The sequence below is a fragment of the Pseudomyrmex gracilis genome, unplaced genomic scaffold, assembly GCF_002006095.1.
Source record: "Pseudomyrmex gracilis isolate BER0280 unplaced genomic scaffold, ASM200609v1 scaffold_17, whole genome shotgun sequence".
Classification (NCBI taxonomy): domain Eukaryota; kingdom Metazoa; phylum Arthropoda; class Insecta; order Hymenoptera; family Formicidae; genus Pseudomyrmex; species Pseudomyrmex gracilis.
The window spans coordinates 410784-547737 of record NW_018020601.1 but is presented as its reverse complement, the minus strand read 5'-3'; the positions used below and the strand labels follow the sequence as shown (position 1 = coordinate 547737).

General features: G+C 36.9%; 18 protein-coding genes and 2 long non-coding RNA genes across 34 annotated transcripts in view; 10 read left to right on the top strand and 10 right to left on the bottom strand.

Annotated features, from left to right (window-relative positions):
- The first annotated feature begins 4682 nt into the window (after positions 1–4682).
- On the top strand, positions 4683–6803 carry LOC109864105 (E3 ubiquitin-protein ligase RING1). Its single transcript, XM_020445012.1, has 4 exons — positions 4683–5004; positions 5121–5493; positions 5615–5917; positions 6047–6803. The coding sequence occupies exons 1-4, from the start codon at positions 4762–4764 to the stop codon at positions 6262–6264; spliced, it is 1137 nt and encodes a 378-aa protein (XP_020300601.1). The 5' UTR covers positions 4683–4761; the 3' UTR covers positions 6265–6803.
- Positions 6804–7169: 366 nt separating this feature from the next.
- Positions 7170–9733, bottom strand: LOC109864121. Its single transcript, XM_020445036.1, has 3 exons — positions 9204–9733; positions 8907–9134; positions 7170–8806 (listed from the first exon to the last, which is right to left on the bottom strand). The coding sequence occupies exons 1-3, from the start codon at positions 9566–9568 to the stop codon at positions 8587–8589; spliced, it is 813 nt and encodes a 270-aa protein (XP_020300625.1). The 5' UTR covers positions 9569–9733; the 3' UTR covers positions 7170–8586.
- Positions 9734–10332: 599 nt separating this feature from the next.
- On the top strand, positions 10333–26854 carry LOC109864119. Its single transcript, XM_020445034.1, has 2 exons — positions 10333–10526; positions 25463–26854. The coding sequence occupies exons 1-2, from the start codon at positions 10510–10512 to the stop codon at positions 26442–26444; spliced, it is 999 nt and encodes a 332-aa protein (XP_020300623.1). The 5' UTR covers positions 10333–10509; the 3' UTR covers positions 26445–26854.
- Positions 26855–29517: 2663 nt separating this feature from the next.
- Positions 29518–39966, bottom strand: LOC109864120. The gene is made up of 2 exons (XM_020445035.1): positions 39751–39966; positions 29518–31090 (listed from the first exon to the last, which is right to left on the bottom strand). Exon 2 carries the CDS (start codon positions 31077–31079, stop codon positions 30087–30089), a length of 993 nt encoding a protein of 330 aa, XP_020300624.1. The 5' UTR covers positions 31080–31090; positions 39751–39966; the 3' UTR covers positions 29518–30086.
- A 5353-nt stretch (positions 39967–45319) lies between these two features.
- LOC109864138 (DNA primase small subunit) lies at positions 45320–47404 on the bottom strand. The gene is made up of 7 exons (XM_020445066.1): positions 47109–47404; positions 46839–46989; positions 46578–46753; positions 46292–46490; positions 46011–46221; positions 45528–45921; positions 45320–45443 (listed from the first exon to the last, which is right to left on the bottom strand). Exons 1-7 carry the CDS (start codon positions 47203–47205, stop codon positions 45418–45420), a joined length of 1254 nt encoding a protein of 417 aa, XP_020300655.1. The 5' UTR covers positions 47206–47404; the 3' UTR covers positions 45320–45417.
- Positions 47405–47844: 440 nt separating this feature from the next.
- Positions 47845–50542, top strand: LOC109864181 (eukaryotic translation initiation factor 3 subunit I). The gene is made up of 5 exons (XM_020445152.1): positions 47845–47964; positions 48311–48557; positions 48650–48930; positions 49005–49205; positions 49318–50542. Exons 1-5 carry the CDS (start codon positions 47962–47964, stop codon positions 49564–49566), a joined length of 981 nt encoding a protein of 326 aa, XP_020300741.1. The 5' UTR covers positions 47845–47961; the 3' UTR covers positions 49567–50542.
- A 183-nt stretch (positions 50543–50725) lies between these two features.
- On the bottom strand, positions 50726–64379 carry LOC109864179. Of its 5 annotated transcripts, XM_020445146.1 has the most exons (10): positions 64041–64379; positions 60848–61096; positions 57965–58064; positions 55152–57533; positions 54925–55010; positions 53894–54031; positions 52902–53078; positions 52635–52757; positions 52383–52487; positions 50726–52285 (listed from the first exon to the last, which is right to left on the bottom strand). In XM_020445146.1, exons 3-10 carry the CDS (start codon positions 58032–58034, stop codon positions 51974–51976), a joined length of 3393 nt encoding a protein of 1130 aa, XP_020300735.1. In that variant the 5' UTR covers positions 58035–58064; positions 60848–61096; positions 64041–64379; the 3' UTR covers positions 50726–51973. The 5 variants fall into 5 exon arrangements, with proteins under 5 accessions (XP_020300735.1, XP_020300738.1, XP_020300736.1 ...); XM_020445149.1 differs by lacking the exon at positions 60848–61096; XM_020445147.1 differs by lacking the exons at positions 60848–61096; positions 64041–64379 and adding an exon at positions 58693–59501.
- A 145-nt stretch (positions 64380–64524) lies between these two features.
- LOC109864182 (uncharacterized protein KIAA1143 homolog) lies at positions 64525–65555 on the bottom strand. Of its 3 annotated transcripts, none has more exons than XM_020445154.1 (4): positions 65326–65555; positions 65097–65238; positions 64737–64923; positions 64525–64644 (listed from the first exon to the last, which is right to left on the bottom strand). In XM_020445154.1, the coding sequence occupies exons 1-3, from the start codon at positions 65437–65439 to the stop codon at positions 64745–64747; spliced, it is 435 nt and encodes a 144-aa protein (XP_020300743.1). In that variant the 5' UTR covers positions 65440–65555; the 3' UTR covers positions 64525–64644; positions 64737–64744. The 3 variants fall into 3 exon arrangements, with proteins under 3 accessions (XP_020300743.1, XP_020300744.1, XP_020300742.1); XM_020445155.1 differs by having other exon boundaries at positions 64741–64923; XM_020445153.1 differs by lacking the exon at positions 64525–64644 and having other exon boundaries at positions 64651–64923.
- Positions 65556–67754: 2199 nt separating this feature from the next.
- On the bottom strand, positions 67755–71279 carry LOC109864169 (vacuolar protein sorting-associated protein 26B-like). Its single transcript, XM_020445128.1, has 6 exons — positions 70971–71279; positions 70706–70849; positions 69671–70065; positions 69474–69580; positions 69075–69286; positions 67755–68953 (listed from the first exon to the last, which is right to left on the bottom strand). The coding sequence occupies exons 1-6, from the start codon at positions 70971–70973 to the stop codon at positions 68690–68692; spliced, it is 1125 nt and encodes a 374-aa protein (XP_020300717.1). The 5' UTR covers positions 70974–71279; the 3' UTR covers positions 67755–68689.
- Positions 71280–71784: 505 nt separating this feature from the next.
- LOC109864103 (palmitoyltransferase ZDHHC3) lies at positions 71785–74413 on the top strand. Of its 2 annotated transcripts, none has more exons than XM_020445009.1 (7): positions 71785–72306; positions 72504–72690; positions 72804–72989; positions 73090–73226; positions 73288–73372; positions 73476–73688; positions 73776–74413. In XM_020445009.1, the coding sequence occupies exons 2-7, from the start codon at positions 72610–72612 to the stop codon at positions 73935–73937; spliced, it is 864 nt and encodes a 287-aa protein (XP_020300598.1). In that variant the 5' UTR covers positions 71785–72306; positions 72504–72609; the 3' UTR covers positions 73938–74413. The 2 variants fall into 2 exon arrangements, with proteins under 2 accessions (XP_020300598.1, XP_020300599.1); XM_020445010.1 differs by having other exon boundaries at positions 71785–72326.
- Positions 74414–76925: 2512 nt separating this feature from the next.
- Positions 76926–80438, top strand: LOC109864111. The gene is made up of 3 exons (XM_020445023.1): positions 76926–77158; positions 79296–79377; positions 79582–80438. Exons 2-3 carry the CDS (start codon positions 79330–79332, stop codon positions 79843–79845), a joined length of 312 nt encoding a protein of 103 aa, XP_020300612.1. The 5' UTR covers positions 76926–77158; positions 79296–79329; the 3' UTR covers positions 79846–80438.
- An 8592-nt stretch (positions 80439–89030) lies between these two features.
- On the top strand, positions 89031–89950 carry LOC109864174. The gene is made up of 3 exons (XR_002251408.1): positions 89031–89117; positions 89344–89396; positions 89692–89950. It is a non-coding gene; the product is annotated as an uncharacterized LOC109864174 (long non-coding RNA).
- A 1028-nt stretch (positions 89951–90978) lies between these two features.
- Positions 90979–92828, top strand: LOC109864158. Its single transcript, XM_020445111.1, has 3 exons — positions 90979–91028; positions 91481–91563; positions 92086–92828. The coding sequence occupies exons 1-3, from the start codon at positions 91026–91028 to the stop codon at positions 92789–92791; spliced, it is 792 nt and encodes a 263-aa protein (XP_020300700.1). The 5' UTR covers positions 90979–91025; the 3' UTR covers positions 92792–92828.
- An 868-nt stretch (positions 92829–93696) lies between these two features.
- On the bottom strand, positions 93697–95617 carry LOC109864152 (abscisic acid and environmental stress-inducible protein-like). 2 transcript variants are annotated; one of them, XM_020445095.1, is made up of 4 exons: positions 95452–95617; positions 95151–95215; positions 94631–95001; positions 93697–93749 (listed from the first exon to the last, which is right to left on the bottom strand). In XM_020445095.1, the coding sequence occupies exons 1-3, from the start codon at positions 95464–95466 to the stop codon at positions 94659–94661; spliced, it is 423 nt and encodes a 140-aa protein (XP_020300684.1). In that variant the 5' UTR covers positions 95467–95617; the 3' UTR covers positions 93697–93749; positions 94631–94658. The 2 variants fall into 2 exon arrangements, with proteins under 2 accessions (XP_020300684.1, XP_020300683.1); XM_020445094.1 differs by lacking the exon at positions 93697–93749 and having other exon boundaries at positions 94037–95001.
- A 5706-nt stretch (positions 95618–101323) lies between these two features.
- LOC109864178 lies at positions 101324–104963 on the top strand. Its single transcript, XM_020445145.1, has 4 exons — positions 101324–101566; positions 102519–102568; positions 103366–103692; positions 103983–104963. The coding sequence occupies exons 1-4, from the start codon at positions 101555–101557 to the stop codon at positions 104788–104790; spliced, it is 1197 nt and encodes a 398-aa protein (XP_020300734.1). The 5' UTR covers positions 101324–101554; the 3' UTR covers positions 104791–104963.
- Positions 104964–111842: 6879 nt separating this feature from the next.
- On the top strand, positions 111843–114372 carry LOC109864123 (glycine-rich protein 5-like). The gene is made up of 5 exons (XM_020445039.1): positions 111843–112037; positions 112342–112403; positions 112620–112886; positions 114046–114300; positions 114366–114372. The coding sequence occupies exons 1-5, from the start codon at positions 112020–112022 to the stop codon at positions 114370–114372; spliced, it is 609 nt and encodes a 202-aa protein (XP_020300628.1). The 5' UTR covers positions 111843–112019.
- A 4033-nt stretch (positions 114373–118405) lies between these two features.
- Positions 118406–119692, top strand: LOC109864159. The gene is made up of 3 exons (XR_002251406.1): positions 118406–118492; positions 119130–119203; positions 119334–119692. It is a non-coding gene; the product is annotated as an uncharacterized LOC109864159 (long non-coding RNA).
- Positions 119693–119780: 88 nt separating this feature from the next.
- Positions 119781–121808, bottom strand: LOC109864114 (uncharacterized histidine-rich protein DDB_G0274557-like). Its single transcript, XM_020445027.1, has 4 exons — positions 121658–121808; positions 120838–120896; positions 120414–120722; positions 119781–120118 (listed from the first exon to the last, which is right to left on the bottom strand). Exons 1-3 carry the CDS (start codon positions 121676–121678, stop codon positions 120455–120457), a joined length of 348 nt encoding a protein of 115 aa, XP_020300616.1. The 5' UTR covers positions 121679–121808; the 3' UTR covers positions 119781–120118; positions 120414–120454.
- A 3595-nt stretch (positions 121809–125403) lies between these two features.
- Positions 125404–126335, bottom strand: LOC109864099 (signal peptidase complex subunit 1). The gene is made up of 3 exons (XM_020445001.1): positions 126196–126335; positions 125827–125886; positions 125404–125733 (listed from the first exon to the last, which is right to left on the bottom strand). Exons 1-3 carry the CDS (start codon positions 126238–126240, stop codon positions 125551–125553), a joined length of 288 nt encoding a protein of 95 aa, XP_020300590.1. The 5' UTR covers positions 126241–126335; the 3' UTR covers positions 125404–125550.
- A 656-nt stretch (positions 126336–126991) lies between these two features.
- LOC109864097 (solute carrier family 26 member 10-like) overlaps positions 126992–136954 on the bottom strand; it is an 11109-nt gene continuing 1146 nt past the window's right edge. The window contains exons 2-15 of one of the 7 annotated variants that reach the window (XM_020444994.1): positions 136850–136877; positions 132910–133023; positions 132164–132325; positions 131549–131659; positions 131142–131317; positions 130651–130818; positions 130085–130189; positions 129810–129943; positions 129408–129570; positions 128932–129108; positions 128560–128832; positions 128284–128457; positions 127898–128024; positions 126992–127704 (exon numbers count right to left, since the gene is read on the bottom strand). In XM_020444994.1, coding sequence (XP_020300583.1) covers positions 127526–127704; positions 127898–128024; positions 128284–128457; positions 128560–128832; positions 128932–129108; positions 129408–129570; positions 129810–129943; positions 130085–130189; positions 130651–130818; positions 131142–131317; positions 131549–131659; positions 132164–132325; positions 132910–133023; positions 136850–136877 — 2091 coding nt within the window. In that variant the 3' untranslated portion in view covers positions 126992–127525. The other 6 variants (XM_020444997.1, XM_020444998.1, XM_020445000.1 and 3 more) reach the window with 6 other exon arrangements.

Sequence of the window (136954 nt, the reverse complement as noted above, 5' to 3'; positions counted from 1 at the left end):
GAATTACGTACGCACAAATACTCCGAGCATAGAAAAACCTATTTTCCGTGTCACGTAAGTGATGAATACGCATTTATTATAAAATAACCATTATTACATGTTAGCAAGAAACTTTTTCCGTTACGATGTTATTTTTGTCTAGAAATGTACCGAAGAATTTACAGCATTTTTCATACTACAAGATCATTTACTTTTCTCTCATTCATTGCACTTGTGTAATCAATGTCCCTTAATATACGAGACGGAACAAGAATTACGTAGGCACAAATACTCCGAGCATAGCAAACCCTATTTTTCGTGTACCGTAAGTAATGAATATACACATTTATTATAAGAAAACCAACTATTTAGCATTAAAGCATTAAAGCATTTTGATTTAAAATATATCGGTCTCCACTAGTAGAACATGTTAACACACAGTAGTAATAAAATATACTGTCAGATTAAAATATTATTGTTACGTGAGATGACATTTGTTATTAGACATGTGACCAAAGCTTTGCAACATCATATGCACTATTCATTCATGAACAAACTCATTCAGCCTACATATATTGTTACATATGTCACTCAACGTTTACACGCAGTGAAGATTTAGATAATCATAGTGCAACAAATCATTCAGGATACCGTTATAAATGTGGAGTAAGTGATGAAAATTACTTCTATCGTAGGAACACTCTGTCCAAAATAGTAAACACTATACTAATTTAAATGTACATTAAAGAACATATTATAATTAAAACATGTTACTGATAAATTTATCGTTACACTATTATTTTTTGTTAAGTATTGCAACGACATCTTTGCAACACAACCTGAATTCCAAACTCATGCAAACATTCATACTGACATTTTTTTCCCGTGTACGTACTGTGGCAAAATGTACAAAGAGAAAGATAGTTTCACTAGGCACATACTTAAGGTGCATAAACAAGACCTTAAACTGGTTACATGTACGGTACGTGATGAACACGCTTTTATCATTACAAAAACATTTGGTCAGCACGCTTTAAAATATATCGATCTACATTAGCAGAACATGTTAACAAAAAAATATTTCCGTTACGATGTTCTTTTTGTCTAGATATGTAACGAGAAATTTGTATTCTCAGTTCAACTACGACATCATAAAATTGAAAAACATTTCTTACACTTGTGTAATTTTTGTGACGACACATACTCAACGCTAGAAGATTTATATATTCACGATTTCATGATGCATGGAGGTACCCAGTTTCCTACCACAGTAAGTGATGAGTACGCATTTATTTTAAGAAAACCACTTGTTTGACTTGTGTTGCAATTAACGATATATATCAGCAATGATACCAGATCATGGTAAGGGTAAAATATTTCTATAACAATATTATGTGTTTTTAAGGTATCCTCTGCGACCTTACCATTACAATTGGAGCTAGAACGTAATCTAGCAGCTTATTCACATCAGAATCCTGTTTCGTATGATGAAAGGACTGATTTACCCGGCACCTCGATTATTAACATATCACAAATGTCTGTTACTGAAGAGGTATTCAGTATAAAAAAAACACTATATGATTGCAATATTTCTATATATACTGTATCGGTCTACAGTGATCGACACATGTCACTAGTGTAAATTTTTACATTATGTTACAATATTAGTGTTTTTCAGATACACCACGTTGCCTACTCTGCACCACTATCTGACCAAAAAACTGGACAAAATGTTGAGAGTCCACCCAGGATTTGTACATGTAACGACATATTCGCGACTGATTGTGTCCTACATTCGCACTCGCCACAGCCTCGAGAAGAGACTGATACCATAAACGACTATCCATTTTATTGTTTTGTAAGTATACTACACACGCATGTTTATTCTATAAATCTACATTTATTATAATAAAAAATACACTTTATCCGTCTATGTCTAGCAATATGAATTATAAACGATTAACACATATAAGCGGTGACATAATAATCTTACGCTATTTTTTTCAAGTACTGTCCTGAAAGCTTTCATACCGAAAATGAAGTTATTTGTCATGAACAAGAGTGTACCAAAACATTATCGTACGAAGACGGGGAACCGTTAACTTTATTTAAATGAATAAAGTATCTACAACTGAAGCTGATTTAAAGATGCACAAACTCAATAGGTATAGAAAGAAACGTTTTATATCGTGAATAAGGGACACGCATGTTTCCAATCATGTACTTAATACTAACACATTCCTATCGGTCTATCGGTCATATTATATGAAATTATAAAGAAAAAACAGGTTTGCTATTATATGGCCAGCGAGAAAAATTTGCTAGGTCCACTGAATTTTTTGTTTATTGAAAAAAATGTTTCGTTATCAAAACAAAAAATTTCATAACTTTAGCTAATTTCTCTTACCTATTTAATAACTAGTTTTCTTGCTTTTCTAGCAATTTTTATGTTCTAGAGCAACATGAAAACGTTAGTACATAAATGCGTGCTACTAATAGTAAAACAATTTTTTCACACTTTGCTCTTATAGCCTCGAAGTCAAAAAATATGAAATTCGGAATGAAAATATATCTCATATCATACTAGATTTTCCATCTGTATACTAAATGTGAACACTGGATTTTTATTAAGTGAAATTTTGATTTTCTATATGAAGATTTTACTTATATCATAATTATGATGAACTTATTCTATGGAAAGCTATTTTCGCACGTCTTCCCCAAACTATGTACTATTTCCATACTCCCTTGAACATAATGTTATCACACATTGTTTTGACAGTTTAGCGAAATATGCACCTTGTACAAAGACTCGTAATAACTATACACTTCACCGTTTACTCGTTTCGCAAATATTACTTAATATCCTACACGACAAAAGTTTTATATATTAGTATACATATAGTTCAACTCTTTTGCAACACGAAGACGTGCGCTCTATAAAAGCTGTTTAATTAATAGTATACGCAATGGTTCCTCAAAAGCATGTACATATGCCAGCGACGCGTTCTGTTTCAAGTGATCACAATGTATCACAAGCGCGCCAAAGTGTGAAAAGAGTTAGTATATTTATGTAATATTGTCGTTTATTATGATTATGCAAGGAAATTCAAATATTTGCAATCGTAAAACAATGTCTTTTTTATAGCAATGTATAATAACATACACAAGTAAAACGTATCACTTGTGCAATATTTCACTAATACCGTAATAAGATTGTTTTGTTTTTTCGATAAGCGTGATCTTAGTATCTTATCAGACAAGAATATACATTTGTTCAGTTTCTAATTGAAGTAGTAATATGTTTGATATCTTATTTAAAAAAAAACAGTTTTGTATGGTTTTTATGATATACTATGTTTTATTATAAAAACTTACGCATTTTATATGTGATGCATTCCTTTTTGTAACAAATATAATCGAAAATAATGCGAATATAAAACGACAAAACTGTACAATTATTTAAATGTATAAATCAATTATTCCGTTTATAAGACTTCTAAATTATAACGTTTAGATGATAAAAATACAAGTGATATCTGCATTTTTTGTATATATTTGACTTAATATGTGTAGATTTGTTTGCTACTAATGAGTGTATAATAAAAAATAAAAATTCGTATTTTTTCACCTTGTATTTCCTGATTTGGTTATGTCACCTTAGTTTTCCTGTATGTTAAGTTACTACATTATCAAAACAATAATTGATATTTTCAAAAAAAAGATGTTTGTATAATGACGTTATACAAGTAATAGTTTTTTTAATACTAAGTATTTTTTATTTAGATTTTACTTCTTTTAGAAAATATTTATTTGTAAGCCGTAAATATATAAAGTGTCCCAAATTAAGTTACATCTTTTGACTATTTCTTTTTTCTTTTTGAGACTGTCAAAGAGAGCGCACGATGTGTGATTAATTGATTTCGACGAATCTTTTTGTATCGATAGGTCACTATGCCAAGTGTTACAAGGTAAACGCATAAGACGCACTACTTAAGCATTCGCGAAAAAATCGCAATTAAAAATTTTTGAGACACTTAAGTAAATATGAAATATATCGTTTTATCTAAGATCGCGTGTGGCGTATCGGTTTCCCGTTAAACTAGTAGCAGCGGCGCTAGAACGCTGCTGGTTCGAGTCTCGGTGAGTAGGTTTTTTTTTAATACGAATTATTTGTATAATATAATGCAATTATTATTCAAAATAAATGTAATTAATAAATTTTTTATTAATTACTTTTATTTGTGTTTATAATTAATAATAACATCAGAAGAATCAATACTATACAAATAAATGTGAAACGAGTTTTATTTAACTGCAAGAAGCCACATTACATTGTTGCTGGATGAAATTTATCATAGAAACAATGAAAACAATAATTTTGTCGACAATGTGCGCATCGTACAAACGCTGCATTTGTACATTCACAAAGTGTTTTTAAACTATCTGGAAAACAAACTTCGCGTCCAAATTGAAAGAGAAGTCTTTATAAATGTAAGTGAAGTTTGTTTCCCATTAGATATTTTAAAAACATCTTGTTAATGTAAAAGTGAGTTCGATTCGTGTAGTTCAGTTTAATAAAACGTGGACATCGCGGCGCTCGTGGACGGGAACGCGTAAAACTCGCTTAAACGGCAGTTCTCTGACTTTTCTCCGATATCATCGTCGCTGCGCGTGCGCAAGGAAGCGAACGAGCCTCTTAACAAACTGTCAGACTGGTTGCCGCCAGTGTGAAGTTTGTCCCGTGTAGAGTGGTGTGTGTAACATTTGTATGAATTCAAGATGGCATCCGCGGAACAGGTTGGCTTGAACAAAACTTGGGAATTGTCGCTTTACGAATTGCATCGCACGCCGCAGGATGCGATCACGGACAACACGGAGATCGCGGTCAGTCCGCGATCTCTGCACAGCGAGCTTATGTGTCCCATTTGCTTAGATATGTTGAAAAAAACTATGACCACCAAGGAGTGCCTGCACCGCTTCTGCTCGGATTGTATTATCACGGCTTTACGAAGTGGCAATAAAGTATGTTGCGTGATAATAATAACGATTTATCTGTAAATGTAATTTATATTCCACACATGAGAGGAAACAATTTTTCCTAGTTTTGGCCTTTTTTGCACTTGTGTTACTGTTTACAGGAGTGTCCTACGTGCAGAAAAAAGTTGGTTTCAAAACGATCTCTCAGACCGGATCCGAACTTTGATTTGCTTATCTCGAAGATCTATCCAAGCAGAGACGAGTACGAGGCGCACCAGGAACGAGTTTTGGCTAAACTGAACAAATCACATTCGCAAGCGGCACTTGTCAACTCTATCACGGAGGGCATTAAGTTACAAAGTCAGAATCGTCCACAACGTTCGAGAAAGAATGCCAATGAATCAGAAAACACAAGCAACTCGTCTTACAACAACACACCAAACGTTAGCACACCCACTACACCAAATCCATCTACAAATGTAGCAAATCAAAGTGATTCTTCGCAAAGCACAACAGGACCTCTAAATAGTGGAGGTAAATAAATTTTGAAAATATGAGTTGTCCAATTTCTAAGTTGAGCAATTTTTTTTTATTAAATTACGAGACCATTAGCTAGTAATACTTAATTTTATTACATTGATATTTCTTTACAAAGGAACGACATCTCGAAATTCAACCACACCATCTCCAAACCCTGCAAATCAAATTCAGAAACCCCCAAAACGACAAAAAAGCCTTCAAAATTCTGAAAACGACTCGTCCAGTGCTGAAGCCGAGACCGGCGGTGGCGATTCAATGGTTGATACAGAGGGCGAAGGACCTAGCGAGCCTCTGATGCTCAATGAAATTGAACTCGTCTTTAAACCACATCCTACAGAAATGGCTGGAGATAATTCTTTGATAAAAGCGTTGAAAGAAAATAGTATTCGTTATATAAAAACAACAGCAAATGCAACAGGTAATGTCGGAAAAATGTAGTTTATATAATTATCCAAGTATTTTTGTGAGATATAAATATTATAAACAGAAAAGGGACAAAGAGTTTCTTTTCAACAAAAAACTTCAACGGGTGCTTTTGTTTTTGCAGTGGACCATTTAAGTAAATATTTGGCAATGCGTTTGACGTTGGATCTGGACACCGAATTATCCGAATCAGACAGGCTATTAAACTTCTGCATTTACATTGCACCCTCGCCCGGACAGCTCGTAGTACTAAGCGGTTCGCAAACACTGCGACAAGTAAATGACAAATTTTGGCGAGTCAATCGACCCTTGGAAATGTATTACTCGTGGAAGAAGACCTAGGGAAGGCCTCGAAAATATCAATCAGATGGGAGCTAGTCGCGCTATACTCTGAAGAAAAGAATACATGCGAAGTACAGTAGAAATGCATGAAGTATGAAAGACACATATCATCGAATGTATTTTCGCGCTGTATTTCCATGTTGATTTTGAATCTGATTCACGTGTATAGGAAACATCTTTCGTACTCATCGACAATGGTACAATTTATGTCTTCACAACGGCAACAGGTTGTCAAGCAGTTTGTTTTTTTGTTAATCAATCTTCATTGAGGCAACTAAAATCATAAAAACTCGGAATTTAAACGACATTTTTAACTTAAGAAAGTTATTTAAAATACGCGTATTGTGCAGAAAAGGATTCATCTGCAAAAAAACAAACTAATCTAAATTGGTAAAAACAAAGAAGTAATTGGCTCGTGACATGTCGCTTAAACTCGAGGCTCGAGACATATTCGACTATCGATTTATTTAAAATCAACAAAAGTATGTATAAAATTCACGTTTATAGTCCAATTACAAGTACGCTATTTCACACCATGACATTAATATCTATAGAAACTGTAATAACCGGTATATGTTTCCTCTTTCCCGCACCTATTTATAGGCGATTTCCATTAAATGGACCGATGGAACAATCGCAACTTGTGTAAATGTTTCTCATAATCGTTAAAACACACTATTCTGTATAGTTTACTTATACATACACACACAAAACAATAAATCTATACATATATATATATATATATATATATANCAATTGGCGCAGACTACTCAACAGCAGTAAAACTTGTAAAATAAAAAAAAAATTAATAATGTAAAATAATATATATATATATATATATAAAAGTATGTATATGTGTATAAACATTGAGGTGTTTTTTTGGTCGTGGGAGCGATATGTGCATTGAATGTTGAAATATAATTTAAATACAAAATTTTAGGGTTTTTTTTAATATACAAATGATGTATATGTGCCCATCCGAGCAAAAACTAAATTTATCTTTTCCAAAATTTCATGCAGAAATACGAAGAAATAAAACAAAATCTATTTGCATATTAATTTACACGTGCTAACGCAAATTACATCGTTCGCGCATTAAAAATCCGAGAAATTGACGGTAACGATGTATAAAATATTTTTTGAAAACGCGTTTTTATTTGAAATAAATTTGTATTCTGATCGCGCGCGATTAGGAGAACGTTTATTGGCTGAACGTATCGAGGTGGCACGCGAGACTCGATTTTAATAAATCAGTTCGCGTCGGGGGGTGTTTCAGCTTTGTGAAATCTCGTTTTCGCTTTCGTTAAAAATACATGGGATTCGTCTTTGCTCTGACGGACGGAATAATCGATAAGAGTGCCACCCTACCACACACGCCCCCTTGAATTTCCACCGAGGCGAAAACAATACAATGTAACCTCGGGTCTTTTGACGACGTTAGGCCTTTATTATTCGTCAACACGCTACATTAGCCAATACGTTTCATCGTATTAATTTTTATTCCCGTTTGATCTTTTCATACTAGAAGTGTTTAAAGCACGGTGTTTTTTTTTTTTCTACGTACTTCTGATTATCGTATCTGCTGCAGTGTTTTTGTGTATTAATGTGCGCTGCGCGGAATTTCCGGTTGCTTGTCGCGCGTGGAACGACTTGAATTAACTATTTTTCGCTAGTACACACCTTTGTGATTTTCTTAATTAATTATTCTAGCAGCCGGTAATAGTCAGTCGGAACTTAATTACGACGTAACACTGTGCGAACTAATGACCGGCCGGCTCCTAATTAGCGCTCACGGGATGAAAATCCGAAATGAATTCTTGTCTCGAGGCCATAACTCGAACAATACTCAATCTCAGCGCGCGCCGCTATAACGTTAATTGCCAGGTTTCTTACGAGAAAAGCGGCGGACCGTCGCGCATTTCTAACGATCGCATCTTTCTCTGTACCGAGCGCGCTGCGAAAAACAAATTATTTAACACTTCAATGACTCGTATTTGGGTTTTGGTTTTTTTTTTTTTTTTTTTATTTTAATCTCATTTAACTCGTTTATTTCGCACGCAGTGAACAAGCGCGAAAAATTGCACGAATACACTGGTAACATTTGCCGATTGTTCCTAAACAATGAGATGTAAGTAGAAACTCTCGTTTCTACTCGTCTCTACTGTGCTTACTTCTTTACTCTATCGACTGAGGATTGTTTTTATCAACGTGATGTGATAATCGGATTTTAACATTTCGTTGTGTTTAATATCTTTAACATCTTTGTAAAATTCTTATTGTTGCTTGAGCATTTTGCAATTTGTCACATTATTCTTCCGTATATTAAATTTCACGCGCGTCAAGTTGCGCGTTAGGATTTGAGAACGCTAATGGCGCTTCATGAGGCTCCTTGTACCAAAGCGGATAATCCGAGCATCTTCTATCGGGAATTGAATTTTCCGATAGGAGCGAATTTAATTTAAAGTTGGGCGGTTCCACCGTCTCCTTCAGAAGAATCGACACCTGTCGCGCGTAATCTTTCGCATCGGTTATTCGCTCCAATCTGACGAAAAAAAAAAAAAAAAAAGACAATTTCTGTTTAAACGACTTACGCGAAAATTTCTTTACTCTTTTTTTGTACGGTAAAAAGTTTTTTTCTTCACTTGTGCACCATCTGTCTGGTGAACTCCGAACGACGTGTTCGGAGCCCGTCAGCGGGATCATTTCGTTGATCGCAATATAATTTTTCCGCGTTGTTACTTTGAACTTCGTAAAACTTCCCGAAATGCACCGCCGCGTCGAGTTGCGCTTCTTCAGACACCACGCGCGGTCGATGACTTTCGGCCGGTAAAATTGTCGAGAACGCGCGCTTCGATTTTCCGGTGGAGCATCTGAAAAAAAAGAAAAAAAACATTAAACGATGTAAGATAGTTTTGCGTCGGTTTGATATCATTTTTTACTTGGTGCTGGTATCGCTCGAGATCGACAACGATAGGTTATCCGATTTAATCGAATTTTTACTACGATTTTTGGACGCTTTGTCGCGAGACTTGATTTTCTTTTGCCTGAACATTACGCAAAACTGCGAACTGTGCAAATAATATTTGTGTTCTATCGTATAAGGGGTGAGAATTACACTTGAAAATTTGAGCGAATTATTGAATATCAAATTGTGTGTTTTCAGTCCGCGAATTATTATTCTCGTTACGTTTTTGTTTCCAATTGTAATCGGCAACCTTTGCCCGGCATAAAATGTACATGTAATTTTGATGTAATTGAAACGAACGAATTCGCACGAATATCCGCGCGCGGATTTGTTTTTCATATTTATTCAACAACTCGAGTGCGCCGCAGACATTTGAACGAAATAACATCGAAGGAAAACGATACCGATTGCACAACATACAATATGTGATACAATACATCACGTTTACGCGTGTAACACGATCGCCGCGAAGCGCAATAATAGCGAAATCGGTCAGAAAAAATTTATATCGAATTCGATCACGATCGGAAATACGAGCGTTAGACGTAAATTAGATTAAAAAGAATTTTACAGTTCTACATATATATATATATATATATAGAAGTTAGAAGTTAAATTAAAAAGTTTTAGGTGGAAAACGAGTCCAAGAATATTTACATACGGCAGGAAAATTTTATATTCGTGAACTCGAATATTTACAGGAATTTTACTCGAATTTTGAGATATAAGAAATTTACATACAGCAAGAAAATGTAAATATGTTTTTCTTGAACATTATTTTATTTTGAAATGAAAACAAACCTGAAATGAGCACAAATTGAATGTTAAATAATTAATCTAGAATATTTCTTTTAATCGAATTAGAATGTCAAGGAACGTTTCTTATTCGCGTCCTCACCAGCTGTAAAATAATAAAAGTCGAGAAAATTACGAATTACGATGAGACAAATTTGTTAAATAAAATTGAGCATTTATGTAAATCTTACAAACAAAAGATTCGCGATATGCCGCGACAAACGGTTTTTCAAATGGGAGTTCGGCTGACTTCGGTGCTCACCGACGCGCTTCGTGCCCAGACGTAACTCGCGCTGGCTCTGCCCTGGAGCCTGGAGCCAGTGCGAGTCCAGTCTACGTCGCGCGTTCCTTTGGTCTACGTCGGGTTTTGCGTCGATTTCGACGTTTCATGACACATCGTGCGAACTTGGAAATTTGAACTGCAATCAAAGTCCACTTGTGTGCGCGTCTGTCTGTCAAGTTCTTGGAAAATCCCGTCGAGAAACATGTGCAGAGAATTTGGGTAAGAACATCTCTTTTTCCAAACTTATTTGCAAAGACTCGAGTTGATTATTTATTAACGTAATTGTTTGTTTTTAATTTTTGTTCGAATTTTTAAAGATCAAATCGATCGATCGATTTAAACAAACGACCGTCCGCGAAGCAAAGCTTGAGAACGTGAGTAAAATTGAAAGGTTTCGTGAGACGTTCGAAGGAAAGAAGTGAAATTTATTTTCAGGTTCTTCTTAAACAACGTTCTCGGAAATTGTTTGAATATCGAGAGTGCGAGTGACGTTTCTCACGTCTCGGTACACCTTTCTGGAACACGTTCGAAGCGAGCGTGTTCGAAGTCAATGCGAACGTCACGTTTCCTGTTGCACCTATTTTCTATGTACTTATCGGATTGCACAAAGGCGCTCGTCTTTCTGATACGTGCGTTTGTTCGTCGCGCCGAGTATTCGCGATTGAAAAAAACAAAAAAAAAACGGCAAAAACTCTTTGATCAAAAATCAAAAGCGCAATTTGATTTGTTCGCGCGTATCGCGACTCGTTTTGTCATAAAGTACGTTCGTTTGACATACGCGGTAAAATGTTCACGTGCGCGTTTGAATTTCGAAGAATGGAGAGAGGAAAAAAAAACACGCGCATTCATTATCACGGCGCTACCCCCTCCCCCGCAGATCTCGCGCTTTTTCGCGATGTGCACGGCATATATTGGAAACCCATAAACGACATGCGCACGATGAAGTAAATTTACCCAGGCGCGCCTCCAATATCCGATAAATTTTAATACAGCAATAATTCCGACGTATCCCATCGTGCGCAATATTGACTTTCCGCCTCTCCTCGGCCGCTCCGCCTGTGTGCGTTTCTCTCCCTTCCTCACCCCGCGCGGTTCCTCGTCTCTCGCTCGCTCTCATTCATACTACTGTTACTTTTCTCTTTCTCTCTCTCTCCGTTCGTTTTTTTTTCTTTAACTTTATTGGTTCCGTTTTAATCGATTCTTCAGACTGTAATATCTGGAAGAAATTTGTGTTGGTGCGTGTGCGTGTTTCAATATCGTTTATCATAAAATTTACGTGCTCTTAAACCGTTTCCTAAGCTGTTCGCATCATTGCGGCTAATGAATTTCGCGGTCGATTAGATTGCGAGATCGATAAGATCTTTATTGCTAAATTCAAACTCAATTTTTTTGAAATTGAAGATAAAACAAGACAAGAAATATTGAGAATAAAAAAAAATCTAATTTCCACAACAAATTGCACAGATAGAAGAAACTAATTTCTATTTTAATTAGTTGTTAGTCATTAAGTGTCGAGATGAATCTGAAACGAGCTTTGAACAGATTAAAATGATTAAAATAACCTTTTGTGTATTTGAATTTTCGCGAAAATTCTATTAAATTTATATGCGGATTACGCGACAACGTAATCCATTGAAACACATTCGATATATTAACATTGGACAGAGCTAGAGACAGAGCTAGAGAGAAAGAGAGAGAGCACAGTGCAAAAGTATCGATCGAGAGACTGCTCTCGCTGCGAGGTTCGTACAACGTATAAATCATCATTAGACGATCCTTTTACTTCTAAAGATACAGGTCGAAGAGATCCATCGATCGGGCATTTGAGATTGCATCACCGATCGCATCATCGATCAGCCCTGTGATGGTCCGACGATGTGCGATCTTCGTTAAGTACAGTTTAATGATCCGGCTGTTAATTATCGATGTGACAGCATTTTAATTACACACTTTGAAACACACACATGCTCAAATGCGATCAATGTCACGTACGTGTCACAAAAAGACGTATAAAGAACGTGGGTAATAATAATAAAATACGCACGAACGAAAGAGAATGAAAAACCGATTAAACGCCCGGGGGCTTTCCCGGGGAAAAAAAGTCTTTCATGCGAGGACAAATTCTACGTATCCAGTTACATGTAAATTATATGTAATGATAATAATTAATAATTACATATACAATAAATAATTAAATATATAATATTTTTATTATTATTTATTATATATTTTTTATGTATTGTTTATAATAATATTAAATATATTTTATATATAACAATATATGTGATCATATAATGAAACGCGATCTTGAAAATATAATTGTATTTAATTAATATAATCACAAATATATAGAATTTGTCTATGTATGGAAAATGATTTTTTTCGGATTTAATAAGAACTCTCGGAAAATCTGATTATTTTCGTGTAAGCGATCAGTACGCGTTGATTGGAGCTTATGACATTGTATCGGCCAGTGGAAAATAAGTGGCTGTACAAAATCTCGGACACGATGGCGTGACATCGTGTCGTTCGAAACTCACAAGTTAATATCCAGCGAAAGAAGAACACGCATTATATCGACGCGACGAATTTCCGAGAGGCCATGTAATTTAGTACATATATATATATATATATATTGATGGAGGGTACAAGTGCATTTTTCTCTTAGGGACCGCCCACGCGCCGTACTCGCGTCATTTTTTCTCCGCGTGGGCAATCGCCGGTAAGGGCACCGTCGTCGTCGTGCGTTAGTCACCAGACTGCAGAGGGTGGAAAAGACCGGCATCGTTACACTAAGGGGAAAAACCGAGAGAGAGAGAGAGAGGGAGAGAAAGGAAAAAAAGAAAGGTGGTACAAAGGCGCGCGAGCACAAAACCCGAATTTCCGAGTGCGCGCGTTTAATACCTTTCTTTTTTTTTATTTTTTTTTCCTCACGCGTGCCGCGTGTCAAGAGTATAATCATCCCCGTCTCGCGGATCATTACATCACGAAACTCGCACCAGGATTTTCTCTGTAATTCGCGCCACACAAGTTCTCTTAATTACCCCTCTCTCACGCTCTTCCTTCGTTAAGGAACGCGTGGCGGGATATAATAGCCATCCAAGTAAAAGCACAATGCTAACGGACACGCGTGTCAATCTGCGATTCTTTCATTTCATCGAGACAAAAGTACGCGTCCGGGAAAAAAAATCTTTCGCGAGATCCTTGAATGACTGGACAAGCCGCACCACTGGCCGCACATTTATTAAAAAGGTAATTACAACAAAGCATTTATATATATATATATATGTAAAGTTAGAAACACTAATAATTAAAAATATATCTCAAAAATTACTTAAAACACGTTGAAAATTGTTGAGATTAATTTGCACAATAATTATATTTCTAAAAATTATTTCTGTGATATTTGAGGATCCAAGAGCTGTTCAATATGTAATACAATAACACTAGTGCAATCATACGCGAACACTATAAGTATTCCGACGAAGAACAGACGTGTAGCGAACTTCGGAGAGAAATATTTGAAATTGTGTGTCGCGCGGGATCTTCCGAGGTTTTTTCTTTTTTTTTTTTTGCTTTCGGAGTAAAAAAGTGAACGCGTCGTCGCAATGTGCATCTTGTCGCGTGAAAATAATGCGGTCTGTGACCTCTGTGACGTGTATAACATATAAATGCACGAAACTCGCATGTGAGAGAAAGAAAGAGAGTACACGCAGACCGGGACCATTTTCCAGGCGGCAGGTCTATTTGTTGGGTTAGGAGACCCTCGAGTAAAAGAGGAGCGAATAGAAACCTGGGGTGGCACTTCGGGATTGGGACACGCGATATATATTACGCGCTCGGCATAACGTATATATACACATACGTCCTGTCGTGTACATAAGTAGATGCATAAACAGGGATCGTAAATGTATGTCTAACAGGCGCGAGCGCCGATCGGCACGTGAGTAATGCGAACATGCGCGTTTTAACGATTTCCGATGTTTTTGCTTGTTCTTACTTCGCGCTTCTTCGTCGATTCTCGCGTCGTCTTCTTCTCGTCGGAAGACACTTCTTTCCGCTGCGCGGAATTCGAGTGGCCGACAATGATATCGGGATGCACACGCACCTGAGATTAATAAGCCACAAAGAAGAACAGAGGGTTTTGTAGAGAAACCTGTGTTGCAATCCTTTACAATTCCACCCGCGTCGTAACTCTTTCCCCCTCACCCCTTTCCCCCCGAACTTGCATTCAATGGTAATTATTGGCAATTAACTGATAATAAAATCAACGGCGGGGGACAGCAAGACGGCGCAAATACAGAAACTCTCTCCGTACGGAACGAATCGCAAATAACACGTCTTGCACTTACGGAATTGCCGTAAGGCTCGAGGATCGGAAAAAAAGTAACACTCCTACGTATTATAGAAATAATTCCGCGAGGACTGAGTATCCCTGACGCGTGTATTTCGTACTTTATCGATGCGCGTGTAAAAATAAACTCCTGTCCGCGCGATCGTCGCGGATCAAAGTCGATCGACACAATAATAAGTCATTGCTGAAACGTACCCGCGGACATGTCCGCGTTGTGGCGATTTTTCAGGAGTATCGCGTACAAAACAATATTCTTTCCTGCGATGTTTCGTGCTGCAGGGGTTGCTCGAGACGTAGACGTGTATCGCAATTTGAAATCTATCAAGCGGAGAACACGGAGTTTTGCGATTTTTTTCTTCGCGCGCGCGCGCGCGCGCTGTACCGCAAGAATTGATCGCGCGTCGGTTCGGAAAATTCAAGAAACTTCTCAGACGAACGACTTACGGTACACCGTAACACAACATCCATATACGCGAATATAGTGACATAATAGGCAAACGTCCAGGCCGATGCACCGTTATGCAGAATGGTGCTGAGGTCAAAGAGCCGATACCGAACACACGGGGGAGGGAGGAAGCGGAGTCTGGGATTCGTTCGAAGAGCGCATCGGATATGCTCGTTCGTACGTTCATGGCACGCTCATGAATATTTCAACGGACAGCAAAGCGAGATGTGGTAAACGACCGAGTAAATTTTCACTCAAAGGTGAGAATTTTTACGGCGCGACTGTGAAATCGCGGTTTTAGATCGCGACATTTCCTGACCTTCATATCATCGCTCGTATCATATTCCGAGACTCGAAGAGAATTCTTCCCCTCTTTTGCGATTTTATTTCTTAAGTCCCGCAATTGCAATACGTGCGTAATCTTTTAAAGGTAAAAAAATCAGTGTTATAAAAAGTAAGTCTGTCTCGCTAATAATTTCAATTAAAAAATATTATTTTAAAACAAGTTGCGATATTTTTTAAGAAATATTTGCACATCAATCGCGCATTACTAATTTCTTTCCCGAGAAAATAACGAAACACTCGTTTGTTTTTTTGCAAGAGAAAATTCCTCAGTGTGTGTGGAAAATCCACAGGAAAATCATAAAAAATACTTGAACCGCAATGACTTCGAGAAAAGAACAATTTCGTCGCGAAACTAAGTGCATAATTCGAGCTGCTTAATATTTGATTCTTGACATTGATTTAATAAGCATCAATGGGTTGTTCCTCAAACAATCATTTAATGATATAAGCACGTGCGCGCACTCGAGAATGATGCGTATGCCATGCTTCGCTCGTGCTTGTTTGCACGGCACTACGGCCATTCGAGTCATTTGACAGATTACTCCGGAACATCTCTCACGAGAGATTGTTGAACCGCGATTGACGATTCACTCCGCCGTGAATGCACCAACGTTTCCGAACTATGCGCGATAGAATTTGCGTTGCAATAATTTAAATCGTGAGAGACTTGATTTTGTTCAGAATTGCATTTGCGATTTTGTTTACAACAACTGCAACATTAATTGAACACACAAACCGAATAATGATATCTGTGTAATAATATTAATTAATTAATTAAGTAAAGTTCTATTTGTGTCTTATTTAACGAAACCGCAATATTTGTAATTATTAATATTTACTTTTGACAATTGCGTGTTAAAGGGGAAATTTGATTGCGCTTTTTTGGGGGGGGAAAATACGTTCGATATACAATTTCGATTAACTACGTGCTCCGTTTCTCGTGTTTTTTGTGTTTTCCCTCTCCCCCTCCTTAATATTCGCACAAACCGTATAATCAGACTTTTACGTCTCGAAGATATGTAATGATAGGGTTGGGCGCGGAGCAGAAATTAACGATCCAGGTCTACCCCCAGGCGTTTTGCGCGGATTTTCGATCGCAATTAAATTGCACGCGTCTGTAACATAAATAAACTCGGCAATTCTTTTTTACAAAAAATACGCACGTAATATTTTCTCTTCTTCTATTTCGCCGATTTGATCGTAAAGATATTCTTATTGTAAAATATTCTTTTACGCGGGAGAGAACGCGCCTCCCCCGGAAACGCGTTAATTGCTTATTATTGCTTACATTATCATGTAAATTTCGTTTCGAAAAATAGGCGGCGCGTAAATTCACGTAAAAAAAAAACAAAAAAAAAAAAAAACAAATATTGGCGCGATTGGTTAGGATCGAGCGCTTGTTCGCGCGATCTAATCGCATTCGGCGAGATCTAGACGGCAATTCCGAAATAACCAGTCGGAATCGCACACAGATGGTCTCGCCAGTTTGAGTTTTTTCTTCTTTTATTTCGTGCTGCCGGTGGCAGCTTGATTGGAGCACCAGTTAAGTTCTGCGGCAGAGGAAACCCGCCGGAAGAAAAGAGGAAGGAAGACAAAAGAAATTCTCGGGACACAAACGAAGGCGAGAGGAGAGAAAGCAAGGAGAGAAGAGAGAGAAAAAAAAAGAAATATCAAACGGCGAGGATGTTTCGGACGTGGTTGCTTCGAGTTCGAACTCTCGACGGTTGTCCGAAACGCGCTTCAATTTTTCTCTCACAAGTTCAAAACGCAAAATTCTGACTACAGTTCTTTGAATATTTTACGCTTGAAATATTTCTTGAAATATTTCTTAGTTTCTTTTTTTTTTTTTTTATTCCATTCCATGGACTTTAAAAATTAAATACTTTTTCTTGAAATTGCAAATATATTCGCGAGCACTCGTAAGATATTCACCGCCGGAACGACGGTCTTCGTAGCAAGAATATGTGTATATAGATATATCTGCACTCTCGGTTGACAATAGAAATTCCTTTGTGCTTCTTCTCTCTCTCTCTCTCTCTCTTCCAATCAATGAACACATGCCCGGCCGAGCAGTCAATGCTTGAGTCTTACGCTCTTGTAGGCAAATACGCTTTTCTTTCTCTTCGCCCCGAGTAAGTTACTCAACTCGCACGCATTCATCGCTTGAAATCCATAAGAATAAAAAATATTATAGGTTCTATCGTTTTGCGAAATATTCGTTTTGTTTTACTCACGTTTGCACGGTATAAATAATAATTCATTAATCTGATAATTACGATTTTTCTCTCTTCGTACAAAATTCGTGAAAAAAAACACGCACACACGAATTTCTTCGAAAGATAGATCTTATCGTCTCGTTTCAAGCGCGTTGAGTGTTTCGTTTCTTCTCTCGCGTTCGTATACGATGTGGGAATTATAATTGGTTCTCCTCTTCTCTTCGTATGAAATTACGAAACAACGACACGCGCGCGAATGTCTTCGAAAGATATTTAATGGCTAATTTGAAAAAATTAACAAAATCCGATACCTTCTCATTAATTCTGTCAGATCGTAATCTACGTCCTATTTGCTTTGCAATTGACGTTTCGCACGAACGAGACAATTAGCGAAATGTGAAGAAAGTTTTCGATAAATTAAACGAAAGACTTTTTTGTTACATCATCGACAAGTATATTCAATTATTAGACTCTTGAACTTTGCTTTTATTGCATTTTTATAATTTTCTATGTTACACAAATGATTGAAAGAATGCGATCGCACCTGCGTGCGTGAAGCAGGCGGAAGAGAGCAGAATGGAAAATGGCGCGCGTGAGAACGAGATTCTCGAGATCGTTCACACTTGCCCGTATGATCGGCGCCGACGTATAAGGAACTCCGTTAAAACAGTTCTCCATACCCGTCACATTCCCGATGTTTGACACGCTGCCATCTCTCGTCGCGGACGTTCGCTTAAAAATAATTCCGGATTTTTTTGTCGCTACGATTTTTTCAAATTAATTTCAGAGAGGGATCAAAGGGAATTTACAAGATATGCAATTTCGAGAAGCATCCGATACAGATTTTTGGATTTTGAATCCGCGAATTATATACAACTTTACGCGTGCAAACACTTTGTTGCAATTATTTTAATAAATGTCCGACGACAAGTGGCGATTGCTAGCGACACTTGCATTGGGATATCGGTTGAATGCTAAAAGAACCGTGCGCGATCTACACAATGTGTATTAATTTGTTGAAACAAAAAAAACCGAGCGATTGCGTTCAACGAGACATTGTTTCTAAAATTTGACGGTAAAATCGCTCGAGTTGGCAACGCCGCGTTTCTCTCTCTCTCTCTCACGAGAGAAGAAGGTCTTGAGCTTCGGGTTCGGATCCGAGTTCGCATCACCGGAGCCAATTACACAGCTTATCCGAGATTCCAGTCTCCGCGCGCCGTGTCCGTTCAGCAGGACGCCGAGGTTCACATTGACCCGGCTTCTGACACATTCCGGGAAACGATTTCTTCCTCTGTCTGTTCGTGTGTGTGTGTGTGTTTGTATTCTTATCGCAAAAATCGTCATTAGAAGCGCGGCGTGTTGACGTTAATGAAAACGATCGTCGTGTTTCTCGCAAAAACGGATCGCCTAGGCGACACATACACACACATTCTGCGCGTAATAATCTAATTAGTTAATTAGTCGAACGCGCACGCAACAGTACGCGCGCGCGTATACGTAACTGCGCCAATTAGCGCGTCTGACGGCGCAGAAAACCGGAGATTCGCCGCGGCGAAAATCCCACAAGCGCGGGAGAAGAGAGAAAAAGAGAGAGAGAGAGAAACAGGTTTCCCTCCTGATCGAACATTAGAGGCTACGTCGAGGATCAATGCGCGAGATTACGTACCTGAGATACCCACTCGACTCTGTTACGCAGACGGCGGAAGGGCTACGTGACCGAAACAATACTTGGTCAAGAAAGAAAGAGCGAGCCGAGTTCGCGCATGGAGATCGCATTGTTTCGCTAAACTCTTCCTTTTTCTTTCGCTCCCCTTGCCCTTCTTATCTCTCTCTCTCTCTTTCTTTTGCTCTCTCTGTCGCATGTGTCATTATTGATTTGACTCAATAGCAAAAGGATTAATTGAATCGAATCGAACAATAGTACACATGGCAACACATCGATCGCGCGTGCGCGAGAGAGAGTTCAATTAACTTTTCGAGTAATTTAAAACCTCAGACTCTCTCTCTCTCCCCCTCTCTCTACGAAAAGACCCCTCTTTGTCTTTGGTAATTGGCCCTTTAAACCCTCTCGAAGCCGTAGGATCTACGTACTGAAACGTTTGGTGCGATGTTTTAAACCTCTGCGCGCAAAATCTCGCGAGACTTTAAATATCTTTAAACACTTCTCTTTGTATAGATGCGCGAATGCGCATACAATATGCAAAACTTTCATTATTTAAAATAAATTCGCTATGTAGAAAGATGTCAAATCAATAAACAAATAAAACAAGTCGATGAGAACGTCCAGCGTGGACGGAGGTACGCGCGAATTTATCAATAATTATTATTTTAATTCAATTATTTTAATTGGTATATTGTTCGCGTTGCTTTTAGATAACTTGGAATATTCGTCGCGCGAGATCATTTTTGTTTTTGTCTTTTTAATATTTACTTTTGTGTACACACGAGAGATAATATCAGCGACACGGATCGTAAACTGATTGTAAACTGATTGAAGTAAGTCTAATAATCCGGTTTCTTCCGGATTAATTAATAATGTGTATCCCGTTTAATGATCAAGGCGCTATACCTTCGCGGCGCGTGTTGATTGCGACGCGGTTAAAAGGCAGCACGTTTTTGATTAGCGAGAGAGGTAGAATTATTGCAGCGACTTTTCTAACAAGACTCGTTTACCTCTAATACGTCCACCGGACGTTTCTCTCTTCTGTCCTTCTGCGATCCGGCAAGAAACATGTCGCTCATTTTACTTCCGCGACTCCTTCCATTCAAGATCCGTCGAGAGAACGTAAGGACATGCTCGCGCGCGCAGCCATCCGAGGTGTTTTTTTTTTTTTTTTTTCACGTCTCTCCTCTCTCTTTCTCGTTTCTCTATAGTCTCTTTTTTTCGCCGACTCTGAGTCCGTCTCTTCGCGGCCAGTGTCGTTTCTTGGCAATGGCTTGCGGATTTAATGAGCCGTAAGGCAGCGAGTGCCCTATAGCGCCTATATAAGGTGGTCGCGCGGAATCGATGACGCTGTTCTGGACAGATATCGCCGCAAAGATTCTGTTTCTTTCTTGTCGAGCTTTCGTTTTCCTTTTCCACGCCGATGAACAGTTTTTCCTTCCGCCGTTCGGTGGTAAACGCGAACAATTGAACAGAAAGATTGCTTCGCGGAATAGAGAGACTATATCGATTGTTTCTTTTTTTTTTTTTTTTATTTCTCTCTTACATAAACGTGTATAATATAATTAATGTTATATACAACAACTCAAAGAAGATGTATAATATAAACTAGCATAACACACAGGCGAGCGCCACGTGCATGGTATTATTGTTTTTATTTTAACGTGTAGTGTCAGTGAACACAACTTGTCACCCCGATGACAGCTAGTATATATGTCTTATAGACCATGTAATATACATTAGAGAGATGTCAAAAATAACACATGAAAATCAAACACAAAAACTAGTGAGAGGGAGGAGTGGAAAAACAACAAGTGATTAAAATCACGTGACTTTAAAAACGTGACTAAAATAAGGTCCCGTGACAGGGAGAAGTGAAAAAATAACTAATATAATATTCTATTTCTATGTATATTATATCATATATATATACTATAATTACGTGACCGGGGTCAGTGACCTCATCACAGTCACGTGACGGGGGTCAGTAACCTTACTGTAGTATATATATAATACATATAATACAATATAAAGTATAATATTATAAATATATAATAAATTGTATATATAATTTATATTATGTAATATATGTAATATATTAGTATATCTATATATTATATTATATATATATATATTATTATATTAATGTTATAATATATATATTTAGTTACGTGGTGTTTTTTCTCTTTTCCTTGTCACGTGACTTTCAAAAACGCAAGTATACTTTTGTTTTTTAATGTTTTGTGCTGAAGCGATTTAGAATTAAACGAAAGTGATCGGTTTATTCGTTCTTGAGATATTGTTCCATGAAAATCTTTTCGCTTCTCAATCGTGTGAATTTCGCGTACAAGAGGCACTACAGTGCGTCTTAATACTTACGACATAAATCGAGAAAACACATTCTAGAAACGTCTAATCGGCGTCGAGATAAAAGTGGCAATCATTATCGAGAGCAGTGCCGGACTAACGCATAGGCAGACTAGGCACTGCCTATGGGCCCCCACCAACAAAAGAAAACTTAAAAAAAAAATAAATAAATTCAAACAAAAATTAGATACATGTCTTTTAGAATTATCCTATTTAAAATATATAATTATTTTTTTATTTTTTATACCAATTACCCTTTTTTTTTTTTTTTTTTTTACTAAACAATTTTCAAAATATGTCCTTACATAGGCTCCCACCAACATTTGCCTAGGCCAGGACATTCGGTTAGTCCGGCCCTGATCGAGAGAATCGATTGTGATTATTTCACACACACTTTTTCTGGTAGGATTTTATATTTTTGTATTTTGTCGTAAAAATTGATCTCGAAAAAGTATACAATAATATTTACGAACATCACGTCCGTGTTCATTTTTCCATCCGGTACGGACTGTACAGAAAGAATTCGTTTTGAATGCGGGATGTGTTCGCGGTTTCGTACGCGTATGGTCGCGGTTTATAGGCAAATCAATAAATGGCGCGGTTTCCGTCAATAAACCGGATTTCTCGATACGCACACGCATCGTCACCATCATTCGATACGCGTGAGTTCTCGCTGTGGGACGCGCGGAAAATTTATCTCGCTAATCGAATTCGAAGATGCAAAACGCTTGTTTTTCTATTTAACTTCGTTTTTTCTCCTATATCGATGGACATAAGATGGACGGAAACTCTACCTCGCGCTGTTTCCATGTAGAATTGTTTGTACATATAACATGTGCGACGTTCGCACGACTGAGACATACGCTCGGTCTATAGGGACTCGTCCACATAGCAAGGGTGTGTGAAACATAACGACTCGCAAGTGATCGTTTGAACAGCTTGTTTGGAAAAACACTTTTCACATGTTTCGCTTCGGAAGCACTTCTCGCGCGCGTCTTTCAAGCCGCTCGTCGCGGATCGCAGATGGTTGTTCCTGCAGCATGTTTGTCGCAGAAATAAAAAATATTACAATATTGCCACGTGTTACAAACACATCGCGGAAATATTCTTTTAATTGCAATAGAGTTCATTCAGAAGATGGTGCACAATTCCTGTCAATATTTCCAGCACGCGGCAGAGATGAAGAACACGTTCCGGAGCTGTTCGAACGAAGGTTAACGCACTTGATGCGCGATTGCATCCGCGAAATACGTGATACGTTTAATGCAATCGAATTAGCTTCGACGATATCGGGGAGAGGAGGGACAAGGGGAGGATGCATCGAGAGGGAATTAAATCGTTTCGCGATATCCGTAATCATTAAACCGAGTTAAAGTTACTCGCGAGAGCGAGTAAAACGTGTGCCCGCCGTCACCGGACGGAGACGATCATGAAGATTAATCTCCGGTCGTCGCAAGACGCCAACGTTGGTATTCCATTTCATCTTTCATTCCACTCATGCGCATCGTGGCGCCTTTCCATCAACACACAACCGATAGAAGTAGGTAGGTACCTACCTACGTTAGAGATTTCCAACCGTGAGCTTTTCTCACGCATACCTACCTATCTACCTATCTACCTCCAATGCACATGCACGTGCTCGTCCGACGCGCGGCTACTTTTCCGCGCTCCTTTTATTCCTCTTCTTCACACTCCTCCTCGAGGAGCGAGCGAGCTCCTCAAGTCAGGGCTAATTTCGAACTCTCTCCCGTCTTCGGACATCGAATCTTCTCTTCCGCATTCTTTCGGGCCCGCATACGCGCTCTTCTCCGCCGGAGGTGGCTATTGTTTTTCCGCGTCGCATCTTCGACAACGTGAGAATAAAAAAAATTTAAATTCTGATCAAGGTGTTTCTTTCAAGTTAAATTTTCAGGGGGAATAAATAGATTTTTTTATATATGTACAAGAGATTCCAAGCGCCCGATATTGATTTCGGAATTAATAATTAATTCGAATTATAATATTTATTATTTTTAAATATTTTTTTTTTAAAGTGTATTTTGTTTTACATTATTTTACACTATAAAAATATTTCGTATACCTGTGACGCGAGATTCTCGGAGAGACATTTCTCTCTAAATTGGAGATTATCGGAATCGTATTTTTCAATAATTTATCGCGTTTAAGAAATTGAATACTCGTGTTTTGTGCGGGAGAGAAAGGACAGAAAGAAGGAAATAAAGAAGAAAATATATTTGTTTTTTCTATGTTCACGCGTATTTATCTTCTAATTGCGTTAAAATCACACTCATTTTATCTTAAAGTCGATACGTTACGAGCGAGATAACGATAAGCAAACCGCATTCCGAGATCTCGGGGTACTTATTTACGCCACTTGCATCTCGGTCAGTACATTTTTGGGTCAAGACGAAGGCAATGACCCATTCCCGGCTCTCTCTCTCTCTCTCTCTCTCTCTCTCTCTCTGTTACAACCGTAAATTTTATATCAAATCCTACTATCATTCGCGAAACAGTACATTGACATTTCCCATACCTCGAACCTCTGTCGTGTTATGTCATTTACGTAACGGTAATAACACACACACACACATGTGTTGACGCACACATTTGGCTTTCCTGTATTTTTACTCACAGCTTTTCGATATTTCATCGATATCCTCTCTCGATCGTTTGACGCACGCACAGTGCGCGCTCCGCGAACGCGTTAAAAGGTAAAGAAATTATATCTCTTATTATCTCTAATTATTGAGTTACAAAGAAAAGCGTCGAACGTGACTTGCTAACAGCGCAATCTTCTCTCTCTCTCTCTCTTTCTGCTTTCCCTACGTTCGCGCTTATATCCCCTGGACGACGAACAGCACGAGCGTCGCGTCGTTGTGAATGACCACGTCAAGTACCTTGCTGGATGGAGGAATAATTTCGCAACGAGGGAGACGCCTGGCTGGCATATTAATTTATGGCTATTGCGTGACGGACGTTCCAAGACCCAAGCTGGACACTGGCTTTTACCAAATACAATTCACTCGACTCATCCACCCTTCTCCTCTCCTCTCCTTTCCTCCCCGACAAGCAAATAACATTTCATTATTTCTTCGGACGCGCCGCGCTTGCAACTTTCGCGTAACTATATTCGACGTTGCGCTCGCGCAAATTTATGCCTCGGCTTTTCAAACGCGGAAATTTATTTATTTACGTACGTTTAGGCAATAAAACTCGCGCGTTCTTCTTCGATTCGAGGTGTCAAGATGAAGGAAGAGAGATTCAGCGAGCCGTTAAAAGCCATCGTCGATTTAAAAAAAAAAAAAAACAAAAACGCGAAGATAGACGCGAAGTAATTAACGAGTTTTATCCCCGTCTGGTAGCGAGTAATTAAACTCGCGGGAGAGAGAGATAATTTATTTCGCGCGCGGTTCATCGAGTTCAACCGCGCGATTCGTAACCAACGCACATACCGAAGTGACGGCGCGCGTCGATTTTACATTGCAAATTTCACACCCGGCGACTCGTGCGATCGTTTCTAAACGCCTCGTTGGCGCGGAACTTGTCACTTTCGTTTCTGAAATTCTCTTTCACTTGAATTTGTTTTCGACAAGTAACCTGGCGTTCGCATGGCGTACAGGGGAATCAGATTTCACTTCTCGTTTCAAGACGTTTCTAAGAACGTATCGGAATTAAACAACTTCCCTTGCAGCACGAAATACTCGTTTGTTTTGACCGATAAAACGATTGTAGACAACGGCAGGTGACAACGTTTTCTCGTTTCAGATTATTTCTTCTGAGCGGCTTTCTGCTGGTGTCCTCGGCCAGTCTCGTTACGGCCGTGACTCCGGATGACGATTCGCCCAGTTTCGAGACGGTTCACACGAGCAACGCGGCCATTCTAAATCGGCTCGGACTGACGCCTCTACAAATACCGGACGGGCATCACAAGAAGCGACTGGCCGGACCGGAACCGCCGGGGCTTAGCTCGCAAATGCGCATACATCAGCCGTACAGCCGTCGTCACGGGCATCGGGACAGTCACGTTTACATGGTGAAGCTCCCGGCGAGTCCGCCGTATTACACCATCACGAGGCCGCACAAATCGGTCGACGACAACGACAAGATTACCAAGACCGGGCCGAATTTTCCGGTTGGGTTTCAGGGAAACGGCAAACCCGCTAAGATCTATCACTGGAACTTGCCGGTGATGAAAAAAATGACGGAGAAGAAGCGTCTCCATCTGAGTCAGTTGAGAAGCGATCAGGCGAAGAAGAGATTGGACGACGCGAAGAAGCGGCAGCAGTTGTCTTTCGCGAAGACCGCGTCGAACAAGATCTATTCTCTCGACACGGCCGGCAAGAATTACGAGTACCGCGCGGTCGACACGAACAAAATTTACTCCCATCAGAAATCATCGATGACGAAACACGTTAGAAACAACGACAAGAGACTGAGTTATCCCGACGACGAGAAGTCTCGCTTCGAGTCGACGAAGAGGAATGACGCGGTCAACAAGGCGTACAGATTGGACGACTTGAGCGTGCACAGGATCCATCTGACCAATGAACTTCACGGCTCGAGGAACACCGCGCCGAAGATGAAGAAGCACCGGAAAAAAGCCGCCATGTCGTATTACGCGCCGATCGCGACCAAGACGGGTTCCTCGACCAGCGTCCACAACTTCCCCGGAAACGGCAAGCCCAAGGCTTTCTACATCATGGAGAAGAGCCGCAAGCCGGTGTACTATCATCCTCTTCTACCTTAATCTCCTACCCCCATCGCCGTTCGCGTATAATTGTGCACAATCGTGTGTAACGTCTTAAGCGGCGCGCGCGCGAGCCTGTTAAGTTTAAGTAGTAACGCGTACCTAACTCTCTGTTTTGTACAGAATCGCGAGGGTCATCTCGTACGCGGATATAAACAACGACGAAAAAACAAAAAGAACGAAAAAGAGAGAGAGAGAAACGGAGACTTTCACACACTTTTATCGCACATGGCCGTTTTTTTTTCTTTTTTTTTTTTTTTTTAATTCTAGGCCAAGTGCGTCTCGCGAACTGTTCTGTTACAAATGTATGTCGTTATCGGTCTTGCATCTACAAGATATATATCGATAAGTAAATATTACAAATATATATATACATATATATATATAAAAATAATCATTGCCGTTATTACCGTCGATAATAAATTTTTTTAACGCACATTGTCGTTTTAAATAATCTCTTGAATTGTTTGAAAAATGAATATCAAGTGACGTTTATTTTGTAAAGCGACAAAATGAGGAAAATTTTCGCATATCATGTTTCCGCGTAAAAATCACATTACACGAGTCTGTGTTTGGATAAAAATCATCAGTTTTCGTCAAACTTACTTATTATTTCCTAATTCAAAAAAAAAAAAAAAAGAAAAAAAAACGTAATCGTATTAATCAAATTAATCGATGAATGTTCGATGTCTGTTTCCATATCGAATGGCATTATTCGAAGTCGACGCGATACACCGTAAAGCTATTACGTAGTCGGATCATGACTTAGCTTTTTTTTGTATGCCGCTTTTTTATTTATATAGTATTAGATCGTTAAGCGATGCTCTCTTCTCACAAAAACCCAGAAGAGATACTATATATATATATATATTTCCACACTCGGATTTTAGCGTAGTTTTAGCATAAGTTTTTTAACACGTTTTTCACAGAGCTTATTTTTGAATCTAGACTATAGACCGCGTGCGTCTTTTTAAGCGAATATCTGATCTGAGAAGCGCGCGAGAGAGAGCTTTTGCGGTCGATTGGATTTTTTGCGACCGAAATGTTTCTTCCTACTAACGAGAGATCCCCGTTTGTGTGGTGGATCCTGCAATCAAATTCTCTAAGTTAACATTGTGTATAATATATTTTTATAAGTATAAAACTCGTGTACTCTATTTCTATGCGCGTCACTCGTGATAATTTTTTATACTGTCACATATAGTGTAGAAAATTGGTCGTGCGCGCGCGTGCGCACGTCAAATTTTTGATCAATGGCGATTCTCCGTGATGTAATCACGAACGAATATACACACACACAAACACACACACACACACACACACATTTCACGAAGAGACTGGACAATACAACATATGTTCTGATACGTAAAATTTTTCATCCTTTCCGCGCCTATTGACGCGAGAGAAGGTTTTCGCGTCGAAGATATTTTCTTCTCGTATACGTATATTATATACAAGTATTATACATATACACAAGAGTGCTCGATTGTAACGAGGTATATTCTCAGTGTACTGAATAAAACTATTTATAGATCTTTGTGCATTGTGTATTTCATTAGATCGCATCGCAATTGCGATTGGCAAATCGCGAAGCATCTCGCGGAACGTTCTCGAATTTCTCTCCCACCGCGATTGCGGCGATCTGTAACAAAACAAAAAAAAAAAAAATAAATAAATAAACAAAAAACTCCTTGGAGCGTGCTAATTACGAGCGTGCGCTAATTGCGACCGCGTGCTAATCCAACAAAACCGCCTTTTATAATCGGCATCGGATAATGAAGTAACCGATCTGAACTGCGCCGCAGCCATTAAGCGAAGAAGAACCGGTCTCCCGTGCGTTCGGTTTATTCAGTTCGCACATTAAAGATCGAACGAGAGTCCGCCGGCTTGAGATGTATGTAATATCAAAGCGTGTGCGTTTCGGGGGATTAATTCCGCCGTCACAAGCATCGTTTGCCACGTTCCGTCTTCATAAAGACCTCCCGGGCCAATTTGCGGGCCCGAATGAGAACCACTTGCGACTCCGTTACAAACGCATTTACTTGAATATCTGTGAGTAACACAACCGCACATCAGCGCGAGCGAGTCGCTCGCCTCCGGGGCCACATTTTTTGGTAATTGACCGTATAAATTTAAAATACTAAGGAGAACGGTTTCCACCAGGGGGCAAGTGCTTTTACCATTATGTCTTTTCACTGTTTCTCCTGTGAGACGAGTAAGCGTCAGGTTGTCCGACGCAAATTATAGGAATTACACGTCTCTCTCTCCGTCGAAGATTGTCCCTCTCGCGACAAAAAAATCAGAAATGACAGGACGAGCCGCGCGCTCCGTCGTAATCTCTCAATATTTCACATTATTGTCTCGAACAAAAAACTCTCTCTCTCTCGTTACATGCGTTTTATTTTATTTTACGTCTCGTTAGAATGTTTTTTTTTTTTTTTTTTTTTTTTAAACTCGAGAGAAAATAATATCTGAAGATTGAGCGAGGTCAGAGCGGAGTCGAATTAATATAAAATTTTTGTAATCCTTTGACGCGCGCGCATCTTTTATCCGAGCAACGGCGCACGTAACCAGACAGGATACAGTCCAGACAATCCGACCAAACTCACGTCCCAAGTCAATATTTGTGTTGCGCGCGTATATACGTGTGGGACGAAATGTATGAAAGACATCGTCTTACTATAATATCACGGGAAAGGATTTTTAAAAAGAACGATCACGTTTTTATTCGTGAAACAACTTTCGTATGTATTTAACATATTTACAAATGTGTAATGTCCACGTCGCGCGCCGTCGATCAATAATAAATATTCTATAATGTACAAAAAGAGCAAAACAAGTGCAAAACGATATACAAAAATTTCTATAACTAGTATTTGCTTCATTGCCGCAATCTAGCGGAAAACTTTCCGCGCTTCCGGTGAAAACCGCTCGAGAAACTCGTTGTTTTTGTAACACACACACAATACAAACACACACATTGAAAGTATCACTAGAATATAATTAAAAAAAAAACAATATATTAATACATTAGATATCTATTACAAAAATATTTTAAATATATTAATATATTTATAAAAATATAGTAAAAAATAAATATTTTGTTTTAAACTTTTACGTAAAATTTCGCGTTTTCTGTACACTTTACAAAAACAGATGAAGCGTCGAATACATCGTAGCGACATTACAGGATGTAACAAACGAATTTCAGGACGCTCGGCACGCTTGTTCCGAAAGCGAGAAACGCACGCGTTTTCGCAACTCCCGCGCGTTTAGTAAGATATCAATAATGAAGCGCGTGATGTTTTTGCGACGCGAGGAGTAGGTAGGTAGACGTAATTTACAAATGTACAGCGCGCGTTCATTATGATTTATAGAGCCTGGAACATTCGACACGTGGTTATTATCGCCGGTAGCAGACTCGAGTTCCGCGTACTTAGATTCACTTGGCTGCTCTCTTCCCCGTCAAGATTCGCAAGTAACTATTATCGCGACCCAAGTATCACATTCCAAGTTCGGAACACACGTGTGTGTAATCACTTGTCACTCCTCCGTAACATATTCGCCACGAAAGATACGAAGTTGCAAATTGTACGGTCGCGGCCTCGCAGTCGACGTTTGCGAATTAGCGGGAACGGGTGCTCAGTAGTACGTGGCTTGATAATTGTCCTGATAATCGGGATACCGGATGGGTTGGCGCACGGAGGACGATCCGTCGGCCCCGAGCAGGTACACGCCGGTCAATTTGCCATTGAAGGTGTAAGGCCCCATATCGAGGCTGTTGAGCGAATTGTCCGGCCTCTTTGCCGGTTTGAGATTCGCCTGCCACTGATAAACGGAGGTCGGCTTACCGTTGCTCACAAAGCCGGCTGACAGCTCGTCCAGGTTGGTGATTGGACTGTCGGTCGGCTTCTTGCCGGGCTTCTTCTGCCATTGGTAGACGGAGGTGGGCTTGCCGTTGCTCACAAAGTCTATGGGCAATTTAATGAAAGGATTAACGGTCTGCTGCGAGGCTGCTGCCACCACCGCCGCCGCCGCCGGTTGAGGTCGCACCGTGGGTCTCATGTGGGGTGACAGCTGGGGTAGCGTCTGGGCGATGAGAGATATTTGAGGCTTCAGGGCGGCGGTCGAGTATGCGGGCGGCTGCGAAATGTAGCCAAGACCGGGCACGAACATGTACGGCGTGGGCGGCAGTCGTATGTAGAAGATATCGCTCTCCTGATATCTCTCGGACTCCCCCGACAATCTGTCTTTCGTCGTGATCTCCGATGAGTCGTCGACTTCGTACGCGGGCACCCTCGGGTAATGCGGTATCAGAGGATAATCCACGAATATAGCCTTGTGTTTTCGCCCTATCGTCCGTTTCTCAACAAATTCGTTGAATCCGTCCGTCGTTTCCAAACCGGACGCTCTGAGACGATCGCTCGTGCGCTTCGGCAGAACCGTTTGCGTCTTATTTATATTTTCCATCATTTTGTTCATTTTGTTTGGACTCTCGTGCATTGTGTCGAGGCGACTCTCCGCGGATCGCGAGAGCGCCTTTTGAATTTGAGAAACCAATCGGTTATCCAGCGCGTCTGGAAGGGGATTTGCCGCCACGAATCCGATTACGGGTATCAGCAGGATCGGTACCATCGTCGCGATATCTGGAAAAGGGACGAATACATTTTTGTAAAGGCGTGTCGGGCATTACTCACGAGATATTTCTATGATGCGACTTATTTTTCGATACGCGGATAATCGGTGCGCGTATAAAAAATAAAACCAGAGAGACAACTGCGATATAAATGCACAACCAACTCGGAATAGTATATGAAGTTGTCGGCCGCGGAAGAAGGACATAATACGCGTAACGTAGGACACCATAACTCATGTATTTTATGCGCAAGAAATTCTGCAAGAATCTTGTGGCTGTTAGCAATATCTGGTTAATTAACTTTCTCGTAGCTAATAAACCCGAGTTTTTAATCAAAATTAAACTCGCTATATTTTATGTACACATGAAATATTTATTGTACATAAAAATAGTATAGTAATAAAAATATTAATGTATCAATATAGTTAATTGAATTTTCTTACGCTCATTTTTCAAGACAATTATCTTCTTAATCTCTCGAATTTCCAACGTTTCAATTGTTTTATATCTTTTTAAATTTATTTCTGTAAGAACTACCGATGAAGATCCCAGATCGAAAGTTCACTCTTTAAGAAGAAAATAAAGTAAAGTTCAAAAAAATGATTACATAAAACTCCGTAACATTGGCTCGTATTGGCATTTAATATCTTAATTTTCTTTATTTTTTTGTTTTTTTCCTACAAAATGCGTATCTTCGCGGCATTAAATACACGGCAGTGACGTAGCGTCGCTCCAGATCAGCGGAGCGAGCAAACGAGCCAAAACAAATTGTTCGCTCGGTGGGGTGGATGTCCTTAGAAGAGAGAGACGCGTTTCCTGTCTAGCCACGCACACTATTATATCGAACCTCCTTCTTGTGGTTGCGCGCGCGCGCGCATACACACGCGATTGTACGCGTTCTGACGTCGAATAAATCACGTCCCCTGCGAGCGGAGCGAGAAAAAGGACGAGAGGCGAGAAAGGGGGTAAAGGAGACAAACGCGATGCGGCATTTGGACGCTCCTTGCGCCTTTTGCTCGCGCGCTCTCCTCGCGTTTTCTTCCTTCTTCTTCTTCTTCTTCTTCTTCTCCTTCTCCTCCTTCTGGCAGCGAAGGCACAAACGAAACAAGAGCATCAAGAAGGGTAATTGAAAGCGGGTTATAAAATTGTTGAGTCACGCATTCCAGCTACAAAGTTCTGCCGTGCTTGCAAAGGAGGACCTTGCAGAAGGTCGGTTATAATAAGGTAATACATAGGATTGACCCTTTCTCTCGCGTGTGTGTCTTTTCTTCGTTTATCGCTGAGCAATCGTACACGAGACAATGGTTGATCCTTCTCTTCTCAGAGCGGCTGTCCGCGGCCGCAAACATCTAAGTAAGACTGACGCGTTTCAAATATCCGTATCCTTTCCGCACATATCCGTTGTTCTTTTTTTTTTTTTTTTTTTGTTCCCTTGATTTCTTCGTCAAGCACGTTTTATCTCGGGACTCCACTCGGAATTGTCTTACCTTCTCGCTGTGATCTTGAAAGATGGCAATTTTCTGTCGTGTCAGCGTAATCGCACGATGATATCTTGACGGGGAGGGCGTCTCAATAGACGTTTATCGCGAAGTAATAGCTCTGTTATTATATTCTTGTTGTATTCTCCCAACCGGTTGCTTCGTTATTTGCATAATCCGATTTGCTCTTAGCGACGAGTTTGTCAATTGCGAATTTATCTTAATGGTCATACGTTTGCATTAATTTACATTAAGTTTATGGGCTTATGTACACGTTCCAATTGTATATATTATAAATTATTTGCGTCTTTATTTTTTGACAATGTTACGTTTAAAAAAACAGCAGATGTTATTTTATTACAAAATTCATTTTTTTTTTTTTTTTGCAAGAAATTACGCACATATGATAATGAAGGATTTTGATTGTCCTTATCATTGCTAGGTAAAGTTGTTGTGTCTTACCGTGTTGTCAACAAGTGAGTGCTTATCATCGGTCGATATTCTACAGCTGATTTTTGATTGTTTGCACAACGCACGTGCACTTATTTTTTTTTTTCGTATTTAAAATAGGATCAAAAGAAACCGTTTATCTTAATAATCGAGAATTAAATATCTCGTGTGTGTTATTCAAGTCTGTTAAAGTGACCGGAGTTTATTTACATCCACGAATTTAAATACAAAAAGTCAAATAACGTTACTCTCTGAGAAAAAAATATTCTCTTAAAAAACATGAGAACACACGCGCGTGTGTTGTTTCTTTTTCCTTCTCTTTTTCTCTCTCTCTCTCTTTACCTCTACTTCAATTTTTTCGTTGCTTTAGCCAACAAAGCGTTCGCGCATATCTTATTACGCGTCGTACGTTCCGAATGGACCGTTACTTCTCTGAAACAAAAGCACCGGTACACGGTTACGTATGTGTCACTATGAGCGCTGCATAATAATGCGCGATTTCGTAACGCGCGAGACACCGGCATTGTAATATTACCTGTTCGCGCGGTCTCACGTGGCGTACGATCGTATATATACTTTGAGACGACATATCTATGTCGCACGCGATACGAAAAAGTGCTCGAATTATTTCTTACTTCTGACACTACGATTTTTTAAACAAATAATCGAAACGAGACTCTATTATTATCCGATTAAGAAAGAAGTAAAACGACCTTACGTAAGCAAAATATTTGGTAACGGAATATTTTATTAACAAATATATTTTGTAATATATTTTATATTTTGTAAAATATATTATTGACTATATTAATGAGAGATAAAATATTATTAAATATTTTATTTTCAAATCAAACGTATGTGTGATGGGTCGAGCAAAAATTCGCAATACAAGCCGGACACGGTTGTTGATGCAAGTTTATAAAAGTCTAATTAACTTGATTAGCAAACAGTATCGAACTTTTGGTTCCTTCCAATTCAATTGAATAATAAGCAAGATTTTATTTTAATATTTCGCACGGCTCTTGTTTTATTTCTCTGTTACCACGACTTTTTATTATTGAATATTTTATTTAATAAATATCTCGATTACTATCTCGACTATTGTGTTTTTGTTGTCTAATTAGAGAGAGAGAAAAGTATACATACACATGCGGACTTAAAAAAAGAAAATCCGGTTTCTTCCGACGGATCTGATAATTATTGAAGCGTATACACACGCGCAACACATGTCTCCGGCGTGGAACGCGTGCGTAACCGCCCAAAATTAGCTAAATTACTACCGTTCGCGTTCGTACGACAGCAGTCTCCGCAAACGTCAGTCGTAAATGGTCATACTTTCTACAAAGCCGTGTCATTACGCGCCTTGCGCTTTGATTCTCGATATAGAAACAGGTTTCCCCTTTTCGCGTAGCGACAAACGAGCAACCTTCAATTTCGACGGAAGCTGAAAGCGGGGGAGGGAAGAAGAGAGAAACACTTAGCTATCGAGTAATAGACGTAGTCGCGGGATCCCATTGTTGACCCGAATAATTGCACGCTAATCGCACCTATACTCCGCGAAGCGGAAACGGGGCCATTTTTTTTTTTTTCACCGTCTCTGAGCAAAGGAAGATACCGCGTACACGTCTGATGAAAATCGCACACGAACTATCGTCTATTCTTTCGTTTGGTTTTTTCTATTTTTTTTTTTTTTTATTTTTATTTATTATCGTTCGCTGTACGAAAGAAACGTCAGACCGAAGATAAATGAACGCCGCGAATTTTCGAGCGTTTGAAGATGTGTCGGCACGTCACGCGCGCGCGTGACAAATGGCAACGATAATTCGCCGCGAATCGATCTGACGATTTATCAACAGACTTTGTAAGAAAAAAAAAAATCGCTGACAATCGAAAAATTTGCTTTTTGTGCCGCGCGAAGATGAGGTTGGCGCGGCGAGAATCTCGGAATTCGGCGTCTCCGGAATAAAATAAATCACTACTGACGCGTGTCGCGCTCTCGTCGAAGACGCGGAACTCGGTTAGAAAAAAAAAAAAAAAAAAAACAGGACGAATCTCGCGAGAGAGATGCGTACTCGTTCTTTTTCACCGCTTCTTTAATCGTCCAATTTTACGCTGCTGATTTCAGCAGCACCATTTTAACATGTACGTACATACGCGGAATCTCACGGGATGTGGCGCGGAAGCTCGTATAAGCAAAGTGATTCATCGGCTGTGTGCAAATTGAGAAATTCTTTATTTAACGAAATTCTCAATATCGCATATCCCGCAAGACGCATTCCCTCCTCCCCGTTAATGCGCCGCGATCTTTCCGGAGAGCTGACTTCTCACGCGAAGATATCGCGCGTCCTTCGCGAATTAATCGTGCAAAATACTTGAAAATCGAAACACTCGACTATGTTAGCAATTTGTCTAATCGAGGCGTATAACAGTAATTAATCGATTGAAATTTTTCTTGATAGCTCTGATGCGATAAGATCCGATAAGAGAAAATGAGAAACCTATATACATACCGTGTACATTTTTTTTTTTTATTGGATATTTATTTCACCAAACGAGATTTTCCACTTGAAAATTGATCTCACACCGCGACAAATTTTCGACGCAAGAAAAGGATTTTATACAGAAATATCTCTTTTTTGTGACGCAACATTTTATTTCATTCTGAGAACTTTTTTTTCTTTTTTAGAAAAAAAAAAAAAACTTTAACAAAGAGAAAACGTTGCTTTTTGTGCGCGCGCGCGCGCGCGCGTTATCGAGCGCGATTCCGCACGTTGACTCTACGCCGAACGGCGTGCGGTGGAAAAACGAAGGATATCGCCTATTTAGGATCGCTCTTCGAGTCGCACGTGACTAATGAGCGACTTTACAAGGTTCTCTCATAATTGCGCCGACAGAGGCGACGAAGGACTTCGTCGGAGAGCTGCACAGGTGCTTCCTCTCCGAGATTACAATCGTGCGAGCGAGTTGCGCCGCCGTTCACCGCGCCGTTACCGCGGATCACAGGAATCCCGATTTGAGGAATGCCGATTGTCCGTTTGCGCGCGCGAGCGAGCGAGCGTTTAACAGTACCCGATTGTTAATTTCAGAATTTAGCAGCTTAAAGGCCTTCAAGTAATTCCACGATATGTAATAAGAAAAAGAAGAGGCATACCGTGATCCTTCCCCTCTCTCCGTCGAGAAGATCCCAAATACACTTTTTTTTCCAACTCTCGGAGAAGTCGAGTCTTGCGCCGCGCGCGCACAAATTATTTCGAGAGATACAATAGCGCCATCGAAGTTGCTCGATCGAGACCGTTAGAGACACTGACCCAAGATACTTCTATGAGTCCATACATAGGAGTGCCCAACTTTTTGTTTTGTCCGAGCCAAATAGGCATATCGCGAACAAATCGCGATAATCGTTTCCTCCATTATCGTCGCACTTAAGCGATTCCACTTAAGATTTCAGATGCAAACATTATTTTGCCGTGTATACAGTGTTTCGCGCACCCAAGTGGTCGCTCGTATCGTCAATTGCGCTTTTACACTTCGTCGTCGCGGTATTCAGGCGAATATCCGCGATATCTGCAAATCGCATTAGGATTTTGTTGTTGTTTTTATTTTTTTATTTTTTTTTTTTTTTTTACCGAAAGAGGGAAAAGTCCTCAGTCCTTTAGATCGGATCGGATTCGGCTCGCGTTTTCTAACTTTCTCGAAACCGAGAAGAAACAAAAGCGCGTTCGACGCGAGCGAATTATCCGATTTAGTGCGGAACTACAACTCCAGCATGAAGCGACAACGCGCTTTCGTTCGTCTGTTTTGCGTCGAAAATTTTCACATCTTTCAAGTAGAAAATCTACTTGGTTTCGCGCGGAGATCAATCATCGCCGTTTGTGGAGTAGAGTGTGGCGTCGAAACGTGCGAACGCCGTTTGATATCGCGCGTTAATTATCGCGCGGCGATGAGAAAAAAAAAAAAAAACTTTTCAAATCCGTCTCGTCCGCGAACGTGTCCGTCACGATTCCTGCGGAAATAAACTGCATTTATTACTTGTTAAGGACGCGCGCGCAAAACATTAATGGCGCAAAGCAACGGTATAGTTTTATAAACGAATCGATTAGCCTCGATGAAACGTTTTTGTGCGAATGTTGTTGTTCAGCAGATTTTTAGGAAAAAGAAAAATCGAAGAACTTACGCGCGCGCGCGCGCGCGAGATATATATATTTTTTACGCGAGTTAATTGCACGTTGCAAATTACTTGTTGCTGTGTACAACAACTCCGCACCGAAAAAATTGTATTCTTGTTTTGAGGATATCCCACTTACTTTAAGTATATTTTATACTAAAATAGACGCCAAGAAGAGTTTCTTATTTTAAGAAAAAATCCTCTAAATAGTAATATTGATAAGAATATATACTGATTAGAATATAAAAAGCCTCTATAGAAAAACATATATATATTTGATATTTGATGCTTTCGCGGTGTGTAGTATTAACATACAAAGATGTTTTTTCGGGTTTGAACCGCGTTAGTGTCATTTTCATTATCAGGCTGATACAGTATCAGGCTGATACAGTATCAGGCTGTTCTTCAAACCCTGATGAAGTGAGCTGTAATGTTCACGAAACGTCGGTATAAAAATGACACTAACGCGGTTCAAACCCGAAAAAACATCTTTGTATGTTAACATATATATATCTCACTATCAAAAAAGACTATATTCTTAAATTAAGAATATATTCTTAAATAAAGAATATATTTTTAATTTCAGAAGAATATCATCTAAAATCTTTAAGAAGATTTTTTAAGTATAAAATCTTCTACTTACGAGAATATAATTTTTTTGGTGCGGTGATTAACTAATGATCGTGTCATCATCGCGGGAATGATCGTAAAAATCGCAGTAAAACGAATTAAACGAATGAAACGCGCGCTCTTTCCTGTCGTCAGTTGAGTCTTTCGCTTCTGATATTAATAGCGCACGCTACTTTGATACTAACAGCCGTAATTTCCTCAAACCTCTCGGTGTATGTATTTTTTTTTCTTTCATTTTTTTTTTTTTTTTTTTATTTTTTTTTTTCCTTTAAGGTTATATAATCGTGCGACTTGTTTGGAAAAAGCAATTTGTTGACGCGTCTGACGCCGAGACCGCAAAATCCAATCGGCCAAGCGAGTTTAAAAATTGCTGCAACGCGCGTATTCTCAAACAAACACGTCGTTTAATNTTTTTTTTTTTTTTTTTTTGGATCGCGTCGCAGTTTATCGGGACGTAACCGTGCGACTTGATTGTAAAAAGCAATTTGAAGACGCGTCTGACGCCGAGACCGCAAAATCCAATCGGCCAAGCGAGTTTAAAAATTGCTGCAACGCGCGTATTCTCAAACAAACACGTCGTTTAATTCAATTTAATTCAATTAAAAAAAAAAATTCTACGATCGTGTGCAGGTGACGAAACTTGAAAGCTCCTGAAAAGCCTCATTTATTCGCGAAAGGGGGGTAGAAACCCTCCGAGTCCGAATCTCGGTCGTTTGTCGCATCGTCGGACTACTAGCGAATGCGAAAATCGTACACACAAGCGGGTGTTTCGGATCCACCTCACGATCGACGAGAAACCGCAAATAGAATCGAGCGACTTTTACACGAGGAGTGGGACGCTACAAAAGAAAAAAACGCCGCGAGAAGAATATAATTCGGTAAGAATTTTTGGAAGCGCGCAAAGTGAATGAAACACATCTCACGTATGAGTCCGTTGTTCGCAAAAAGTAGAATTTGAGACAATTTTGTCAGTCGGTCAGTTTGTCAATCGACAAATCAGTCACGTTGCGTGTTGAAACGACGAAAAGAAATTTAAGCGAACGGAATCGTCGACCTGCAGCGTCGAATGCAAAAAGAAAATCGGATGGCAACAAAATCTCCGCGTTGTAATTAATTGATCGCGATAATTGATCAAAGTAACTATTGCGTGTTTTTTTTTCAAAATCGATTTCGATAAAAATTGATTCACATAATAAAATAATAAATTAATATACAAATATAAATAAATATATATCGCTCAGTTAATAACAGCTACTCGATTTTAAAAAGAGATCCAGTGAGATCGACGTACGTGAAAAGTGACAGCGGAACGAAGATAATAGAAGAAAAGCGGTATCTTATTATCATTCACGAGCGCGACGCGAAAGATATCGATCGTCTGGCCAGGACGAAAGCATTCCTAGCGCTTTTCCCATGCTCGCTCCCTAGCCGTTTCGGATCAAACATTACGAGAATATCAATCGATAGAACGGCGATAGGAATCGTGATCGACGTTCGATCACTCGCGGAAGGTCGAACGTGATTCCGTTCGCGATCTCGCGCTCGCGATCCATAAAAATCGATCGCGCCGGACAGAAGTCGCGCGCAGGTGGCACGCTGACGAAATCCGACCCCTTCGCTATACGGACTGAAATTAAAATCGCACGTGCAATCAATGAAAATACATATTTTATTCAACGACTTAACTATCGAATCAGCGATCAAATCGTTAAACATATCTACTTCTCGTAACGTTATTTTTTTTTTATTTTTAAATCGGCGTGGTGTTTTCTATCGCGTGCGGTAGTCACGTAGTGAATTTTTTTCTTGTTCGATCCAGGTCTGCGTAATCACAGAATTCCGCAGAATCTCCGCGCAATTAGCCACAATTATATGCAATTACGTGTCATAATCGTGCGTTTTTAGAAAAAAAAACGCAATCATTTGCAATACGCGCAATTTACTTACCGCGTCTGTCTGCGAATCTGATACGTCGGTCTCCCCCTGCGAGTGTTTCTTCTTTCGTCTCGTAAATAGGACGATTCTTCCTTCTCTCTTTGGGAGGATTGCGATTTCAACCCCCCGCCGCAAAAGTCGTGTCGCCTCTTCGCGTCTTTCGGTTGCTTCGCGACTCCGGATCGAAGTGTTTCGTATTCTCTCGCACAAATTCACCGACTTCGTACGATTGCGATCTGCTATCAGAATGAAGGCTTTTCTTAAGACCGTCTTGTACTTATGTCGCTGCCCCCACTGTGTGGAAACGACGTGTACCTCGACGGGCATGGGTCTCTTCGTGCTCTTCTTGGCGTCTGAAGAACTATATCCCCCTCTAAAGAACAAGACTACGTATACAGACGGCACACTTTCGTTCGTTCGCACCTCCTTCGAGAGAGCTTCACTCTTGTTGCCGCTTCATCTTCACTCTTCATGACACTTTTGCTCTTGCTCGCCCGCAAACGATATCGTTACAAGTCTAAGCACAAAGAGTTGCCGAAGAGATGCCGGGTCTTCATTTCGAATTTTCGCTTTTACATTTCGACGAAGAGTTTCATTCCACGCAACTTCTTTTTTTCGCAACATAATTTCCCGAACAGAATGAAAATAAATAAAAAATACCGTACAAATTGTTACACGATTCTCTTAGTACTTCAACTGAGGCAAATGTTCCAAAATGACCGGTCACACACTGGCCGAACTTTTATTTAAAAAATCATTATAACAATAAAATTTGTACAAGATTTTATATAATTTTATATTTTTTATATGTAAAATTAGAAGAAGCTAATAATTAAAATATTTATACATGTAACAATTACTTCTCTAACAAATGTTCGGCTATTGGGACATTTATCTTAGGATAAAATAACAAGGTGAGAACGCTAGTGCGAAATATTTTTAAAAGTGTATAAATTACCTTACGTTGGAATTCGAATTAGATTTAATCGGACAATCTGTATCGAATGCTCTTGATTTGCGCGTCTCGTATGTAGAAACAACAACTTCTTTACCTTCTTGTGAAAATTGTAATTTGAAGAAAAAAAAAAGCATCTTGGTCAGGGTCGACATTTTGAATTTAACAAAATTAATTCGCACGTATATTATTTCGCACTTAGACACGCTTTGCTTTCCGATCGCTTCATTGACAGACAAAATTTTTGAATCCGCGATCTACTTGCGACTTATCTCTCTCTCTCTCTCTCTCGTCGAAATATCACAAGGGAGTCCTCCGTTTTCACGTCCGTGTACCTCCTTTTTTTTTCCTCTTCCCTTCGCGCGAGCCCGCGCGATTTCGATATACCTTCAATTATACGCTATAATTTTTATTCGTCATCGCGCACCTCGTCACGCTCGGTACGTATCCTCTCAACCGTCAATTTGTTAGTTCGATCGAACTAATTTTCTTTTCGTGATTGATCATCGTGGTGTATGTTCGTGATATTGTGTCTACCTCGTGAAGCTCGTTGATTCCGCCACCGACTTTCTCCGCACTCTCGCTGTATCAATGGATGCCGCTACCGTATACGCGCGCAATCTGCCTCACGATATGCGGCACGAAACGCTATTAATAGCTGCCGCTCGTCTCTCGTTTTATCATTACACAAATGGCACAATAACTGTTTGTATTACAGATTATTGCTTTTTATTGTAGAAAACATATTTATTTATTTTATTGCAAAAAGAGGATTTTTTTCTTTACTAGAAGGAACACAAAATCTACTGGCAAGTGAGCAAACGAATTACGAAATACTTGAAAAGAGACGAGGCGGAGGTTCGACACTTTGCTTTGCTCTTCACGAGTTTCATATTTGCTCGCTTCGTCATTTTTTTGACGCAATATATGTGTTTCGAATCGAGCGCGTTTGTAGAAAACGTTCGAATTATATTGCGAAATTCGAAAATTATTACACGCGTAATAATTTTCTCTCTTAAGGTTCGGGAACACACGCGTGTACATTGTGCGCGAAACAAGGACCGTCTTCGCGCGATGTCGATCTCGAGGTAATCGCGAGTTTCTCATTGTAAAAAAAAAGCAGAATTAAGTCGTAAAGAGTTTTACGAGTCTGCGGCGGAATATAATTCTTCCGCGTGAGATTTTCGTCGAGAATATACGATAGCTCGAACGAATCGAAGTATAGAGAGAGAAAGAGAGAGAGAGAGAAGAGTTCGTTAAACCCCTTCGACGAAGGTTGCAAGCGCGCGCGCGAAGAACGATGGAAGAGAGACGTAAATCCCGAGCTGCCATCCGAGAGGAAAGGATTGACGAACGATGATTGGCAGCGTTGGAATCGTTTTCGAGAATCGCAAGTCGCGTCTCGCGAGATTTTCCCGAAACGGCATTTCCGCGGGAGAAATCGAGCGTTTATCAGAAACGAAATCTAATCTTCTGGAGGAGGTTGTGAAACAGAGAGATTTCTAGTTCAGAAATTATCGCGCTCTAAATTATATCGGCGCGCATCGATCCGTTGTTGTGCGCGCGAGATTTCTAATTCCACGCGAGGATTGACGGGGGGGGAGGGGGGGCAAAATAATGAAAATCAATCAATCTTGTAAAATAATGATCCTCGCAATGTTTCCGCGTGCCGCGGAGGCGACAACGTCGTCGAGGAAGACTCGCGCGAATCGTCTTTCAATCTCGTTTGCTGCGCGATTGATCGACGAGCCATCAATCGCTTCTCGCGCACATGACAATCTGCAATCAGTGCGACGTGGGGATTTGTCATTCCCTCGAGAGTCACGTTTTAAGTCACACGCGCGCTCCACTCAGCCGTTCAAAAAATTAACGTCCGCTCGGATTATACGTTTCTCTCGCACGCAACGACGACGTTCTTGCTCTTGTAACAGCTTTCGACGTGTATCAAACGACGTGATCACCGGCGGCAAATTGCGTTACATACCTATCCTAGATCTGGGGAAAAATCTAGTCCGCTGTAGTTACTGGGAAAAGCCGGAGTGACTCGGTTTCTCGCGTGAAACTCGAGATAGCGTGATGTTATTTGTATTTATTCGACACGTGTCGCGCCTGCTGTGCGGTTCGCCGCGTCGTGTTGTGCGACGATCACGGGTATTCGTGGCATCGAAGACACAGATGGTCGCGGAAACCGCGCGGAAATCGTCTTCCGAATACCCGGAATAATCGAATTATCCGAGTGCTTCTTTCCTTCCCCCCGCACCGGCAGATTTCTTTTGCCATCGATTGTTACGTTTCTCCTCCTCTCTTCCTGTTGTTCTCCCGTTCAAGATTTAACACGGCGAGAGAACAACGCGCCTTCGAAGGATATTATTTCTCGTTTCGCGATGAATACATGTGAGTGAAATTTTTTTGTTCAAAGAAATACATCTCCAACTTGCTGCAGAAGTAATAGAAACTGGTCGCTTGAATTTTTCAGCTCCGCTACCGACTTTTTACGAAAAAAAACGCTGGAAACTTCAGCTCCACGTGGCGTCGATTACGCGGAGTAATATCGCATCAAATGCTCATCAAACGCAGAAACACGCGAAAGAAATGGCACATGAAAATCCATTACGATTTCATTGCCTGTCATTAGCGAGAGAAAGCATGTACGATAAAAAGAAAGAAAAAAAAAAAACATTGATGTTATTTCATTTCAGAAAATAGACGCGTTTCTTCTTCGCGTTTCCGGTTTGGGAATTAAGTTTCGCGCGCGCGTGTTTGCTGCGTAAACTAGATTTTTTTCTGCGACGCGGAAGAATTAAAAAATATCTCGTGGACATATAAAATAAAGAGTGATGATAATAATCAATCGATCCGATCACAAGATGCGGAAAAAATCGTAGCTTTTTTTAGACGACAAGACGAACAGCTGTTAAATAATTTCCGAGAAAAAGTACTTATCACGATAAAAAAAAAAACGTACAAGTTGCAATAACACCACACGGTGCTGCTCTTATTATTCACCGTGCAATGACCGTAATTATGTAATCTAAGATTTTACAAGCGCACACGGATATTATTTGCGCAGACGGATTAAATTTTGCACGCACGCTCTTTTTGCCGCGCGATGTTCGTGTCCGTCGGACGACGTCCGTCACGCACACACACACACACACACTCGCGCGCGTATAACATATATAGGTCAGATTTTTTTTATGTTCACTTTCTATCAAAATAGTGCGGCTATTGATACCGTTAAATGAGAGTCGCTTATTTTCAATTCGCAAATTCGTTCCGCAAATTACCGGATTGAATCGCCTCGTCAAATTTTTCCGAATCGATATCCCGACGAACATAAATCGCGAACTTTGTTCGTGTGCGTTAGAACATTTAAACGTTCCGCGTTACGGAAATGCAGTCCGGCGTTGCAAAATGCAATTTCAAAATCGACGATCACGCACGCGTTTTTCTCTTGCACGCATACGCGCTTGTAAATATCTCGAATTATCTCAAACATCATCATGAAGGTTAATCACTTTGTGTTCTGTTGCAGCGAGCGTCTGTGTCACGCGCATTCATTTCTCGCCGAACACATTTCAAAAAGAAACAAGACCGCGTTAATCGGACGAAGGAAGATGATTAGTTGGTCGGCTCACTGAACATAGTTCGAGCTTTCCTCTCGCCTAATTGCAACTTCCAAAAATAAAAAAACACACGTAAAGCACCGTTGATATCATTGATCGATCAATTTATTATTTTCCTGAAAAATTTTGCTAAAACAAAACAAATTGTTGACTCTATTGAATATTTTGTTCCATCAACAAAAAATATTTTGGCAAAAAAACCAAAAGTTCTAATAGGCTTGGCAAATTTTTTTCCATGTGGAAAATTTACCAACGTGAATTGAAGACGTTATTTACGTGCGACGCGAACTCAATGTCAAATATTTATCGCTTTTCGATTACACTTCCGTGACAAAGAGAGAAAAGGAAGGAAGACATAAAAGTTCCGCATTTTTGTTTCTCAAATTCGTTACGCAATAACCGTAGCCACACGTGACGCGACATCTAATTCCGGTCTGGTATAATTAAAAAACGGTATGGCCAAATACATACGCCGTGAGAGCCGAGCACCTGTTAGAGCAATTAACGCAGCTTATTATAATAACTAATTAGCATAAAGCCGTGCATCTCCGACTTAACGGGAACGAACCGCCGGCGAAAAAAATTTCACGGTGATTTACTCGCGAGAAAGAGCGAGTTACTTTTGTCCAACGCGCCCGCCGTTGGAACCTCATCTCACGATTTGATCGAGGAAGAAGTGGAGTACAGACGCCTCAAAGAGAGAGAGAGAGAGAGAGAGAGAAAGAGAAATCTCGTTAATTCGCGCCTCAAAACAAACTCTTAAAAGCGACCGTCTCGGTTTCGCGGGAAAAATTCGAAAGTCATGATTTTTGTTCGATCGCTACAGAGATTTCAAGCGGAATGCTCTTTTGCCCTCCTGTCACACAGTCCTACTTACGCGTAGCAATTTATATATCAAGAGAGAAAGAAACTAACCCGGCAAAATACGGAACTACTGTAAAAAAAAAAGCACATGTACGCGCACGTACTTAAATATCTGTTTTTTTTTTGTTTTATTTTTATAAATACGTTGCGCACATAGCAAAGCTCTTATCTACATGATGTTGCATCAAATGTAAAAACAAAACAATATCACACACTTCACCACGAGAGAACCTCTTAGAATTCCATACTGTCGGCTGAAACTAAAATCAAAACTCTTGCTGGAAATCGCCATCCACTGTCAGCCACAAAGAAGAAGGTAAATTAACTTGTGAGAGAGAACTTACGTTTTCCTTTTAATCTCTGCTCCCGTCGCTCAGCTTCCAAGTGTCGCAAGAATTCCTGGAAAACGTGCAGCGACTTGTTCAGACTCGTTTTCTTGTAATCCTTTATTCGTTTTTTGCTCAAGTCGTACGTTTCTTCCTCGATCTTGTCCTTTACGTCGTACGCGTTGATCTCGTTTATCAGCGTCATTATCGTGGGAACTTTGTCGGGATCGAATTTGTCTACAGCGCTCGCGGTAAACGGTATGCAGATCTTGCCGGTTTTCGGATGAACGCAGAAAGGTGACTTGAGCAAGTGATTTAAACCCTTGCTGACATTTATGTCCAATCTCGGATACGAATATTGCAATTTTATTTCCTGTATCAAGTGACGATACAGGTACCACTTCCGATCTGCCTGAAAACGCACAAATCGAACGAGTCGAGTATGTTTTAATTAATAAATTAAATATAAAATGATGTACCTAAATGTTATGTCACACCAACCTCTGTTCGTTTGGATTCGACATATTGTACGAACGCGTTCCATCTCGTTTCACTGGTAGTTTCCTTGTTGAACAACACCTTCACTTCTTGTCTGTCCTCTTCACTGGGCAACACGAGAAGAAACTTTTCAATTCCTTCCTCTGTGCCCAACATATTCTGTTCTTTGACGCACATTTCGATGAAAACGGGATCGATTATATCAAGAGCACGTCTGTAACAAGATTCTCATCAGTAGTTCCTATTGGATTACTATTATACAAATCTTACATAGACTTATTTACTTTATGGAATGGTGAATCTTATCGCCGTTAAGATGTACTTTCTTTTTCATGAATTCACCTCCGCCTATAACTTGTAAATATTCAGCTACTGCTGCACGTATTTGCGCCGACAAAGCGCGTGCAGCTGAGTCACATACCCAACAATGAATACCTCTTCTGCCAGAAAATACCCACAATATATGCTTGTATCCAAAATCATCTGCAAAATCCAAATCCTAGTTATTTTCCAGGATACTGTTTGTGTTGTTACAGACAATAAAATATGATAACAGAAAATTAGTTTTACTTCTCAGTGCGGCGTCCAATATTTTGCAAGCAAGTGACATGAACTTCCAACACTTATTACAAATATCAGCTCCTTTGCAGCAAGTTCTCACTTCGTCGTAATCAGTCATGTCTATATCAAACACCAGTTCTCTTTCAACCGGTTGAAAATTAGGACCTCTTCTTTGATCCTTTGGTCTGTGCAATTACAAAGTTATTATAATTATTATAACATAAAAATGATCTACTAAATGATACTTGATTTAATGTGACTTATATATACTGGATATTGTAAACCGCTCCTATATCTATCTTGTGTGGCAGCAGCCTTTTAATTTCATCCGACAATCCTTTCTGATCAGTAAAAGATTGATAACGTATGTAAATATCATCTGACAGTGTAAATGAAAACTCTCTTCTGCTAAAGGTGGCAGCTAAAAAATATAAATAAAATTATTACACAGCTATATCACGAATATATATTTCTGCATACATCTATACACAGTAAATGAGTACAAATGTGTGTTTGCTTACTTGAAAATTTTTAACTTACCACTTCCGTAACTTAACCATCTATAATAATCGTTGAATGGGAACAATCTCGAATAATAAACAGGTAATAAATCGAGTAAGTCTGAAACTTCGCTCATTTTGACGTTTTGTGTTTATCAGACAATTACAACTTGAAACTTTACGTTTTTTTTAAATATAAACTCTTATATATAAACTCTTCTCCGTTCTCTAAAAGTATATCGCTTGACACAACAATGTTCGACAAAAAATATGATTTTGCTCCCGAGTAAACAAAAATTGAAACGCAAACAGAGACGACACGAAATTGGCGCGAAATCTATCAGGTTACGTCGCAACTCTGCAATCACTTAAGTTTTTATGCCCATAGACTTTAAGCTCGTATCAAAGATTAACGTAAAAGATTGAGATTGGATATGCGAATTCACCTAATCAGAATAAAGAAAACTAATTTCAAGTTTAGTGAACTTGGCTCTGATTGGTCAAATAGCGATTGTAGTGTGATACGGACTTTACGCCATAGGATTAAAATTATTATGATGTGTAAAAAATGTAAAGTGAAGCCAAAGAGAGAAGACTGAGAGCGACCAGACCCATGAGAGAATGTGTAATCGCTTTTTCGTCCTTTAAGCCAGCAATGTCCATGAGTGATGCACATTGGCAACTATGTACAACATTTAAAATATTCGCGTTACCACGTGGATAAAATCGGATTGGTTGGAAATTTCAAGCGCCGCCATTTTGCGCATGTTTTATCTCGATTCCACGATCTCTTTCGAAGCGTGAGGTGTTCCATGTGATTTGTATAAAAAAACAGTATACGTAAAAGTTTTGTCATTTTATGAAGAATTTGTTGTTAAGAGAAACACCGTGAAATGGTTAGTTCGTTTTATTTGTGCATTGATTAATGCGTGTTGTTATTTTCTTGCTGTAAAAAATTTGTATTTGTATTTGTATCGTTAAAACCTGCTTACCGTGTGACAGTCTAACCTGTAAATGCTTTTTTTCGAATATTATTCGGAGTCCACTTTTTACCAAATACTGTAGGTTCCCTATTCTAAAGCGTTCTTATATTTAATTAAAAGACGTGTGACAGCTTAGAGAGAAAAACAAAGAACTCATTGATTCTTTTACGCATGCAATGTGTTGTGCAAAAGTCTATTCTGATAATAAGTAAATGTCTGTTCAGACACAATGTTTTTCAAATTTTAACTGTTATTTTAGAAACCTTTGATGTTACATGGGCACGAACGTGCTATCACTAAGATAAAATACAACAGAGAAGGAGATTTGTTGTTTTCTGCCAGTAAAGACAAACAGCCCAATGTATGGTACTCTCTGAATGGAGAACGTCTTGGGACTTTCAATGGCCATAATGGCTCGGTATGGTGTATCGATGTCAATTGGGATACCACAAAATTATTGTCTGGTAGTGGTGATAACACATTGAGAGTATGGGACTGCATGACTGGTTGGTATATAAGAAAGTTGCAAAATGAGATGCTGATATAATTTATACATCATATGCGGTATATAATCACTTCTTTATATAATTTTACTTAGGAAAAGAAATAGGTCTATTACATACAAACAGTTCTGTGAGGACGTGTGGTTTTAGTTATTCAGCAAATCTTGCTGTATACTCCACTGATAAAGCCTTAGGTCATCAATGCGAAATGTTTATTATGGATGTAAGAAATGTTGCATCCACAATGTCGCAAGAAGATGCAATCGCTAGAATTTCTGTTAATGGACCTAGAATTTCTTCTGTATTGTGGGGTGCTCTAGATGAGACTATCATCACAGGCCATGAGGATGGCGAAATCAAGCTATGGGATGTGGGGGCAAGTATTGTTTTTATTAATGATAAATATTGTGAGAGAACGAATTAACAATACGTATGTTTCTGTTCTTACAGACCGGGAAAAAATTGTCTAGTACTAAAGGTCACAAGTCTCAGATAAATGACATGCAGTTTAACAAAGATGGCACCATGTTTGTAACTGCATCCAAGGATCACACAGCTAAACTTTTTGACAGCGAATCTTTGATGTTGTTAAAAACGTACAAAACAGAAAGACCTGTAAACTCTGCTACAATATCACCAATTTTTGATCACGTAAGATTTACTAAAAATTTTTTTCTTGTTCGTCATTCGTAATTCTATGCTTAGATATTCAAACAATCAAAAAAAATTTATATATCATTTCTGAACGAATATTTTTCTCCAGGTTGTTTTGGGTGGAGGTCAGGATGCCATGGATGTCACCACGACATCTGCTAGGCAAGGAAAATTCGATTCGCGATTCTTTCATTTAGTATTCGAAGAAGAATTCGCACGTCTGAAAGGCCATTTCGGTCCTATTAATTCTCTCGCTTTTCATCCTAATGGCCGCAGTTACTCAACTGGCGGAGAAGACGGATATATGCGTATCAACAATTTTGATCAATCATACTTCGACTTCCATTTTGAGTATTAAATTTATTATGAATTTATATGTGTATATGATAAAAAAAATATATCATTTTACGAGAATATAACTCTGTGTGACTCATTTTTTTTTTCAAAAGCAACCAAAAGCTCTGTAAATACAAGTGTATGTGACAAAATACATCTAGCAATTAACATTAAATATTGTTTTATTATAATAACACATATTTTAAATAATCGTATATAGAGAAAAAGTTTTACACGTTCGAGAATTTCTTACATAACTTAGGAAAATAGTTTTCTAGATGTATTTAACAGAGTAAAAAACGCGTTATCTATTTCATATACATACTTTTGCTTGAAAGTAATACAAAAGAGTTTACTTTTTTGTCTTTATATCATGTTACAACTTAACATATAAATTATAAATATATTAGTTACAGTTTTATATATATATATGTATAAATTTTAACGTGTGTGTGTGTGTGTGTGTGCATATCTCGTAATATGATGTAGATATGTAAGCTTCGAAACAAGTGGAAAGCGTTTACTTTTCTCGCCCAAGCTGAATTCTGTCAACTTTTTTTCTGAATTATATATTTTTTTTTTTTTCGAAGGATAATGCGTACTACAAGAAGAAGTTTATATGCTCAATATGTTGGTACGCGCGCTTTATTTTTATAATCATATAATATTGTACAAATTATTACAATAAACTATATGTTTCTGTAATTATGTCTGTTTCTTAATTTTACCAACATGACTTGCCTTTAAGCGTTTGGCAAGGTAGCAGAATTAAATAATACAGCCGTACAAGTGCAAAAACGCACTATCGTAGTTTTTTTTTTCACGGTTTTTCTCTCTAAAATTATATATCCTACAATAACGTACAAAAATTATCCGGGGCAAATTGAAATTACTAAATTAAACCCGTTATTTTTTTTTCCTTTTAATGACTATCTACATATTAATGTAATCTTATACTCGTTTTTTTTTTTCGAAGTGTACACAAGAAGAACGTGAAATATATCTTCTTGTGTTACACTATTGCTATACTCTATTATAAATTTTACATATTTATATATATAATATCGTTGAATGTTTATATTATATATATACATACATAAACGTTTAGATGTACGTCGTGTTGTGTGCTAACAAGATCAATGCTCACGTTTATCCTTTATCAGAAAAAATGTATACACTGGTGTGTGCCATCCTATTTTATTGATATATTTCTTTATATTATGTCCTATGTTAATGTACACTTTTGTAGTCCTTATAAGAGCGCAGAAAATAAAACTGGATAGTTTTGTTTTTTATTAACAGTATACCTCAACTAAAAAGATTCCAAACTTATACATCGGTATATATATATATATATATATATATATATAGGTACAATAGAATTTAGAAATTTCGATCATTAAAAAACCAAAAAATTTATGTTACAGCGCATGAATCGTACACACACAGTGGAAATATAATGAAATATTATATAAATAAGATGATAATTTCACTAAATGTTAATTTAAAAAAAAAAAAAAAAAAAAATTTATATGATGGCAAAGTAAAAAGTATATGTCCGATTATACAGTATGTATTCGAGCCGAATAAAACCACACAACGGTAGCTAGATACATAGCTCTTGTTTAGTACCTGCATACTCTGAATTCGTGACACAATCGAGGGCACTCTGGTCAATTAGCACAACTTATCGCATCGTATATCATTCAAAAATCGCTTCGCAAATATATCTGACGTTTTTTTTTTTTTTTATTATACGCTCTCAAATCGAAGAGATTGAGAACAATCCAAAATCTTTTTCACCGTCGCGAAGTCGTTTAATAACAAAATAGAATAAATTCGAATATATTTATCTTAGAAAAAGAATTTACACACACATTTATAGAGAATTCGCTATGCAAGAGTGTGATCTGCACTGCACATAACGTGTCGCGAACGCGTCGTCACATCGAATAGAAATTACACAGTATTTCACGCGAGAGAGAGAGAGAAAGAGAGAGAGAGAGAGAGAGAAAGTCCACGCGTTACACATAGGCGTTTATAGGTCAGGAATATGCAGCTCTAGGAGTTAAACCAAGGAGTCAGACTGAAGGCCACCCTTTAATATTTTTATAGTCTATTTTATGTAGGTCCGATAATAACAATAAAAATTCTTAAATAAATATATATCGGTATACTCAGTGATGGAATATTATATTGCGCAGTCAACTAGATTTTCTGCCGTTGAAGAGAGTGGTTGATTTTTCATTTTTCTTTTGTTTTTTTTTTCTTTTTTTTTTTATGTGTCGTAAATTCACTTCTTACGCATGATACATACACATGTACACGGCACATTGATCGCCGTATTCCGGCGATCGGCATGGCGTACCACAAAAAGTTATGCGAAATTTGATCGGACAAGACACAAATATCACTCAAGCTCATCATTGCTATTTTCCCCTGCTTTGAGTCGCGCCGGACCTGGTTGTGGGTTTTGCCGGTTGCGGAATAATTGTGATCTCGTCGTTAATTTTCAACGGTTTCAAAAGCGAATCGTTCGATCTTGACGACGGAGACGCAGGCGCGTTCTTCTTATCTATTCTCTTTGCTACAACACTATGCGCTGAGTATACGTGATTCTCGAACTGCTTGTACATTCCGAATGTGGCAGTGCAAACTGTACACTTATAGGATAGATGTGCTGGTTTTAAAGTCATTCCATGATCTCGTGCGACATGGTTTAATAATTTCCATTGATACACCTAAAAATTATCAACATCCGGTTTTTAACAAATGTGACGTTTGTTGTGTTCGTACTTTTTGTTAACAATTAACTTGTGTAGAAAAAAATTAACTCACCCTGCCGCAAGCGGGACAACGACCTGCATCTTTCCCTTTATTTGCTGCTTCTTGCATACTAGACGTAACAAGTCCGTGAGATCCTAATAGATGTCTTTCCAATCCCTAGAAAAGATGTTATATCATTAAATTTGCAACTTTATGCACAAATTTTATAAATCTATCCGTAATAATCAAATAAATTATAAAGCTTAGATGGATTTTATTTAGTAAGGTTTTTTTTATTAAATAATCTGATCAGATGTGCTTTACCTGATCTGTGAAAAATCGGAATTGGCATTTCTGGCAGTTCAAAGGAGGTCTGTTGTAAATCATCTTTGGATGTATTTTTACTTTATGGATCCACTGCATATGATTTCGTAATTGCTCCAGATCCTTAAATATATACAACAAAACATTTAGTGAAATATTCTGAGAAGTTGACATATTTTCGTTTAGTAATTTATTAGGCATAATTTAATATAATACTAATTTTTTTGTTTGTTTAGTATTTAGAATTGCAAATTATGCAAATCATACCTTAATATATCCATCACAAATTTCACATATAACAAACGTATTTTTCCCTCCGGACTTTGAAGAAGTACCTGATCCCGGAACGGAAGTTTGTGATGTTGTACGTGGTAATGGAGTAATCGATATACTCGGCTGACTTAATAATTTTGCCGTGGGATTTTTGGGAGTGGCTGTAGTATTCTGAAAAAATATTACACATATAACATATATTAGGTTAGGTTAGGATATAATATTCAAATATATGAGGCAAATATGCAAACGCATCAATATGTTAATCTTATAACTCAGTTTTTACAAATAAGTCTTATTAGTATTATCCACCTAAAATTTGCGTCTTATATCAAACTTGTATCTATTTTTGTTAGGCTGTTTTGTTTTCATCAAAATGTACGTGTATGCGTGTAATACGTGAACGCAATGGATTTTCATTGTATCATGATTTTGTTTTCTGCAGAGTACGACAATATGGATTTGTTAAATGAATGATACGTTGTCATTTCCAAAATTACTGACTTAAATCTTTTTTTTTTTTAGGATTATAATGCAACTATAATTTATTTCTTTTTAAAGATTAATACGAATATACCGATATATATTTTATTGATATAAATACCGAGTATATCTCTATTAACAAAATTATGTACGTGCTGGTTGATGGGAATTTAAAGCTTGATTATCTATTCCTGTACATGTATATTGAATTGTGTAAAATAAATAGTGGCAAAATGTATATTTTTATTAATATTACATGTGCAATGTACCATGAATCGTATAGAAAAAGATGACTTGTGTAAAATTAAATATGTGGAAAAGTATGTCACATTGCGCGTGGTGTTAAGATTTTCAAGCAAACTTTATTCAATTATAATATATCAGCTTTAGAGAGAATATGTTAACTTGTTCTCTTCGCAAAACACAATTTGTAGTATTCATGCAATTTCATAACTACCTCAAAATCAGTTACTCTCTCTGGTTATTTTCCAATATTTATTTACCTGTGATGAGGACAACCTAGACAGAGAGTCGATTACGTTGGGTACAAGTGAAATTGGTGTGGGTTGACCGGAACTGCCGCCGCTACTGCTACTCACTCCCGAGACAGCCGACATGACAGTCCCAGAGCCACCCACCACCTGCCACCACCCATATATTCTTTTTACTAGTTCTTGAGGTTTTTATAATAATCTATTTAAAGTGTGTAGTTTGTGAATGTGTGTATACATTCGCAAACATTATTATTCAAGAGACTAAATTTGATATGTATATTTAAAACTTTTCCACGTTTTGGTTGTGATTTTCGCTTAACAAGTATACTTTAGCATAATTTGTCCTATTATATGTCCTGCCTACATTTCGACAAAAATTGTTGCATAAATATCAGTTTACAAAAATAAAATAACATCATGCATATATTTAAATAGAAAGTTTAACAGGATAAAAGTATTATATTCTAGCGCAATATATAGTGTGTAAATAAAATTTTAGTTAATAACAGAATATATATATATATATTTTTTTATATATTTATGTGTATTTCGAACATGCGCACACATAACCATGGAACTTTTTATGCAATAGCTCTCTCAAATTTGAGAAAGGGCATGACTTGTCACAATTTTCATTGCCCTTTTTTATGTTAAAAAGCGCATAATTTTAACAAAGAGATATTAGCTATATAATTAGCTATAAAATGATAACTTATAAGACATAATATCTAATTGTGTAAAATGCATGTGTGTATATTTTTTTTCTAAAAATATTATATATTTGTAACATGTGAAACATGATCTATTATATATTAAAGTAAAAACTCGTTGATTTGCGACACTTAAAATAAGTTTTTTTGTTTGTTAATATACTCTCTTTTCTTTTACTTTTTATAAAGTACGTTTTACGAGTTTTTAATTTTTTATGCATTCTTATTTTGTATTATTATAAAATGTTTGTGATTTATTATTAAAACTAATCATTAGTGTTTGTCTGTACATACAATAAAATGCAGTACGATATAAAGTGCTATTTTTACCTGGAATATTTGGTTTCCGAATTGGTATGGTGTCGGTACCAATAAACCAGAAGCTGAAGGACGATACATCATTCCTGCAACATTGTCTGAAATACGCAACTTGCATCAATATATGTTGATTAAAAATCTGTTATATGTGTACGATTCGTAGAAACTTCTCTGTGAAAAGATTATTGTGTTTATACATATATGTATAAACATTTGTATGATATTTTATAAAAATTTACCTTGTCGCATTGGAGTAGCACCTGGTCGCAACGTTTTCATGTCGGGATATCTCGGCGGTCGTCCTCTTCCACGACCAGTGATCGGTGCCGGCAGTAATTTTGGTAGCAACGGTTGTGGGCCAGTTTTAGCGCTCATTGCCATTGCAGCGAGCGCATTTGGATTAGTCGGACCGACGGGTCGCGCACGATTTAATCTCGGTATTTTGGCCGGTGGTTCCCAATCTACAGCAGGCTCCAAGTTTCTTTCCGGTCTGAATTTTTTCGTGCAAGCGAGAATGTGCCGTGTCAATTTGCCCTTCTGATTGTCCTCAAACGGACAGTTTGGACACTGATGGAAAGCTGGACCGCGTTCCAATCTACCACGAGTATTATGCTCCGCTTCCATGTGATAAAGAATATCGTGAGGACTGCGAACTTCCATTGGACAAAAGTTACATTTGTAAACATAATTGCGCATATGTGGAGTTTCTAGATGATGCTGCATGACTAATGTCGATTCTGTTTTAAAACTACAGAACTCACATTTCTTCATCTCTAAATGGAATGGTTCATTATTTTCTTTACTAAATTCTAGATTCTTGATAAGTGAATTTATAGCTAATTGAGTCTCGGCTGATGTGCTACCTTTGCCTTGCTTACGCTTTTGAGTCCGTAAGAGATCAGTTTGTACATATTCTTGAACAAGATTCATTCCGATTTGCATGAAAAACTTTCCCAATGGCAGATCGAAGTATGTCGGGATCTTATTTCTGTCATCTTGCCTTAGCTCTTGCTTGTCACTTATACTATTATATCCATGTTCAATTAATTCTATCGAAGTATCACCGACTCTATCTCCATCTTCGATTTTCTTGCTACTTCTCCCCTCACTTTCACTGTCTTCCAACTTTTCACTGCTTTTTTTAGTTGTATCCAACAAATCGTCTTTATTTTCTTCATTATCCTTTTCATCAGTAGTTCTTTTTACCTTATCCTCTTTTTCTTTTTCCTCAAGACTTTTCAGTAATTTGGCGACAAAGTCTTTTAATGGATGTAGAGGTGGTTTTTCGTATACATAAGGTACTATAAAGGATGGTGCTTCAACAACAAACATATCATCGGTCAGTGTCGGTAAAATTGGCGGTACTGTCGGCGTAACCGTTGTCATACTACTAGTTTTCGGACTCAATTGTGCCGTTTTTGATGTCATGGGTACTGGCGTGATGGTTGTCCTCATATTGGGGTACATCGTCTGTGTTGTCACACCTACAGGGACAACTGAGAATGGGCTGGAATTGGAGGAGACAGAATGATGAGGTTTACTGTTACTAACAGGGACGCCACCTCGCCCTGAAAGAATAGAATTTGTATCTATTATAACTAATGTAGGTTCCTTTTTGCCTCCTTTAACAGACTTGCTTCCAGCAGCAATCTCCACCAGACGTTTAGTATCATTGACAACGATTGTTGTTTTACTATTTTTGGGTGGTGATTTTAATTTGGAATTTTCTTTATCCTTACTGTCTACACCAGCCAAGGGATCTTCCGGTTTGATCTCCTCTATGTCAGATCCATCATCGTCCACTTCTTCTTCCAACTCTTTCTCTATATAACTTGTTCTTTTAATATTGCGCGAACTTCTTCTCGGTGTAATATTACTAAGATCTATCTGTTTTCGTGGCTTCCTCTGTTTTGCAGAGTCCTTACTACGTTCTGGCGATGAATTGTGGCTGTTGCTTTTTGCACCATCGGTTATTTCCTCGATATCTGGACTGTCACAGCTTCCGTTTTCTTCGCAAAGTTTGACATCTGACTTTTCCATGTTATGATCAACACCTGGACTGTCGCAACACAGACAGTTTGACGCGTCATTGTTTCTGTCCTTTTCGATACTCTTTTTAGAAATAAACACATCGTCATTATCCAATTGTATTTCTGTTATGCTTTCGTCGAGACACTCTACATCAGAGTTATTACTCTGTTCATCTACTTCCATAGCTTCACAAAGTGTATTTTTACACTCAGATTCAGTTTTAGACACTTCACTAGAATTGTTTGTCTCACTGACACCATCCAATGATTTGGATACTTGAAACTCATTTTTTATCTCGGACGTTTCACCATCCTTACTATTATTATCTATTGTTTTATTCTGTTCACTATCTTCATTCTTTCCTTCTTGACTCTCGCCTGTGCTTTGATGATCGTCTTCATTATCGTCTTCATTATCGTCTTCATTATCGTCTTCATTATCATCTTCATCCTCATCTTCATCTCCATCTTCTCCTTCTTCCTCTTCTGTGACCATCTCTCTGGACATATTCATACTTGTATCACTGATATCCATATACTCATCATTATCAGCACTATGGTTTCCGTTGACACCATTTGGAATAATCATATCTGTAATAAAATCATCAAAATGTTTAATGACATTATATATTAAATGCTTTTTATTTTTATTTATTAGTATGTTGAAAATGTTTATCAGTATCAAATCAAGGATTTGAATTATATATACACATGTGTCTAGAAAAAATCTACAACATTATAGATTGATAGCTTTATTATAAAAGAAACATCAAGATTTTCTTCTTTGAGCTTTTTTCTAAAACAAACACCTTTTAATGACAGCTTTGAAGAAATTGAGACAATGTTAGTTGAAAAATGAATATTGGTGATATGAGACAATGTAAAGAAAAAGTTAATAAATAAAAGTGATTTAATATAAAAGATGTCTCTGTTTTATGCGAATTGGCTGTCAAAAACTCAAATTAGTACACGAAGACCGAAATGACAATGTAGGTATTGCGAAAGGAACGGTTTCTGCTTACCTTTCAAGTGCTTATCAGGACTATTCCGCGAAGAGTCCTTAGCCGCAGACTCTTCCAACGTGCCTTCCATGAGTCCACCGCGGACCGCAGCGCAGTCAATCTAAACAATTGACGATATCACTGATAATAATCAGCAGATCCACACAAGACCAGAAGAAGGCAGAGCGTTCCAACCGTGCGCTCTCTACCTCCCGAAGAATAGGCGTACGAGGATGCGGGAGGGAGGGAATTTTTAGCGGGGCCGAATTTTTCAAAATGGCGCTGCGAATTCCGCACTTGCGTCCGCTTTCGCTCCCATAACCAACAAACCTCCGACGAGACGTCTGAGTTACAGGGGGGTCCACGATATAACGCGCGCGCGCGCGCGCACACACACGTACGCGCGTGTGTAGATGTGTGTCTATGTATGTGTGTGCGCGCGAGCGAGCGCACGATGAGACCGTGTCGTTTTTTTTTTACGAACGGCGTCCTTTGCGGTTCCGAAGCGTCGTCCAAAGTTTTTCGTCCAGCGCGCGCTCTTTCACTCTTCTTTTCTTTTAACACACGAGCGAATGTACAACAATCCGTTGTACTGCACGCGCGCACACGCGACTGACGAGCGAACAAATGGATGAACGAACGAACAGACAGACAGACAGACAGACCGACGGACGGACGAACGGACGGACAGATGGACGGACGAACGGAGAACAGACAAACGGACGGACAGACGAATGGATGGAACGCACCAATGTACAATATCCCGAGAGTTTACTAGCACAAGGGAGATCGCACGAGAGAATAGCGTCGTCTCTTCAAGTCAGTCACCTGCGCTCGTTAGCCACCGCTCGGCGTTCAATCACTCCGTTTATCAACCAGCCAGCCAACAGCCAGCCAGTCGTCGGATCTCGACTCTCTGTGAACGCGTTATACCCTCCCCTTTCCTCTCTCTCGCTCCCCCTCGTCTGTGCACCTATCAACCGTCTACACCTACATCCAGAAAAGACTCCGCGCCTGCACATATACGTGAGACACGTACGTATGTATGTGTATGTGCACACAATATTGTGCGCGCGCAAAGCTTCCTGACGAAGAGCCTAGTACGTGTTCTAGGCGCGACGAGGATCAAAAGGTGACGACAAATGACGACCGTGACAATCGCTTGAAGCAGCAACTTGTCTTGATTAATATATGACAATTACAATTCCTTCAAAGTTTACACCCTAAGTGATACCAACTTCCGCGAAGAAATCAAATACCGCTTCGTCTCCGGTTGATACATCATCGTCAACGAATCTGATGATCTTAATATCGCGATAATTTTGCACATTAGGTCCGGACATTGTCGGAGAAGAAAGCGGGAAATTTTGTCGTACTATTCGGCGACCTGTCATTTCTCGTTTCTGTTTTCAAAAGTAAATGCAAAGAGTAAGATGAGAGACGAGAAACTGGTGGAGACAGTCGAGAGATTGTAAAAAAGGTTATAACTCCGCGCACATAAGAGTACTCGGAATTAAGAAAACCAAAAAAAAAAAAAAAAAAAAAAAAAAAAAAAAAACAAAAAGACAACAGGACCAATGATATAAAAATATTCCTCTTATGACATTGAGATTTCTCTCTCGTTCCTCAACGCGGAAACTTGACAGATCTTCACCAACCTGTTTTGGCGATTTGAAATGAAAAAGAGCTTTCCCTTCAACGGTACTCCGCGCTTGTCTTTCAGGACATCGCTCTCCCGAGTTACTTCCGCGTTTGCAAAATCGCGGCGCGAACGCGAACGCGATTTTTACCGTAAAATATCAGAACGATAATGAACAACAATTTGCTTAGACCGATACGTTCCAATTCCAGCCCCCGTTCATACGGATGTCGGTTCTCCGACACTCGGATCGTATATCATGCCGCGCACACTTTTACTCAATTTTTCGGTACCTTTACCCCTTTTTCTCGCTTCCGCGCCCGACGCGAACGCCTGGTTTCGAGTGCACCGAGTGTAGGAAGTGCATACAACACGTAGCGGACCTCTACGGGTCTGAATCGAGTGCTCGGCGAGGCGACTCCCAGCGGTGTTTACCGTAGCGAGGCGCCTTCGCTCCGGTACCGACTCTAGACGCCGATCCGAAATCGCACGCGTCCGTCCTACGCGGAGAGAAGTCCTCTCTCGTAACGAAAAATTCGCGTTAAACCGTCGAGCTTGTCCAAAATACTCGTAGTCGTCGTGAAGATGATACACTCTTTACGCGATGCACCACTCGACGTGCCGAGGACGGGATGATGCGCATTCGATAGCGCAGGAGCACACGGTCAAACCGGTGGAAGGAGGGGGAGGAGAGGAGAGGAGAGGAGAGAAAGAGAGAAAAAGAGAGAAGATACAGAGAAGGGGGAAGAAAATGATAGAGAGAGGAGAGAGAGAGAGAGAGAGAAAGAGAGAGAGAGAAACGCAACACACACCGGTCAGAACGTAAGAGCTCGTCTACGACTGTATGTCCTTCCTCGTCGCACGCAAGAAGATGTAGGGAAGGATGCGAAATGCGACTGAAATAATTCGTGAAAACTCAGTCATCAAGACATTTATGTTGTGCGCTTCCCTATCTTATGCACATTTTTATTTTTCTCACCGAACCGCACCAAGTTCGTTTTTAAAAATTCATGAAACATACAAAAAGCACATAAGAGCAAAAAGCGGATCTTCACGATGCGGAGAAATTGGGGAGTGAGAAGAAGGTTGAGGTTAATTTTTTTTTACAGCCCCCTTTCGAAATGTAATTAACGTTCCCTCTTTCTCTTCTCTCGCTGTTCGTCTGAGAATGTCAAATCGGCGATTCGATTTCTTTCCGATTCGAGAATGAACAGAGAGATATCTTGATTGAGATCGCGGAATTATACTTTCTGAGTTATACTCACCTAGAGGCGAGGAGCAAGAGGAGGAGGACGACGACCACGGCGACGATGGGGTTGCTTTAAGAGAGCGTCCGTCAGCGCGACATCGTCATGCTCGCGAACCTCATCAGCGACGGACGATATCCGTCCAGATCGTTGCTGTGAGCACGGATAACAGCGGGGTAGTAATATTATAGTAGCAACGATTGTATGCCAATAGTACTTGATCGCTCGGTGAAGAAAGAGGACGGTTACGCGGTTTATTCACAAAATCTGTAAATAGTGAACATTCATCACTGACAATTGGCACACCAGAGGGCAGGCGCAACGGGATGAGGAACATTAAAAAAAGTTATCCAGGACCGTAGCAAGAATCACGGGAGTTAAACCCCAGCGATAGATGACTATTCAGCAGGCGGACTTACAATAGTTGCACGATAATACACACACGCACAAATAGACCAATCGCAAACTTGATAGAAAGTATATATATATATATAACAATATGGCTTCCTTTATACATGCGACTAGTCATTTATAAAACATTCATTTGGATGAGTCTTTAGATCTTAACTTTTTCAGAAAGAGAGAATTGTTTCTATTTACAAAATTTACGAGAAAAATTGTTGTTATCAATTGGATTTAATCTTTTAAATTATTGATTTCTTTCGCATATGTATAAAAAAATTGTATAAAGAAATTATTAATTAAATTGCAACTTGAGGAGGCTATATATCATCCAGGATCCTTAACTTATATTTATAAAATTAATAAATTATTTGATTCTCTATTTTTCAAATCCCTTTCTCTCCTTCTCTCTTTTTCTCTCTCACTTTCTTTCTCTCTTTCTCTTTCCCTCTTTTGTTTTTTTAGAGTTTAGAGAGTAAACGATGAGTGGTGGGTATATCTCATATTACAATATTTTTCATTTAAAAATCAATTTCGAGATTTCCTGTAGAATATTTTTTTTTAATTGTTAAAATTATTACTTTGTACGTTATATTCCGGCGATACACAAGGTTGCCAAGTTTACACAGTAAAATCAATGCCGTAATAAATGTAATAATAAAATATCGTTAAAATTATAAGATATATTAAATAAATTGATAAATATTTTTTGGTTCTTTCCACACATGATCGTCATTCTTTACACAAGTTACAAATCGGTTTTTCTGTCAAATAATTTACGTTTGTCTGCTAATATATTTGTTCTGTGTAATAAAACAAAACCAGATATTGAAAGAATTCTCTTTCATTCGTGAACGTGACAGTTTATTACAACGTAACTATATAACGTAATTATATAATTTTCTCGTTACAGAAACAATTTTCTCGCACTGATGCAATATCGCGTGACACAGTGAAATATCTTTTGACAAACGAGAAACATATAACATATATTTACGATCTAAAAAAATATAACATACATTTACGATCTTTTAATGATTTTTTTTTTCGCGGCAAGAAGTAAAAGAAAAGAAATCAGACGAAAGAGCGTTTCTCACGATTTCACCATATCTGTTTAACACGCGTAATTCAATCGCCGTTATACTTTTACCACGGTTCGCACAAGCTTAGAATTTACAGTGCGCGATAATAAAAAACAATAAAAAAAAAAAAATAAAATTTTTAGTCTGACAATAAAATAAAAAAATAATCCTTCATTATAATATCCGATCATTTTAATTCTATAATAAAAAGATACTCGCGTTATATTTTTTCAAAATTATATATAATCTTATTATATACTATAAATTTAATTACTATAAATTTATTGATTGGATTATTAAGTATGAAATTTTACAAATATACATGTCAAATTTTATAGTTAAATTACCCAATATACATGGTGTTTGTGTGAAAATTTTCTAATAAGTTAACACAATAAAATAAAAATAATAATTCTTAAACTTACCAGTATCCTATTTTACTTTCTGAATTTTGTACTTCTAAACAGCTCTTCATGCAAATTTTATAAATGATAAAATATTTAAAATGAAATATTTACTATAAAATTCTATAAACTGATGCTGTCTAAAAGTATGTGTATGTATATATTATACATGTGTCTAGTGTGTATATATACGTGGTGATTTTGATGTCATGTTTATGACTGTCCCCACACATTTCACTTTGTAGCTCTCCCATTCCTCTCTTACGTCTCTAACTCTAACATCTTTATTTATCATCCCTGAAATATTGGGTTCCATGAGAAGAGTGGGAAAGCTATAGATTATTAAGTAGTCATAGATGTGAGTATAAAAGCTACTGTTCTCAATCACTTTTGTAAACCAATGATTGATTAACAAACTTGTAAACATTAATCTTAATTAAAATCAGTTATTATAACAATTAGTTATTATTTATTATCTTTCTTATATTCAAAAATTTAGAATGCACATTATTGTTATTATTACTGATTTATTTAACACACACATGAACTTTACAGTGTATTACAGTATGCGCAAACCAACTATGCAAATAATATATTTTATTAATTAATAAATATAACTCGATGAAATAATCGCTCAAATGAATTCAGCGACGCCGCATAGCACCACTGTTTAGAATTGAAATTCCCTACCTAAAGTTTCCATTTTGAGTTTCTGGTAGTGTCTACCCAATGTGTGTCCATCATTACGGTCTTGCAACAAGAAGAGGTTGGTACACATACATGGCTTTGCACAGTATAAAGGAGGAAAGAAGAACTCGGAAAAAATTTTTGCGGACAGAACGGGATGAGGAAGGAAGGGCGCGAGATAGGCGCGAGAGGGTAAAGGGAGAGAGAGAGCGAGGGACCAGTGCGCCTGCCGAATGTGTTACAGCCCTTATCACATCGTGACTCTGTGTCACGAGCGTGCCACGAGAGAAGCACGAGATCAATTGATACTTGTGTGATCGTGCACACGAGACAGAAATGTTCATTCATGCTTTGGGACACGTACATACTTTTCATTCGCTCGTTCCCACTCTCTCATTTTCTTTCTCGCTCTTTCATATGCACAGACGCACACGTATCACTGCCACACACGCACATCATCACAATGACCGTAAGCGACCTAATCGGAGCTCCCGCCATTTTTCGTGACGGTCGCAATGTGCCTGTCAAACAGCTGCCGACCGTCGAACGGATTGTCACCCTCTTGGACGACAATCGCCGCGCAATACACGCGTCAATTCGCGGCAGATTGCCGCGCTTATTTAAATTCCCACTGACCGTTCGTTCGGCGCACCGGCGAATTCCTGCGGCGACACACACAGCTCCACGAAACACGTCGCTGCTGCTCACACAAAAGCGGATAAACTTATTCGCGTGCACCCGATGTTTATTTGAGCCGCGACACGACGTCACCGATTAGCTCCTCTCGCCACCGTCGTCGCAACGGCCAAAATGGCGAATGGCAATCACGTGACCTGTTTTATGACGTATTGCTGGATGTTAAAGGGCCGTGGGGTAGACACAGCTAGTGATGGTGCTGCATATTGTCACGTGACCGAGTGCACGTGTGTACACGTCCAACGAGAAAAATGTACTTCTCAAAAACGAGAAAGTACAGTCTAGATTTGACAAAAACAACAAATTATTTTATCATATTTATAGTTTGAGATTTACACAATTAAAAAAAAGATATTTAGTATATTATATTTATACAAGTATATAGTTTAAAAAAAAAATTTAATAAACATTAAAAATGACAGTTCTTACATGCCCTCTTTACATTTTACTGTAGTTTCTTTTTCATATTTCATAAACAATTTACAAACTATGATAATAGAAATATTTTCTATTTTCCTTCCCTGAACTTTCTAATTGGGTGCTTCTATAATTATGATGATAGATATATTTGATATTTTATTATTTACAATAATATAGTTTATACTTAAATATATTTTGTACACTTATAACACGTACGCACTCTCTCAGTTGTCATCATCATTATTAGCATCAAAGGATAATACAACTTTCTGCTTTTCTCTTCTTGGTTTCTTTTTTACAGGTTTATCTGTGACAGTCGCGTCACTTTCTTTCTCTGTTTCTGTTGCTTTGGTCTTGCGAAATACGACCTTTTTAGATAGATCAGCACGAGTATTATTTTCTTCTGTAAATTATGACAAACTTATAATACTTTCAGAGAAAGAAAAAATAAATGAACAATTTTGTTGATTGAAGACTGTGAAGTAGTGTGTTCATATCTACAAGATTTCTATTCTCTACACCGTGTAATATCGCACATTGATCTTAAAAGTTTAAAAAAATTTGATTGTTCATTACCTTCGTCTTTCTGTTTTTTAAAAGCATTTGCTTCTTCCGCTGTTAAATCACCAGATTTTACCACAACGACAACAGGCTTCTCGTCAGCTCTCTCTTCTCTGTCATCATCATCATTATCAGAAATTTCTGGTAACACTTCTCTCTAATAATTATTCAAATATGTTTATTTTCTGTTTATCACTAAGTAATTTAAAAATCATGTACAATTATAAGATTACACAAACAAAACCTTTGTGTCAACAGTAGGACCTTCCTTGTACCCAATTTGTTCTTTCATGTCTCGTAGAAATTTTGGTTCTTCCGGTTTAACATACAGTACATTGTGCTTTTTTCTTGAATACATAATTCCTAATTTCGTTATTCTCAAGATATTTGGAAAACAACATCAAACAGATATATAAACAATACTTATTCGACTGAACCTTATGACAGACTCGCAACAGCAAGATTTATCCTCGCTTGTCCATTCATAGTGCAACTTAGTGCAGATAAAAAGAACAGACTTATTGAGTGCGTTCGCTTTGAACGTTTGCGCGCTTTAGGGTCTCCGCACAAACTCTTTTATAACGAGTTACGTTAAATACTGGTCATAAACTTGGATATGTAAACTTGAACTTTATTCAACGCACGAACAAAATTAACTTAATGTATATATATATATGTATTAGTATATATGTATTATCTATGATATATACCATAGATAATACAATATGTATTAATAATTACATATACAATAAATACATACACACACGACATCGATTCTTTTATAGAAGAATGTTTATATATATATATGTTTATATTCTTTGCAAGAAAAATTATTTAGAAACAATTCAACAAACTATTATAATTGCGCAGTTCAATTTTAAAGAGAAAAATTTGTCTTCTTAAAAGAGTAATATTTCTTGAAGGGCTATATACAAGCAAATAAGAAAAATATCTCTTTCATTGTGTTTTTAACATTTAAAGTTCACCAAAATTAGAAAAAGAAATACTTGACTTTTTTTGTTAAGACGAAACTACGATTATTGCTCATGTATAAATCTTCGAAAAGCACTTTTAACTTCGAATTATTGATTAAGGGTCCTCCATCTCCGTAGATGTGCTTGAATAAGTAAAATTAACTTTGTTTATTTTATAAGACTAACGACAGGCATCCCAAAAATCCACGCCATCGAAATCAACTTATTCTTGGTGTTTATTTGAGCCATTATTTGACTAATCAACGACAATCAAACCGCCCTACGAGTTTTTACCGAAAAAAAACCAACACATTGTAACGCCGTAACAATATTTCGACCTCATATCAGTAAATTAATTTTATCTGATTATGTTAAAAAATTATCCTATGAAAGTATAGACAGGATACAAGTCTGGACCGGGTACATATACAAAACAAATGTAATAATTTTCCAATATACATGTATGCACATATATGCATTGTATACAATATATAATATATTCATATGTGTGGGCATTAAAATATACAACTAGTTGCATACCGCATGATAATATGTATATATCTGTATATATATACAATATTTAACATGTCAAATAAATTCACAGATTTTTCTCCTTGGACTTCGTCTACATGTACACGTTTTTCTCTCTCCTTCATTATTCTTCTCTTTCTTGTGTTTTCCTGTTCCTTTATTTCTACATTTCTCCTTCAATTTTATTTCCCATAGTCAACAAATAACAATGATGTGGCTTATGAAAAATCTGATTAAACTTATATATGAAACAAAATTATCGAGAGTAAGTTACATATAACGTATATGTATGGATCTAACATTATTTCAATAATGCATTTTCTCGATAATGTTTTTTTACAGTCAAATCTTCATGATGTATGTATGTATATATATATATATATATGTATAGAACAGTACAAAACGATAGGTTTTCCTTTGCAGCAGCATTGCTTTCATTTTTACAGTGACTATGTTTATACGGCAACACTAAACTCTAGTAATAACCAGTTTTCATGAAATTGACCAGTCATACTTTGATTAATTTGACTAATCGATCAATTTGATTGGCCAATTCCACGAAACCGATTGTTACAGAAACCACGTCAGCGTTACCGTGCAAATATATGTATAGCCTGTCTTGTAAAACTGCAAAAATGAAATATGCTGTTGATGGTTGTTAGTGATGTTACACACGTACGTGTGTACATATACAGCGCAGCATCGAATAGCTCATAATGACTGATAAAAATCTTTTGAAAAAAAAAGATTACGAAGTGATATTTCCATATAATTGTTTTTAGTGTTCTTTCTGAAAAAAACATTCTGTGGCTTTCACTTACGCATTTACGCTGTGTCATTTTTCTGATGTATTATTATAACTAATTAGGCAATCTATACAATCCAGTCAGTCATTACTGCCAAAAAAAATTATTTAGTTATTAGTTAGTTGTTTTATACGCCTCACCTTGTATATGTACACACGTAATTACAGTATATATGTATAATTATAAATACACGAGGCGGCTACCCCATTATTTAATCTATCATAGTCCACTCTCGTGTCCAGAAAGGCATATCGACTTGAGCAGATATTGTAATTCGTGTCTGGAAGAGATTGATTGCAAAATTCACGTTTTACATATAAAAGTCTATCTTATGAAATTGCATCCCTATGCACAAACGTGCTAAACTCAAAGCTGAAGATAAATCTATACAGTTTGTATCATGCAAGATTCGATATCTTTCCCTCGTTTTTTTTTCTTTTTTTTTTTGTACAAACTCGTTCTAAAAATAAGTGCGATCATTCTCGCTTTCGTGATGTTACATATGTATGTGTTTCCATGTATATAAATCATTTTTTTTTCAAAAGAACACGTGAATGTGTGTGTATGTGTCTGTTGCGTTCGTGCGCACACATCATGTACATAAGTAGTTTTTTTTTGTGTCTTTCATTATAGCAGTCGTAGACTAGGTGAACGGATTAATATGGGGCAGCCTTTGTGAGTATATATTCATTTCATACTATAAACTCTCTTTGCATAAAATATGATACGCTGCCATAAAGAGAGACTTCCAGATGTTTTTTTTTTTTTTTTTCCAGAATTATACAGTGGGCGGGTCAGTGGGCGAATCTGTATAAAACATTTAGAACACTGTAACACCCAGCATGGTTTTGCAAAATGTATTGTGTTGGTAAATATTTGATTAGTAAGCCGTCCATTGAGGAATATTTATACTGCTTGTTCGCATTGCATATTTATAACGAGCAACATGTGAGCTCGTTAAAAAATAATCTCGGAATTATTTTCCTCCACAAGTGGCAAATTCGCATTTTTCTCTACTTTATCGTGATAATTTTGATCGATAATCTGCTACTTATAAATCATTCGCTCTCAAGTATATATATATATATATAATGTATCCAAAATATGTACAACTTCGCGCTAGCAGGCGTCTCTTTTGCATACCCTGCTTATTTTTCTTACTAAAAACAAATCTCCCGATGGAATAAAGGAGATATATTTTTAAGCTAAATTTCTTTGCTGCACATCTCAGCCTATTTGACATTCTTAACTAATCTGGGCCATAATTGACGCCAGAAACAGAACTGCATTCAGAAACTCAATCACTTTCCGGACCACCTTCTTTCTCGCCTTCGCCGTCTCCCTCTTCTCGCGTCATGCCTTCAATTGGCGCTGGAGTATCTTCTACGGTCGTGATGTTACTTGTTGGTAATTGACCTGTAATAGGTGGCATTGATTGTGGACCATTCTGGGCGGCGCCCTGCGGAAATCCTGTTTCAGCTGACACTAAATGCGATGGCATGTGTGGCGAAGCCGTTTGCGACTTTCTGCTCTTCTCGCCTTTCCTCCATAATGTTATCTCCTAAGCACAGATGATAAAATCGTAAAGATAACAATACACATAGTAACATCATTTTAAAAACATAAATACAAGAAAATAAAATTATTTGAAAAATTCAAAAATAGTATTTTTACAAACTTACTTGCTGCTTAAAGTATCGCCGATCTTCTTCATCCATAAGAACTAAATTGAGATAATATCTAACGCTAAACTTCTTATTAATATCGCGCATTGTAGGCGCCAGATCGTATCCAGCTAAGAATACCCTTATAGGAATAGATTCTCCTCGAACAGGTGCACCATCCATAATTTCATATTTTGCTATTGTTTCATTTTCGGTAAATGTATGAGGGCCTGCAAATATATAGTCTAATTATGGCCTTATATAGTACCACATATTAGAAGAATATACAATTCAAACCAAAATTTGCTTTCCAATTTTTTTTGTCGCATGCAATTCTGCATGCATTCAAAACTGCAGAAATTATAATTAACACTATTTCTACTGTCAAATTGTACATGTAAATTATCCATAACGTACCAGAACCTGTAGTTTCTCGTTTGATAATTGCTATTTCCATGTGTTTTATTTTTATTCTAACCAAAAGAAAATATATTTTGCCAACAATTACATCCTTCAAGTGGTATCTGAAAAAAAGAGACATACGTGGCATGTAAAGTGAAATTAAAAAAAAAACTTCAGAGACCGACGCAAATATTTTACAGCATGTAACTTACTTGCTTTTATTGTATTCAAATTCGATATGCAAACAGTCTTCAATTCCAACTTCCATCTTGATGGGATTATTCATGTCAGGATAGGAACTAAGAGTATGTACAACTAATTCAAGTTCTTTTACAATGTCACTAAGTCTTCGTACAATTGTCACTTTCAAGAAGTATCTTAATCGCACATTGGAACCAGTGTAACTCTCAAATGGTTTTTCCACATTTGGAAACTCAAATGTGTATACTGTATTGTGTGTTAACTCTCCAGGCCTTGCCAACTCTTTTACCAGGCTTGTGAATTCATGATGATTACCTCTGTCATAATATAACTCAATTTGCCCAATAAATTCTACTTTGACACCATGATGTTCTAATTTACCAGTTTTCCTTAGACTAATGTTAATCTGCAAAAATTAGATTAGAATAAACAATTTACATATAAAGATGCATACGCACAATAAAATACAAATCATAAACTATATAATACAAAATATATTATTACATTAATAAAAAATATGATTAATATAACTTTGAAGATTAGAAAAAAAATATTAGAAATAAATGAAATTATAGAAATTTTGTTAAGCTGCATGTTATATAACTATACATATTGTATGTTAGGTTTTATAAATCCTTTGTGAAGACGTCATCTATTAATAAAAAGATCGTTGATCAAATACTATAAAAATGTACTACATATAAATATAAAATTTGTATTTGTTACACATATAAACAATAATTTATTTTTCAACTTTATATATATCTAGAGTTAATAACAATTTCTTATTACTGACTATTAATTGCGCAAGTAATTACTCACAAAACTAAAACTATGTCTGTTTGTGCGTATGTAGAAACATAATATTCATATTTAAGTTCCATAAACTTTACACAAAGTAAACAAATTGTACATAGTTTCTGTCACATTGAATATATTACGCATGGGTGTTACCATTTCATTTTTTATTCAATTGTAATCTCCATCAATCGAGTTTAATCAGTTACAACTAAATGACAAATTTTTTTCCAAAAAAACAAACTTACCTTGCCCGACACTGTCTCTCCATCGTAATAAAGCAAGTGTCGCTCTTTCTTGCCATCCTCTGTCTTGATATCCGCTGTCTTCCGTGTTTCAGCACCATCCAACGTGATCTCTATATCGGCGGATTGGCCGAAACCGAAGAAACTCTACGGCAAAAGTAAAACAGAAAGCGATATATTACGCGTATTAGAGAAGTTTCGAACGAAGAATTAAAGAAAATTTTGAATCGCGAGAACGACGAACTGCTCTTCGAGAGTGTAAACGCACCATTTTGCAGAAGAAAGGACAGTTTTCGTGCAAACAATGAGATGTTTCGGCGTGAAACCACAGTTACGTTGACAAGATTAGTGTAGCAATAATCAATGAACAATCCTACAAGGCAACATTTTCTCTCGAGCAATGACGGATGAAGAAAGTTGGGTTATTTTTTACTCGTTCCTCCCAAGTCACAAGTAGCCAATATGGCCGTCTATCATCGCCCCCACCCTTACGTTACTGTCAAATTCTTGGCGGCGCATGCGGCACACCGAAGATAAAGTCCCATTTGAGCTCTATCTCGACTGTGGTAATCCATGACCGATTTCTGAAAATCCCGAAATATCACCGTGGTATCAGTGAGAAGACAGAGCGGCCGAAAACTAATAGCTTTTTCGCTCTGCAAGCTAGCGCTGTGTTCACATGGTGGTGCACATTGGCAACTACGTAGCCATGTCTACAAACGACTTGTCGGTACGTTACGTAACGTGGACATGGTTCTACTTCGTGCCACATGCACGAGTCACTAAGGTCACGTGACTTTCACGTGTTGTTTTTTCTCTTCCTGTCACGCGACGTTACTTCAATCACGTTTTTTAAGACACGTGACTTTAGTCACGTGTTGTTTTCTCTTTCCTCTATGTCACGTGACGTTAATTTAGAATAGAACGGCATGGTTGTGTGGACATAGCACATGACGTACGTACCGACAAGTCGTTCGTGGACATAGCTACGTAGTTGCAATGTGCATCACCCATGGACATTGCGCTGGCGGAAAAGTGATTACACATTCCTCTTATAGGTCTGGCCGCTCTCAGTCTTCTCTCTGCTGATACCGATCACAACAAGCGGTAACTTTCGGAACGCAGTTCGTATCGCATTCGCTGATGTGATGAATTGAGCAATGCGATTGGACACGGTCTACGCTCGCGATCATTACGAACTCCAAGGGGAACCTATATGGCGCGCCTCCTTCTTTTGACCCTTTGGTTAATTGGTTTTACACGGTCAAGATGATGATTTACACGCATTTGTATGGCAAGCCAGTATAAAAACGACGACTTAGGGAGAAACGAAAAGACAGATAATTTCTACACAAACTGATTTTCCTGTCTTTCTTTTTTTTTTCTTTCTCTCTACGTTATGTTTGTTACTTAATAGTGAAGCAAATATGTGTATTTGTAATGGTGTATCACTGAGTACACAAACTTGACATTTCGATAATAAATTAGATAATATCAGAGAAAATCAATCGTTATTTGCATAACATTTTGTGTGTATACATTTTATGAAAAAAATAAAACAATGAAGAACATACGTCGTCTGTTACATGTTGTTGCATAGCGATGTGAGTGTGCAGTTTGCAAGGTTATACAAGAAGTTTTGTTATTTTTAACTTGTTTTATTTTTATGTGTGTGACTTTAATATAATATGATTCTCTCGTGTATATATCGCGGACAAACAAACGTCAAACAGATATTTTTAATACTAAAAACACAACACAATTATATCTTAATAATATAACTATATCCAATGACTTTTAGGAACATGATTGATACAAACTGTCACATGTATGTACAAAAGTGGAAATGTTAGTGAATTTCCTTATGTTTTACAAAAGGTACAGTTCAGTGAATAATAGTTTCTACAATGGATTACGATTATATGCCTTTTCACAGAGAAAAGGATTTCCATAATAGATGCTGTGGTGGAAAACTCTGGTGTATAAAAGCAAGTTTTATAAATATTTATTATATACAATTATATATTATATAACTGTTTTGTGTATTATTTATGTTAATATATGTGGCTTTATATATAAAGTATATATATATTTTTTGCAGGACATATGTGGTATAATATGCGCAGTATTAACATGGATACTTATCATTTATGCAGAATTTGTAGTAACAGCAGTAATTCTCATTCCTACAATACACACTTTATATTCCAGCTTTAACATGGCTATTTTTCAGTCTCTAGCATTCCTAGCTTTTGCATCACATCTAAGAACCATGTTCACAGATCCGGTAATTTAATAGAACATTGACAATATATTTGCTGAGACTTGCTGGAAATTAGATGTGCATCAGAGATATACTAAAGTTGATATCTTATTTTTTTTTACAGGGTGCAGTACCAAAAGGTAATGCAACAAAAGAAATGATACAACAAATGGGGTTTAGAGATGGGCAAGTTATTTTTAAGTGTCCAAAATGTTGTTCTATCAAACCAGATAGAGCACATCATTGTTCTGTTTGTCAAAGGTAAATTTGTGAGCTTGTGTGTTTGTAATACTGATTACAGTCTTACTTAATCTGATTACAGGTGTATCAGAAAGATGGATCACCATTGTCCGTGGGTCAATAATTGTGTGGGAGAAAACAATCAAAAATACTTTGTACTTTTTACAGTCAGTATTTTTTGTACACAAGATTTTATTTTAAATCTCTATCTCTCTAAACTAGTTTTTATGACAATATGATGACATTCTTTTCTGTTGTACTGTGTTTTAGTTTTATATAGCAGGTATATCGTTACAATCTCTATTTTTGTGTATACAACAATTCACCACATGTGTTAGACAAGAATGGAGAGAATGTTCCACGTTTAATCCACCGTTAACAGTAGTGTTACTGTTGTTCTTGGGATTTGAGGCACTTTTATTTGCCATTTTTACTGCTGTGATGTTAGGCACTCAATTGCAAGCCATTTGGAATGACGAAACTGTAAGTATATTAAGAACGATTGTGTCGCAGATTTAAGTGAAAAAGTTACGAATTGTAATACGTATTGAAAACGTGGGTTGTGTGCAGGGGATTGAACAACTTAAAAAAGAGGAAGCTAGATGGGTTCGTAACAGCAGATGGAAGTCGATTCAAGCGGTTTTCGGAAGATTTTCGATAGCTTGGTTTTCTCCGTTTACTTCGCCTCCCAATGCAAAGACAAAACTTGATTCTTATTTATATTCTGTCTGATTGCATTTATATATTTTGATATATGTAACCATGACTCACACAGAGGGATATTTATATTCAATGTATATAAATAGTAATTTATTACAAGATGGGGATATTTTTTTTACTTGACACATACAGACTGATTTTAGAAAGTAACATGTTGGTAAAAAAAAACTCCTTTTTTTCTATGAAAGATCGAAGTAATGGAAGACAAATTAAGTATAGTTTAATGAGGTTTGTTGTATTTATATAGAAATAATGTATATATTTTACACAGACAAACGCGCCGTTATTTTTGACAAGTCAGAATTACATTGACTGCTATTCTAATTATGTCTCTTTCATTCCTACTCTTTGAATTTTACGCTAGCACGAAGTAGATGATCGCACGGCGAATGTACAATAGTGAAAAGGTAACACAAGAGAAGAAAATAGCGGCGTTTGACTATATATAATTTTTTTCTGATATATATGTGATATATATATATATATATATGTGTGTGTGTATACACATCTATATAAATATATATGTATAAATATACATAAAAGAAAAAATACATATTTAGTGTAAAACATTACATTGTGTATAATTGTAGATTTTACATTATTTTTTGAAATTTTATTTATCATTCTTACAGAGATCTATTGTAAAAATAGATGTATACTGATAGAAAGAGAAAAAGAGAAAAAAAGAAATTTATGAAAATTTAAATGTAACGCTCATATTAAATATGAATAAGGCAATTATTTAGTTTGTTTTATAAAACTTTTATTTATTGCTATTTTTCTTGTTTTGCGTATACATATATTTTTTCCAAACATTTTTGTTCACAGATATATATATTCTTGAATCTATATATAATCTACATATGATAAATATATGATGGTGTGCAATTGTAGGAAATAAAACATAAATGAAGTCTTCAATATTATATTTGTATGCATATAGAGAGCACGTATATGTACATGTATGTTACAGTAAAAGCGTGAAATCTATACATTTTACTTTTCATCACTAAATGTACACATTTATCAATAAGAAGTATTAACGTCTGTACGTGTACTAGTTAAAGTCTATGCTTTTACTGTGATATATATACATATTATTATATTTCGTGGAGAATATTTGTAATTTTATACACAACACTATTACTTAAACCGTATTAACTACTCTGATAGCAAAGTCTGTCTTGAAAACAAACAACTTGTCGTCAAAAAGACAGCAATTTGCATGCCAACTGTGCAATTGTTGTCAATTTGCCGTCATGGTTTTACACTTTGCTTACTGGGTATGTTAAAAAGAACATTAGAAAAGTACTTACAAAAAAATGACTAGCGATCTGCTGTGGTGTTAAGCTAACTACAATATTTCTCATCCAAAGAAACACTCGATATTTTCCTAAAAATATAATATATACAAAAAACCACTTAAATAAAATAAAAATATGTAATCGATTTATGTTACATATATAAAAAATGCAGTGCCGTTTTTTGGTTACGATTATGCACATTCGAGCGAATAGAAATGAACGAATAGAAATGATTCTTTGGCATCTTTTTATTTATCTCGAACCTGGACCATATTGTATACATATAAAATATTCGAATATAACGCTCTGCATAAATTTATACATATGCATATATATATATAAACATTGTACAAGTGAAATATATTATGAGCAACGGAATGATTGGAAAATCTTTTCAGCGTTTCCAAATTTTTCATATTGCGCGTTTGTTATATAAATTTTATAAAAAGAAACGTAGCATACGCACATGTAATTTAGAATTTGAGCAAATTGAAGAACAATCGTGTATGTGTTTCTCTTTGCTTTTAAAATTGATACGGCGATCAATCGCTGAATTGTAAATTAAGAAGATTATACACAAGTTCAAATAAAAATGTATCACAAGTTCAAATAAAAATTTTAATCTGAATGAAACATACATCTTTTAATACGTTGTAATTAATTCGCATGTATGTTTTACTCATATTACGAATTTTATTTATCTGGAAACTCATAAGAGTTTCGGAATTTCCTTGTTAGTCGTGTAAGTCACAAACACGATTTCCCCTGGTAATTTGAAAACGAACGATCACAGTTATTTGACGATATATAATATGATCGCTAATATGATAAAAAATTAATATGATCGCTAATATGATAAAAAATTAGCGATTAGGATTTAAATCATCAATGATTTCTCCATATCACTTTCTAGTCTTTCGCTCTCCATACATTTGAATAAGTATTATATTTTATTATTATAAATGCGCGCGCGTGCTACATGCGCAAATATGACATAAATTATAAATCTCCGGACGATAAAATCGACAAACGCATAATATCGCGACGTAAATCACGTGTCTAAACTTGTAAACTCGCTTTGTCGTTCAAACAACATTTTTGTAAAGTAAAAGCCAGCGATATTGACATTAATAATAGTGATCTAATATGTTACTAATTTTTTAGTATTAAATATCGTTATTTGAAAATGACATTATTAAATAATTTCTATTTATATGCATGTATAGAATGTATGTATATAATTGTATATATATTAATTGTGTGTGTGTGTGTGTTTAAACTGCTTGTGTTTTTATTACATTGTCAATATATGGCGCTCTGGTTTAAATTATGTCGTGCTATTCAAAGCTGAATCATATTATGTATCCTTAAATCATGATCTCACTATAATTTTTCTCTCTTTTTACTGCTCGATATGTTCTAATAAGAATTAAACTAAGCTCTCTCTTGTTCTCTATATCTCAACATCATGTATTTTTCCATATAAGAACAAGATATGCGCGCGATGACCAAAGCGATAACTTCTATACGTATTTAGTTACTTCGAATCCGCTGTAAGTCGAGTAGATAGCAAAAAGACAGCGTAGAAACAAAGTGTGTCTAAAAAGTGATTATCGAGAAAAAGGTGAGTCGGTCGACTCGAGGAGATACTCTATCGGCAATGCCGACACGTGCGATTGGATAGGCCCCGATAGCGCGGCAAAAAAACAAACGTGCGCGGCTCTCGGATCGGCTTGTTTCTCCACTTTCATCGACTTCCGTTTTTGCGGACGAGGAGGCGATTCCATTTCATCGAACGCGACAAGGCCGCCGAGCGAAGCGGTGACGCTCGGAACTCGCCTCTATATCGCAAACGTCGCCTTCGCCGTCGTCATAGCTGCTGGTGCCGCGCTGCCTGGCTTTCACTTTTCCTGGCGATATCTCAGGCGGGTAAGTCTTTCGCAGCTTTCCGCACGAAAGTTCGCGCGATTTTGTTTTTATATTTACTAACTTTATTTGTCAAACACGTGCGCGTGTCTAAGATCCGTAAGAGTTTATTGTTGATGGATGCGATAATTAGAAAATTGACAATTGTTTTAGATAAAAATTTTTGGCCAAAAAAATTGGCTTTCTTTCAAAAAGAAACTTTCTTTTCTATTACAGTATTTTGTCGACACGATTCAAGGAGGAGACAGACTCGACGAAATGACAATTCGCAAATTCTGTTGTTTGAACGTATAATCTTCGAAGAATATTGTTCGAGTCATGCGTCTCTCGTCACGCTTTGCTTCAATACTTTCGCTCTCGTGCTCTCGTCGTTTCATAGTTATTTACTGATGCTTTATCTCATAAACAAAAATCTATGATCTGACGTGATGATAAACGATTAGCCAAGAATATGTTAAGCTCTGACCATTAACACGAGAACTGAGACTGCATCTTGGAATAATATTTTTCATCTCACGTGTGAAAGAAAGTATTTACGAAAATAACTTTTCTTTCTTGATCGGCATCATGAAAATATTAAGTAAATATTTATGAAGACTCTCACTCTTGTCCTGATAACGTTAAAATATAAGTAGCTTTATGTAGAGCGAAAATAAATAAGCTCGTGAGAACAATGTTGCGCGCAAATATAACAGATGATTTAAGAAACGACCTACATTTTTTTTCAGATATTTCTTACACGTTTTTCAAATTTGATATTGTTTGAAAAAAATAATTAAAAGACTGAAATTTTATAAGACACATTAAATAATATTTTCGATATATTTTCGCTTTTTTTAACAATATATAACTCTAGAAAAATATTATTAGAACTGATTTATATGAAATGATTGTTGAAATCGGATTGAAAATTGATATGAAAAATTTATCGATACGTCAAATGTATGAGAATTTGTAAATTTTGGCGAAAATTTTGTGTTGTTTCGAAACGTATTTTCTCTCAAATATTAGTTATCGTGTCTTACACACACACCGAGTGTCTCTTTCTCAATTATGTAATTTTATACCTAAAATTGCTGTTAAATTTCATTTTCAATTCACTTGTGAAAAAACAAAGTGCAGCAAGAAGTGCAATAGAATAAACAATGCAAAATGTGCAAGAGGTGTCTTATATTTCGTCAACAGCTTATGCCGTAATGGTCGAGTGCGGTCAAGGTACGCACGTATATGTACATACATACGTACACGTAACAGAGAAAGAGAATGGAGAGCGACCGTAATACTGCGAGTTTACAAGGCAGCGTTCCGTAAAGATTTCGTGAAGATACAGATTTAAAACAATACATTGAATTAAAATAGATGTTAAAATTTATAATTTTTCTCTCTTTCTCTCTCTCTCTCTCTCTCTCTCTTCAACTAAATTGATCTGCGTTTAAACGTTCGAATTGCACGCACAAGTTGCGAGACATACAAACGAAGATGCAGATAAAATTTCATTGTCATATATATATATATTTTTTTTTTTCTAAAACTTCGTAAAGCTTTATCTCGACGAAGTAACGTGAAAAATAAATAAATAATAAAATCGTGTCTTAGTTTTTATTTTATTTTTTACTTCGATTTTTTTTCTCTCTTATAAAGAAGCTTTGAAACTTTATTATGCTCAGTCACGTCCAGTTCTGTTTTAATTTCTCAAGTTCGCTTCAAAGCAAGAGTTGACGTTACTTCGATTTTCTCTTAGTTTCTGCGAGGCTTGTTATTAGAGGCACGATATATTTTGTCTCTCTAAGTTTATACCTTGCGAATCGAAACTACGCTCCCGTTTCGCACGCGACATTAGAGAGATTCACTTGTTCATGGATTATTTGCCGCTAAACGCAAGTTGGCGAACGTTTTCACGGACGTGCAAACGTGACCTTTTTTTATAGCTCATTAGCCGCAATAATACATTCGCAATGACGCTACGTGTGTGGCGCGTATTCCGATTAGTCCAACGAATGACCTGATTTATCGCTTTTCTTGTTTCATTGATTTGAGTCCCGGAGAGAGAGAGAGAGAGAGAGAAGAGAGAGTTATAGCGACAGATTGTCGTTGTGCGTCGCTCTCACACAACTGTGTTACATTATTTGTCATTTTTCAGTATCATCTTGATCACGCGCGACATAACCGGCGAAATGGAACGGAAAGTGATAATAACGTTGGACGAGCGAAACATCTTATTGGTACGTATCATATCATTGTTGTTTAAATGTTCGACAAAACTATATACCAACGATGTAACTATTGTTGAATCGGTCAAACAATATTATCGACATTCAATAGTCGAGTGCAATATCAAATTCTACAAAAGTTTTCAGCGATTATCGCTGTAACGTAATTGATTTCTTTTTGGTAATAAAAAAAAAAACAAACAAACTTCATTACAGGCCTTGTGCTTTCTCATCACGTCAATTAGCTTCGCGTCGGCGTACGATCCGAACGATAAATCCCTGAAGGATATTCTCTTGCCCGAGGGTCAATTCGAGGCGTTCTATCTGAAAGGTACGCAAGACGAGGAACAAAACGCAGTGAGGCCGCCCCATCTTCACGGATCCTTTCATCAATATCGAAATCCCGCGTTGGTCGACGCGCCGAACAGCGCGGCGTACGGTTTCCGGTTCGATGGGAAACGCCGTTTCAATTTCAGTTGAGCGTTTTTGCGGCACTTTAAACAATTTAACACTGACATTACCGACGCGCTTTCGTCAGCAATTGCGGTGGGATATGAAAATTAAGAATGCGCATGAGTCTGACCGATTAGCGGTTAGCGGTTAGCATCACTTTGTGCAGTCGTGCGTATTACGCGAAAGTGTTGATACGTAAGAAAATTCTAGAGATATAGATATTTACATATAATCGCTTTTCTCGAAGCAAGAGAATTTCAAATACATGCGTATGCAAATGTAAAATGAAATATTGCTTTTTTCGAATAAATGTTTTGCGAGGAAACAAAATATACATAGTGTTTTTCTTCCTTATACGTTTTTACTTATACTTTGTGTTATATTTATTGACTCAGATGTATTTTATTAATTTAAAATCTCAAAAAGCTGAACGCGCGCGTGCAAATCAAACAAAATGAATAAAAATATATTTGAAGAAATTCTCTCGCGCGTAACGATAACATGATTAATGAACGCCGCTTTATAAAATTATAAGATATATTTCTTCTTGTCTCTAAGGTAGTTATTAAATTAGTCAAGCTACATTACATTAATAATTTTTGATCGTAAATCATTTTCAAATCTTCCTGCAGCGATCTAATATAGTTATAAACTATATAGTTTTTGGCTTTCGATAATTTTGAGATGTCACATGGTATATATATATATATATATATATATATATATATATATATATATATTACATTTTTATTACATATTTGCATAACTAATTGAGATAAGAAAGAAAGTGCACTCATGTGCACACACATACACACACACACACACACATTTAGAGGAGTTGATCTTATTAATATAGAGACCTTTATCAGCACAACACTTTAGATAAATGTTTTATTTAAATGTCATAAATACGAAAAAACGAGATTATTTATGCGCCGGTTTTGATAGTTTGATTATATTTAATGCTCGATCTTGCAGAAGCGTTGATTAACCGCCAAACCGGGCGTCATTATAATAACCGACTATGCGGGATCTCTTCCATTAATCCGCGCATTTTTCAAACGTGTCTCGCAACCTGTATTGCAACCACGCCTTTTCCGTTGAATAGATTCTCTCTTGTGGTAGATCCATATATAATTATTTGAGAGCTCGTCGCTTTCTTATCAGAACTGCTTCTCTCGCTCTATTCTAATTAATTGATAGATTTCCATCCGATCTGGATGATAATGGATGTGAAACGGGACGGGGATCGATACACCCGAACGTAGCAATTCGATACAATTTGTTTTGCAACTCTCAACAAACAACTTTCCATGTGATAGAAACCTAATCCTTCGCGCTGCGGATGGGAAACTCATAAACACGCAATTAAAACGGCGTGCGGGTGGTTACACTTTCATTAAAGCCAATGGCCTTTGGTGTTCAACTAAAGCTGGAATATTAGAATTAATATAATAAAAAAAAATAATAATAAATAGACAATTCTATTATTTTATTTGCACACTTAATGTTTTCAAACGCGATCAAAAAAAAAAAGTCAGAGCTACGTGTATGTTACATCGTTATACGTGCTGATTGTTAAGAAACGTATATCACACTATTATGTGTATCTATGTGTTTTCATCTATGCAATCATTAAGTTTAACAAGTCTATCTTTTCGAGCAACATTTTCTTCGTAACTGTTGTAAGCATCTTCTTGGTAACCGCGAATTATTAAATGCTAAAGTTTGTAGACCGGAAATAGGATACGTACAACTAAATTGTTTTGTTCCTTACGATATGAATTAATTTTTCTCCTTGTTATATACGTTAGAAAAAAAGAATAGAAAAATTTGTAATTTATCATCAATTTAGTTATATTTATATTTATTATTTCTTTCTATTTTTTATTATTTCTCATAAATATTTTAGTGATAACAGTGTTACAAAACACATGTAATCGTTTTCCAAGCTTAGATGCACTCTTTACTTTAACACTCTTTGCACTCTTTATCTATAAACCATTTATCTTACATATATGGCATATTTGTCACGTTTATTAGTTAGTAGATCTGTGAGTTTATAAATGGCTCCTGTTTATAAAATAAAATAAATGTGATGTTGCGATGATATAAGGAAACATAAAAAAGCAGCTCTCTCAATATCTCGATACTGCGCTTCTAATAAGACGTATATGTATACGTAGAAGATTATACACACACGCCATCACGAGTGCGTTATCATGTCCACTTTGGTCGACGCCGTTCTAATGGGCTACGGGGGAAGCTTTAAAAGAGGTGGCTTAATACCCACGCGCGGCAGTCGTTTTCGCAGTACAACAGTGAGGTGAACGGAATTCCGTGCGAGCAACGATATGAAGATCACGTGTTTTTTTATGGTGAGTGATTTACTTGCCGAAGAGGATAATTGTTTTCGCAGTGAAAAAAAGTGAATATCGAAATGCAATTTATAATGTGTCTAATCGCGCGCGCGCAAATTTGTCGAGATAATAATTCGATCTCTCGATGTGTATCCTTCGTTCGATTTATTTTAATAAAGGTCCGCCAACATAAGGCTTCTATCTCGACTGAAACAAATTCTCTAAAATTTCTTTAATTTATTCTCTTTATATCTATTTTCTAATTTTCACGAAATGACAAAATTAGCGATAAAGATTTGCGCGCGACAAAAAATTGGTTAAAACTTTTTAATAACATTTCTTGATTTTTTTAGATGTAAACTAATCGTAAATTAATCGTGAAACACACTAATTCGGTCAGTTCAAAATTTTTCAAAAAAATTTTCCAAGTGAACAAATAGATACCGAATTTATTATAAAAAAATAATCTGTTTATTATAATAAAAAAATCTGCGTATTATACATGTGTCAGATATTGTATATGTAAATAAGAAATATATGAACGGCTCGTAAGGCCTTATATTCACTCATTGGTTTAAGAAATATATGCTTTCTATATTTTTATATGCATGTTCTTTTTATACTCACACGTAGGTCTGCGTATATCTATCGTCAACTGTATCCACTGAGGAGATCAAACATTTAAATAGGTGAGAGCCAGAGTAAAAGAGCTAGAAAATATTTTTAAAAACTTTAACACTTATGTTCTCTCTAAAGAATAATACAACGATCTTTAAATAAAAAAATTACTTTTTGTTGCACCTATAATTTTTAATATTCACGGTTTATTGTTTAAACAAACTTATTTAACAGACTTATTTATAAAACTGCAAGATTGAATTTTTTTATTAATAGCAATATTTTATTTTTTGTTTTGATTTTTTTTTGTCTCATTTTTTATATATCCGACTTCCATAATTAACTTCTTCAGGATAAAAAAGGTGAAGTCATGGGAAGAACTTGTCCTTAAAGATGGCACGTCAAGAAAAGAGTCGAATCCTACGGTCGAGAGCTATCCTGACGCAATCTTACGAAAGCTTCCGCCGCATGTGCGCGTCGAGACTTCTCAAAAGCCAAAAAAGAATCTTTCCAAGATCAAGTTCGAACCTTTGCAGCAACAGTCTTACAACCGCGGTCACACGAAACGTCCGGTACGTCTGAAAACTCGCTCGGTTGTCGGAACATCCGTAATAAATGAACTGACCGACGAGTTGATTTCCAATTCGATTCTCGACGTGCATCACGATCACGATCACGATCACAAATCCATTCACATCGAGCCCGTTTTTCGCGTCAGCAAGAAGAGCAACAATGTCTTCGGATCGATTATCGACATACTACACCAATTGCTGGATCCGCATAAGGACGAGCTGGGTCCGCTCGTCGGGCCCGTCCAAGTGCCAGGATCCGGACGCAAGATCTATCTGCGTTTGGTCGAGCCGGTCGACGCGAGCCACGTGATGGTGCGCTTCGTCACGCAGGTGCCGGTTCCTGTGATCGACGCCGAAGCCAAACATCCTGTCTTTTCAAGTCCTCCTGTCATCGATCCCGCTACCGTGCTATTGGGCGGGCATCATCATTACGGTTCGTCCGACGCGGTGTTTGGTTCCTCCAATCGCCATCATCATTCGATTCGTCCGCCGCGACTCAACGCTAGTTTGGCTCACGGTAAAATTCGAGGCTCGCAATCGATCAAGCAAATTACCAAACTTCCATTGAAAAATCCTTCGAAGGATCTTCAAGATAGTAAAGTAGCAGGAGATTCTTTGCCGAATAAAGACGAGACTTTGAAGAGCTCTCAGAACAACCAATTACCTGGCGTATCCGGTAATTCGTACTATCACTTCGAAACGGAGGAAGAAGCGTTGAAGCAGGTGAGTGCGATATTAGGCGAAGTCAATGCAACGGCGATCAACGAGGCGCAGGAGCAGCAGTTGACTACGCATCGTCTGCCTCTTCGGCAGATCGCACCGTTATATCCTCTAACGTCGATGACTCATCCCGATCCCAACGCCGATACGTACAAAGTGCCGAGCGACGTTCTAACCGGTCCCAGCTCGTACTCGAGCTCGTACGAGCAGTACGAAGACGCGAACTCGGCTCCGGACTTCTATGCCAGTTCGTACGACCAGCATTACAGCGCGCCGAGTTCCTACGCGACGTCCTACAACCAGCAGAGTAACGTTCATTCCACTCCGACCACCTACAACGCGATCAATTACCAAACGCAGAACGAGTTTAACCCCTATTCGACTTCTTATCAGCATCAGAACGGGTTCAGTTCTCATACGGCTTCTTACGACAACCACAACGATCTATATAGCGCGCCCAGTTCCTATTCGACCTCTTACGACAGACCACCGGCTAGCAGTCCACCGTTGCCCAGCACTTACGCGACCTTCCGCGAGAAACCGAACGGAATCCCGACCACTTCAGCTTCCCACATAACGACTCCTTACGAGAAGCAAAAGCAAGGCGCTCAATCTGGTTCGAATTCCGGCGACGCGCTCCACATAATCGATCCACCTTACTTCCCCGGTTATCCGAAACTCTTCGAGAACCACGTTAATCGATCGTTCGATCCCGCTGCGATCCATCAGCCGTCGCGTTACAATTCGCACGGTCTCAATAATAACGCGCACGGCGCTGGGTCGCCCTCCGAGAAAATTATTTGGGGTAAATCGAGGCAACAGAAGAGCGAATCGGAATTGCAGAAGAATCTTTCTGAGAACTCGTCGGAGAAGAGTTACGAGAAGTGGCAGCCGGTGGTGTTCGTGCACGAGAACGCGGGTTGGCAAGAGGCGTTCAAGACCGGTCTCGCGTTCAAGACCACCACGAAACAACCACCATCATCATCATCCGATCGTTCGAGGAAGATCTCGCGAAATCCTTCGACGAGCTCGCCGGAAAAGGGAACTATCGATAAGCGTGAAAACGGCAAACGCCGCGGATCAACATTACGAAGCTCGTGGTGCGCGACGGACAAAAAAGACGGATGCGAAGAAACAAAATCCACAAAGGATCCTGCTCCGACGGAGACGACGTATCAGACCGTTCATTTGAAGAAGACGATACAGATCGCTGAGAAGACGCAAGCAGAGCCGACCGCCAAATCGATTTCTGCGATCGCTTCGAATTCAACAGCGAGTTTCAATACGACTGAAGCCTCGACATCAGACATCACCTCGAGGAGCCCCACGACGAGTTCGACGACGAGCAGCACGACGACTAAACTATCATCGCTGTTGTTAGACACGAGTCCCGTAGCGAATAAAATAATAGAAAAATCTCTGCCGTTGGGTCAAACAACCAAGAGACCTGAGGTGAACGGTGTAGGCACGACGACTAAGCTAACGCCGTTGTTGATAGACACGAGTCCCGTAGCGAATAAAATGATAGAAAAATCTCTGCCGTTGATTCAAACAACCAGGAGACCTGAGGTGAACAATATAAGCGCGACGACTAAGCTGCCACCGCTGTTGATAGACACGAGTCTCCTGGCGAGTAAAATAATAGAAAAACCTCTGCCGTTAGTTCAGACAACCAGGAGACCTGAGACGAAAAATGTGAGCACGACGACTAGGCCCCCGCTGTTGATAGACACGAGTAACCTGGCGAATAGTATGATAGAAAAATCTCAGCCGTTAATTCAAACAACCAGGAGTCCTGAGCTGAGCACTGCAGGCGCGACGAAGAAGTTGATCGAAATGACGAACAAGTTCGTGATCAAAATAGAAGACAAATCGACGAAACAGCCCTCGGTGAACAGCACGACGAAGCGGCCAGTATCGAATAACATCTCGAGAAAACTGGAACTGCCTAAGAGGCCTATGATAATGAAGAAACCGATGTTTATAATGAAGAGAACGGAGACGAACAGCGCGTCGAAAAAGTCGCTGGCAACCAGCACGACGCAAAATCCGACGACGAGCAGCACGACGACTAAGAGAAGTTCGATGAAGTTCTCGAAATTCCGAGGCGCGCATTCTAGAAAGCCGAGCACCACTTGATATTTTATTGATTGATCAGGCGATTTTTTGTTTTAAAACTCGGCATTATTATAGTCTTATTGTTTTATATATAACTAATATTCGAATGATTTGTGAGCATGTTTTACGCTATAAAGAATCAAATAGTTGCGTGCGTGCTTGCGTGCGTGTGTTGTTGCGCGTGTGTGTGTATGTAGAAATATATTTTGTTTACATCAGAATAGCCACTTGAAAGTAAAATAATCTATCTGCGTCGAACAATCGAATATCAAATAGTTGCGCTCGCGAAAGTTGTGCTGGCATACACTTACAGATTTTATACAAAGCAACGTTCAAATATTAAAAAAATACTGTTTTACATATAAAATATTGATAAAAGATATTCTATATCTGTTATTTTGCGAGGAATTACAAAAAGTGTTTTTTTGAAAGAATTGATGATAATTAATAATATTTGACTATTGGATAATTTATACAAAAAAAGCGAATTAAAGAAAATAAACAATGTTGAACTTACGTGTTTCATCATCGATCTGATAATGATGAAGGTAAATGAGTTAACAAAATAAAAAAAGCTGTTATTGCGTTGTTGTTGCGATCACGTATATCTCACACGGAGAAACAACATTCTGTACTCCATTGAAATGTTCAACATGGAGTTACAGACGTCTTTTCTTCACGTTATTGAACGTCTAAATGGACGTTAAGTCAAAGTGAGTTATTTATGTCATATTGTTTATTAATACGCGAAGAATACCTCAAGATTAGTCTTGTTCCTTGTATTTATGAATATTTCAAAAAAAAAAGAAAATCTATGCATTTTGCTTGAAGTCAGATGGAAAAGGAGAATTATCACTTTGTTATCTACGCATCGAGATATCTCGACATCTTTATTGAGAATAAAATTTGTGCATAAAAATATAGTCGAATTTATATATATATATACGTAAAACAAAAAGCATAGCCATAGTTACGTGAGTCATCACTTAAATAATATATAAATATACGTGCATATATGCATATTGTTTAAGTTATTGTTTATGTTATACGTGACTCTGTTTTGTTATGTGTGATCTACCTAACACAATGTTAACGTCATTTGTTCGAAACTTTATCGGTTCTTGAGATATATGTGTATGTTGTACATTATAATTACTGTATCATTTGTATACACATAGAAATAAAAAAAAAAATATTCAAGATTTCTATACTATGGAATGCACTTTTATCTCTTATCTAAGTTTTGCAATTTACGGTAAGTGTGTAAATAAAACGTTTCACAGTTAGTTAATTGTAATTTTGCACTTTCATTAGTAGGTAAGTTGCGATTTGCGTGACGAATGGGAAAGTAATACACATGAACAATATATTATTATTATTGTTAAACTCTAATTACAAAGAATTTGCTCTGTACATCACGTGCGGTAGGTATTAGAAAGTTTTGATGTATGTTTTAGATGCACTTTATGATATAATTTAACGTTTTAATATATGAGCATTTATTATTAACGCGGGAAAGTAAAAATAAAAGATAAACATTTTTTTTAAATTCCGAGAGATGCGAGTCGTCTAGCTTCTAATAATTGAGAGTTTGTTGTTAGAAGTTTTTTTGACAAAAATGCAAAAAGTAAGTCGATTATTAAAAGAAATTGATTATTTGATATCATCTAGAGATCAGACTGATTCGCGTAAAAGCTTGCACGACCAAAAGACAAAAGTAAGGCATAAGTTTTTTTGTTTTTGTTTTTTTTTTTATTTCCATCGAGACGCGTCGAGCGTATCGCGATGGAAAAGAAAAAAAAAGACAAAAAAGCGACAAGATGAAAGAAACATGAGAAATAAAGACGATGCACTTTCCAACCCACGGTTCCTCGCGCCATGATCGTCGGACGTTGGTTTTCCACCCGTAGGCGCCGTAGAATAACCGTGGCCGTGAAATTAACGTAGCCAGTGATTATACGATCACGATTCTCTTGTCGAGAGGCGGTCACGCCGCGCCGGCGATCTGTTTCTTTTATTTCCTCGGCCAAGAATTGACGCTTGGAAAATGCGCGCGTATCGCATATGGCTAATTACAAGAAAAAAAAAATGCGTGTACCTACATACAACGCGTGTATAAATAGCCGGTATGTTTTGTTGTGCTTTCCAGCACTAAACCAATTTCGCTTTTAATTGCCGTATATGTGCTGCATTCCGATTACACGGAATGATTTGCGTGGATGCGTCTTCGAAAAGAAAATTGCGCATTTTCTTGATATGTTTTTCCACCGAATTCGATTCGCGAAAGTTCACGGTCTTTTTTTTTCTTTTTTGCATTTACACAAGTCTGAAGAAAAACAAAAAACATTATCTCAATTAATTAATTAATCTTGTATTGAAAGTGTACGTTTGCACTAGAACGCGCTCTTATTTACTTAGATGCTGAAAAATACTCTGACAATTATTTGTCTACTGTCGGTTTTTCTCCACACAAGTTGTTAAACATAATTTTTTTTCGAAATTTTATCAGTTAATCCGAAAAGAGAGATAGAGAATTGGAAATTAAATTCATATAGTGGGTAATAATGACTATATTTTCGTGTGCCACGCCCGCGTGACAAAATAGGGATTTCTCGTATAGAAAAAAATCCCTTCTTCTCCACCAGCTTGGAAAGATGTGTTTTTTTGCAGTATTGTACAGTGATAATCACAAGTGATAGCGTTGCATTCTGGGCGGAGTTTCGCGGAATACTTTTTGTGATGATGTTTGCGATGCTTTGCCAGAGAGAGGTGGTTGTTGGTTTGCGCTATATAAATTCCGTGCGCATTATTCCGTTGCGCGCAGAAGATATTCTTCAATTGTCCGAAGCGCTTTGAGAAAAGCTCTCGCAAAATTAAACGAAGCTCTTTCACGATGAACAGCAAGTTTCTGGTGAGATGTTTTTGCTGTTACACGCGTTAAAATTTTACTGTGTAATTGCACATTTATATTCGGAGTTTTTTTTTTTAATTAACTTTTATCACAGTTTTTTATTAGTGCGTAATAAACTTAAATTCTACTTGGATTATATTCGGTTTTATCTTATTTCTCGAGAAAAGTGACACATTTTGCATGACAACTAGAATATGTAGACTAATGTGTTATTTTTTTGTTGCAGTACAGTATCTTGTTCGTAGTAGCTCTTGCGTTGTTGCATCAATCAGTCGAATCGTAAGTATTTAGGTAAAAACATATAGCAGTGTAGTTTTTCAACAAACGAGTTAAATACATAAATTATTATTATTATTTAGGATGTCTGGAACTTTTTAAAATTCAAAAAGTAGATTAAGTCAGTTATAACAGAAAAGTCATGTGTTTTGCACAATTTGCAATATTTATTAAGTTATTAATTGATTAATGTGAGTCAAATAACTTAATTTATACATTCGGCTATGTCAAAAGTTTCAAACATCCTGTAAATTATTTTACACAATCTAATCTTTAATTTGTAATGTTATTCTTTTAGGAAGAAGGTGGTGATACACGTTCCTTACTCAGTGAAGAATGTGAAACACACCCACACGATCTACAAGATAATTCCTCACCATCATCATCGTGAATCAAAACACGAGGATGAAGACGAACACTACGACAATTATAAAAAACGATAATGCGTGTACTTTTATAGATTAGAATTGTAGCAATAATTGTAGCAATAATTCACGAGAAACAAGTTAAAAAAAAAAGCAGTCACTAGATTGTTATTACGAGCACTTAGATGCATTCGGTGACACATATTATGTAATATAACATGTGATATTACTATTTTTATAGAAATAAATAATATGTGAAAATAAAATTACATTTTACTGGTTTTCCCCATCATGTGTATAGATGCGTGTGAGACAAATTCTTAAAATAATTGACGTATCTTTTTAATGTTGCAAATACACGAGAAAATCGATTATAAAAAACGAATTATTTATTTTTTTGGCATTAAAAAAAAAGAAAATAAATATTGTTGTAATTAAAATATGTAATACAAATCTGACATAAATTTTACAAAAATTTTCCTATTTCAATTTTTACACACAAGTTTTAGTTGATTACAAATTATAGTTGAAGTAAATTACACATATGGTTCTTTAAGTATATTTGTTTTATGTAACAGTTTTGATGTTTTTCCAGTTTAAAACTAATTTATTTGCGACCGACCATGTAATAGTTTTTTCGTTCGAAGTTATTAGTTATAGTAGTTTGAATCTCTCTTACTTCCATTCGGAGCTTTTTCGAATCTCTGATTCTCTCAGCCTCAAATTATCGACTGAAAACGAACCACAACGGGATTATAACACTGCGTTTATAGAAATCAGCTAGAACGATCTGTAAACAGATAATTTGCCAACAAAGATCACCGATTTATTGGATTCCGAGCGCTGCATAGCCATTAAAAACGGGAAGAAAAAGAGCGATCAACATCGGGTTTTCAGCATCAGTTCTCTGAAGCAACAAATGTCAAAGGAAGAGTCTTCTTAATAAAAACAAATAATAAATAAAAAAAAATCAAAAAAAGTAATTTCTCCGCGACAGTGAACTTGGCCGTATCTTCATGGTTTGTCGGCTCCGTAATTTCTAAAGCGTTATCCGACGTTAAACCTGATCGTCAGATGAAGCGCGTCACCGGAAGAACAGCGAAAGTGATCATTGACCGTGAACCGCATCACTGAGCTTATCGTTCCACGAGATTCGCTTCGATGAAACGAAGATGGCATATAAACGGCAAATCGTCGGGAGCGCGATGTCAAACCGCGATTGATCGCCGATAATCGCGTTCGTTGTCGAGATAACAATTGATAGAACATGGTAATTATTAAAAATACAAAAAAGAACAAAATTAAAAAAAACGAAGTATCTCGAAGTGACAAAAGCGTTCGCGTGTGCGTGGAACGAGAGATGATTTCTCAAAACGCGATGATGTTATCCTGCCTTGAATAATCATTATTCTTGAACACGAGTGAAAGCTTCGAACACGTAAAATATCAAATATGCGCGTTTGATTAAAATGCGCGAGATTACGAAACGTATCGTATTCTCCGCATGGTTGCTCCGGATGGTTTAGCGATTCGATCGTTTATTCGTTCGAGAGAGTCATGCGAGAGTCGTATAAGCACATCTGCACTTTCTGCAGATGCAATTCAAATCGGCGAGAGAACAACAACGAAATCGCGAGAGCGAGCATAAATAATCGTCGATTAATTCATTCGAAAAACACGCACGTGTATGCGTAATTACGTTATAACGACTTTGTGTTTCAGAGACTCGCTGTCGGTCTTTTTCTCATTCTGTGGAACGAGATGTTGTGGAACACCGGAAGCGCCAGCGAGAAGCATCATCATCAGTAAGTGCATACGCAACACGGAATGTTGAACACGAGTGTTGAAATTTAAATTCATCTGCTTCGCGGGCTGACTGCGCGAAGCGGCTGCCGCTTTCGTGAAAAGACGTTTGGCACTAAATGTGGTCGCGGAGTTTTTCTACGCTTTCTCGTAACGAAAATCATAGTGAGCAATCTCACTCTCGTTCTCACTCGTTGTTTCTCAAATTAAAATAATATATACGCCTCTTCTTCGCGTTACAATAAGTCGCGCGAGGATAATTAATCCAGCGCGCGCACCGCTGTTGCGCTTACTTCTATTACGCTCGCGACGTTTACCGCTTTGCTTTGCTACCGACGCGCGTGTACAGCATTAATCAAATTCTAGAGCGAAGATATTCGCCAATAACAGCTCGTACATGTCGGTCAAAAGTTTTGAGATCGTTGACAAAAATTTACGTGCAAATACGTGCAGAAAACGAGAAATAAATTTTATTTTCGAAACTCTTGCTTTTTCTCTCGACTTATCTTAATCTTCTTTAACAGCGTGCACTTCAAGATTCACGTGCCAGAGATTATAAATCACAAGATTCACACGAAGACGGTGTTCATACACGTACACAAGCCGGACTTATCGGTACCGAAGAAGAAACCCAAGCACAAGGAAGAAGCGCCGAAGAAGACGTACCACAAGGAATCGCATCACGACTGGAGTTCCTGGAGCGCTTACGATTACAACAATAATCACGAAGAGGATTCGGGCAATGATCTGTCCGAGGGTTACAGGAACGACGACGCGGCAAACAAAGAGATGACACATAAGAACAACAATCCTTCCGTCTCGCCGCTTTACAGAGATTCTTACATGCCGCATCACGACGACGAGTCCAATTATCTCAAGGGAAAACACGGCGACATGATTGGATATTCGTATCCTCCGCAGTACTCGGTGCAAGAAAATGTCAAAGAAACGGATGAGAATGACGTGGAACCCTACGTGCACATGTACGAAGAGGGTTATCACAAAGGAGGTGAGTCCGCGATCGGACACACTGTCTCGAACGATGTGACAAAGTTCTACGATAACAAGCACGAGGAAGGTGGTCACTCCGTTGAGGACTATAAAAATGAAAAAAATGAATCGAGAGAAAAAACACACGCCGGTCGTTACTTCGTCGACGATTCGGATTATCAGCACAAGAATAATAAGTACGAGGCGAAGAAGCGCATGTTTTCGAAAAAGTGGTTATAAAAAATTATTAGATACACATGCGAAGAGAGAGAGAGAGAGAGAGAGAGAGAGAGAGAGAGAAGTGCCAATATTAAATATTAACTTTTTGTTTCTCAATAGTAATTTTTATTGAGTATTTTTTTATTTATTTTTGTCTTCATGAAAAAGTTGTCGATCTTCTTCTTTGCTGTAATTTTGTAAATTACTAATTATCAAAAATAAATATTGAGGAACAAAGAGTTAAGTACAGAAATAAATATATTACAATTATGATATAATGCATGTTAAATAAATATTAAATTAATACTAAGTATTATTATGTAAGTGAAAGAATTGTAAAAAATAACAACGTAACATAAATGTGTTAAAGTAATATTACATGTGCTTTCAATTATCTTTAATACTTTGGTAATTGAAAAGCGATCAGACATGATTATTATGGATAATAATAGATAGATAATGTGTAACATTATATAGAGTCTTTAGCAACTCGTAAAACTGATTACAGGATATGTTGGCGCAGCAATGAAATCCACGTATGCTAAGGTATTAATTTCATTTATAGCGTCTATATTACACGTAACAACCAGTCTGCTTATTGTTGCCTCCAGCATCTTCGCATTATGCAAAATTCTGCTTCCTTGATTTTCACGCACGAGAAAGTTATAACGTAAGGATTAAGAAGATTATCTGTATTGGAATTGATGTTTTTGTATTATTTCTTCTTTCAAATATATATTCTCTTTATATTTATAAATAATTTAAATTGAATATCCCTCTCCTTTCTCTCTTTGCATTTTTTAATCCTTAAACAATTTTTATTTGTAATATACGAATTTTCGTAATTCTTTTTTTTATATATTTTTTTTTAATATTTTATATAGATTTGTAAACATAAATACTTTTAAGTAAAAAAAAAACGTCGAATCCGAATCTGTAGATGATTACAGTACGCCTGTTGGTATGCAACCCGGTATACCTGGAAGCGTTGAGAGAAAATGATTATACTCACTAAACAATTTCAGCCAAAAAACTGAAACCTAAGTATGTAGGATATTATTTTTGCAGTATAAAAAACGGGTGCTCGCATAGTTTATTGATTAAAAAATACGCACCGTAAAAATATACATAATTTATTCATCTGCAGTGTATAAAAAAGAAACAGACATAAAACAACATACAACATATGTCTTATATATATGTATATATATATAAGAAAACAACAAGTTTTTTATAACAATATTTACATACACATTGTGCTTAGAGAACGTGTCAGAGATTTAACAGAATTTGCTCAGACTAGAAATAAAAAAGTAGAAAAAAATATTCTCAAAAATTTTTTCGAAAGTCGAAAATAACAGATGCTCGATTGGATTCTTCGCGGAACAGACCAGCGCAATTAGTCGCTCGAGTTTGCATTATTAGGGACATTACAAGAAACAACATGAAATCGAGTTCGTTGCACCGATGCGTGCAGCAGTGTGTCGTGCGTGGTAGCGTTCAAGCTCTTTCAAGCATATGTATTCGCGAAGGCTTTCCGTTTTTCTTTCCTCGAAGACAATTCAAAGAAAAGTGCCTTGTAAAAGTGCCTTGTAAAAGTGCATCGTAAGTGCACTTCGAACCTTATAACGCCTCTTCTGAGTTATCATTACGTTTCATGGCGTATTTGGAACTTTCATATTTATAATTACAAACATTCGACCCTTGATTTTTCAACAATTATCCTAAAAAAACCCTGTAAGTACGACAACAAACAGAATTTTTTTCTCTATAATAAAATTAATACGCAAGACTAAATAAATCTGATGAGCAGAACAATGCCGATAATAATGCTTCAAAAGATTCTCATGTGTTGATTACTTTTGTTTTTTTCGAGAACTAAGTCTCTCTAACGACCCCAGTCTTCGTGGCCGCCGCCACCTCCGTATCCGCCTTCGTCCCCGCCTCCGAAATCGTGTCCTCCGCCGCCACCACCACCGCCGAAATCATGGCCGCCGCCACCTCCGTATCCGCCTCCGCCTCCGAAATCGTGGCCACCACCTCCGAAATCGTGGCCACCACCTCCGAAGTCGTGACCTCCACCTCCGTGACCTCCGAGATCGATCGGATGACCTACGGTGTATCCGAGTACTTCGTATTTATCGCCACCGCCGTGATGTATGTGTTTTGTGATCGTGTGCGTGTGGTGAATGGTCTTGATCTTGTACGGCACGTGGATGATTACATGTTTGCTAAAAAAATAGACACGAAAGAAACGGCGACTGACTTAAAAATCGAATCGCGTGGTTTTTCAACACAAATATTTGTTTATAGATAATTTCTTTAATCGTTTAACCATAATAATTGAAAAAAATTTTTCATAGTATATGCGCGCACTTACTGTCCACCGTGTCCACCTCCGGCCTTTGCTAAGCAAATTAGTGAAACGATCAGGAGAAGATTTAACTAAAATAATAAAAATTAACAAAAATTATTTGATTTTATTTAATTATTTATTCTAAAATAAAATATCATATATGACGAACATGATATATTCGACTTTGACTATATTGTTTTAATTTACATTGACACTCTGTCAATGAAAATTTGAAAAATTCCTATCGCTATCAAATCATCGCTACAACTCCTGTCACCACATAATTTTTATCAAATTATCAATACATAATATTCTATCGACTTACCAAAAGACTCGACATCGTTTCGCGTTGTCCCGGATAGGATCAACGAGGAAGATGTTAGCTTCCTCCACAGCAAGAGCAAACAAAAAACTAAAGACGAAATTAAAAACTATCACCAACTAACTGCGTGGAAATAACCACGCGAATTATTTCTTCCGCTCTCGGTTTCGGCGGCGGGTTTCGATCTGACGAGTACCGTGAACACGCGTGCCGCTTTTATACATGTACGTGATAAGAATGAAAGGGAGTCTTTTGCCACCTAAGTGCCGCGTTTGTGAAAGGAGTCGTCTAATACGACTCTCGCGGCAAAAAAGTCGCCGATCGCGCAGAAGCGGGAGGGGTGGAAGCGCGCCTTCCTCCCCCGCCCTTCCTTCTTTTGTGCATTTCCTCTTAGTCGATTAGATCCGCGGCAGAGACCGTTCCTCCTCTTAATGAAAGGCAGACGTTAGGTGAACGGCCAAGATCAAGATCAAGATCATAATAAGCGGGCGGGCCGCGCTATTCGTTCGTTCGTTTCACTAGTCTTTCGTACGTTCGCGCGAACGGAAGGATTGTGTAGCGTGTTCTGACATCTTCCGGAAAGTCAGCTTAATAAATTGTTAATAAAAAGAGAACACACACATACATGTTAAATTTTGAAACAAAAAACTTATAATATTTAAAGAAAAGAATTATATTATTTATAGTTTATATTTTTTATTATTGAAATTATTTTGTGTCGAGTTTATTTTAGTATTTATTATAAATGTATTATAAAAAAACTAAATATTAAAAAGCCGTCAAATTTGCGTTGTGCCACATCTATATAGATTCAAATGATAAATTTGCGCTTTCGAAAGAAGAATTTGCTTTTGAATAGAAGGATATGCAACAGGTCTTCATCTTTATGTAATAAATTTTTAACGACAAATCAGGCAATTAGAGATGTAATCATTGATAACATCGTCAAATATATGTAATGTAAAATATATATTTTAGAAAGTTTTAATGTAGTTTTTAACATATGCTCTCTTATAATTGTAGACACACGTTAAACTTTCTTTCTCTTAATTTAATATTTGATAAAATCTATATTTTTATTATGATAATAAATATCACGAGAAAAATGTTTGAGAGTTACGAGCGAAGTACAGCACAGAGTTCAAAAGTAATTTTAATTGATTTCAAATGTCTTTTAAATGAGCAATATAAACTTCATCATGGAAGTGCAATTTAATGGTATGAAAAAAAACAAAAAAAACGACAAATGATGAATTATAGATCTATCAAAGTAACGGCAGGTGAAAATTGAAGTTTGAATTAGTCATGTAGCGATTTGCTCTTGCTGGCTTCTCCGCTGAATATTAGGAAGTAGTTACTCTGTTCACTTCTACTTCCACACTTTCTCTGATCTCTTAATTTATTTTTTTTCACACAATTCTTTATAATAAGAATTGTGTGAAAAAGTAAATTCGCTTTAAAACTGATCATATCAACCTTTTTACAACAAAAAGAAAACTCGCTCACATGTCACATTATTTTTTTTAAATACATATTTTGACAAGAGACAGAATGCGAAATCAAATTACACAGCGAGAAAGAAAGTATTCGAGAATTCGAAAACGAGAACGAAAAGAAAAATCTGATTTCTTTGCTAAATGTGGTTTTCCGAGAAAACACGCTATTGAATATGAAAATTGCACTGACGAGCTGCGGAAGAGAACGAGAAGAATTCGCGTTTCCTCTTCCTGAAGAAGAGAACACGCGCCAAGTGTAGAGCTGATAACGCGGTGAACGAAAAATTAGCAAAGGCGATGACCGAGAGCCGTTCACTCTCTCGAAATTTGTGCTTGCCTCAGCACAAAACGTGAAAGGGAAATCGATCTTGTAAAACATAGGATATTTGCGCGCAGAAGCGCTATTATATGTGTATACCGTGCCGTGCCGCGAGATGCGGTGCGGTGTCGGCGCTCGAGCGAAAACAAAAACGAGTAACACGCGATGCAGTTTATCCTTTTCCTTAAGTCTCGCGAGACCGTGACAGTGAACTCTCTACCGAAGGAATCCAATCCGGCTCAGGGTCGGAGTGAATGTACAGAGTGTTACGTTTCAATCTCTCAATGGCGTGTCGTTTTGGAAAAATATCAGATAGACGAATATCAAGTGGTGCCATTCTAAAGGTGATCACTGATTTCACCAACTGTTCAATCACGGTCAGTTAAGTTTGCGACCACAAAATTTCAATAAACAATATAACTATGAAACAAAACACAACTAATAAAAAAACCAAGTGAAACCAAGGGAGAGAAAATTTAACGGCGAAGTACGAGTCCTCTCAATGTATTTTGAAAGTTTGAAAAATTACGCACAAAATGTAAGACTAATTATTTTTCAAAATCTAAACAATATATTAGATCTTGTTACGCACGTGTTAAATATCGCGTATTACTTCAGAGTAAATACTCGTTTGTGTCACTTCCATTTCCGCCTGAATGAAAATGGTTTGCGCGTCTTGATTTCTGCATCAACAGATGAATACACACAGATCGAATATAGAAAATAACTCATATTTACTGAATAATACAAATGTATCACTTGAGAAAGTGCGCTAATATATTTAACGATCGATCTTGTGAGTGGTTACTGACCTTCGCCAACGGCGCTCCATTGAAGCCTCACAATCGTTACCGGGAAGTAAAAAGAACTTAGAGTATAGAACACACAACTCTCTTTCCAGTGCAAAATTCACAAAATTAAACAAAAAAGAAATAGTAATGTTTTTTATGGCAAAATGACGAAAGTATTTAATTTACTCCTTGGTATTGAGCCAACGATGTAATTAAAAATCGTTTTAATAAGTTAGTTTTTTTCAATTTGCAAATATTAAATATTATTTAAATAATATATATGGTTTATTAGACAATGACCGTGTGTGTGTGTACGTGTTTGATGAGATTAATACACTCAATTTCTAAACTAGTGTTTTTACATTCTATTCTTGCTTCAACTTTGCATTTGTTTTTTGCGTTACAATTGCATATACTTGTTGTGTGAAAGTATTGGACATTTTTATGTAAATGTGATTTTTCATTTTTGTGGAACCAATAATACTCGAGACGTTTCTCCAATAAAGCTGCAATATAAAGTAGTTAGAGAAACATTACGTTAGAAAGAAAACATAAAATCTATGGTAAAGTACACGGTTTCGATTTGTATGTATTCTTTCTTTTCGACACGCATTTTACACTCGATCTTATAACAGACGCCAATTTACTTGTTGTTCGATGTTATAATTTGCCTCAACTAAACGATGGCGGAAGATTTGCGGCAGTGAAATTTCCGCGTATTAAATTTCATGGCTAAATGCACGCAATTGTGCACATTTCAACGCTACTTGTGATTAGTGTGGCGAATTTTTTTAAAACATAATATTAAATACGTAATATTAAATACATAATATTAAAAATATGAAATCCAAGTAATTCTGAAATATTTGGATGTGTTTAGAGTAGAATATTTAAACTAAACATTGCATTAATAAATTTTTATATACAGATAATAAAAACCTAATTTAAGAAAATTGTTTTACATATAATTTGTAATATTCAAATTGTAGATTAATTTTGTGTTTAAAAGATTGCGTTTTCCCCAAGAATGAAAAATGCAAGTTCTCAGATAATTGCTAAATCGCTTTAGTCGAAAGCGTGACTAACAATAAGAGCAACTAAAAAAATTGCAAGTACGCCGCGGTTATTAGTCTTCTATAATCACGTATCTTGACTCGCGGAATGCACTGGCTCGCGGACTTATTATGTGTGAAGAATCACGAAAAGCTGCATTTTTAATCGCTAATTTATCTTTCGTTGACGTTTATTACACAAGATTTTATAGCGCCATTGTTAAAATCTCTTTTTTGAACTAGACCTTTTTCTAAGACTAAAGACATAATCGCAACTTACAGTATTACTACGTATTTTCTTTCTGAAATTTTATTACGTAAATAAAATCTCCTCTTTTATAGAGATGAAGTAGCTTACACACTATTAAGGAACAACGTGGTTTTCGATTTATTACTTCTTTTTTTTTTACTTGTTAAAATATTTATCATTTTTTTAGGTTTTAAAGAGACGCTCAATAAGTTCGAAACTCGAACCTTAAATTCGGCCAAGAAAGTACATTGCGTGAATGAGTTAATTGACGCGTCGTCGTTCGCGTCTCGAAGCGCAGAGAAAGGGTTTGTGTATGTGGACCGTAACAGCAGCAATATGAAACCGCGATTACTTCTGTCAGTGAAATTTTATTTTTAATCGTATCAACACACAATGTCGACGATAAGATTGCAAATTGAAGCGGCATTGAAACACGTACCGGCGAGTTTCATATTTTTTTTTTTGCAACAAAAGATACGTGTTCTCGCAAACAGTTCGAACAACATTGTTTATTGCCAATTAATCTCGGGTTTCGATCGCAAATTGCAATTAAATCACGAAAGATTCTTTGTTTTTGATGAAGATACGAATTCACAATGTTGCTAATGCAATTAACGTAATTAAAAGAAAGTTTCGGAATCTATCAAATTAAATTAATAAATTAAGCGTGATCACGATTATAATTGCGAAGTAATTTCAATAAAAGTGCATTATATTAACTCTTGTGTAATATTTGCAGATCTTGTCGCATTCCTCGTCACGATACATTTACAATGCGATGCAAAATATTTATATTGCATTCGGAATATGTTTTATTTTGCTGTAACATGTATGTAACAAATTTGTTACATAAATATATTATACGTGTTACAGTTGTGTTCTAAACACACAAATATATACGTTACAAAAATGTATATTTTTTAATGTAATATAAAAATTTAATCGATTCATCGTCAAAGGTGTAGCATGGGAAATGTGGAACACTTTCCTTGGGATCGTATTGGCCGAATAGGCGCATTCTCTTTTGTTAATCGCATTTTGGAAAGCAAACGTTGGGTGTGGTTGCTAGACGTTGCACATTGATCATTTTTCGCGTCGCTGTCTGAAGTAACAGTTATCGACAAAACAAGAGATTTTCGATTTCATTTGCTCTGCAAAATCTTTCTCCTCGTTATATTTAAAGTAGTATTTTATATTCCACACGCTGTAAATAAAAAATATGCAACACGCACATAATTCCCCCGTTCAGCTCTTGAAACTCATTAATTGCAGAAAAGACTTTGATAATTAATTGCGTGCAGACATTTGCAAAGAGAGCTTACGTGTCACGCAATGTAATTGTCGTTCTCGCATTGCGGAAACTGCTGTTTAAAAGATACAATTGAGATGTGAGACACGAATAGAAAAACAGAAGGGTAAGTAAACAAATTACAAATCACACAGATTTCAAACGGTAGCAGAATGATAGAATGGGCAGCGAATCAGAAGAATCAATCTACTTTCCGATTAGACGACTGTCAACCAAAGCTTTCGTTTGACAATCTCTTCCGTTTGGCGTTCGTGTCTGTAGCTCACGCGACGTGAGTTGTTTTGTTTCTCATTTCGAGAAACCGATGAGACACACCTGTTGAGTCGTGCTCTCGTCACTTTATCACTGAATCCGGCGGATATTCCGCGCGCGAGCTAGAAGGGATCGGGAATTCTGCGGCATCTCGCGGACGATGATATGGCGACGGATACGTCCACCACCTTCACGTGTACGTACGTCGTGTTTGTCCGCGTCTCGATGAAGAAAGCGTCGATTTCTCCCTAAACAAAAATCGGACGAGGCTGTGAGGCGACCGCGGATTCTCTCGGCGTGGTCGGCTGTTTTCCATTTCCATCCGCGCGATCGTACGGTCATTTTCACGGTGGGAGGCGGCGCGGTGCAACGCTGTATCTATGTTCTTTTTATCTTGTATAAAAGAGAAGAGGCGTAGCGCGGGTAGCCGCAATACATCTGGATCATTCGCGGTGGCGAGCTGGACTGGACACGTCGGATCAGACTAGGGACTCCTCAACGAGGTCGACAGGTGGCGAGCGAACACCGCCCTTGTGCCACCACTATCTGTAGTACACCGCCGGTGTGAGAGGGCGGATAGGGAACGTGTCATCGCGGAAACTTGACAAGCGGCGAAGAAATCAAGGAACCCGGTAATATGCGGTGCTCGGTAAGTCAAATCTTTCAAATTTTGCAATTCAAACAATATTTCGTTAGTTGTGATGCTTCCTTCAGCATCAATTAGTCAACTTGATTACTGTATAGTAATTTTTTAATAGTTTAGTAATTTTTTATAATTCATTTGCTAAATATATAAAGTGTGTTCGAAAAAATTAATACATCGCGTGTCAGTGCATTAAATTCAAGAATGCGTTTATCTCGCTATTGTAATCTTGACTCTTTGTTTTTTCTATTATTAAAAATAATGCAAGTATTTTTCAAAATTGTAAATAAAAAAAATATTTATTTGTCATCAATTTTAATTTATATTCTTTGCCTTATCTAAACATGATGTTATTTTGTTGTGAAAAAAAAAAAATGATTTGTAAATTTTACTTTTCTTTGCGCGCGTTTGTGTGTGTGTTGCATGTGTGTTCATTTTTTTTATTTATCACATTTTTTATCGCAAAATATATAGAAAACGATATAATATGTATACATATGATATATATTTTACGTGTGTACTAATTTGTTTTAAAATAATCTTTCTAAAACAAATTTATTTATTTGTTTTTATATTTTTTTGAATCAATAACGTGTAATTTGCGCACATTTGTACACAAAAGATTTCGAAGTATGGCATTTAACTTTCATTGTGTGAAAGTCTTAATTATACACACATATCAATGAAACCATATAGAAGAAAGGGCGAGGTCGATAACAACATAAATTACAACTCTCGGTTCAGATAATTACACCAACCGACCGTATAAAGCAAACACTAATGACAACTGTAGCGTATCAGGATTGCGTGTCTCAGCGTGCGTAACAATTTCACATGCGGCTAAAAAACTTTCGTGATCGCGCGCGAAAGTCTGTCAACCCAATAGACAGTTCGTTTACTTCATCGTTCACGCTCGTTACCGTTAACATGAATATTAATCAGCATTTAATGTTCGCAGGTCCTTTGCGTTCTGCTGCTGGCGATAAGCGAGCCTCTTCTTGTTCACGCGTGAGTACCTCTAACTCAATTAAGGCTAAGTGATTTTATCAAATTAATACTAGAACGCGCAAGAAGAAAGTTGTTTTAACGGTTATTTGGAATAATAAATGCTCATTATCAATGTTTTAAATATTAAGTAGTTTAAAATATTTTTGGGAAATATATTTTCTGCGTGCGTTGTTTTTAAGAAAATAATCTACAGTACTTAGAGCACTATAAAAAGTGTAGATTTTATTAACGATAAAATCCACGTTTGTAAAGTTAAACACACACGAGCAGGTTGAGTAATAAAATGTGACATTAATTTAATGTGGTACGAAGAGCCTCGTATAAAATCGTAGACGTACAACTTTCCTTTCACCGCGTCTATGACGGAAACCTTTTTTCCCTTAAAAGCAGACAGGATCTTCAAAGTGGAACATGAATACCGCAGAATCTGGATCGTGCAGTTTTTATACGAACATAAAATGTGTGAAAGTACAGCCCTTTTTTACAACTTTTAGTGACTTCAAAGAATTGTGCTTGCAAAATTAGGTTCCACCTAGTTTTACAAACGCACCTAAATGTACATAAGATTTTATTTCTACATTAGAGTTTAAATGCGTGCTACAAAAAAAACCTCGTAAATTTCAAAAATAATGAACGCCCACACGAGTATTTCTATATACATACTTTTTTTTAATATATGCATTGTGTAGAAAAATAAAAATATAAAAATAATAAATAGTAGAAAAAAACGAATTTAATATATGAATGTTTTGATGTTGAAATTTAACGTTTTTATTTTATGTGTTTTTTTTTTTCAGAAAAGTGGTGCTAGTGGTGCCACGACATATAAGACAAGAAACGTCATGGCGACCACCACCAAATTATTACAAAAAATCGTCTTACGGAGGCAACGACTTTCAACGTCCTTCATATTACAGCCACGCCAATCGTTACTACAATCGGAAGCCATACCGGCCGCTGCCATATCCACAAGGAGGCAATGATTTCGATCAAGGTCATGAACCCGTGAATCACATGCACATACGCTCCTATAGCAAAGACATCGGTCATGGCATTTCTTTTGGCAAAGGGTACATTCCGTACGAGAACATTAAGAGCAGCAGTTTACCCTTTGTGCACGAAAGGTATACCCTTATTTCACGTATTCTCTGTTCTTTCATTTATAATTTTAATTGTGTCTTTTTTTAATACAATATTATAAATATTAGAGAAGTAATTTCTCTCAAATATCTGCATTAGAAATTAAATCCTCTTCAAGAATAAATTGCTGATTAAAAAAAAAAAAAATACACACATACATGATATTTTTTGTGCTGGAAAAATAAACTGGTTCCTGTTTACTCTATATTTTACTGATACATTTACTCTACTTTCTACGCCAGCTCAGACTTCAACCACTTTCTTTCTTGTCCAGATATGCCGGCGCGTACACGCATCAACCTGCCGTGCCGAACTATCCGCCGACCAGTTTCACGTCGGTAGGTCAGGATTACGCGACGTCGGCTACAACGCATACTTTTCAGAATCCGCAAATAGACTCGTTCTTTTCCGACGTGGAGACTACCGCGAGAGGCGCAGAACTGCCCGACAGTTTGAAGGACAGCGCGAACAAGTACTACGCCTCTCGTTCCATCGAGAGGGAACTCAGCCTCAGAAACCAGCAAGCCCTCAACAGCGTTATGGAAAGGGACAGGAACACTTTGGCGAGGGACAACGAAGGACTGACCGCCAAGGACGTTTCCTCGGTCGCGTACAATCACGCCGCTGCTACGGCCGGTATGCAAGGCGCCGTGATATTGCCAGCTGGTATACCGTCGGCCACCATCGCCGGTAACAGAGATGGTATCGTGTTGCGGGACACCGTGTCCCTGGACGATTACCACAGAAAACTGGAAGAGCTGACCAAGACCTGGCCGAACGTGTTATCCGCCGCCGGCTCGTCTCCCAGCTTCGCCGCGATTTCCGCGTCTCATCCTCATCAGCTGCGCGGTGTGGGTTTGCCTACTGGTTACGGTGCTCCGACCGGCACCGATTGGATCTCTCCCAGCTTCGCGCAGTCCAAACAGGGCTACGCTGTGCGCGAGGACACCGGTGATACCGCAACCCATGATTTCCGTACAATGCAGATTCACGCCCCGTATCAGCAGTCACCGCTTGGGGTGAACGCGATAGGTCTGCCGGCTGGACCTACATTAGGATTCGCGCCCTCAATTCACGGCTAGACTCGGCGGGACCTGTGATCCCAGAGATTCGAACTGCGGATGTAATTTTGACGAGTTCAATTTATCTTTCGTACGAATATATATCATGTATATATTTTGTACGAATTGCCACGAACAAACACGATCATTCTCGCGCGCCTTTCATGACGTCGTAATTTGAACTTAGCGAAGTTATATCGCACACAAAGAAGTTTTCTCGTATAGGCGAAGTCACTTTAAGATATAATGCATTGTGTTTGATTTTACAATCTTGTCGGGAATAGTTTTCATTTGAATCTCGTTTAGGATATCTTCTAAAGTTATGTGAGAAAAATATTTTCTAAATCAAAACATTCTTCCTCTTCTTTGTTTTGCACAAAATTAAAATGTGTGATTTTGTATTTTTTGCGAAACACATTACAGCGTCTCGATCGAGCTTCGTCGAGCAGTCTGTTCACGTTTGCCTAAGTTATTTATGTCACTTTGTGTTTATAGTATTAAGAAAGTTAACATTAAGCTTTTTATAATTTTCGAAATTTTAATATCTTTTTTATTAATCGAGTTGCAACACTTTTGATGGTTTTGTAATTAAGGGACAGTAAACACATATATGATATATCATTCATATGTTTACACATACATGTGTGTTGATACAACATCTTTACTTTTTTTATATTTAAAGTTGTGTAAAAAAATATAAAAATTAACATAAATTATCGATAAAATACATTGTTGCAACAACGTTTGATCGCATAACGTCAGTTAAAATTATTTCAAGTATACGTACTAACAAAATATTTTTATATAAGTTACTTATACTTTGCATATACATTTTGACTTGTTGTATTGTTTATGCAAAAGACGAGGAATAGATACTTATTCCGATGTATTGTTACACCATAAACACTCGCGTGTATATCTGACGATTATTTAAATACGAAGTATTATTTACACACGAGTACATGTTTGAAATGTGAAAAAGTTTATAAAATATATGTGATATGTATAATGTGTACGTTTACGAATATGTGTGTACATTTAAATACTAATTACATAATCCTAGGATTTCTGTTGTTTCTTCGTGAGATTCGGTAAGTTACATCAAAGAGTGGATTTTGCAGTCGCAAAACAAATTCAAAAACAAAGAATCGGTTCTAACTTGTAGATTTGTAGTGTAACACCAAAGTTACAGTGTTTATTTCTTTATTGTTCACTATATGTAACCAATTATTTCGATAATTATCTAAACTTTATTTATAATTCTACAAAAAGGTATACAATATCGAGATCTTTCTATCGTTTTGCGAGCGAAATTGGCATAGTGGTAGTTTCTATAAGGTTTTCTTTTCTTTTTTTTTTTACCAATAACTGAAAGCATTGGTAAGCAATAAAGAAGATAGTTAAATCTGAGTGATCGTAAATGGGAGTCATTTTCATGGTTGAGCGGTCATGAAGGCAACTGTAAAAAATTGGCCGGCTAGTCGTGGAGAGTAATGCTAGGGGATCACGGTCACCGTGCGAAGATCATATCCTCTCGTTCCGGTTACTTTCACTGGAAGACCGATGACCGGTTGAACGTTTGAAAGTCGAGAAAGCAACGTTCTCTTCAACACATCGATCTGCACTCTATATAGATGCCGCTGTATAGGTATCGTTTACGGTTGTGATCGTCAAAAAGGGAATCGATGTGAAGATCGAAAGTGAAAGGATCGGGAAAGGGCTCAGCAAAAAAAAATAAATGATTGACGGCAAAGAAGGAAATTTTTAAATCGACCACGTCACGCAATTACTTGTTTAAGAATGCAATTGAGCTTCTCTTATGACATACAACAACACCCACAGTCCTCCTCCTTTAACACACACAGTCACATATATACACGAATTACTAACAATATATTTTAAGATATTTATTATGATAATCGAACATTTATTTTTGCAAAATATATTTTTAAATATATTTGTAAATTTTTATACATATAGTGTGTACATATAGTATATACATTTTTTAAATAAATTTGAACACATTCGAATCAGATTTAATTTAAAAATTCGTATCGAATGTTTAATTTGTATATATTTCATATACGAAATTTTATTTAATTTTATTTAATATTATGACTTGCTTCTAAGTTTTGTTGTTTAATTACAGCATCAGTCCATTCGAAAGCTTTTTTTCATGTGAATATCACGTGTTTAATTGCTCGTCACCGCGCGTCACGATACAGCGCTTTAATTTCAACCGCGAAAGGCTGATCTTGATCTTGACTAGTAAGGTCGTTCGGTGCACCTTCACATAGTTTCTCGAGGAAGCGGGATTGTGAAAGGAAACAGATGTCGTCGGCCGAGTAGCATCGTCAAAGCTGCGCTGCAAAACGTTCGTGCGGGAAAAAGATGGAAATATCGTCGCGGACATTCATAATATGACAAGGCCTAATGACAAAATACCGTGTTTAATGTATTATTATCTGCAAAGTATATAAAATCACATTTTATGATTATTTGATAGTCGGTTATATAGTTATAGGAATAAACATACGTATGAAACGTGTAATATTCTGATATATTAGCGACATAAAACATTTATCGCGATTAATTAACATACAATATTCATTACGATTTATAATGTTGTAACGGCTTATATTGTTGTAAAATAATATCAAAATTGTTGAAAATTAATATTAACCAATTAATATTAACACTTCCGAAAAATGCGATCTATAAATACACATTTAATATTTCATCATATTTTTATAGTTTTGTTTCCCAATGTATAAATAATATGTTATGTATAAATAAAAGTTACACGTTGTATGAATTAAATTGTTTCTTTAATTTTTTGACAAATTTTACAATTTACGACATGAAATAAATTTCTTTATTCTTCAATATTCAAGATCAGTTTTAAAGAAAGTGACAGACAGATTTTGTGCACACACTACTACTGAATCCAATTTATCATCAGAAGCGAAAACGACGCCTCATAATTATTTCGGCTCGCTCTAAAAAGTCCGTTAAAATCGAAACTTCATTAAAATCGGAGAGCGGATTCGAGCGTTTTTCGTCCAGAAAAATGAGAATCATCAGAGCGTAATTTCGTATCTCCGAATCGACGGATGATATAACAAATACGTTTCAGTGGCAGGAAATCAAGGCCAACAATTCGCGGCAAAAAAAAAAGATGCCGAGAGTGTTTCGCCGCGGAATTTATCGTACGAGTTAAAATGCGATAAAGGAAAAGAGTGAAAGGATAAGGAGCGGCACAATACGAACGGGAGAGCCTCTCACGATTATCACAGCCACGAGTAAACTGTCTTTTTCCCCCGCGACGCGGTACGTATTGCTTCCGCCTCTTTCCGCTTACCCGCTCTCGCTCTCACCCTTTTATTTTCACTCACTCTCCCTTTTCCCTGCGCCCTATCTCGTCTACCGTGTATTCCTGCGACTTTCTATTTTGTTACTACATTGTACGAGAGTCCGTTCGCGAGATGTACATGTGTGTACGAAATCCATTAACGTGTTGCCCCCATACGGCAGATACTCGCGCAAATGCAGAATAGCGTCACAGGCGTATATAGGGTGCCGCAAATCAAATGAATCATTTCACATTTATACATTTTTTGATTAATTTTTTACAAAAACAAAATATTAAATGAAGATCGTTTTATTTGTGTCTCACACAAGTTTACGCGTGTATGCGTGATTTTATACATTAATTCTTAAGAGCTTGAATTTTAGATAATAATTATATAATTTATTAATTGTATAATTATTTTACATAATTAATATATATAATAAATATCTTTATATAATTTATNATTATTTAGATAATAATTATATCCTTGCACAAAAATTTTAATAAAAGAATTTAAAAAATAATTAATTTTATAATGTTATTTAGCGCTTAATGTTTTACTTTTAATTCTCAAATTCTACATTGATAAAAACAAAGACTTTTTGACGAGTAAAATATTATAAAAGACAAGATCGACAATAATTTAAACAATTATTTTAAATTAATCGATGTTTTTAAAAGAAAATCACAGATCAATAGATTTATAAAAAAAAAGTTTATTTAGGACACCCTGTACAGAGAATCCCCTAGCAATAATTAACGCCGGCTGAGAAGTATAAGACAAATCGTCACTCTGTGCTTTCACATGATTGCATCGACGTAGATCTTCCAGTGATTAAATCCAAGCAAGCCGCTCGAGTATGGTTGATACTTTATTGCTATGAATGTAGTAGAATCTGAATTTACACGCAGACACACATATACACTTAAAGATTACACATGAATCAGCTGAGATGAAATATAAAGATTCGAGAAAGTTGAAGGTTTAAAGATTGCTTGAAGATATACCGCTTCTATTGTCTTCATATATTCTTTTCAAGTTTTTTTTATAAAACAGACTTTAAATTCTTTGATGATCTTTTTTTATGCACACATTAGATTTAATTGCTTAAACTAATAAAAATATACACACACGTGTGACTATTGAATTAGGAAAAATAAAAAATTATTTAAAAAATGATTTTTACTTTTTTTCAAATATTAAATTATTTAGTAATTTCTTCATGCTTATACGATTTACGCAAAAATTCTAATGTCCTTGAAACATCTGAATATATTAAACAAGAATTGACTCGTTAACCAATTGCTAGAACGAGTAACGACCACAAACCCAATAATTTTCATTGACGATAAGTAAATGATGGTAAAGCGAAAGGATTATTAGTCACACAATTGTCTACAATTATCGTTATATTGTAACGAGCAATGAAGGCAAAAAACACTCTGCAATGTGTGTTCTAAGTATTTATCTTGTAGCAGCAATGAGAAAAGGTTCAATTATCTCACCTTACGGGCGTTCCACTCGATCGAGAGAAGAAATTCAAACATGTGCAATACATTTACTAAGAAAGCTTGTTTGTTGCCGAAGGAATTCATACGCGAGAAAGAACGAGAGTAACATAAGAAATTTTTATATCTTAAAATGAGATTGTTTTTGTATCGAAAAGTGCTATCGCGTTTTCTAAGTTTCTAAGCGCAACAATCGGAAAAAATGTATGTTGCAAATTACACAAGAAAGAAACTTGCATGTAAAAGTAATAAGGCGTGTGGTGTGAAATTGTTGAAATAAACTTATAAAAGTTTAATTATTATTATTAGAATTAATAATTTTCTTATCTAGAAATGTGCGACACTTCGCAATTTAATATTTATTAACTTATAAATTATGCATTATAACTCATATGTTCTGGCGCAACGTTGTAAAAAACAAATGAAGCACCGCGAAAAGTGTACACTTTCTTTTCTTTTTTATGATATATACGCACAAGATTCTTTCTCAGAGACAAAATGTTCCTCCATGGATCTCTCTTCTAATTAGCGGGATTCATACATTTATTATGAGTAACACGGCGCAAGAACTGTGACACATTTTGTAATAATCTTCGAGGTGAAACATTTCCTTAAATTCGGCGAAAGCAAAAGAAGAGCGCAGGGAAACTTAAAATTCTAATGAAATGTAAACGTGTGTCTATTTTGCGCAAGAATTGCGATTTTCATTAATTACGTATAAAATCAAGAATTCACGTGTTGTTCTCGCAGATTTACACTGTGTGAGAGTATTTATTTACATTTAATATTACGCGCGTTTGCGAGCCAGTTAGCAACCAGTATCTGATGACCGATTAAAACCTTGTTATCAATGCAATTTTCCGATCAAACGACAAATACGTATATAATTAGAGTCTCGCATGAGCGACGCGCCTGTTAAAGTGACGTGACAATAATTAACAAGTTAAAGAGCCATTTACGTATATTAATGGACTTCTAGAAATTGTAATAATAATAATGTTTATATATTTATAAGGACAATTTAAAGATAAATACGTGTATGTACTTTTTTCTATAACGAAAAGTGTTTCCTCTCTCTACGATATTGTGCGTATTGACGTTATCATACAACAATATAGCGTATTGAGATTTATATCAGAGAAATTATCATGTAGAAAAAAAAACTTTAATAGCACATAAATATTAATCTCAAAACAAATTGCAGAAAATGTAAACTCTAATAATAATAAGAAAAAAGACACAGAGAAGCTGATTTTCTTCTTTGCGACGTATAATGTAAAGGCATGTTTTATCTGTTTGATTGAAATATTTAAAAAAAGATTTCAGAGAAATATTCATCAATCATATTTTTCAGTTAATTTTATTCTGGAAATCGCGGGGAAAGTGAGTAGAGCCGACAGTGGTAATAATTCCGATTCGATACTGAAACGTTTATTTGTGTCTGCTCACAACGCGCGCGCACATCTCGCTTGTAAAGTGGTATCTATCAGCGCAACAAGCATATCACACAAATGAAATGAAATTTTTGCATGAACAATGAAGAAAACAATAACATTCCGAGTTGTGGTAAACATGTTAATTTGCTAATTTAATATGTTAATTTACACATGTATGTGATTAATTTACATGCTCTGAAATAAAATCGTATCGCAACAAGAGCAATGTGTTAATTAATTTAAAATTTTTGTAATTAAATTTAAATTTTGTTCTTGTTTTTAAATAATTTTTTTTTTTAATCTTACGCATTTAAAATATTCCTTAAAATTTCGTGAAATATTAATCTCAAAATTTAATAAAGCTCGTTATTAAAATTGTTTTTATTTTCTAAAAATTCTTCTAAAATCTTACGCGTGTAAAACATACACACGCGTGCAATTTCGTGAAATATTAATCTCGAAATTTGATGCAACTCACGTTATTAAAAACGTACGTTATTAAAAAACGTAGCCGGCAGCAACTGGTGCCATTTTCGGGAATATCGATTTAATACATATGTTAGCAAAATTGAGAAAGCCCAGACGCGAATTTCTCTAGGACCGAAGTTGTGTGGGTCATGATCGTTCTCGTTTTCACAGAAACGCATCACATGCGCTTACACATGTATCGAGCATCACCTGATACACGAGTACATATGGTTACAAAGTGCGGCAAGTGTGTGCTCACCAGTTTTGCTCACCTCGGTTTCTTTCGGAGTGTTTCTACACCTCCGGTGGTAGACCGCGATCTTCGTTCCTCCCCACTTGGTCCTTTCGATACTTCCTCCCGTTTGGTATATATATAGGTAAGACAGTGGCCGCAAATATATGACAGTGTGTACCGGGTCGTCGCGGTGAATTGTGCGCGGGATAAGAGGCGGGAAAAGGTTGCCGTCCGTGTCCTAGATACCAGCATGGAGCCCAAATACGCCGTAAGGAATTAAAACTGGATAAAAACTTATATCGTCGTTTATTGTTCGATCTGAGAGAAATTGCATACACAGAAATTTCTTGCGATCTATGCTATTGAAAGTGACTCCCGAACGGAATTGTTTCTCGTTAAAGCTGTGATTGCAAAATAATTTCGTGATTGTACATATAGTACGAGACATCGTCGCGATCAAGAGTTTTTGCGCACATACGATTGATAATTACACATGAATTTTTACCTTACCCTCTTTCACGTGCGATTAGAAAATATTGATAAGAATTATCAATTCATTCTTTTACTTACAGATAAAAATCATCATTCTTGCGTCTATACTGTCAGTAGGCCTCGCAACTTTCGGACATGAACAGTAAGTTTTATTTAATCACGTTGAAATATTTGCAATACTGTCCTGTTAATTTTTGAGAAAAAAAGAACGAGAATTTGCACTCGCATTGTTTCTTAAATTTACTCTCTTTTTTTTAAATACAAAAATTAAAAAAAAAGTATTTTTTCTTTCTATCGTAATATAAAATTTTTTATCATTTCAGCACTTTTTGATCTAAATACACTTTTTATATTTTAGCGTACATATAAGAATACATGTGCCGGAGATAGTGCAGCATGATGAAAAAAAAATTATTAAGTACGAGGATCATGGCGGGGGCGGTGGTCACGGAGGCGGAGGTCACGGAGGCGGAGGTGATGATCATCACATAGAGATCAGCGGTCCTGGGGACATAGGAGGTGGCCACGGCGGAGGTTTTGGCGGCGGACACGGAGGCGGTTTTGGAGGTGGTCATGGTGGAGGTTACGGAGGTGGCGGTGGTTTCGGAGGTGGCCACGGTGGAGGTAAGAGCGAGTTGTGACCATTACGTTTCAACGAATAGATTCCGTAGTGCATCGAGGAAGTCTTTTACAAAGATTTTGTTTTTAATATATCGATTTTTTAATATTTTTCATTTTTATCTAAGAAATGTCTCACGATAAGAAATATTTTATTCAAAGCAAAATTTGATTAAACAAATAACATATCTATTATTTATATTACTTATAAAATAGTTCTGGGAAATTTGATAAATAATTCATGACGAAATGTGCTAACTTGAGAAGAAAAATGCGAAAAAACGAGATCTCAATATTAATATTAACTTCCTGTGTGCTTATAAATTTTATAGTGCGAAATAATATATGCACACGTATTAATTACGGCAGAAAGGAAAGGCTGTCATTTTGCCGGTGCTTCACTTACATATAATGAGTTTCAGAATAATAAAAAGTAATTAAATAGTCTGCTGTGATTTCTAGTCCAACGAAGTGTTAATTAAACATTCTTTTCTAAAAATTTAAATTGCACTCTACGGGTTTGAGGTTGATATTAAAAGTCTTGCTAAAACCCCTCACCGAATTTGCACTTCGCCGTTACATACTTATTAAGAAGCGCATTTCTTATGTATGAGAAATTATTGTTTCAAACGCGCAACCTGTGTGTAGTCAGAATTACTGTTCTTCTTTCCTCATTTCATTACGCGCAATGACGTTGCAAACCGAACAGTGACTCTTTCATTACACACAGTAGACCAGGTATTTTTTTTATCAAACCTTCTCCTTTCGCTTTCGAATACCGAGAAAGTTTACTATCACGTACCACGCATCCGATGCATCCTGATCATGAATATTTATGAGAAAATCTCAAACATAGTTTTTTTGTTTCACCTTGTTTTTTATGTAGCATTGTTTCATATTTGATTATACCACAATAAATATAGTGCTGAATATGTAAAAAAGAAAGATCTGTGCATTTTTCGGTTTGCACATATTTTCTCTCTTTCTAAACATTAAATAAGTCTATTATATTACTTTTTTACAAAGAAAAAAAAGTAATACAGTAATAAAAAGAAAATAGATCGACTTGTATATAATATTTGTATTAGTCTACTTTATTACTGTTCTGACTTGTGTGTGTGTGTGTCTAAAAAGAAACAGTTCAACATAATTTATAATAATTTTTTAGGAGATATCATCATAGATCACGGCGGTGGCCATGGAGGTGGAGGTGGAGGTGGCTACGGTGGAGGCGGTGGATTTGGAGGTGGCCACGGAGGTGGCGGTGGATTTGGAGGTGGTCACGGAGGTGGTGGAGGCGGCGCTATTATCATAGAACATGATGACCATGGTGGTGGTGGCGGCGGTGGTTTTGGAGGTGGACACGGAGGTGGTTACGGCGGCGGCGGTGGATTTGGAGGTGGCCACGGAGGTGGCGGTGGGTATGGAGGCGGCGGTGGATTTGGAGGTGGTCACGGAGGTGGCGGCGGCGGCGCTATTATCATAGAACATGATGATCATGGCGGTGGCGGCGGCGGCGGCGGCGGCTTTGGAGGCGGACATGGAGGAGGTTATGGCGGTGGTTTCGGAGGTGGACATGGAGGTGGCGGAGGAGGTGGCGGTATCATTATCGAGCACGGAGGTGGACACGGCGGTGGCGGCGGCTTTGGAGGTGGACACGGCGGCGGCGGAGGCTTTGGTGGTGGACACGGCGGAGGTTATGGCGGTGGTTTCGGGGGCGGACATGGAGGTGGCGGAGGAGGCGATATTATTATCGAGCACGGAGGACACGGCGGTGGCGGCGGTTTCGGAGGTGGACACGGCGGTGGCGGTGGTTTCGGAGGTGGACACGGCGGCGGATTTGGTGGTGGATATGGAGGAGGAGGAGGTGGCGGACATGGAGGTGGCGGAGGAGGCGGTATTATTATCGAGCACGGAGGACACGGCGGTGGCGGTGGCGGCGGTTTTGGAGGCGGTCATGGCGGCGGATATGGAGGAGGCGGATTTGGCGGCGGACACGACATTGGTGGTGATGATCATTTCGGCTCTAGCGGTTTTGGCGGTTCTTCTAGCTTTGGTAGCAGGTAATTAAGTTACTGAGAATCGCCGTATGTTGATATTAATTGACGTTTACAAAGCGCATTTGATTAATATATCTTATAGTGGACACGGTGGAAGCAGTTACGGTAGTTCTGGCGGTGGTTTCGATTCTTACTCGAGTGGTCATGGTGGTGGCGGCGGCGGCGGCGGCGGCGGCGGCGGCGGTTACGGCGGAGGCCATGGCGGTGGTTTCTCCGGTTACCACAAAAAAAAGAAATAAGAGTGCTGTGACCAATATGTTGCGCAAAATGTGCAATACAGACACCAGTAGCCGTGCATATTGGTTTTTATTTCAATTGATCGATACAAATTTTAACTTGAAATATCTTTTAAACAATAATCTCCACTTTTATTATAGTGTAACAATCGATAAGTGTGATATTTAATAATGATTTCCATTTTTTCACAATTTAACAATTTATTAGAACTTGTTTGCATCAACGGAATTTTTTAAAGTGAAAAATAACAGTAATAATATTGTTTTACTTATTTTTCACAAATACTTTTTTAGGTTTTGAGATTTTTGTTATCTCGAATATTCTAGACTGTTTTAAATGTTTTTTGACAAGTTTAATCAATAATTATCGTAAACTTTCTAAGAGACAATATTGCGACAACAAAACATCTTACATCAAATTTAATCTGACTTAACTTAACTATGTTTTGACACAACTCGACGTTATGCGTACGACAACGACATGTGACAATTTTTTCCAACTTGATTGCTTACAAAATTAATTTGCAGTGCACAATTAGTTAAATGAATGTCAACTTGACTTGACTTACACGACAAACGTATGAAACAGTACACGAAAAATAATTACGGAACAACGTTCTCTGAAAATGCATCCAAAATTGTGTTTGTATCAAAGCAAATCAAAATTTTAGTAACGTTTAAACAACTTACATAAAATATTATTCAGAATATGAAATTTGATCGATCTTGTTACCGATATGTTAAGAAATAATAGCACCAAAATAACTTCATAACCTGAGTGACTTCTGAAGCTTACAAAGCACTTCAACTAGTTTGTGATAAAAACTATTAGGCGTATATCGCCATAACTCATATGATTATACGATTATATTCATATATTTGTATACCTCATTGTCAAATTTGGCACGCATTTCTCACGTTGAATCTTCACGTGCCTTGCTTACACAAATCGTAGTCGTTAATACAATCCGATTACGATTTACCCATCTGAGTGCATGTTGATCACAATATGTTGTGTTTGTATATACAATAAAATTTGTACATAGGATATATATTATATTATAATGTTATGTTTCAATAAAATTTTTATATGTTTTTTAGTATATTATATGTATTACCTCTCTTCCCGCATTTCCTGTTACTACGTATTCATACAATTCAAATCGATTCACAAACACACATAGTATACTTAATATTTGTTTTATACAATTATAATTTGTAAATGATAATTATTTTCAACTTTTGCAAAGATTTTAACATAATTATTCGTAACTGTATTTTTCGAAAATATTTTTAATACTCAGATCTATAAAATATCTAGTGATATTGAAAGCTGACAGAGAAATTCTCTCAAAAACACATCCAGAACATATGCAACCCAACGTGCTTACTTGTATTTCTGGTACAATTGGATACGACGTTCATATATATTGACTGTAAATACAAGCTTTAAATTAATAAGAATAAACATCGCATTTTTTTATATGTACACAATTTTTCTGTGCTCTATTATATTTATTTTAATTATTATATTATAATTACTATATTTTAACCTGTATTTTTTAAAGTACTCATATCATTGGTATATCTTTTCAAGTAAAAATTCTACTACATATAAATATAATTATAGTATTCTTATACTCTCTCTAATTCATACAAAATAATAAAAAAAACTCATCAATCTTAAATGACTCGTACTTACTAATGTGTCAGATATAATTTTCACTTTTTAACGAGCACTGAGATGATTTTTTTTTTTTATAGATGCTTCAATCAGCGGCATGTTTTAAAAGACATCTGGCAGTGAAATTACAAATTATGAGATCGTAAAACATCATATATTAACTTTGAATTAATTTGAAATGGAAAGTGGAAGCGGAAAAGTGAAAGAACTAATCGTTTGATAAACGAGACGCGATTTCACTCATATGCATATACGCGTACATGTACGCGGAACACTTAAATATACACAGATCTTGTGCTCATTGTTTCGTAAAACTATTTGTGATAAACATAAGATTATAATTAGACGGTGGCGCGCGTAAAGTTAAAAGAACATTAAGACAAAAACTAAAAGAACAATAAAGCGCAAATATATCTATAATTTGCGTTCACAAAATCATATATATTTGCGATGTATATTATTTTAAGAAACAATTAATAAAAATATAAAAAAGAAATATTTAACTTCTATATAAAAACAGACAGTAATCGCAAGTAATTAGAAAAAAAGAGAAAAAAGTTTTTTATCTTATATAATATTATCAAATACGTAGTTGAAATTTAAAAAACTGAAATGAATATTAAACATATAAAATAAACATTGATTACAAACTTATGCAACATAACGAACGAATCATCGGTTTTTATATAAGCCACACAACGTAATATTTTTAATATTACATATTTCAAGTTCTTTGTGCGTAACGTTTATATAAGTAGAGCAGAGAATCGATTATTCAACTATGATGAGCAAGATTTGTGAGTAAGCATTATTTAGAGTGTTTACTGTGTGTCAAACTTGAACCATACGTCTAAGACGGAGTCTAAGATCTTATAATGACGAAAAAGGATTTTTCGCAATCATCTTTTTACGAACTAACGTAATTTGCTTAAGCAATGTTTAAAGAATTATGGAAACCGATTTCACTAAAAGATAAAAATACTTATTTTTATCTCTAGTGAAATCAGTAGATTTCTTTGATCACGATAGAATATATATTTTCGTTTTTTAATGAAGATACAATATAATTACCTTTACAAATCCTTAATTTCTTCACACTTCCTGATACATCTTGCTATGATACGCCTTTTTACTTCCTGTTGTTGTGTGATATTCTCATTTGCTTTCATTGCTTTGTTAGCGAAAATAATGCATCGATTTCCCTTCTGAAGGAGAAATTCTATCGGAGAGTTTCGAGTCGACTTCACTTTTTCCGGTGCATTTCGACACTTCCGAACTGAATAATTTGTAGACGGCGACTACGCTCTCGGGAAAGGCGCCCCGAGTATGACGCCCATTAAGTGAAGCGTGAACGTCGAAGTAGCGACAGGAAGACTGCGAAAATCGCGGTTTAAAATAATGCGGCGAAACCGTACGTGAGGTTTCGTATAACCGCTCAGGTGAGAGTAAATATCCAGGTGGGGTAAGGTGGTGCGCTCTCAGGAACTGTTTTCTGTGCGTTCACTGATTATGTTTCTGTTTATAAGGCTGATCGCGAAAGGAATACTTAGTCATTGCTTGGTCGCAGTCTCGGAAGAATTAAACATATACATTTCGCGCATACGGCACAAGCATGAGCAACTTCGGAACGCACGTGGGTGTCTCATATTTGAATCCGATCAGTGATCCGTTCCGATTGTTTAATCGTGCGTCATAAAGCGATTTTTTTGTCGAAAGAGAGATGATTTGTTCACATGTTAATGGCACACAGATAATGATGTCCTTTTTATTTTTTGTTTAGTGATTGTTGTTGTAAATACTGATAGTACGGATAAAAAAAAGTTAATAAACGCAACTTGTTGAATCTTGATATAAACGTGTGATAAGAGAAGCATTTTAATTCACTCTTTTCTATGTAAATGTTCTTACTGATTTTCACAAATATTTTTCGAACACTTTGTAATATATGATATAATTTCTTTTAATATCTATAATTTTGCGATGTTTCCGACGCTTGCTTATACTGCCGTGATATTTCTAATTTTTCAACAAAGCTAACGTGTATAATCAAAATATACATATACACTTTCTCCAGTCGTTACCGTGAAAGACAAGATCTGTAATTTATGTTCCGAGTCTTTGAGAAAATAAACTGGGCGTGTCAGCTAGCTATAATTTTTTGACACATGCGAAGCGCCAGACGTGTGAGAACACGGCAATCTCTAAAATTTTTGAAGCAGATTTTTTTATGACACTTTATGTAAAGATTTTCTTTTTTTTTTTTTGTTTAGTTTCTTTTGCTGCTGGTTGTTACAACGGCACTGGTATCAGCAATGCCTCATCCTGGCGGTCACCATGACGAACAGTAATGTTGTTTTTTTGTCTTGCTGACAATAAGTTATTGATTTTTTTATATTTTTCTTAAAAAATATATTGCGAATTTTCACACAAGATGCGATGGAAAATAATTCGACAAAGTGCAAAATTTTTTTCAGCACGCATTTTATCATTCACGTGCCACATCTCATCCACAAGCATCATCACACGCATGTGAAGAAAATTTACATACCGGTCAAATCAGACGATCATCACGAGCATCACGAACACGAGGACAGCTGGTAAATTACTTCGTTTCTCACGGCTTATGATTAAAGAACTCGTCTCGCTAATGGAGTTTTATTTAATTGTATCACTGTTGTTATTTTGATGACTCTTTGTTATTGATTTGTTGTTATTGTTGAGCTTGTTGTTGCAAAACTAAATCATATTTATATATTATAGATTATATTTCATTGTTCTAGAATATTCTCTCATTTGTGCGAACATTTTTGAAATGTAAGCAAGAAATTTATGCGTAACTGTTACTTCTGTATTTTTAGCGAAGAAGAAGTATTTATAAGTATTTATAAATATAAATAAATATATTGATAAACAAGACAAAATATTTTTTTACATATTTATTATATAAAATAATGACTCAACATAGTGACAAAGTATATACAACTTTAAGCTTTGTTCTGAGTACACACGCGTGCATACAGAGTATATTTGGTTCTTACATTAAATTCTTAACTCCTTAACTCCTTAAATGTTACATGAAGAGACGGGTACTCGAGTAATTTTGTACTGACCAGTTTTCTTCTTTTCTTCTGTATATGTATGTTCCTCTATTATGCGCGTGTGCGCATAAATCTGACTAAATCTTCTTATCATCCGATCCGAACCGGGAAGTGAAGTTTAGTGAATTTTATTTATTACTCGAGTCTACACGTTAATAACAACCTAAAAATCGTTTTTTATATTTGTTAAGAAAGTATATAATTATTATCTTTCAGAGAGAATGTTACACATTATATTTAACATAAAAACGTTAAAAATTTAAAAGTATTGATAATGACCGCTTATACGACACTCTCTCTTTTTTCTTTGAATTTAAAAATAATATATATCTTAGATTTATTTAGTTTAAATTTGCTTTAGTTTTAATACGTTAATTGCAATCTCTCTTTCTCTCTCTCACTCTCTCTTTTTCTTTGTCTTCTCTTTTTCTCTATTTGGTAAAAATAAACAGTACGAACCTAAAACAATTAAAGCTAGAAGATGAAGTGCTCTGTCTCTACAGCCAACCGTGCTCCTCTTTGTGAATGGGTACGTGAACAGGTACGTGAACGGGTACGTGAACCTTTTCAACAACCGGATAAGGCACAGGTACTTTCTCAACATGGTGCACTGGTACGGGTACTGGTACTTTTTCGACATGATGCACTGGGATATGAACTGGAACGTGAACCTTTTCGACGTGATGCACCGGCACGTGTATCTTCTTCACGTGATGATGATGAACCGTGTGTACGTGATAGGGCACGTGAATAACGTGATGTTCACTGAAGTTGCACACAATTAGCAGATAAACGAGGAAGGTATATGCAATGCTTTCGTTAAAAGCAAAATAAACACTTTTTGTAGCGAGTAATTCTCAATATGAACAAAGTTACTTACTGATGATGACCTGGAATTGGCGTTGCCAAAGTCACGGCCATCATTCCGAACACGAGTAACTGCAACACACGAGAGAGAGAGATTCGCGGTTTACTTGGTAACATCGAAAACAAATGTAAACAAGTTTCATTTAAATGCGCGACGTTTTTTTTTTTTTTTTTATCCACATTTTATCATTCTCGCCGCTTCTTTCATTTTATCGCACAGCGGCGATGCAAACGCGCGTGCTTCTACTTCAAGTATCGTACGTAAATAAATGTCGCGCGTTCATTTAGATTCAAGACTTTTAGTCAACTTTCTTTCTTTTTTCTTGAGAGCTTTGTCGGTGTGTTGTTAATAACGTTATTAATGCGCGTATACAGAAATGTTTGAATAACGTAATAAAATAAAAAATTCGATAGTAAAATTTAGATAGATATTTAAAATTAAATATTTAATTTGATATCTCACGCGTATATAAAAAAAATATAAGAAAAATTGCACGTTATATAAAGTATATTTTTCTAATTGTTTTCAACAATATATACCCGACATCTATATTTTTTCAACAATGAGCGTAAATTTATCTCATAGTTATTAACAATAAAGTTACACAGAAATTGCGAAAAACTATGTCACAGTAATTGTATGATCACAAAAATATTCGCGCACAAATTTTGCAAAATTAAGATAGCGCACACTCGATTTCGAATAATTTTACGCGCATTATATCAAAATCACAAGAAATCACAAAATCGTCGGAGAACTTCAGAAGTTGAAAATTTCAAATAATAATACGTAAATACTATATATGTATATATATTATAATAAAAACACTCACAGCTACGGTGTAGGAGTGCATCTTCGACTGGGCGGGCAGTGTCGATTGAGTTTACTTTGGAAAAAAAAAATTAATTTCGCGTGTGCGACGGCTGTGCGTGCTGTGCGTTTACGAACTGTGTTGGCACGATTCTGTTTTGAGCGTCGGGGATGTCCGCTTATAAAGGACAGACCGCGTTGGCCAAAACCACCCGGTGAAATTGCACAAGGGTGGGAGAATAAAATGGCTCGGGATCACAAGTTACGTAAAAGCAAGGAAACGCGAAGGCTCGCGTTACGTTCGCGTTTCGATGCTGCGTAACTCGACGATGTGCGTGCGATATGTGTGAGCGACGGCGACGCCTCGAGTGCGAATCGGACCTCGCGCGAGGATGATCCCGTTCGCGCGCGCGTAATTCCAGCAGAGCAACTTTTTCCAACATTAAGATATTTTGAAGAGAAACCACTGTTTGTCAAAATTAAATTTGTATACAAGTGTGTGTGTGTGTGTACGTGTCTGTGACATGCGATGTGACTTACGATCATGTAATGAAACACCGAACTCTACTCACTTTCTCATTCGATCGTTTTAAAATTAATTAATTACGCAAAGATATTTCAATTATTTAATATAAATATTTTTTAATTATTTAATCTAAAAAAATAAAAATACCGAGAGAAGGGGAAAAAAATGTTTTCATGACAAGAGTGGATAAAAGTGAGAGTGTGCACGAGAAACCCGAAAACATCGTAATAAACTCCATCGTTAACTTGCAAATTAGTGAATTTTAGTGTAAAAATATGACAGGAAATCGGCGTTACATCACGCAAAGCAAAACATATTTTTCTACGCAATATATTTTTATTACACGTGCGCTGTATGTTTTGACTCTCTGAAGTATTTAATTAGATCTATATGAAATATTTCTTGAGACATTGATTACGTGTTAAAGTCGCATTCATCATTAAGAGTTACGGTATACGACTTTGTATGTTTGATATATACTGTATAACATAAATAAAAACGTATTCTAACAAATTAGTAATTTTTTCTAATTCCGAAATTGATACCGCGACTATTATGAATCACGATTTCAAGGTTGGTTTTGAAGTTTATACAAAAAACAATGCTCGTGAATTTATTTGCAACTGCCACTTAATACGATTAAGTACCAGAGCACGTCTTACCGCCAAATGACGAAACTTGGATCGCTGAGCTAAGCAGAATGAAGGAAAAGCGAGCGGCGCGCAGCGTTCAGGAAACTCCAGGGGTAGTTACAAGTAAATTCAAACACTGACTTATCCATGTTACATAGCTGTAATCTGTGTTTGCTGGGAACATATTGATTTGTATTAATAAATTATGAGCCGATTTCTCTCGCAATGTTGCTTCGATGAAACAACTTCTAGTTCCGGAGTGAAACCTGTCTCTCAATCGATCTCGATGAAAAAAAGATCAGAATTTTGTGAAATTGTAAAATGTAAATTTATTACTTAAACGCGACACGAGAGAGCACATAATCGTGGTTGCCGGTGATGTAACATCTCGATCTTCCAAATACGTGCGAGGAATTTTTAAGGAAAAAGTCACTTCTCTTTCAAATTGATTTGCTTAAACGCGTAATAACATTAGAGCAAATTATATCAGAGCGAAAGTTTGCAAATACGATGATGAAATGTCTTTGTCTGAAACGCAACGTAAATAAATAGTGCGTTGCACTCGTATAATTTTACGCTGTGTTGGATTTCTTCGTACAAATATATACAATTTGGTTTAATTTTCTAAATAAATTGATTATTTTCAAATCGCATATGTGTTACACACGCTATTCATATATATATATATATATATATTTATAATAAAACTATATAAAAATTAATTTAATCTCTAATTTTAGAAATATAAGATTTTTCACATGTTATGACGATTATATTTTTCATAAAATAAAATTTATCTCATAAGTTTTTTTTTTATTAAAAATCATATTTCTTCATCAGACAGCAAAAAATTTAAAATAAACGTAATGTGTTTTGTGGTTATTTTCTTGATACTCAACGAGAACATTCAGGATATAATTAATTGCGCGTGGATCACTACTGTGATTTTGCTAATTTTCCTGCTTTCATTTGCTAATCTCCAATTGCGGGAGCTACGCTTAGATAAACGACTCAGTGTTAAGACCAAGGTAACGATCGAGACCGTGTTATACGTTGTATGTTCCGCTGCAATTACGTCCACTTTTTTTCCAATCGGACTCGCCTTCCTGTTACAGGAAGTGGTACAAGTTGCATACTTAAAATATCCATCATACAGGGAGAAAGTGTTTCGTAACACCTTCTTACACACACAACTTTACGTATCTCCGTACGGGACAGGTAAGCGTGTAATCAAAAAAAGAGGAAAGAAGGAATAAAACATAAAAAAAAAAAACGATTTAAGGCATTCAGATGAATTCACCAATACATATCCGGTATGTTGATTACGTAAGAACTACCGCAGAAAACGTTCCGAACGATTTTATCTTATTGTATCGTTAATACGATTTCTTCTTTTAATTTATGGTCCGTTGTATACGTGTGTGCACGTGACTTCAAGAACAGCGAATTGTAATATAATGAAGATACGATTACATTATTACATAACCGCCAAAATCCAGCGGATACAGCGTGAAAGTATCGTATAAATTACAACTTTTTGCATTTTTTATTTAATTTTATTTATTATTTATTTGCATTTCTATTCTCTCTAATTTTATCTAATATTATTTTATTTTTTTTTTTTCTGATTTATTTTTTGTATTTTATATTCCACTCTTATACAAAATGATAATCACTTTGCGAAAGCTAATTAGCAATTTTGAGGGAAATGATGATCCCCGGTCAGAGAGTCTGTGACCGGAGAAAATGGAAAACATGATCGATGAAAGTCAAACGTTGGAACGGATCCAAACGAGTTTTAACCGAGTGCGACGCGGTGTGTCCGTAATCGCAAAGAACATCTAATTGACGGACGATTTACAAGTCGGTGAGACCGGATCAACGGTTTCTACCGTTTTTGGAGCACAAGCGATTATATAAGAGTTGTTTCCGTTGCGGAAGAGAAAAGCTATTGCCCGATACAAAATTGTTGCAGGTATAACACGATTACGCGGTTGCTTCTCTCTTTTTTTCATTCTTACGTAACCATCTGTAACTTGAAGCAATTTAATGTTCGGTAATTATTTGATTATACGTACGCTTGACGGCTTATACTTTCTATCTATTTTTTACCTTCGTATAATATAAGTATTAGCAAATATAAGTTATTGCCATAAAAAAAAAAAAAAAAAAAAAATATAATATATATTATATATATATATCTTTTATATATATATAATATTTATTGCCATATATTTTTTATAATAATGAAACAAATAATTGATCGAAAATTAGACGAGATGTAAAAAATATTTTGAGACAAAATATATAAATCTACTAAAATAAACACACATTTATAATTCTTAAAAATAATTTTAGTTAATTATTCTCCGAATTTAAAAAATGTTCTCTTGATTTATTTTGGCACTAAATGTAAGAGATTATCATTAGCTACATCATTAGCTTTTAAAAAATGTATCTTTTATTTGTATACCAACCAACAAAGTACAGATAACATATATGTCTTACATATGTCTTAAAAAACATGTGATCTTCTCCACAATCACACTTATTCTCACATTAATGACATTCATAACTGTTTATCTCATAACTGCTAAAGAACAAATAATATAGATTAAGTATGGATTTTTTATTTACAGAAATCAAACTCATGTTGCCGAACACAAATTTTGTTGGCAACACATGAGTTCGATTTCAGTTCATCACACAGTGCAAATTATTGTTTTTTTTCATATAATTAAAATTAATATTTTGTATTTATTTCTTCTTTTTAGATTTAGCTGGAGCTTCCGACTGTGGTTTTTGCCAGTCCAATGGTTTGTGGCGATATATGGGCCACGGAGGTACGGTGAGCATCACAGCTAGAGCAAAGCCAGCGTACAAAATATAAATTGTCTGTGAGAATTGTTGAATAATGTATCCCCATATTAATCCGACTACCTGCAAACACAATACATGACATTTCGTACTAAAAAATTATCAACTGTTAATAACAAATGCAAGCTCAAGCTCTTCTAGAAAAACGTAACTTACACCAAACAACGTTATTATTACCCTCGACAGTCTTTCTGCTCTCGCTTGGCCGTCATAATCCTACAAAAACCAAATAACACATGATGAATGTAAACGCATAAAAGTTTTTCACATTTGCGTGAATAATACGCATTGCGTATAAAAAAAACTTTCGAAATGTAAACAACTGTAGCGCAGACACAGTTTCGCACGTATCTAAATTGCAAATTCTTCCGATAATACCGCGCGATGTGTTAAGAGTTACACGACATACGGTTACATTCCGCAACCTAACCTCACGTAAAACAAAATTCGTCTTATCTTCGACTTGTCGCGCGTAAAGAAGCGCGTTAATTATTCAAACCAAGTGTCTAGACTTCGGCCGCTTACCATGTGCGTTGGAATGGACTTGAAATATTGCACTAGCGCGTTCATGATAAACAAAATCTGTACGACGTGCCAACGCGCGATACACCTGTCAGATCTGAACTATCACACAAAAGCGTGCGTGTGTATCCGGCGGCGAATGCGCGAATACGAAAGTCCCGACGCGACGCCACGTGCCCGACTGTCAATGTGGCGCGAATTTTAAAACGGCCGCGACATCTAAAACAAAGAAAACCACCACACACGCCCGATTCCAATAATATCCACACGTTTTGTATTGCTAGCGCCAATTTCACGTGTAAAAGCACTTACGATACCTACTTACGTATGTATGTATGTACGTACGTACTTCTTTTAAATTCAATTCACGCATTCTTGTGTATGTTCCCGCGCGCGTCCTAGACTTTCATGTATTTCGAGATGTGATACATCGATAAATCACGCGTGCAGCTATGTATGTCGAAAATTTGCCTACCAAACTCGCTCGCGAATAGCGACAAGATGTGTCGATACGTTTCAAACACACATTATACGCGGATTACTTCACATTCGCGTGCGAAGCGAAAAAAAAAAAATATTACTGGCGGTTTCTTCAGGGTCGTGTTCCAAAAGGTAACAATTGCATCCACGTCGATAGATATTAAATTACACAATGAATAATAGCAAATCGATTGGTGAGCCAGGAGGTACGGAATGATGTCATAGAAAATAACGTCACGCAACATGGCGGCGTTGCTTTGTGATTCCCCTCAACCCGAAAGAAATAAATTAAAATCGGTGTACTCACACTAACTAGATATATGTTCAACTTTTTTTTTTATTGCCCACAAAAGAAGATATGTGACATCTCCGTTTATTTAAAAAAAAAAAACCAACATCTAAGGCGATCTTGTTGTGACAATACAAAATTCGAGATCGTCATTAACAATAAAACTTAGTTATAAAATAAATGAAAATTTATAATAAACATAATATACCGCTCGGTTAGCAGACTATCATTATTGATGAATGTCTTCTATAAATAAAAAAGCGGTGCGAAGTATAAATAAATATTGGCGAAGGCGTATAAATATTTGTGTGATAATAGAGAAAGAAAGCTCTTAAAAATACAATACATCGAATACTAGTAAAAATGATTAAAAAATTAATTGGAGAATAGTATTCTAACGATCGACAAAAGAGATACGAAGCAATGTGTTTGCAAAATTACATTAATTCCAAAAGACCATATAATATGAAAATAAAATAAGTGGAGTGTATGATGATCCGCTTTGTTTTCAATACATTATCGCATATGAACGTTATCTCGTGATATTGGAGTTGCGTAAACGTGTTAAAGACTACTGATGACATTCTCGTCGCAGATTCGAGTGCTCCATGAAGTTGTTGTGAGCATTTCGGTCTGCGAACGCGCGAAATGTACCGCGTCGGCGACCGTCGGAAACATGGCGAAGAAATGATTGTCGTTCTGTTCGATCAGGTTGCACTTTCTCATTCTCTCGTACACGGGACCTGCAAATCGATATCGAGAGTTGGCAGAAAGTAGTCGACTGAATATTCAAAAACTAATTTCGATGTTTCGCGTATAAATAACTTCAAAATTTTGTCTGAAGTATATAATTATAACGTACGTTCGATCGTAATTATGCAAATGCGAATTCGTGTTCACAATGGGGCAAGCTACAATAAACACATGCATACTAACCGGAACAACCTGCAATATAAACGGACACCTCTATACTGCAGTATTCGTTCACAATACTTCGCAGTGCATTCGCGCCCGCTAAGTCGACATGCGACAATGCGGTGAAGTCCAGTATAAGAATGTGCAGCTGTAAAATAAAAATAAGACACGAACTTTTAAAAATAGTGTCAGTGCGAACGAGTATTTTTTTTTTTTCGTCTTTTTCTTTTTATAAAATTTGAAAAACTATTGCGAAAAAAATACTTGGCTGCATAAGTTGCAGAATACTTCTCATATTCGCGTGGTTGCCTTGCCGTTTCAGCCACGAAAGCACTTGGTTTTTCGCATTTTTTTTTCTTACGCGTGCTTACATCTGCAGATTGTACTTTTGCAAATTATATTTTCACCTTTTTAATTTCTCCCGGCGCAACGTCGTTGGGTTCCGCATTCTTTAGCCTGTTCAGTTCTTTTTGCGGCACCAACTCCGCTATCTTATAAACTTCCTCGCGGAAATATTGTCGGGACGCAAAATTCAGACTGCCGGAATAATGGACGATTTTGATGCCAGGGACTTCCACGGTCTGAAAATAGTTACAAAAAAAAAAAAAAAAAAAACAACAAAGATAAAAGAAAACAAGCGAGTAAGAAAAGCGAACGTAGCTCAAATTACAAGCTCTTCATACTCCTTTGTATCTCTTGGCATCCAGATAAAGCTCGGTGCCGGGTGCTTGAGCCAGTTTGCAAGTGTAAGGTCGCATTGCGAGAACAAGCAGCCGTCCGATGCAGAGAAGCATGCCGACCAATAATCCGTACTCGACGTCAAAAAGAACTACAATGACGAAGGTTACGGCCCAAATGCCGCCGTCCGTTTTGTCCAATCTCCAGAACTTCGTAAACTCGGTGACCTTCATCAGCATCCCTTTCAACGCCACCACGATTATACTCGCCAGGACACACTGTACCGCATTCGATAAACACATCGAAGTCACATTAATTATATACCGACGCGAATTTTTTTGTTATTCCGCGTGATCGTGAATGAGAAAATAAATTACTCGTGGCAGGGGTTGAAAGAACGGACCGATCCACAGTAATACGCTGACCAAAATTCCGCACGATACCAAGCTAGCCAGCTGCGTGTGTCCGCCTACGGTTTGTTGAATCAACGATCTGGATAACGAAGCCGTGATGGGCATACAGGAGAAGAAGGAACCTACAAGATTTCCCAAACCCTGCAAAAATATTTTCGTTTTGTTGTTACGGGATTCGCACATATTACGTTTTTACGCGCGCGCATACATATTATTAATTAAATTAAATCATATAATATTGAAAACAGATAATTAAATTAAAACAGATATTGAAAAGACACACATTACAAATGCGAATGTGTGTGATAGAAACAAATTATATTTATAAAAAACAAAGAAAGAGAGATTGTTGCTTCGAAAATACATCTCGATTATAATGTAATTAAAAAAAAAAAACAATATGTATATTAATTAAAATATATTGTTACTTTCAAATTTACCTGTGCCATTAATTCTTGATTGGAGTCGATCTCATAGCCCACTTTTTGCGCGAAGATCAGCGCCATGGACATTGATATTGTGTAAGCGACCATAGTAATTACGACACTGTCTACTAAAATGTGAGGTATAAGGGATAATGGCGGTACCGACGGAACTGGCAATCTGAAAAAGATTTCTGTTCTCTGAAAAACCTTTTGATGTTTTATGGGAGAAATCGAAAGAGTCGGAGAGTTGTACATATTTTGTCGAGAAATATATTCTCCCCCACTCGGATTTAACAAATTAATTAATTTTAACACAGTCAAAGGTAATATTTGAATTAAATTTTACTTTGAAATTTGCGAGACTAAGAGCTGCGAAAAAAAAATTAATTGAATATTATTTGAAAAAATATACTTTACCCCACCGGTATGTGGCCAACCGTTATCACGTTGTACGTATCCGCGAGATTCATTTGCATCGAAACTACAGTACCGATTATCACCGCGAGCATCTCTATCGGAATTGGAAAGGCACACAACTTTGAAACTCTTGGCTGAAATTCAAAGATATTTTCTTTTTTTTTCGCAAAACACACACGTGAGTGAAATGTCATAACATTTACATATATCTGTTTATATATACTTCTACTTTTTTATTTTACACTTTGTTTCAAAACATAACGTATATCACCAACCTTGAGAATTTCATTGTTGAACATAAGTACTATGATGGTAACGCAAGATAATATTATAGCAGTTGTATTGATGTCGTTCAGACTGTCGAAGATGTCGACGTAAGTCTGAAAAATAATTAAACGACACAATCTATGAATATATATAATAACTTAAAGATCTAACTTAGCAAAAACTACATATACCGGAAGCGAGATTTTATATAAGACGTTTGTAAGAAGCTTATTAAAAAAAAAAAAAAAAAAAACAACAGAAAGTTTGCAAAAAATATTTTCCGTGACCTTCTGCAACATTATGTAAATCTTCGTGCGTGCGCGTTGCACAACGCTTTCTCGACGCTTTAAATTACAACTTGATTGCTCGGGAATATCTACAGGAAGCGTTCGCCACGATTACCTAAATGTTTGCCGAGTGCAAACATTTTGTTGAGATGACAAAAAGGGGAGGAGGAGAGGGGAGGGAAAAAATAAAGGAATAAAAACAGGATGAAGAAGCGATGCGTGTCTGAGCGAGAGAAGAGATTCGACTAATATTTAACGGGGCCAAACAAAATTTAGTTGTTACTCACGAGAATAAGCTTGAATGCGCCCCTGCGTCGCGGCAGGTCGCTCAGCCCGAAGAGGTCCCTTATTTGCGATGTAAACACGTGCATCGCCGCTGCAGTCGTGAATCCACTCACGAGGCTGTCCGCGAGGAGAGACGAGATTATGCCCAAACGCAGCACGTACATTCCTAACTAGACGAGAGATTTTGAGTGACGTCGTTGGGAGGTCAAGAGAGCGAAATGTATATGTATGAGGACGTATACACACAACAGCGAGAATAATAATTAAAACGGACCAGCCGGTACGAGGAGAAACAGAAAAGAGTAAAAACGTGTAACGAACAAATTTTATACAATATATATACGGGACGGGAGAAAGGTGCGGCAAACATTTTACGGAAAAATGTAAAAAAAAAAAAAAAGAATTAGTTAAACTTGTTTTAAATGTTGTTTAATCTTGTAGAAAAATAAACGATTATTGTTGAATTGCGCGTGCGTCCGATGCAGAGTTTTACCTGTATAACGGCAACCGTAAACGTAACCGCCGTTGCGACCTCCACCGCCGAGTACTGGTTACTCACATTGGATGCTAGGGTGCCGTTCTGAACTGACGTGATATTTGTCGGAACCGTAACGGAACTGTATGTGGTGACGACTTTTCCGGTCATCATGCAGATGAGAGCAAACGTACCTTGAAAGAAGCGACGATTATTAGAATTGCAAAAATCTGTGTTTTGAATCAACATCGAATGTAATTTCGCGGATAATAAAAACTTCACAGGTTCAGCTTAACCAGATGTTAATTTTTTGTCTATATATTTTATCATTCTAACAAACACGGTGATTTTTTGTTAGATGCTTTATATAGAGCATGTATTATTTGTGTATTTGTTTTTTATTATATATGTTGTGAGATACGTACCCATAGAATTGTGTCTGGATGTGCCGAAAAAAAAGTACACCAAAACCGGAAAGAAAGCCATGTACATACCAACAATCGGCGGAACGTTGCCCAAAATTGCATACGCCATACCTGCAAACATATGACGTTGATATTCAACCCTTTTATTTAACCCTTCTTTTTCTCCAGTTTGACAATTTTAATGTTTCTTGCTCAACGAAAATAAAATTTATTGTAAAACAAGTAATTTAAAGAGACAAAAAGTGAATGATAAAAATATAAACCCCCGCTACGTGTGTATGAAGAGAAAAGAGAGTGACTATAAATTCGACTAAATTTCAAACGAACATCGATATTTCAACATTCAGTCGGGTTTTTGCCAGGCCAGATCGTAAATAATAATACCGTTTATACGAAAAGCAATAAAGTCGATCTTCTTATTATCATAATAACCTTGTGTGTTTCAGAGTTGTAGTCTATCTGTGAATATACCTGGCGATCTATAAAATATTCGGCGGTATGAACCGAAAATTCTAGCATCTCTCCTTGGAGATATCGCTTATCGATTTCACATTTATTTCGCGGAGGAAAATTCTTCATTTAATTTTATTGTCCTTAACAGTGTGTTCAACGTACCTTGCGGAATATGCATCACAGCCACGGTAATTCCGGCAACAATGTCTCCCAAAACGTTGTTTTTCCAGTCGTACGAAAACAGCCAGTCGGTCAGCGGTATTGTTTTCTTCAAGAGAGCGATTGGTTTGATTTTTTTACATCGTCTCGACACCTCACCCCTAACTAAAAGAGCGACAAATTTATGCTCGATTAAATTAAACGCGAGGTAAACATCGGAATAATTCATTAATTTTTTTTTTTTTAACGCACGGTACGTCTTCTATATTAACTGTTTTAAATGCAAACATAGATAACAATACATGCGCGATCGTTTTGCCTTTCTCTGATGATTTAAGACAGACTTTAATTTAAGACACTTTATACCGCTTTTGAAGGTCTTTCGAGTCAATTCGTCGTAAATCACGTCGGTATCTACGAAATTGAATTTTATTATCGAAAACGTCTCTCTCCATCTGACGATTTGTGAGCTCGCGATCTTGTAAACGTTTTCTCGCATAAAAAAAAAAGTGTCGCTTTACTTTTCGAAGTGATTTTTGCGTCTAAGAATTTCTTGCATTCTCCTTTAATCAATCGATCAATCGATTCTGCTAATAAGCAGTTTCGAGCGGATTGTCACGTGGAGAAGCGGTTCTCTTTTTTTTTTTTTTTTTGGAAAACGCACGCGCCGAAGTAAAAGGCGAGCGAGGTGAAAGGAAAATAAACGTCTACATTCTTCGCCGGTCGCGTTAGATCACGACGATACTTACAAGTTCTCTTGGGTTTTACGTATTTGCACAAATGATTAAGCTCGTCTTGCTGGTAGACCGGTCGTCTGACCGTCAATTCCGGGGCAGTCGTCGACATGTCGTCGCTCAAGTAGTCTGCGAAACGAGTAACGTTTGACTGACAAGAGATCACGTATTTCATTACATGTGCGCGCGTCTAATATGTATATATTCGGCACAGATGTGAGCTAATTATTAGAACAATTAGGTCATTACCATTGGCCGCTCTCGTTGAACGGGTCGATTTTAAAAACAGTTTCAACTTAAAGGGACTCCAACTTCCTTATCGTATTTTACAATGAGATTTTTTTTCTCTCTTGTTTGAACAAAAAGTTATTGAATTTGAATATTGAAGTATATATGAAAAAAATTGAAGTGTGAATATGAAATCGAATACTGAAGTAAATATGAAAAGTGCAATATTGCACACATATTTCTTTGTCGAAACTGTTGCAGTAGAATATTGTAATTCTGATAATTAAAGTTTCGATAACTATTATAGCTACTGACACTTATAACTATTGATTATAAAAATCAGACATAAAGAAACACCAAAAAACAGAAATCCATTCGATCCGTCATGTCAAACGGAAAATAAATCTGCGTTTACATGTATAGATATTTACGCATACATTACCAGATATCACGCGCTTATCGTGTGTTTAATCATATTTTCAATCAAAATTAACTTAATTTCAAACGTTCGACGTAATCGGAAAGAACGTGCAATGTATTTTACGAATTTTTTTTCTCAATTCGGGAACGCGAGTTTTGTTTGTTCGATGCAAATCAAAACAAGAATTGCGTTTGGGAATTGAATTCGCCACTTGGCACGCGATTCCGAAGAAATATGGTAAACTACTGCTATTTGTGTCATATGTTGCGTAGCGATATTACTTGACTCGAACGCTCGACGCGAGTTACGTTGTTAAATATTTAAATGTTATGCTTTGTTTTTTAAGAAAAAGTCAAATTGCGACTCGCGCGCTTAGAAATTACAAACACGTACAGAATTGTGAGGTATTAAAATAATCAACAAATCTACTAATTATTGCCAATCAACTGCTGTTAATCAACAAGAACTGTTAATTATTATACTTCACCTCTCTCTCTCTCTCTCTCTCTCTCTCAACGATAATCGATTATTCCTAATATGGCACACGATATTATAATTTGCTGATTAGGATAATTAACAGATACGCGTATCGGATTACCTGTTGTCATCGCGAATATCTCGAAATGTGCACGTATCTTGAAAAGTTCTAAATTCTGAATTGTATCGTAGCTTTGTCTACTTGCGATATAATATTGCGGACTTTCACGAACCGAGCGGATCTGATAACTAAAACGCGTTTGCGCATGCAACGCGTTAGTGTAGTCTGGTAATTGGTCGGTGTCCTGATTCAATATTTTCTTTGAAAGATAATGCGCGTCTATCTGATGATTCTTATATCTCTTATTGAAGTTTATTGTTCTTCTTCGTCGAGCGCACACATAATTGGGCTTTGTAGTGTTAAATAAGCAGCTTACGAAGAAAGAGAGAGGAGACAATTGGTATCATCATGTCGATAAACACGCTTAGGAATCATCAATTGCATGTGCATCACGAGTGGAGAAGAGAAGAAATGTTTGAACACACAAAAATCACACGAATGTCGAATGATGAGGATACGATGACACGCATCCTACACACATCACGCTTTAGGTCATTACACTCGGCGAGAAGATAATGCAAACTTGATTAACGTTTTGAAGCAAAGTTTATAAAGTTATACGTTACAAGAAGAACATTGAGAAGAAGTCGCGTTGAATTCGTGTATGCATCGCGTCGTATCGATATTTGATTTGATAATTTAATTGACTTGTATCGCGCACACACTTACATACGATCACGAATAACTTTTACCTGTGTGTAAAGTGAAAAAGAGCGGAAAAAAATAGCTTCGCGTTCTTGGCGACGTCGATAATCGAATAAGAGAGTCGCTCGAACTTCACCGCGCTCGCGTCAAACGTCGCTTCGTTATTAATTAATCACACACACACACCCGTGTGCGGTTTCGAAACAGGTGCGCACGGCGATAAATGAACACATAATGCGCGCCGGCTATTTCCGTCAAACTCGCGAGCGCTTTTCGCATCAATTTCAACGAATTCAAAAATTCGTTCGCGATCGACGATAAAATGCTGTTAAATGCGTGCTGTTCTTTTTTTTTCAGGCTGATATCGTCAGAGCCGCGATATCGCATGTTACGACGGAAGAGATCGCGTGAACGGGACAGATATGCATTACGCCAGTGTAGGAGGAGGTTTCTATCGGACTTTTCGCGTTACGCGTTCGGTGCAAACGGTGTGATAACAAGTTACACTCGTCGATTTATCTATTTTCTCAACAAATGCGCGGTGTTACAAATTACGTATGTGCGCGCGTATAAAAGTTTTTATTTTTGACAAAAAATTTGTTAAATACGTAACAGCCTGAGCTAAAATATGTTCGAATATGCCCAAAGTTGTTTTACGAAACAAGATTCGTGACTTGCCATTTTTGTGCGACACTCGTGTGTGAAATTCGCGTTGATTCCTGATAACGCTAAATCATACGTCAAGATGTATGTTGACACTAGGATGCGCATTGATAAAATGGAAATGTTTTCTAGGACGTTATTATTCTACATTATCTCGAACTTATTAAAGTAACATTACGCAGGAATCACAAGTTAAGTGAAATCATTAAAAAAAAACTAACGTAGCGCTAGATTAGTAAATGTGATGACTTGAACAACTGTTGAAAAAAATCAATGTATATTAAAACATATATTAATTAATATGAGTGTACACATGTGTGTGAAGTCGGAAAATAATTAATAATTAAAATAATGTGTTTTTTCTCCATACCTATGTACTCACGACAGAGCTCGGTCTTCCTCGGTCTTCTTCGCGAAAAGATGTTCTGGATGTTAACAAGCGAAATAACCGGGGCAAAGGTGGAAATTGTGAAAAAAAAAAAAGCATATAAATGTATTATACGTGATAAACGTGCTCTGTTATTACTGCGTCAGAAATTCCTGTCACTAATTCATGTTCATTCAGACGCGGTCGACTGTGTCCTCTCGCGCAATCGTTCACGCAGAATCGTTTTTTCGATTACGCAAGTCGACCTTAAGTGATCCGGCTTCGTTTAAAAAAAAAAAAACAAATTGTGCTTGCTCGTCAAAAATTCGACTGTTGTTTCTCGAAATTTGAAAAGAGAATTTCTTCCGACCGCGTTAGAGCCACAACCACCACGGTAGTCGCTGCGTCGCTACTGTTCGCTACGCGATTCAATGAACGGCAATGAACGCGATTCCACATTGCTCCTCTCTCGGAACAATGAATATCGGTTTCGATTTCTCTTGATCTTGGAGAGATCACGAGAACAAACAAAGCGCACCTATTGCACCAAGAGGCCGACTTCTCGCTCTAATGTGAGAGAGGGGGGGTAATTATGCGGAAAGTTTTTTTGTCAAGTCTGTGCCGCCGCGAAATCGCGACGCGGCGCCTGGAGATACACCGCAAACAGAGATCGTAAAAGATCTTAACCGTTTTGCCATACAAGTATTTACATTCGCACGCTCATCCTAATAATTCGGTTGAACAATTTTCAATCAGTCTCAAGGCCGAATCAATACACACATTCGCGAGAAATGTGATACATGAATTTGTCAAGCAATTAGCGAAGTTTTATTTTTATATTGTGAATATTAAGACATTTGTGTGACGCAATACACAACGAGCGACGAATACACAAGAGCGTTTTATTTATCTTTCGTTTGCGCGGCCAGGCAATTAATCAGAGAACTAATTTTCTCTGAGCTAATATCGGTGTCACGTCAAAATACATGACACAGATATTATTAATACATGCGACGTTCAAGTGAAGTCTTACCTTCTTCGTTTGCTGTGGGGCATCTCAGCTGAAAAAAAAAAAAAAAAAAAAAAAAAAAAAAAAAAAAATTTTAATATTACACAAGGTACTCTTGTGAGACATAAA

Bases quoted from the DNA above. Each gene is read 5' to 3' on its own strand.
- LOC109864169 (XM_020445128.1), bottom strand. The intron at 70,066-70,705 runs GTAAGTTTGTTT...TAATTTTTGCAG, and splicing joins GAGAGACAGTGTCGGGCAAG to ATTAACATTAGTCTAAGGAA. The intron at 69,581-69,670 runs GTAAGTTACATG...TCTTTTTTTCAG, and splicing joins TTTGAATACAATAAAAGCAA to ATACCACTTGAAGGATGTAA.
- LOC109864158 (XM_020445111.1), top strand. The intron at 91,564-92,085 runs GTAAGTGCATAC...CTTCTTTAACAG, and splicing joins AGCGAGAAGCATCATCATCA to CGTGCACTTCAAGATTCACG.
- LOC109864099 (XM_020445001.1), bottom strand. From the start codon at position 126,240: ATGAACGCGCTAGTGCAATATTTCAAGTCCATTCCAACGCACATG. The intron at 125,887-126,195 runs GTAAGCGGCCGA...TGGTTTTTGTAG, and splicing joins AGTCCATTCCAACGCACATG to GATTATGACGGCCAAGCGAG. The intron at 125,734-125,826 runs GTAAGTTACGTT...TTGTGTTTGCAG, and splicing joins TAATAATAACGTTGTTTGGT to GTAGTCGGATTAATATGGGG.
- LOC109864120 (XM_020445035.1), bottom strand. From the start codon at position 31,079: ATGGTACCGATCCTGCTGATACCCGTAATCGGATTCGTGGCGGCAAAT.
- LOC109864123 (XM_020445039.1), top strand. The intron at 112,404-112,619 runs GTAAGTTTTATT...TTTATATTTTAG, and splicing joins GCAACTTTCGGACATGAACA to CGTACATATAAGAATACATG. The intron at 112,887-114,045 runs TAAGAGCGAGTT...TAATAATTTTTT, and splicing joins GGAGGTGGCCACGGTGGAGG to AGGAGATATCATCATAGATC.
- LOC109864152 (XM_020445095.1), bottom strand. The intron at 95,002-95,150 runs GTAAGTGCGCGC...CTATTTTTTTAG, and splicing joins GGAGGTGGACACGGTGGACA to CAAACATGTAATCATCCACG.
- LOC109864182 (XM_020445154.1), bottom strand. From the start codon at position 65,439: ATGTATTCAAGAAAAAAGCACAATGTACTGTATGTTAAACCGGAAGAA. The intron at 65,239-65,325 runs GTTTTGTTTGTG...AATAATTATTAG, and splicing joins GTCCTACTGTTGACACAAAG to AGAGAAGTGTTACCAGAAAT. The intron at 64,924-65,096 runs GTAATGAACAAT...CATAATTTACAG, and splicing joins TAAAAAACAGAAAGACGAAG to AAGAAAATAATACTCGTGCT.
- LOC109864178 (XM_020445145.1), top strand. The intron at 102,569-103,365 runs GTGAGTACCTCT...TTTTTTTTTCAG, and splicing joins GAGCCTCTTCTTGTTCACGC to AAAAGTGGTGCTAGTGGTGC. The intron at 103,693-103,982 runs GTATACCCTTAT...TTTCTTGTCCAG, and splicing joins TTACCCTTTGTGCACGAAAG to ATATGCCGGCGCGTACACGC.
- LOC109864114 (XM_020445027.1), bottom strand. From the start codon at position 121,678: ATGCACTCCTACACCGTAGCT. The intron at 120,897-121,657 runs GTGAGTGTTTTT...CGTGTGTTGCAG, and splicing joins TGCACTCCTACACCGTAGCT to TTACTCGTGTTCGGAATGAT. The intron at 120,723-120,837 runs GTAAGTAACTTT...GTGCAACTTCAG, and splicing joins CCAATTCCAGGTCATCATCA to TGAACATCACGTTATTCACG.
- LOC109864103 (XM_020445009.1), top strand. From the start codon at position 72,610: ATGGATTACGATTATATGCCTTTTCACAGAGAAAAGGATTTCCATAAT. The intron at 73,227-73,287 runs GTAAATTTGTGA...ATCTGATTACAG, and splicing joins CATTGTTCTGTTTGTCAAAG to GTGTATCAGAAAGATGGATC. The intron at 73,373-73,475 runs GTCAGTATTTTT...ACTGTGTTTTAG, and splicing joins AATACTTTGTACTTTTTACA to TTTTATATAGCAGGTATATC.
- LOC109864121 (XM_020445036.1), bottom strand. From the start codon at position 9,568: ATGAAAAACAAATCCGCGCGCGGATATTCGTGCGAATTCGTTCGTTTC. The intron at 9,135-9,203 runs GTAAAAAATGAT...CTTTTTTTTCAG, and splicing joins TCGAGCGATACCAGCACCAA to ATGCTCCACCGGAAAATCGA. The intron at 8,807-8,906 runs GTGAAGAAAAAA...TTTTTTCGTCAG, and splicing joins ACCAGACAGATGGTGCACAA to ATTGGAGCGAATAACCGATG.
- LOC109864105 (XM_020445012.1), top strand. From the start codon at position 4,762: ATGGCATCCGCGGAACAGGTTGGCTTGAACAAAACTTGGGAATTGTCG. The intron at 5,005-5,120 runs GTATGTTGCGTG...TACTGTTTACAG, and splicing joins CTTTACGAAGTGGCAATAAA to GAGTGTCCTACGTGCAGAAA. The intron at 5,918-6,046 runs GTAATGTCGGAA...TTGTTTTTGCAG, and splicing joins AACAACAGCAAATGCAACAG to TGGACCATTTAAGTAAATAT.
- LOC109864138 (XM_020445066.1), bottom strand. From the start codon at position 47,205: ATGAGCGAAGTTTCAGACTTACTCGATTTATTACCTGTTTATTATTCG. The intron at 46,990-47,108 runs GTAAGTTAAAAA...TATATTTTTTAG, and splicing joins ATGGTTAAGTTACGGAAGTG to CTGCCACCTTTAGCAGAAGA. The intron at 45,922-46,010 runs GTTGGTGTGACA...GTGCGTTTTCAG, and splicing joins TCGAATCCAAACGAACAGAG to GCAGATCGGAAGTGGTACCT.
- LOC109864111 (XM_020445023.1), top strand. From the start codon at position 79,330: ATGGAACGGAAAGTGATAATAACGTTGGACGAGCGAAACATCTTATTG. The intron at 79,378-79,581 runs GTACGTATCATA...ACTTCATTACAG, and splicing joins ACGAGCGAAACATCTTATTG to GCCTTGTGCTTTCTCATCAC.
- LOC109864179 (XM_020445146.1), bottom strand. From the start codon at position 58,034: ATGGAAGGCACGTTGGAAGAGTCTGCGGCTAAGGACTCTTCGCGGAAT. The intron at 57,534-57,964 runs GTAAGCAGAAAC...ATTTTATTACAG, and splicing joins TCCTGATAAGCACTTGAAAG to ATATGATTATTCCAAATGGT. The intron at 55,011-55,151 runs GTAAATTTTTAT...TGCGTATTTCAG, and splicing joins TGCTACTCCAATGCGACAAG to ACAATGTTGCAGGAATGATG.
- LOC109864181 (XM_020445152.1), top strand. The intron at 48,558-48,649 runs GTTGGTATATAA...AATTTTACTTAG, and splicing joins AGTATGGGACTGCATGACTG to GAAAAGAAATAGGTCTATTA. The intron at 48,931-49,004 runs GCAAGTATTGTT...CTGTTCTTACAG, and splicing joins TCAAGCTATGGGATGTGGGG to ACCGGGAAAAAATTGTCTAG.